General features: G+C 35.1%; 9 protein-coding genes and 2 pseudogenes across 12 annotated transcripts; 10 read left to right on the top strand and 1 right to left on the bottom strand.

The window, feature by feature from the left end:
* The first annotated feature begins 13,200 nt into the window (after positions 1 to 13,200).
* LOC116121481 (mitogen-activated protein kinase kinase kinase 3) lies at positions 13,201 to 18,755 on the top strand. Its single transcript, XM_031407433.1, has 11 exons — positions 13,201 to 13,744; positions 14,553 to 14,867; positions 15,060 to 15,147; positions 15,318 to 15,380; positions 15,590 to 15,750; positions 15,841 to 15,916; positions 16,336 to 16,395; positions 16,576 to 16,683; positions 16,791 to 17,027; positions 17,973 to 18,082; positions 18,169 to 18,755. Exons 1-11 carry the CDS (start codon positions 13,302 to 13,304, stop codon positions 18,431 to 18,433), a joined length of 1,926 nt encoding a protein of 641 aa, XP_031263293.1. The 5' UTR covers positions 13,201 to 13,301; the 3' UTR covers positions 18,434 to 18,755.
* Positions 18,756 to 21,184: 2,429 nt separating this feature from the next.
* On the top strand, positions 21,185 to 24,753 carry LOC116121482. 2 transcript variants are annotated; one of them, XM_031407434.1, is made up of 4 exons: positions 21,185 to 21,407; positions 21,651 to 21,756; positions 22,939 to 23,150; positions 23,270 to 24,753. In XM_031407434.1, exons 1-4 carry the CDS (start codon positions 21,219 to 21,221, stop codon positions 24,620 to 24,622), a joined length of 1,860 nt encoding a protein of 619 aa, XP_031263294.1. In that variant the 5' UTR covers positions 21,185 to 21,218; the 3' UTR covers positions 24,623 to 24,753. The 2 variants fall into 2 exon arrangements, with proteins under 2 accessions (XP_031263294.1, XP_031263295.1); XM_031407435.1 differs by lacking the exon at positions 21,185 to 21,407 and having other exon boundaries at positions 21,649 to 21,756; positions 22,903 to 23,150.
* A 376-nt stretch (positions 24,754 to 25,129) lies between these two features.
* LOC116121514 (NAD(P)H-quinone oxidoreductase subunit O, chloroplastic) lies at positions 25,130 to 27,654 on the bottom strand. Of its 2 annotated transcripts, XM_031407468.1 has the most exons (6): positions 27,255 to 27,649; positions 26,891 to 26,946; positions 26,350 to 26,415; positions 26,199 to 26,240; positions 25,821 to 25,880; positions 25,130 to 25,393 (listed from the first exon to the last, which is right to left on the bottom strand). In XM_031407468.1, the coding sequence occupies exons 1-6, from the start codon at positions 27,496 to 27,498 to the stop codon at positions 25,364 to 25,366; spliced, it is 498 nt and encodes a 165-aa protein (XP_031263328.1). In that variant the 5' UTR covers positions 27,499 to 27,649; the 3' UTR covers positions 25,130 to 25,363. The 2 variants fall into 2 exon arrangements, with proteins under 2 accessions (XP_031263328.1, XP_031263330.1); XM_031407470.1 differs by lacking the exon at positions 26,199 to 26,240 and having other exon boundaries at positions 27,255 to 27,654.
* A 16,203-nt stretch (positions 27,655 to 43,857) lies between these two features.
* Positions 43,858 to 71,453, top strand: LOC116121494 (ABC transporter I family member 10-like). Its single transcript, XM_031407443.1, has 5 exons — positions 43,858 to 44,105; positions 44,256 to 44,430; positions 69,848 to 69,906; positions 71,194 to 71,234; positions 71,395 to 71,453. The coding sequence occupies exons 1-5, from the start codon at positions 44,032 to 44,034 to the stop codon at positions 71,451 to 71,453; spliced, it is 408 nt and encodes a 135-aa protein (XP_031263303.1). The 5' UTR covers positions 43,858 to 44,031.
* Positions 71,454 to 73,444: 1,991 nt separating this feature from the next.
* Positions 73,445 to 77,712, top strand: LOC116121516 (ABC transporter I family member 10-like). The gene is made up of 6 exons (XM_031407471.1): positions 73,445 to 73,628; positions 73,779 to 73,953; positions 75,143 to 75,229; positions 76,543 to 76,668; positions 76,749 to 76,871; positions 77,446 to 77,712. Exons 1-6 carry the CDS (start codon positions 73,555 to 73,557, stop codon positions 77,653 to 77,655), a joined length of 795 nt encoding a protein of 264 aa, XP_031263331.1. The 5' UTR covers positions 73,445 to 73,554; the 3' UTR covers positions 77,656 to 77,712.
* A 5,777-nt stretch (positions 77,713 to 83,489) lies between these two features.
* Positions 83,490 to 87,534, top strand: LOC116121493 (annotated as a pseudogene).
* A 5,443-nt stretch (positions 87,535 to 92,977) lies between these two features.
* On the top strand, positions 92,978 to 97,334 carry LOC116121492 (annotated as a pseudogene).
* A 5,571-nt stretch (positions 97,335 to 102,905) lies between these two features.
* Positions 102,906 to 112,343, top strand: LOC116121501 (GDP-mannose transporter GONST1). 2 transcript variants are annotated; one of them, XM_031407448.1, is made up of 10 exons: positions 102,906 to 103,101; positions 104,469 to 104,615; positions 105,403 to 105,634; positions 105,794 to 105,933; positions 107,491 to 107,620; positions 108,339 to 108,437; positions 109,983 to 110,137; positions 110,831 to 110,947; positions 111,683 to 111,780; positions 111,871 to 112,343. In XM_031407448.1, exons 1-10 carry the CDS (start codon positions 103,091 to 103,093, stop codon positions 111,930 to 111,932), a joined length of 1,191 nt encoding a protein of 396 aa, XP_031263308.1. In that variant the 5' UTR covers positions 102,906 to 103,090; the 3' UTR covers positions 111,933 to 112,343. The 2 variants fall into 2 exon arrangements, with proteins under 2 accessions (XP_031263308.1, XP_031263309.1); XM_031407449.1 differs by having other exon boundaries at positions 102,908 to 103,101; positions 104,483 to 104,615.
* Positions 112,344 to 115,716: 3,373 nt separating this feature from the next.
* Positions 115,717 to 118,866, top strand: LOC116121502 (probable gamma-secretase subunit PEN-2). The gene is made up of 2 exons (XM_031407451.1): positions 115,717 to 116,084; positions 118,499 to 118,866. The coding sequence occupies exons 1-2, from the start codon at positions 115,844 to 115,846 to the stop codon at positions 118,657 to 118,659; spliced, it is 402 nt and encodes a 133-aa protein (XP_031263311.1). The 5' UTR covers positions 115,717 to 115,843; the 3' UTR covers positions 118,660 to 118,866.
* Positions 118,867 to 123,556: 4,690 nt separating this feature from the next.
* Positions 123,557 to 130,790, top strand: LOC116121491. Its single transcript, XM_031407441.1, has 7 exons — positions 123,557 to 123,566; positions 123,670 to 123,752; positions 127,111 to 127,397; positions 128,096 to 128,747; positions 128,834 to 129,033; positions 129,125 to 129,369; positions 129,506 to 130,790. Exons 1-7 carry the CDS (start codon positions 123,557 to 123,559, stop codon positions 130,300 to 130,302), a joined length of 2,274 nt encoding a protein of 757 aa, XP_031263301.1. The 3' UTR covers positions 130,303 to 130,790.
* Positions 130,791 to 132,573: 1,783 nt separating this feature from the next.
* Positions 132,574 to 134,155, top strand: LOC116121479 (photosystem I reaction center subunit N, chloroplastic). The gene is made up of 3 exons (XM_031407432.1): positions 132,574 to 133,022; positions 133,322 to 133,447; positions 133,934 to 134,155. The coding sequence occupies exons 1-3, from the start codon at positions 132,735 to 132,737 to the stop codon at positions 134,021 to 134,023; spliced, it is 504 nt and encodes a 167-aa protein (XP_031263292.1). The 5' UTR covers positions 132,574 to 132,734; the 3' UTR covers positions 134,024 to 134,155.
* Positions 134,156 to 144,179: the final 10,024 nt, after the last annotated feature.

The raw sequence follows: 144,179 nt of genomic DNA, 5'->3' as shown, positions 1-144,179 counted from the left end.
AGAGGTACAACAAGACGCCCCTGGACGCTGACCACCCATGCTGCCAACTCAGCGCGTTGAGAATAACTAGAGGGCAGGGATGTCAAACCCCGACAATGGCTTGCTGGTGGAAATGATCAGAACAATGGTTGCACAAGCAGTGCAACAAAACGTGGCTAAGCTGAGGAATCAGCAACCACCTGCCCAGAATCTTAACCAGTTGCGCTTCACGAGCGCCACCCCAACAGGTATGAATTCTGCAGGCAGCCAGTCCGATTCATCAACGCCAAGGGGCAGCCAATACCCCCGACATCGTAAGCTGCACTCCACGAGCGTGAGTCCTAAGGGCAAACTAACCCCGAAAGGCAACTAGGGAAACAACCGCTAGGGGAGAGTGAAGACAACGGCCATCCCCGAGACACTCGGCGATACCCCCAACGTCAGCGTGCTAGTATTAACCCACTCCCAAGGCAAGATCGATCCCCACAAACTCACGAGACAAGCCATGTGCGCCAATCTAACAATGACCGACGTTCCAGTTATAACCAACATCACGAGCAACGAACCGATGAGCATGATAGCACTTATCAACCTAACCATCATGACTTAACTTCGCCCATCGATGCGCACAATAGAGGAGCTTCACAAGCGACAGATTTGCGAACTCATTTGCTCGAAGTGAGCCTGAATAGAGCCAGTCAGGGCAACCACAATTAAGACTTATATCGTGTACAAAGAATACTTGACGATCTGAAAGCTCACCAGAATGGCATGGTCGAGGAAATAGTAAGTTCCCAATTATAGAGGAAGTTTGCTAGGCCCCACTTCCACAAGGATTTAGGGTGCCAGAAAGTAAGTTCAACAGGAGAAAGGACCCAAGAGACCACCTTGATAATTTCAATGATCTTATGGAGCTGCACCAGGTCTCTGATTTGGCAAAGTGCAAGTGCTTCACAAGCACATTATTGGGAGATGCCAAGAGGTGGTATAAGAGACTTAAGGCGAACTCCATCAACTCTTGGCAATAATTTTCCTCGCTGTATTTACAGCAATTTCAAGCAATGAGGCAGTTCGCAATGCTGCTTAGCTACTTGAGCAACATTCGTCAGGAGAAAGACAAAACATTGACCTCATGCTTGACGAGGTTCCAAAACAAACAGGCAAAGTTTGCGAATGAGCCCGAGGAATCCATCCGAACTTTACTAATTGCAAGGATCAGACCAAACACAGAGCTGTGAAAAGAACTCCAAAGTGAAGATCATGTAAGCCTGGCCAAGTTCTATCAGATGGCCGCAAAACACCGACAGGTAGAAAGCTCGCTGGTAGCATTGGCCAAAAGCTCGATGCGAAAGGCCCTTGACAGGCGACAAGATCACCCTTCGGATAAGCGAGGGGACCAAGACCGCAAGGACAAGGATCGCAACAATTTCCAGAAAAGAAAAAAAAATAGATAACCGCAGAGACAGGCGACCCTTCCCGTGGTACGCAAAATACACCCCCCTCACTCAAGTCATCGCCCACATTTACGAAGTCTCCCATGAGGCAAAGAGACTGTTCTTCAACAGAAGGGATGGCAGCAATTTCTCCAAGGTTGGGAGCCTCGCTCGGGGGAAGTGTAGATAAGACAGCCAGATCCTCGACTTCCAGCTTAAGCTCGATCTCCTCTTGGCCCTCATCGACCTCTTCTTGGCCATCACCGTCATCCTTGGAGTCATCCAAGTAGATGTAGGCCATTCTTTAGGCCTCAACCTTCATCCTCTCGACTTCTTTCTAATAAGCCTGCGGAAGGAAAAAGAAGTTGATTGAGAGATATGCTTCCCAAAGCTTCTGCAAGAGGAAGACAGACGTCTGCCAGACTCGAGTAGTGATGGCCTTGTTCATCTCTTCGATTTGGAGCCTGAGATGCTCAGCCTCGGCTTCAGCTTTTCGTCTACCTTCTGCCTCTTAGGCAAGGTCAAGTGAGGACTATGTAGATTTAGCCTCCTAGTCCAAGGCGACCTTCTGAGCCGAGGAAAGCTTAGAGTTTAACTTGTTATTGGCACCTCGCTACTATGCCAAATTCTTCTCGGCTTTCGCTGCCTTAGCTTCAGCCTTTGCTTCAGCCTTTGCTTGAGTAGCCACACTCATATTGAGCTTGTCAAGGAACTCTCTTTCCTTAACCCCAAAGGCTGTTATTTCCCCCCTGACCCGTTCGATCTTAGCCTGCTTGGCTGCCCTGAATTTTCAACAACCTCAACCTTGGCTAGAGTGTCCTCCTTCACCGTCTCCGCTAATTGCCACCCCTTGTGAGTGCCCTCCAAAGTGGCATAACACTGGTCATAAAGGAGCCTGCTCGCTATAGCAGCCTAGCAAAAAAAAAAAAGGGGAAAAAAGGGGGACAAGACGAAAAGTTAACAAGAAGCAAAGATAACATGCAATGATAAAGGCAAAGAGGAGCGAACTATCGTTACCTTCGCCGCGTAACTACACACCAAGGCCAACATATCAATTGGAGCAGCATCCCTAACGACTGCAAAGGTTCACGAAGTGATCCCATCTCTAACTGCTACGACCCAATGCTATTATGGTCAGTGAGTTGGTTAATCAGAGCGTCGACCACTGATTAAGCCGCTTCATCCATCTTCTTACTTTTTGTTTGGGACAAGTTGAATTTACTCCCCTCGACAGTGCCAGCTTCACCCGTAGGGGTGAACTTCTTCTTGGCCAAGTCCTTAGCCGTTGTTTTCTTTAGGCCGTCAGCCTCCATGGCGACCTCTTTGTCAGAGCCACCTTGCTGCTCAGCCACCTTCTGTTTGCCCAAGCCCCATAGAGGCTTGGTTGCTTTCTTCTTACCCGAGCTATCGTGTTACTCGGGTGCTTTCAGTTTTCCCGAGCCTCTAGTAAGCTCAAGAGTTTTCTTCGTCGGCCCCTTCTAGGGCTCGAAGACACTCTCTACCTGCTGCCTTTGGAGCAGTCGTAGGCCTTTTCGCACTTGGGCCCTCTCCAAGCTCGCCACCGACGCGTTTCACATCAGTGACATCAGTGGGCAACTTCGTCGTCGAGCTAGCTGGTGTCTTCTTGGCAACAGCCAAAGCTGCCATTTTCTTCTTAAGGCCTTTGGGTTTCTCAACCCACATCTCTACAAGAAAGTAAGGAATAGTAAATGACTTATTCACGAGGGAAAAAGTGCGAGCAAATGATAACTTACCCTTCTCCAAGATCGTAGGAAATCTTGTGTCATTCTGATAGAAGTCGTATGCTCACAAGTGGAGAAGCGTAACAATTTTGTTAACGTTACGCTATTCGTTGGGAACATCGCTGAAACGCTAGAGCCTTTACAAGCTCGCGGTAGGGAGATAATTCTGCTCGATGTTAACTGCAAAACAAGGAAATCTAGTTAGCTTGAATACAAAGCTCGAAAGCGATCCTTGCACATACGGTAAGTCAAAATCTTACTCGCTTCCAAGGCGAAGGCGCAGGTCTCCCAGGCTTCATAAAAGAAAAACTGTGAATCCCAGTGCGAGACCTTTTTTGTGACGTCGACCAGTCTGTTGAAACGTACCTTCCTCACTTTGGAAAGATAGTACGTTTCCTCTTGCCCTTTTTTAAGCCTGTATAGATGGACCAGCTCCTCGACAGATAACTCGCCCAACTCAATGGTCATGTACACTATGTACAAAGCAATAATAATGATGTAGGAATTTGCGAAAAGCTGAAGGGGAACGATGTCGAACCGCCTCAGCACATCGTCAATAAAATGATGAAGGGGAATGGATACCCCGCATCTTAGTAGGGTCTCAGAGGTGGCCACCCATCCAAGCGGGGGATTCTTTCGAGAAATATCTCCTGGGGCCATCAAGTTAAGCTGTAGCGCATAGACCGTTGTTATGCATTCTAGATCCCCAACGGTAATCGAGGATTGTGGCTCCCTTCGCAGCTTATGGACTGGAGACCTCACTAGTTGAGCCAACCGAATCAAGGCAAGGTCGGAAGAGCCTATCGCATCAGGATTCGAGCTTCGTGTGATGATTTCCTCCAAAACCTCGGGGGCTGAGTCCCCAAGGACTATTGAGCCCACAGGTGAATCGAACATGTGGTCGATCGTATGACTACTGGAGGAAGACGTGATTATAGCTCACTTTAGGGTACTTGAAAAAGAAACGAATATGTGTTAGAGCTCGACCATTTCACACTTGCTTTCAATTCAGGCACCCAAGATAGCTCGCGCCACAGAACGAACGCACGCGACCTACCGTTGGTTTTGACGGCCATAGCGTTAAACCCTTCTTAAACCTAGGACTGCTAGAGACATACTCAAAAACCCTACTAAAGCCCTAGAACATACAATGTGTCCATGATAGTAGCCATCTGTTGACGCGAAAAAGGGAAAAACGAGTAAAGGAAGGGGAAAGAACCTTACCGGAACGAAAGAAGTGCAGAAACTCACCGAAAAGAGCACCGTGACAATGAAGAATAGCAACAAAGTGGGCAAAGACGTCAAAGAACTTTCGTGGACTGAATGAGCATTCTGACGACTTCGCCACCTTTTATAGTGGTTTGCATGGAAGACGAAAAGGCGGGGTTTAATCATAGCTATCGATCTACAGTGAATCTCAAACCTTCATTTGTCGAGCAATCTCGGCCCTTAGACGTGGCCACACGTCATCCATCCGCGAAGGGCAACGAACCGTCGAACTAGTACACTGACAACTGTCGACGCACATCACCTCGACTTTGCGTGTGAACATTTGTAATCGCTCACGTACGATGAAATGTGACTAACAAAGGCTGCCGCATTTAATGCAACATGACCGCTTGGAAATTACATTTTTACCCTGACTTTTCATGTTCTGAGTTTGGCAGGTGTCGCGGGAAGTGAACAAGTGTGAAGCACGTTGATCGAACATAAGGTTGACCTTGGGAGCTCGACTGAACCTACGTTCGCAGACCTGTTGGTGATCCCGAGCTTGACATCAAATCGAGCAATAGTCTTCGAAGCTCAAAACGAGCATCGAACACTAGGGGGCAGATGTTGTGTGTGATTTTTCCACCAAGCTCGGGCTACTGCAAGGATATAGCTCAATCTAGGACCAATACGACTCCACTGGTTGTCCGACCCAGCACAAGATTGTCAACACATAGCTCGACCCAGCATAAGCTAGTTGCGGAAAACCCGAGTGATCATTCAAGCAATTCCCAATCACGCGCACATCTATTCTGATCCCACCAATCAAAATTGTCTGGTTGGTGCATATTTCTGTATCAACAAATAAAATTATTTTACCGGTAAATTTTAGATATTAAAATAAATAACAAAAGAGTAATTAGATAAATATTTATTCATTTCTAATAGTATAAGAAATTTTGTTATTTTAGAAACATGAGAATTTTATTATTTAATTTTTGATAAAATATAAGCTTGATATATAATGAGAATTTCCAATAAATTTAACTTTAATATATATATATACAATTGTAAAACTAGAAGAGGATTCTTATAAGTTTCATTCAAAACTTTCAATAAACTTTTGACAATGCAATGAATCTTTCTAGCAAATTTCAAAACTATTCATATTGGTATATCTAATTAAAAAACAAAATAAATAAATAATTGTGAAAAAATAAATATTTTGACAATTTCTTTTCTCTTGGTAAAGTTTCTCCCATAATTTGACAACTTCTGGCTGAGACAAAGTCTTCAAGAGAAGACTAAGTCAAGGTCAACCAACGTCAACAAAGTCTTTATTATTGACCTTGTAAAAGAAGACTCACTCTTCCTTGGGCCAAAATTGAAATCTTCTAGAACACTTAACACTCTTTTTAATTTTATGGGTTATATATACCATATTTTATCTTATCTTCATAGCAAAAGTTGTAATTTGAGTTGCAAAATGTATCTAGATTAGGTCAAATGTATAGATTTGTTGGCCATCATGATACTATCTAGATTTGTTGGACTAGTCTTAGATGTGTAAGGTTAATGTTAGATCGGAATTGCTTAATTATATACAATTTACTTAAAACTTTAGAGTTAATTTCATTTACCTTCTAAGAGACGTTAATTCTCATGCACCTCAAAGACATTTTTTGATATTAATATGAGAATTTTTAATATTCTTAAGGGGTTTTTTCTTGTAATTTTAAAGGGATGTTTAAAGATTTAACAAGCTCGAAAGGCAAATAAATTAACCCATTTTATAATACAAATTATATGTAATTTAAAAATATTTTAATATATACAGTAAAACTTCTTTATAATCATAATGGTGGGATCAAACTAATTTATTACTATAAGAAGGTTATAACTTAATAAATGTATAGTTACAAAAATTAATATTTTGATTTCTTATTTTATAATTCATGTTTTAATAGTGTGTACTAGGATTTCAATTAATTGTTTTAGTAGTATTGGTATTAGTATTAGTATCACACAAATGTTCTGTTCCTACCACTAGCTAGCACTTCCAAAATCCAGCTGTGTGATGCAGGCGTCATTAGAAATTTCAAAAGTTATTATAGTCAACGTTTTAATCGCCTTTTTTTGAAACAGATAAAAGATCATGTATTGGAACTAGAAAAGAAAAATATCCTTAATAAAATTGTAAATGCAATTGTTGCATGTTCAATTGATGTGAAGTCACAGACAATTGTCAATTGTTTTAAGCACTGCAAAATTAGGACCCCCGGTGTCGATGAATTGCAAATTACAAATGACGTGGATGTGGAGAATAAAAGACTCATTGCAGAATTGAGTGATCTGATTCGACAACTTCACTACACTAATGGAATGCATATTAATGTCTTCCTCGATCATCCAAATGAGCAACAAGTCGTATATGCTTTAACTGAAGAAGAAATCATTATTGCAATTAGACAAGAAGAGAAAGGAAATAATCATGAGGATGACGGTATAGAAATACTAAAAGTTTCGTTCCATGAAGCTTTAAATATGCCTGAAAAGTTAGAAATATTTTGGTTTTAACAAAAAGATGTTCATGCTAACGAATTATTACATACTCCTAAGTTAAAAAGTGTCGTAACAACTCTAAATCATAAATCATTGTCCCAAACAACTTTAGATAAATATTTTATTTTATTTTAAACCTTTAATGTAACGTAACATATATTTTTTGTAATATACAGATAATTATTACTATGTGGAGGTAACTTTCCTTAAGACAAGAATTAGAAAAATTATAACTTATTATAACGTGAAGTTTATTCTTCTTTATAACTATCCCAAATTGGGATTATAATTTTTTATGACTATGTATAGTTTATTTCTATATAGAGTATCACTATAAAAAAGTTTTACTGTATATAAAGTTAATACCTACTTTGTATCGTCTCAGTTTTTGGTAAGTGGTCCATGAAATAAATTGATGTTAATTTCATAATAAATGTTTACACATTTTTGGTGAAATAGACTTCCAATATTCTATAATTATTTTCCTAGAAGTTGCATTCATGGATTGATATGGGAATATTGTTGATGCCATTTCGAGGAAAATATATTAATTGTACTAGTTTATAGAGTCATTAAAATCTGAAATTGACATCTATTTTTCCTTAGAAATAAATCAACAATTAAAGGAAAATTCAACATTAATTATATGGATAAAGACTTTGAAATTTAACATTTGTAAGGGTAAAATGTAATTTGATATGTTTGCAAAATTTGACAATAAACAAAAAAAAAATGTTTAGATGACACTAGATTTAACATTGTAAAATGTTGTTTGACATTTATTTATAATTGAAAAATAAATTCAAAAAAAAATATTAATAAATTGAGATATTGTAATTTAAAATTGTGACTTAAATTTTGCATCTTTTTGAGAATAGTTGATCTTTATTAATCCAATGACGATAAGATAATGGTTTAAGGTTATTATATTTATTGTTAACATAACATTTCTTACTGCCATTGAATATAGATGACTGGTTCACTAGGAGTATCAAAAAAAAATTAAAAAAAATCACCGTATGGAATATATTGACCCATAATTAAATAGTAAAAACTAAAAATAAAATAAAAGTAGAGTATTTATGTATTTTAATGATTTTCAGATAAATTTATCGACAATTAATTACTTTTATTCTTTTCTTTCGAGTTTATTGAAAAAAGTTTCCTAAAATTAATCATAACATGAATTAAAATTTAAAAATATTAAAATATCATTACTTATTATTAAAAGAGTAATTTTACTCATCTTTAAGAGATTGTTTAGTTCTAAAGGTTCATCAATTTTCAAAACCTATTAAATATCTCTTAAAATTATTAAAAAAATCAAAAACAAAATCTCTAAAAATGATCTGTAATAATTATTAAAAATAAATAAAATTTAATTTTAATGAATAACATTATTATGCTTATTATTATCGTTATATATGGTCGTAATGGATAAGCATTCTTCTTGAACAAATAATTTTCATAAATAGTGGAACGGCCAAGAGGCTAGGGGCCTATATTAATTAATGAGTGAAGTGACACGTGGACACCACAAGTTGTCAAGTTGCAAATATGTTTCGGATCCATACGAGGCCAGTTGTGCACATATCAAGTTGCAAATATATTATTTTTTCTAAAAAAAAATAAAGTAAATGATTTATTAATTATAAGTTGGTTAACATAATCCATAAGAGATTAGTTGAGCAATTAAAGATTTAAAGTATGTCTAAAAAATTATTTATATGATTTAAACTCTTTATCATAAAAAGTTTATCCATAAAAATAAGAGTCCAACATACTATTTATTTTTAAAATATAAATTAGAGAGTTAAATTTCACTCTTTATCCTAATTTTAATTAATAAACTACAAGTTTCTATGCATCTTATTTATTAATCCCCTTATAAACTTTTACATGGTTAAACACGACTTCTTAAAGATAAGTAAAATTTGGTAATACATAATTTAAGTTAATCAATATTATGTAATACAACAAGACTCTATCTCAGTTTGATTTTTTATAAGGTTTGTATGGTTTAGGCGGCTAAACTCCCTTATCATTGTTATTAATAAACATTAAAAGACATAATTTTTGTAAACAAATTTTATATTAAAAAGTTTTAATTTTTCTTTTTGATATTTTACGTATATCAATAAAGAAAAGTCTATTTTTATTTTTATTTTAAAAAAAAAGAATAGTAGAAATGAGTAAATAAATACAAATATGACTTTTTAAATAAAATTGTGAATAATAAAGGATTTGTTGGATTTAGTAATAACCAATTAATAAATACATTTTATCGGATATTTTCGATATATTTTTTTTCTTAATAAAAAAAGAAACAAAGCGTCCATACTGAAGGATAAAAGATTAAAAGCTAAGGAACTAATAAAACAGAAAATTTGACTTAGCTTAAATTGAAATCAAGCCAACGATTACTCTGTGAAAATCGTTTTTTTTTTTTTTTTTTTAAAGTACAAATATAAATAATTAAAATAATTTGAAATAAGGGTAGAGGCACTCAATGATCCTTTTTCCTTTTCAATAAAAACCTTTATTTTGAATTATGAATTCAAAAATTGTACTAATCTGATAATAACATTGTGTTGGTATTAGATAATTAACATAGTAGACGATGTTGGGTGATGTTGTATACTCTAATACTATTCTGTTTTATTCATTCAGATCTATCTAACAATGAAATCTATATAATCGTCATGCTGATACGATCGGTAACTATCTAATGTGGTATCGTAAATTTTTTTCTCAATCAGATCAATTATGATATTATCTGTAACTGGTTTAGTGAACTTATACAATAAATCAAAAATTAAACTTATTTTGATATCATTAGTCACGTGTTGGACGTTATCAACTACTTAGGAGATTGACCTATAGATGATATCGCCAATTCCTATATCATTTTCATACTTAATTAATAATTTTTATCAAATAAATTAAGAAAGGGTGCTTAAAATTTTCAAAATTTAAAAAGCCTTGGTACCAACTTTTGTCACCCGTATGTTACAAGCTATACACGGTTTTGTTGGATTAAGTTGATATAATATAATGTTTTAATTGCGTAGATAATTGTGATGGTGACAAAATTTTTAATTAAATTAATCACATGTGGTTGAGAATTAAATAATCTCCGCTACCAAACAAAACACATTAACCAACTCGCCGGCGTCAACTCACTTCACTCACTATTGATAAATTGATTGATTAATATCTCTCACGCTTCTTTAATTAATTAATGTCTTAATTGCACACTTTACAAGTTAAACATTGGGATTATTTATTTAATTGTGATTAATTAATTTAATACGTGAACATGATTCTATTGGTTGATTTTTGGATCATATTTTATTAAACAATATTTTACATAAAATGATATAGTATAGTTGTATTAATTTCATTTTCATTAACTATTTATTTAATATTTATATAAAATGATTTTCTTTTATGCCTAATTTAAAAAAGGAAATGGACAATATTAATTTTCTAAAATATTAATATTACTTCAAAACCATTAAATAAATGAACTTTTGAGCCTGCCTCATTAAATATTCTTAACAACACAATTAACGCACAATTATTCCTTAATTGCCAGCTTATTAATTTAATTAATCCAACATTAATTAATGTTATTAAATAACTAATTCATTAATTATTCTTTAAACTTTAGAAATTTCATTTGTGACGTTGGTGAAAGGTACAGGTGACACGGCAAGTGACGCACTGATGGTGTACTACAAACAGGGTAGTCTTGATCGCATCTGATAATTTACAGCTCATCAAACAAAATAAATAAATAAAAATAATTATTTAGTGAAATACCAAATCCAAATCCGAGAATGATACTGACCCCCGCCACACGCTTCTATTCTCTCTTTCCGCGGCGTTTCAACTTTGTCACCTTTTTATTTTTGTTTTTTACTATTAATTTTTTAAAATTAATCTGGATTAATTTAAATATCTTAATATTTTAATGAAATATTGTGCCCTTTTAGTTATTGGTTTGATTTATAGCGGTTAATTGTTTTTTGATAATTCATACGGTCCTTAAACTTATTTTACGAATTTGAATTTAAAAATTGAGTCAAATTATCAAATCAGGTTTTTGATTCGATAATGCATGTTATACTAATTATCTATTCCGTATATATCATTTAATAGAGTATTTTTCGTTTTGTAAATAAAAGACTCCTAATGTATGTCTGGACCAACAAGGTTTGTTTGTAAGAAAACTATGCATGGAATTGGTCACCATAGAAACAAATTTAAGAAAATATTTCTTAATAAAATGAATTGAATTTAGAAACATTTTCTATATTATAGGGCTTGTTCAATTCGGTATTAAGTGTTTTTAATTTTTAAAAAAAAAATTAGAAAATAAAAATACATTCAATCATTTTTTTCCGCAAACATAAAAATATGAAATATATATTAAATCTTCTACTTTTCTCATTTTTTGTTTTAAAAAATAAAAGAAAATATATAATCCGAAAATTCTCAAAATTCAGGAAATGGAAAAAACGTATCCGGTAATTCTCAAAAACTTTTTACTTGTTTTCATTTTTCAGGAAAAAGGCACATTCACCCATGTGGATTCTCTTTTTCCCACACGTACGAAAATACGCGCTCTATTTGTCGCCAATTAAAATCAATAATTATAAACAAAAAAGTTAAAATTTAGAAAAAAGACACGTCATCCTCTTTTCTCTCTCATAAAAGCTGCCACGTCATTACAGTTTCTTTATCCAACCACCTCTTGCCGTCCCTCACACTTAGCTGTTCCTCACTGTTTATCAAAATACTTTGGGATATGACATTGAGGCACACAAGTATTACTGAATTACTATCGGAGGACATAAGTTTTATAAATACGACACCTAACGTTGTTTGACTGTTTTGTTTGATTGTGTAATAAAAGATAACACAAATAACCCTAAAAAACAAATTATTTGAATAAAAGAAATCTAAATATAAAAATATCAAAGACCTCTAGAGTTAAAATTTTTGATAAAACTAAAAATAATTTTATTCAAATAATTTGTTTATTTAGTTTTGTTTTTAAATTTTAAGGATATTTATGTGATTTCGTATTTGACAAATATGGTCTATTATATTTAATTGTGTAATCACAAAATGATATAAATGATCTTAACAATTAAACTAGTTGAATAACAGAAATTTAAATATAAGAAACTAAAAGACCTATTAAAACTAAAAAAAGTTTAATAGAATTAAAAATAATTTTTATTCAAAACATTTGTTTATTTAATTTTGTTTTTAAATTTTACCAGTATTTATGTGATTTTGTGATTATAAGTTCACCCAAACTATCAAATACGTTAAGTATTATTTGATTGATATTTATGTCATTTGATTGATAATTCAACAAATTTGACATCAGTTTTTTAAATATCAGTCATGATATCTAATGGTGTTTGACGGTTATATTTAACTGTGTAATCACAAAATGACATAAATAACCCTAAATTTTTTTTTGGGTAAGAGGTAATTTTATAAAAAGAAAAATGAATTACAAGTAAGAGGGGAAAGACCCCAACACTTCATCCTTTGCAATTAGCAAGAGGCAAAGGGTCAAAAGAAAACAGCAAGACAAGAGCAGGATTTACAAAACCAACACAAATTCCTGAATCCAAAGCAAAAGCAAAAAAAAAGAAAAAAAAAAAAAAAAAAAACAAAAACCACACAAAGACCCTCAGAACCACAAGACAGGCAACAAAAATAATAAGAGAGCAGAGAAAGGAGTCAACATTAGGCGAAGAAGTCAACAACTTCACAAACAGGCATAAAAGAAACTCAAATCGCCCAGTTAAATCAATCATCACCACCCAAAGAACCCTAAAATTTAGAAACAAATTATTTGAAAAAAAGCAATTTTATAAAACAAAAAAATTAATAGAATTAAAAACAAATTTTATTCAAATAATTTGTTTATTGATTTTTTTTTTTAAAATTTTAGGGATATTTATGTGATTTTGTGATGGTACAATTACCCATAATTGTTAAACACCGTTAAGTATTCTCTAATTGATTTTTTGAAACTTATGTCCTCTAGTTAATTTAGTAAACTTGTGTACCTTAATGTTATTATCCCAAACACTTAAAACTGGGCCCCACTCACTTTCTCTCTCTAAACAAAAACCAATAAATTAATAATTATTAAAATAAAAAATTGACTGGTCCCCACCCACTTTCTCTCTCTTTCCTCAAAAAGTCTTTCAACTTCTCATTTCTTTCACTTTCCCCCTCGTCTCCCCTTTCCTCCCTCCTTCCTCCCCTTCATATATAACCACCCCCTTCAACCCATCTCCAATCTTTCCTTCTTCTCCTCCTCTCCTTCTCTTAGTTTTCAAACATGCCTGCTTGGTGGAGCAAAAAGTCAAGCAAAAGTAATCACAAAGAACAGAGCCCGAGTCCGACCCGGAACCCGACTTCAACGACAGCTACTCACAGCTTCTATAAGGTATCGAGCAGAGAAAAAAACGATAGTAGAAGCAAGAAGAGCGAGCCCAACAGGCCCAGGAGCTTCGATGACGGGTATGTGGTGAGGAATTCGCCGCGTGAGAGCAGGGATTTGAGTGGAAATAAAGCCGGGTCGTCCGGGTTTTCGGGTTTTGAATCGGATTCATCCGGGTTGAAAGGACACCCTTTGCCGACACCTTCGGGTTCCATGCAGAGTGATCACGGAGTTGGGCTGGCGTCCGGGTCGGGTTCAGTCTCGAGTGTCAGTTCATCCGGGTCTTCTGAAGATCATCATGTTATTGGAAGTGATCAGGGTCAATTTGGTGGTGGTTATAGGTTGGTTTTTCGTTTAATTGTTTGTTGTAATTAAACGAATAACTCTGGAGTTGTTGTTTAATTTCGTCAATTTTGTGGGTACTAAAGTTAATTCAGCTGATTAAAATCAAAATTTTCTAATTTTTTCATGATTAATTTGAAGAAGGTCTTGAGATCGAATCAGCTCATACATTCAATTGGTTGAAGATGAGAAACAGAGAAAAAAAAAAAAAATTATCATGATTTGATGCGGGTTTATAAGAGCTGTTATAATGATGGGGATTTTTTTAGGTTTATTTATATATTTATCCATTTATTTCTCTTTTTTTAGAATTTTGTGGTGTCAGAAATGGGTTTGCTTTGGCTAAGGAGATTGCCCAAATGTCTAAGCCAAACAAAATTTGTTGTCAGTTCTGTTCCTTCAAGCCTTTTGTACTGAAAAAATTGTTACTTTTCACTCAAACTTTCACTCTGTGCAATGGTTTTTGTCAGAAATGGTTGTTTTTGGGAAGTGGGTTCTTCTTTTTTCTTTCTCTTTCCAATCATATGCAAGAAATGGGGTTTTTCGGCTTTTGATATTCACCTTCTTGGACTTGGTTTATGCTAATAAGATGATTATACTTTTTTTAAACATATTGGAATGGTTTCAAAAAGGGAATGAATGACTTAACAAATTTGGAGATTTCTGTGCGTTAATAAAGGTTGTAATTCGATGTAATTAAGGTAAAATAAGCATTTGGAGAGTTGTTTGAGTTTGTTGTTGGTTAAGCATTGCGAGGTTTATGTCAGTTTGTTTCTAAAGTGGTGTTGCTGCTTGATCGTGGTACAGGTCATGTGGTGATCCAAGGTTTCATGGTGATGGTAAGTTCAACTTGATGCCGAGAAGTCCAGGTCCTGGGTCAAGAGGGCCGACAAGCCCCACGTCGCCTCTGCTTGCACGGTTGTCGGGTGTGAGTATTGAGTCTCCTACAGATGGAAAATCTCAATGTCATCGGCTGCCTCTTCCCCCAGGTTCTCCTACTAGCCCTTCTGCTTTGCCTAGCTCAAGAGCAAGTGGAGCGATTGAAAATACTCTGTCTAAATGGAAGAAAGGAAAGCTTTTAGGAAGGGGGACTTTTGGCCATGTTTACCTTGGATTTAATAGGTAACGGTAGGACATTTTGTGGATTAGTTTCAGGTTATATGTGTATATTACATGAATTGCTAGGCTATGTTATAAGGTATCTGGACAACTGTTTCGAAGAACTAGGAGTTTAAAGGAATAACAGAAGACAGTTTATTTGCTGTTTTGTAAGTTTCATATTGTATTCTTCTAATTGTTGTTTTACTTTAACAGTGAAAGTGGGCAGATGTGTGCGATAAAAGAAGTTCGGGTTATTTCTGATGACCAGTCATCTAAAGAATCTCTTAAGCAACTAAACCAGGTAATTTGTTTTAATCTATTTTTTATTGCATATTATTTGCCAGATGCTTTGATTTCCATTCATTTTTCAATATACTCATTGAGAAGTGGACTTCGAAGTTAATGTACAAGCTGTAATTTTGATCTTTTGATGGTTAATGGATTTATGACTCATCGTTCTATTGTTAACAGGAGATAAACTTGCTCAGTCAGCTTTCACATCCAAACATAGTTCGATATTATGGAAGTGAATTGGTATGCATTAGTTTAAAGCTTTAAATGCCAAAACTTTGCCTGCATGCTCGCGCCGACACACACAGTTGCACACACATTCATATAAAAAATATGGGTGCAGAACGAAGAAGGATTATTGAAAATTAGTTTCTCAAAATTTCTATTATTTCAGTACAATTGGGAAATATTGGACTGTGCTCTGTACTGAATGTGGATTGTCACATTTTCAGGCTGATGAAACACTCTCAGTTTATTTGGAATATGTCTCTGGTGGCTCAATCCACAAATTGCTTCAAGAATATGGTCCCTTTAGGGAACCTGTTATTCAAACTTATACCCGACAGATTCTTTTAGGACTTGCCTACTTACATGCAAGAAATACAGTGCACAGGTACATTGGTCTTAATCTAAGTAACGGCTTTGAATGGTTTACTTTGTATATCTTCTTCTTCCTCTCATAAAATTGTCATGTTGCATGCAGGGACATTAAAGGGGCAAACATCTTAGTAGATCCTCATGGTGAAATTAAGTTGGCAGACTTCGGCATGGCCAAGCATGTATGTGTCTCATTTTAGCCCAAAGCTGGTCACTATAATACTAAAACATGGTGTATTGATTTTTTTTGAACTCCAGACTAGTAGTACAAATGAGTTCCAGAGAATCAAGTGGTAAAATAAATGTTACTTTGCAAGGAAAAAATCCTTATGGTTAGAAGATGGGTTATAAGGAAATTAAAATGTCTAGTTTCCTCACACTAGATCGAATGGAGAGTTCCAGAGTCTCCTTTTCATCTGTCATTTATAAAATTGCCTGCAGCATGTGGGCATACAATGTATAAATTCCTAGTGAAACTAGCAAATTGTAAAAGTATATAACCAATGGAATCTGGTAGTTAATGTAATTAAATATTTTTCCTTTTGACATTACTTTTGGCTAATCTTGATGGCACTACTGATACGTCCTGTTTTTGCGTCAGATAACTGCTTGTTCTTCAATGCTTTCTTTCAAGGGAAGTCCTTATTGGATGGCGCCAGAGGTATTCCCTCCTCTTTCCCTTCTCTGTTTCAGAAGAATTAGCTCGAAAAGTTTTCTTTTCCTGTTATGTAATTATGATTTTTTACTCAAACGATTGTTTCGAGTTAATTTTATCCAGATTAGTGTCTATGACTTACCTAAATGCTATTTCTTATGGTCATGCCTGATTTTCTAATCTCAGGTTGTAATGAATACGAATGGCTACAGTCTCACTGTGGATATATGGAGCTTGGGATGTACAATTCTTGAAATGGCAACGTCAAAACCACCTTGGAGCCAATATGAAGGGGTGCGAAATAAAAAAATTCAGATTTATTTATATGGAACTCATTTGTTTGTATGTCCAGCTTAAAGGTGTTTGTACAACCAAATTTGATTTAATTGTTGGATTGACAGGTGGCTGCAATTTTTAAAATTGGAAACAGCAAAGATATTCCTGAAATTCCTGATCACCTTTCTAGTGATGCCAAAAGCTTTATAAGGCAATGCTTGCAACGTGACCCTTCAGCACGCCCTACAGCTGCCCAATTGCTCGATCATCCATTTGTTCGTGACCCGACATCTGCAAGAGCTTCTAACAACAACTTAGCCAAGGATTCATTTCCTTTTGCATTTGATGGAAGCCGCACACCGGTATAGCCTTGATACTCTTTACTTTTTACTGATATTTTGAATTACTTGGATTTTCTACCATCTAAAACAGAGCTTTGAGTGCTTTTTTTTTTTTTTATCTTTATTTTCTACAAAGCTTGTATAGAACTGGAGTGTACATGATTTGGCTATCAAAAGGGTGTTGAGAAATAGCTTCGGCCTATTTGGCTCTTGGGAATGATAGGATGCACATAATGACCTCAAGTTATTTCATCTATCATTTGAGAAATCTGACACTAAACTTTGTGCAAACAAAGCCGTATTTGTCTACCTTTGGACTTCCTTGAGTTGATCTGAATTCTGATTCGACCCATGAGTTGTCAGGGGCTTTGGTTTAATGATTAATATAGATTGAGTTGTTATGAGGCCAATCGTGCATTCTACTAAGGGTGTTGCTAATCTGGTGGCTGAGATTTTTGATAATCTTACAGCCGTATGCTCCATATCTTGATATCACTAATTTTTTTAATAAGAGATCTTGATATGACTAATTCATTTCTATGTAAAAGCATGAAAGTCAAAATTACCCGGAAATCTAACCGGTTTGGGGGTAAACTCAACCTAGAAATGAATCTGGCTTTTATCAGAATGCATTTTTGGATCTCATGTTGGGTGATTAAGGGAGAGGGGTGGCTACCCAGATTCATAGCGTAGCCATTGGATCAAAATTAGCTTGTCCTTCAAGGCTGTGGAGTTATTTCCTATCCTGGCTTAATAATTTTCTCCATTAGCGGTGTTCCCTAAGAATGTGTACATATTGGGATCTTAAACATTTTCTCTAACGGCTGTGAAGGAAGAATACTAATCATGTTCTGCTTTATGGATGATTGGCATATGCATATTGATAAATCTGTGTATTTTCGTTTTAGGTCAGTAACTAAGTTCAGAATTAAGCTAATTGCTTTGCTATTTGTACTTTCTTTGCAGCCCGTCTTAGATCTTCATCCCATTCCCACGCGAAAAAGTATCACCTTATGCGATGCAGATTTCATATTAAATCCACTGGTCACAACTTCGAGAGCTGTCAATAATCCAAGGTAGCAACATTTTCCTTTCGCATCCTCTTGAATGCATTCCAATTCTATAAACTTTCAGATTAACATCTCCATCATGTTGTACGCAGGGAAAACATACGAATGATCACCTCTTTGCCTGTGTCGCCTAGTTCAAGTCCCTTGCGTCAACACGGACCAGCACACAAGAGTTGTTTTCTTTCCCCTCCTCACCCAACTTACACCACCGCAGTAGGACCAAGCAGCTACAGCATAGGTGACTACTCAGGTTATCCGGTGAGATCAAACCCGAGATACATTAGCAACCCTTGGCTCGATTCCTCTGTATTAAAAGCACAAACACCAGGTGCATCCCCAAGAACTAGACCCATTTGAGTGAGTGTAAATACCAAAGAAACAAGTGTCTTTCCAAGTCAGTCTCCCCTCAAATTGCACACTGTAGTGAAAAGGTCTTAGTATTTTATGCATCTTGAGCCAACCCAATCAATGTCTAGCATTTTCCCACCTTTGGATTCATTGCAAGTTGGGAAACTTTTGATGATGCGTGGGGAGACTTTGAGTCCCTTGATTTTGTAACAATATCATCTTGATTATTGTAAATGGAAGGTGGTCAATGTATTTGTAACATTTATGTTGTATACAAGTTCATGGGTTATATGGCATAAGATAAAAGATCACTGCTTATACAAGTTGTAAATATTATGAGTTTTTTGTTCTGAGAAAGTTTATGGTATCACAGAATCATTAATCAAAACATTAACTATTGATCATATTAATTTCATAAGAGAAATGAAAGTAAATCATTGTAGGTGATTTGTTCATTTATTTAATAAAATCAAAATCATGCTTTCTATATTTCAGTTATCTTGTTTCATTCAAGAATTTCTGTAGTTTTCATTATTAGTAAATATTTTAATTTGAATCGATACATATCCCATAACGGTATGATAAAGATAATGTTTCCGGATGAGTAACATGACAAGACTATGTTTCAAACTAGTCATGACGTATTGACATGACATCTTTCCAAAAAAAAACACAAAGAAGAAAGAAAGAAGAAATTGTGGAAGAAAGTCTCAAACTAGTGGAGTAGGATTTTCATGGTGGGGCAGTTGATAGATTGTTTTGGTAGAAATTACTAAGAAGACAAGAAGTGGGACAATTTTAATTGATTAAAACACGTTGTACATTGAATGTGTGCTTTATCATTCAATGAAAGGCTGCTAATGCAAAATGCAATGAAATTAAATTTTGATGTGTTTTTATTTTAGGTCTTTGATATGAACACTTACCTAAATGTCTTGTTGATTTTGATTTTTTTTTTCAAGTCAATGGAATTATGGGGGAAAGAAAATGGATGAATTATAATTGAAATTATTCGATTCATCTCCCCGAGGGGTTTTACTTCTTTTATCTTTTGCTTGTTCTAGAAGGGGTTGGGATTTTTTTTTTTTAATGAAATAATTGAAATTAAGAAAATCAAAGGGTAGATGGAAATCCATGATAAAATAATGTAATTCTGTTTAAAGATATATGGAAATCTTTTGTGGGTATCTTAAAGTTTTTAATGTTCGGATTAAAGGTCAATGACTAGTTGCTAGTATTTGATACATACTTTAAAAACTTCCGAATATTCGTGTCTAAGATATTGACTATAAATATTAATCTTTGTCTTCACAAATGTAAGATCAAAGTTACTATTAGTCATGGGCTTTTAATGTGCTCGCTAAAAACTTCAAGACATTATCTCAAAGGGTTAGCCTGACGATAAAAAATATTTGTTTTCTTAATTAACCTTCTGGATTCGAACCTTAGGGTCACCTACCATATTGTGACTTATTTGATCATTTGGGTTTATAAGATATTTAATAAATCTTGAAGATTAATTGAGATGTACGTAAGTTAACTTGAATATCCCATTTGAAAGTATGATTTTATTATATATACCAATTGTTGGCTTCACAAAAAATCAAAGTTACGACTAGAATTGAATTTTGGTTTACACATAAAAACCTTCTAGGTGTTCACATTTGAGAATTTTCATTATATGTATAATGATATTTTGTTTTTACCTGTATAAACAAAATAAGGTAATTACAATAATTGCATATTTATTATTAGTTTTTTAATATTCTTGAATTGATAATACAATACTTACAATCTCAAATAAATACATGAGGCCATTAAAAAAAAAATTTAAAAACTAAATCTGGGTCCACAAGTTGGGCCTGGCTAAAAAGCTAGTCAGGCCCAAGACTTTGATTGAGCCTGTAATGAGCCCAAAGCATGGGCATAAAGTTTGGTCCACAAAAATAAATAAATTAATAAAAAAAAATATGATGTATTCATTGACTTTTATTTTGATTTTTTTTTTTTTTTTTGGATGAAAATCATACGAAAACCTTCTTGTTGTATTGGACTCTCTCCAACTTCGATTTGGTTGAGGATGCATTATTTCTTGACCTTGAGTGTAATTCCAAGAATTTAATTCTCGTTAGTGGTTATTTTGAGGGATGACGAATCTATGCAACCGAGGATTGGTATCATTTTTTGACCTTGAGTATAACCTCAAGAATTTATGTAATTCTTTTAGCTAGTTAGATTAGATAATCTCAAGCATTCACCTCGGATGAGTAAAATATTTCTAACTTATTAATTTTTTGTTTTTTTAAATGAACGTAGATGGTTTTGTTTGAAGAGTAATGCTACAGTTACCGACTGGTGTGTACCGATTTTGTGCACCGAATGACGTGGCATAATCTTGACCGTTTATTTATTATCAGTTAATATTAATCAACGGTCAGGATTTTACCACGTCATTCGGTGCACAAAATCGGTACACACCAGTCGGTAAGTCTATCATTTTCCTTTGTTTGAATTAGTGTTTTTGTCCTTTTAATTTTTATCCCTTATTTATTAAGATACTAAAATGTCATTTCAAATTAACTTTTATGTAATTAGTATTGAGGGCATTTTTTACATTTCAAATTAAACAAATATGAAATTACAGTAGTACCGCCATTATCCATTTACAAACTTCCCTCCCAATTTTCTCCTTTTCCTTCCCTGAGAAGCTTTGACCCAAAAATCCAAACCTTTCAAAAAAACTCCTACTTTCCTTCAATTTCTCGCTCTTTCCCACCACTCAATCACTTCAGAGATGCCAATAGAAATGCCCAAAGGTCTCCCTTTCTCAGTCGACACGTTCTCCGCGACTTCCAAGCGAAAGAGACACCATTTCTTAACTCATGCCCATAAAGATCACACCTCTGGCATCTCCGCCCATTGTCAATTCCCAATTTACTCCACCCGCCTTACCAAATCACTCCTCCTTCAGCACTACCCAAAGGTTTGAATTTCATTTGTTATAATTTAGAATTTCACTTAGCACCCCGCAGGTTTGAATTAATATCGATAGAAATTAGAAAGTTCCAATTTTAGGGTGGTTTTTTATTAGAAAAAAAAAAAACCTTAAATATTTGTTTGAGATTCGAGGTGACATTGGGGTGGTTTGTGAATTTAAGAGAGCCCACTTGTTTTTTTTGTTTGTTTTGTTTCTTGAAGGTATGTAATTGCTTTATTGTTTTTGCAGCTTGATGAGGGTTTGTTTTTGGGAATTGAAGTGGGGAAAAAGTTGGTTATTGATGACCCAGATGGGGAATTTACAGTTTCAGCTTTCGATGCCAATCATTGCCCCGGTAAGTAATTGATGGTTTATTTTATTTTTATTTTTATAAATTTGATTTATGAAGGGAGTATTTTGGAATTGAGATTGATTTGGCTGGTGGTTTGGTTGAATTTGATAATGATGTGTTAATGTGGTTGTGATGTTTAAATGTTTTTGGGATAAATTATAATATGTTTTAGGAATATTTGTGATTGAAATTTTGGTAGCATAGACATCAGTAATTGTTTTTTTTATCTTTTGTTGTTTTTATTTTGGTTTTTTGTCCATGGTTATCTTTAGAAATGCAATTCCGTACCCATTAGTAGCTCTGATTCAGTTGAGTTAATTTGAAGACATTATTGAATTGAGTTTTTACTTGAGCAAAGTGTTTTTCAAAAAGACAAGTCATAATTCATCAGCACGCAGACTGTCTAACGCAAAAACACAGTATTGATTTATGTCTCCAAATATTTGTCTCTTTTTGAGAAAAATCATATTTGGTTCATTTAACACTAAGGTACACCTCCGGACTCCAGGAATGGAAGGTTATTCTGGTGATTGTCACCTTCTCTAATTTTGTGTGTTGAATAAAGTTTACAATTGATGAATTCAAATTGTTGAGTTGAATTAATATGTGTTTTCTTTGAACTCTTGCTACCGTTTAAACAAGCTGTACTTGCATGGATTTAAAGACTAGCTTTATTATATCTTTATTCTTAAGGCAATAAGTACAAAATGATTATGGAAAGAGTTGTACAAATTTAACTGAATCATATTCTCAACATATGCATTTATATTTTGAGAAGTGGTACACATTAGAGGAGAGGTTTTGGTTTCTTATGCACTTAAAAGTTTCTTAACTTTGTTTGGTATATTCTGATCTGTTGGAAGGAGTTATTGTGATTTTGTCATGATGGTATTTTTGTTTCCATGGTTTGTAATTTTGAAGTTTCCCATAATTCTAATCTGAACTCAGGGGAAGGCCACTCAGTGCTGAACTGCTCTAGATCTATGTGAACTGCAATTAATTCATTGATGTTTTACCTTAATTTTTCTTCTTGTAATGAAATATGCACATTATTCATGCTTCATTAATGAAATATTGTAAGGAGGGGGCTCTTTTTATTTTAAATTTTTTATGTATGACCTACAATGATATGGGAGACCATATTGACAGATAGTTGTTGTCTGGCATGGATTATATAAACTTCAGGAGCAGTCATGTTCTTGTTTGAAGGCAAATTTGGCACCATTCTGCACACTGGAGACTGCAGGCTAACACCTGAGTGCCTACAAAGTTTGCCAGAGAAATATATTGGAAAGAAAGGAAAGGCGCCAAGCTGTCCACTTGATTATGTTTTCCTAGATTGCACATTTGGGAAGTTCTCTCAGAAACTTCCCAGCAAGCATTCAGCAATTCGTCAGGTATTCTTAGTTGGTCTCTCATGTATTTCTGTTGTAGGTCAAACGCTTGCTCCTTATGTGGTAAGTTTTGGACGAGATGAGTTTGTATAGCATTTAATATTTTTATGTTTGTGAACCAGGTAATCAGTTGTATATGGAAACACCCAGATGCATCAGTGGTGTATCTGACTTGTGGCCTCCTCGGACAGGAAGAGATTCTGGTAGCTGTATCAGAAACTTTTGGGTCCAAAATATTTGTTGATAAAGCCGCCAATCCAGAATGCTTCCAGTCTTTGATGCTCACAGTTCCTGAAATCCTCTCTGACGATCCATCTTCTCGTTTTCAGATGTTTGATGGATTTCCTAAACTGTATGAAAGAGCAAGTGCAAAGCTTGCTGAGGCCCAAGCTAATTTCCAGCCTGAGCCCCTCATTATCCGCCCTTCAGCACAGTGGTATGCATGTGAGGAAGAATATTCTGAGACTCCTAGTCGGAGAAAATTTAGATACAATGAAGCAGTGAGGGACCAGTTTGGTGTATGGCATGTTTGTTACTCGATGCATTCATCCAGGGAGGAATTAGAGTGGGCTCTGCAACTTCTTGCTCCAAAACGGGTCATATCAACAACCCCCAGTTGCCGGGCTATGGAGTTAGATTATGTTAGGAAGTACTGTTTTGGTGTTCGGATAGCTTCTGATGACCCTCTTTGGAAGCTTCTAGACATTAGTGTGGAAGATTCTATAAAATTAGATGTATCAGTCGAAGGTACTGGTCGTGCTTCCGTGGTTCAAGCATCCACCCAAAAGACGGCAGAATCTGAATTGCAACCACTTAATAGCTCTTCTAGTCTGAAAGAGCTATTGAGGTTGTCTCCTTCAGGCAAAAGGCCACCCGTGACATTATTTGGTAGAGCAAGATATAGTCTTGAGTATTCCAATTTTTCATGTGAACACAAAATAGAATCCATGAAAGATGGTCCTCTGCAAATAACTGTCACTAAAGCAGAAGAATTTGCAACTCAAGCGGGGAATGCTGCAGTAAATTGTGAGAATAATTTTGATGACAAGAAAGAAAGGGCTTTAGCTGCAGGACAGTGTGAGTCAGAAAAAGGAGTGCACAGCATCTCTTTTCATTCCCATATTGGTTCATGTGAAGAAAAGAAAAAAGAATCCAGGAAAGATGACCATCCGCAAATAACTGTCAATAAAACAGAGCAACAATTCTCATCCCGGGAGGCGTATGCTAAAGTAAATTGTGATAATAAATTTGGAAACAATGTAGAGATAGATGTCACTGCAATGCAATGTGGGAAGCCGGTGGAGAAAGAATTTTATAAGAGTTCTTTTTGTTCTTCTGATGGTTCTTCAAAGAGCTTTAACAATAGCTTCAGAAAATTGTACAGGTCAATGAATGTGCCTGTACCTCGGCCTCTTCCCTCCTTAGTAGACCTTCTGAATTCCAATAAACGTGCCAAGAGGAGGTTTGAGTTCTAGTCTTAATCTTTCTGCATTTGTTACAGATATACCATATTTGAATAATTCAATCCAAGATTTGACAAACTTCAGTTGATTCATTTCTCTCTTACCATCCTCTCATTCTTTGGCTACCCCGACGGAGTTCAACAAGTTGTGGAGCCTGGTTATACAACACATTGTTACACTTGTTCATGGCTTCATGCCCGCCAGGTGAAAATCTTTGTAATTTTTTTTTTTATACCTTCACTTTTTTCTTTACGAATAGGGATACATCATACTGTATGCTGTGAGTTTAGCCAATACTGAATTATATTGTAAATTTTTTCACTTAAATAATAAAATTGCATCATAATTGTATCATGTCATTGATTATCCAGTTATCTTTTATCCTTTTTTCTCTTGGTGTACAACTTTTCAGTTGAAATATATAAATCTCAGATCTGTTGTGTTGTGTTGGTTACAGTTTGCAATAATTTTATCTCATTCTACATATTTTTATGGAGTTATGGTCTCAATTTCGGATTCAGCAAGTTAAGGGAAGCTTCATTGAGATGATTTTGTGAAGGTATATATTATACAGCATTTCTTGCTCCACCCAGTATGACACAGGCCGCAGCCTAAAAATGAATGACACAATCAACTCTATTGAAACATTGATTTCTTAGTTGCTGATATAAACCTCCAAGATCTACTACATCACATCAAGAAAACCTTAGAATCCACCAGTGAAAGGATAGAATTCTGCATCTGGAGCTGAGTTCACAATCTCTCGTAATCGAGCTTATCTGACTGGAGGCAAGCACAGAAAGTTAGGTACAGAAAAGGAAGCTTGAAATTAACTTGAGAAGCTTAGAAATTTTTCTAACAAAGATAGGTTCCTCAATTAGGTCTGAGAAGTGTTGAAAGTATACAAGGCAACAAAATGTGGGGAATTGTAGACGACAAATAACAAATATTCGCTTGTTTTTAGGGTTTAAATTCTACCTAGCTATAAGAAGAAGATGAAAACTCTGTCGTTCCATTTATCTTCAAACAAAACTAAGATGAGCAACCCAAGGAATTGAAGTAAAGATTTTGAATGTGTTAAAATTGCAGATTTTAGTTAGTTAAAGAGAAAGGGGTTGCAAGCATTGGTCGACAGCTTATCTTGGCTTAGTTTATGGTAACCTTACTATTGCAATATAGAGAAACCAAAGAAGTCTGCTGTTAGCCTTACCTCAATAAGCATATCTGTTGGGAGCCAAGCCGGTGCAGTAGGAATTCCGACCCATGCAACCTGTAATCAAAGTAACTTAAAATCAATTCTGCATTATATGTACCCACTTGATTCAAATTCTGTCTTTTAAATGGATGTAGGTGTTCTATTATCAATGTTGAGCGACAGAAAACTTAGGATATGGCTTGGAAACAGAAGAAGATTAAAGTTTTCATTTAATTTGATGAAACCCTTTATATAAAAGATCAACTTTAAAATTGTTAAGCATCATTTCACATCGGCTATATACACAAAATTGTTCTTAGAATTTGAACCAAATGGTAAACTGATCTTGTATGTGGTGAAAGTTGGGTAGAAATTTGTTCGAAAATTGCTTACAAGCGCATACTCTCCTGTCTCAAAAATGCGTAAATCCAGAATCTGAAAGAGTAATACAATTACAGGCATCAGAAAAGTAAAACAATCATGTAATTTAACTCGGGAGAACTAAAATTTTTTTGATGATTCAGAACAATATGAACAAGCTCACCTCACCGCGATCTTCATAAATGTAGTCCAAACCTTTGTAGAAAGGAGGATGCCCCACTGATAAGTACTGAAACTCAAACCAAAGACTATATTACGATTTCCATTTAAGCTCAGGCCACTGATACTCGAGCTCTGAATTAATTCAAATAAAATCAACAGGATACTAAAAAGTGCATAAAATTTGATTTGTGAAAGGAGAATTACTAAGGTACCACTAGAGGCTATGTCGCATATGCTGATGCTTAACGGTGTTGGTATATGTCACATATTCCGACGACATTGTTCCGTGTCGCAATAGTCCTATGGTGATCTTTTTATCAAAATGAAATTGGAACTTAAGGCAACATTAAAGGCTATGAACAACATCTCTCAATGTAATATTTCTCATCAGGATTTTGACCAAACCCTCAAAGAAATTACACCAAAAATGCGGAATCAACTAAACTTACTAGTGTTTATAGCAAGTTTCATTGTCTTTTACACCAAAATATTCAGCACAAAGAGACCTTAATTTCAGAAACAAGAAACAGAATTGCACTTACATTTATACTGTTAAGATACTTCTCTTTATCCACTCTTACAATCTGGCCTTTCTTCACTGCCCAAAACGCCAACACACAAAAAAATTTAGAAGAAAATTAGGTTCGTTTGATTTGTGATCCAAAAATAATTTTCAGAAACTAAAATACAATTCTTTTTAGATTAAAAACTATAGAAAACTGTGAATTATTAATTGTTTTCTAATTTTACACTAGCTTTTAAGATTGTTTTTGAAAACATTTTAACTCAGTTCTATCAAACGCATTTTCCTAAGATTTGTTGTATCTCTTATCAGACAGACCCTTAACAAACGACCCTTTCTTTCATCAAAGATTTTGAAGATAACTTCAAAGAACTCATACTCACTTGAGTAAACAGGCTTCTTTGGGCGCTTCGGAGCCGCCGCAGCAGGCTTAACGGCGGTGGTGCTGGAAGTAGGGTCTTTGCCATCAGTTTTGGGCGGCGGAGGAGTCTCTTTTGGGGGCTCAGCAGCGGCTTTTATGGGTCTAAGGGATGAAAAACGAAGAGGGTTTTTTCTGGAGGGTTGTGGGAATTGAGAGAGGCATGAGAATGAGCTTTGTGTAGGTGAGAAAGTGGAAGAGAACGCCATGGATGAGGAGCTTGACGGGTTATTAGTGGGTAGTGAAGGTGACGATGCGTTCCTTAGAGATAAGAGATGATTGTCGTTTTGTTTTTGGTTTCGGAGTCTCAACGGTCAGGTTTCAAAGACGAAAATCCGTTCGTTCCCGGTAAATTTGAGCGAATTAGAGACTAGAGAGAATAAAAATTATAATATTGAAAAAAAAAAGAGTGAATAGAAAATGACAATCATGAAAAAGTTATAAGTTGAATAATAGAAATGAAAGGTAATTAGGATTAAAAAAGAATAGAAATATAGATTTTCTTTTATGAATTTTGTGTATTGATTTTTTATTTTTATGAAAATATTGAAAATGATTGGAAAGATAAAAAATGAAAAGACGAAAAATCTTGATTTGAAATTGTTTTAAAGAGAAAGAAAAGGGAATATATAAATTTTTATATAAAATATAAGAATTTTTTTACATAAAAAGTGGGGTTCATATCCTCTTTTTCCAACAATTTTTTCTCTTTTTTTCGTTAAAATTTTTAAAAAAGGTAAACGCAAGAACATAAGAAAAATGAAAAAGTGCATTCAAAGTTCATAAATTAACGTATCATATAGTTCTATAGAGATTATTCAAATTTCACATTTTCTAAAGAGAAAAATACTTTTAAATGTGGTTTTTATTTTGTAATGAGAAAATAATAATAATAATAATAATAATAATAATAATAATAATAATAATTTGGGTATTTGTGAAAAATAAATCCTTTTAATATTTTCGTAGGTTTGTTGTCAATTTTGACACATTTGGACAAAATAGCTCTATCGAGCATACCAAATGTTATTATAAAAGATGTAAAATAATAAGAGCGAAACCTATCATGTGTCATGATAAAAGAAGGAGTAATGATATATGCACTAACTAAATTGTACTAATTCAAGTACTCATAATTGAAATTTTGAATTTTTTTTTTTAAGTTTTTAGGAGAATTGACGTGATAACAAAAGAGTCTGTCATATCAGTTAGTATTTAGATTATATGGGTTTTAATTAGTGCACATATCGAAAATGTCAATTGCCAATGATAAAACAATATGTAAATTAGAGTGTTACTAAAAGTCATGTTGTCAAGCATCATATTGATGAACGTCGTTTTCAGGAAAAGACATTTTGGTTTCATTAATTTAATTTATTTGATTAAATGTATCTTTTTGATACATCTGATTAAGTTAATTTTTCTCCATTTACACACTAAAATCAGATAAAAATGATTATTAATATACTGATTATATATATAGGTTTTTTTTTTTTTTTTTTTATCTACATTTAAATCAGGGGCAAAAGATTAAAAGGTCATGTAGTTTGTGAGTCTTTACTTAATGACCTTATTTATTAAGACAAATTAATCATAATTAAACACTAATCATGACTTAATTAAGATTCATGAAGGCATTGAGTAATCTTTCAAAAATTATCTTTATCCCGAAAAACCTAAAATTGTTACATTTTAACCCAAATCCAAATCAAAGAAATTGCTCCCCCCTGCCGCCATTAACATCTTCTTCTTCCTCCGCAATTATCATCTTCTTAGCCGAAGATCCGCATTCTCCTCCTCTTGACATTTCATCTAGGTATGTGTATCTCCTCTTTCCATTTTAAATTTCTATATACAAAGATTTAATGATGGATTGGGTTTGGATTATGATTTCGATTTAGTGGTTTAAGTTCTTGGGTTGTGTTTGATATAATGCAAGTTGAAATGAGTGAAATTTGTTAATGATTTTCTTGCATTGTGGGTAGCTAGGGGTGATAAAACTGATTATAGGTGGAGATGACTGAAAATGTATTATGGAGTTGATGGATCGCTTAAGAAATCTGATACAAGTCTGATATATGACAGCAGATCGCTTAAGCGATCTAGTATAAGTATGGTATATGGCAACAGATTGCTTAAGCGATCAGACTTATATATATTAGATAGCTTAAGCAATATACTGGATTGCTTAAGCGATCCAGGAAGCGATATACTAGATAGCTTAAGCTATACACCAAATCGCTTAAGCGACTCTACAAATGCTTTTTAAAACTTGTCAATCCTTAATATATTGGTTAATAAGTTTTTTTTCTTGCATTATAGCTACTTGGCTATTATTACACATGGGACAAGTTGTTTTGGGTGTTTAATATTTTGGTGAGTGGGTGGAGGATGAAAGTTGTTGAAAGTGGATTGGGAAGAGCAAACAAGTTAAAGAAATTTGTATGAGTACAGAAGTTTTGATTGATGAAATCATGAGAAGAGGTGGGTTGAATTGCTCATGTAGTGATATAGTTGTGAAATATGTTTTGAGCAGAGTCCTGCAATTTTTAAGGTACACTCTGTTGTATTAGTGTCTGATGAAGATGTGAAGTTATATATGCTTGATATGGTCGATGATGGTTCAAGGCCGATTTTAACAGTTTTGATTGTGGATAAACCTTTGGAAGTTGGTTCAAAGGAAGGGGAGAACAAGCAAGTTGGTGTGGAGAATGCTGGTTTTTATTTTAACTACGAGGGCATTGATTTCTTTGTTGAAAAATCAAGAGTAGGCGGTGATTTTGGGTGGTGAAGAGGACACTGTATAAGAGGTTGGTTATGTAGGACAGAATGAAACTGTGGACAAGGAGGACACCATACATGTTCCCGCAAATATAGAGATTCCTATAAATATAGATTACGTAGAAGGTGTAGTTTGTGAGGAAGAGAATGTTAGAGTGGGTGCCCTAGAGCCAATCGATTATTGTAGAATTGACTCTTTGTAATAATGTTCATTGATCAATAAAAGACATTTTATTCTATATCCTGTAAATCATCACTATATATATTGATATATGTCCTTAGAATGGTAGAACTGTGACGAGGGTATCAAGTGTTTCAAATCTTGATAGTGAGAACCCTATGAGCACATATGATGGCCATTTAGAAACATCTGTAGCCCCAATATTGTTCTGAAGTAAGGACACAGATAATACGGTAAGACTATCATAGTGTTGAACGACCCTGTCGAAAGGCAGTGACTGATCTCACTTGTCCAGGTTGTTTGGTGACAACCTGATGCAATACATGGGTGCTTGCTATAGGCAAGTTTACTAGACTAACCCACCAGAGGATTCCATTGGATGGTAACCCCAGTGTCCATGGAACAAATCGTTTAATGAATGGTGGTGCATGTGATCCTTAGATTTGAGATCACCGAAGCACCTTGTGCACCGATTGGTGCAATTTGACACTAGCCCAACGTAGTTCTATTTAGAGCTGTCAATATGGTAGTGATTGACTGCATCAAAGAGTGTATCAAGACAATCGTGGATTGATAGAGGATCATCACTCCCGGGTATGGGAGAAGTTATCTCACGGCACAATTCAGTAAATGGCAATGACACTAAAACTGTAGCCACAATGGGATTGAGTTATTGCTCGATCTAGTTTATAATTCAGGTCATTGGTTTAGTAACTGAATATATACATATTGAGAGTAACTGAAGTTAACACTATTTCTATGCCTCGATCTTGTTGAGATAATGGATGATGAAAGGATTGGATTGTACGGTAACCATATCATTGACAGGTAGCTGCTTCGCTGAATCTGAATCTATCGGGTGGCCATGATGCCTTGCTAGGTGCCAATCTTGGTCTGTGTATAGTGAGAGGATTAATTGGTGTTAATCACGATACTACACACTACCGGTATGATAAGGAGCCTATGGGTCACACACATAGAAGATAATTTAAGAGCCAAGAAGAAAGAAGGGTGTTTTCGTCTTTTTAGGCTAAAGGGTATTTTGGTAATTTCATAGTGCAATTAAATTTGATGAGGTTGTAGCCTTTATTTAATTTGTTAATAAAATTAAATAAGTGAAATTATGTTTAAATATGTGTTCACATATATTTAAATGAATTACGTTATTGTTAAATGTTAAAATATATATTAATTTAATTTAATTGAAATAATGATAAGTAAAATTAAAATATCTAAATGGGGGCTGTTTGGACATAGGGGTTGTTTGGGTTCGTGCACAAGCCCATTCCATGATGGAATAGGGCATAGGATGCACTATATAAGTGCACACTTTGTGAAATTATTCAATTACTTTTATTTCATTCAAAAGAAAAACCTCTAGCCCCTTTTTCTCTCCCACGCCAGATTGCCTTTTTGCTTGAAACAAAATTTGCTTGATTTGTTCTTGGTTCTTAAGGCCAAAGAGGATCTAGCAAATCCCTTTTTAGTTTCATGAGGTTATCTTCGTGTGGACTATATTGGTTCGATCATACTCTTTGGTCGATAGCAAACCCGTTTAAAGACAAGTTGGAGGAGCCTCCAAACGTGCGTATGATTTCTTAACTCTGGACTGAATTTTCTGCAGATTCTAATATAATGTATAAACTGTAAGTTTGTGCCCTGATCTTGGTTCTAAAGAACGATCCATGTTGTAAATAATTTTTGTTTTCCACTGCCATGACTTGATCATTTCCTAACAGAGAACACTATGGTCCTTAATTAGGTTCAGAGGCGGCAATTGCGAGTAGTAGTACATCACTTCATGTTTTTACTGATGGATCAAACTTGCGTGTAGAGTATTTATTTGACAACAACAAGGAAGTGGTGAGGAAGCTAAAACTTGTTACCGTGAGAGATAGTTTTTAGTTCATCACTAAAAAGTCTAATTTGTCAGTAGTGACGGTTGCATGTTGTGACCGAAAGTGCAAGTGGCGGGTTTATTGTAGAAGGTTGCTAGAGTCTGAAAAATTTATTTTTAGCACATATACACGTGAACACACTTATGGGTGGGTTGGGACATATTTCAAGTGAGCATTAACAAGCCTTCGCTGATGTTATTAGACAATTTGTCAAAAGTCAGTTTGTTGAAGGGAAGGGTCTATCTCCTAAGGACATTCAGAGATATGTACGCATATTGGGATGTGATGTTAGTTACTGGAAATGCTGGAAAGGGAGACAACATGCACAAGATTTTGTGAGGGGCATGCCAGAGCATGGGTATGCAATACTAGAATCGTACAGTTATAGGATTGATTGACAAACCAAGGTAGCAAGACGACTTTGAAGTGGGACAATAATATGAGGTTTAAATATTTTTTTGTTGCTTACAGTGCTGCTATAAAGGGTTTTGTAAACATGAGAAAGGTGTTAGTTGTTGATTATTGCTTTTTGACGGGAAAATATAGGGGTACATTGGTGGCCACTGTATAGGACTGCGAGAATCACACATATCCCATCGCATGGAGTGTGGTTGACTTTGAGAACGACAAGTCGTAGACTTGTTTTTTAAGCAATTACTTACAATAGTATCTAACAGTGACGAGTTGTGCATAATATCCAATAGGCACAACTCTATAAAGAAGAGGATTGCCACTATTTACCCTCTAGCACATCATGGATTTTGAATGAGGCACCAAAAGCTTAAAATAGGCACAAGTTTAAGTGTGCTGGTCTCCTTTAGACATACTACATAACAACAAAAGCTTATCGAGTTGATGAGTTCGAGGAGCACTTCTGGCAAATCCAAATCAAGGATGATAAAATTGCTAAGTATCTTGAGCATTATATTGGTTTTGAGCAATGGAGTAGAGCTTACTTTCCTGGAAGAAAGTTCGATATTATGACCACGAACATAGTTGAGTCCATAAATTCGAAGTTGTTAATAGAAAAGAAGTTTCCAATTATTGCCCTTTTTGATAAAATATAGAAGACGTTGTCACGGTGGTTCCATGAGCGTCGTACGGAGTCAGATAATTTTACCACAATCCTAGTTCCGTTGGTTGAAAAATTATTACAAGAACGTGTGGAACTATCAAATGCACTGTTTGCTTATCCTCTCAATGCTTAAGAGTTTACCATGTGTGACTATGGTTTGGATGCCCTAATTAACTTTCTTAGTAAAACTTGCACCTGTAAAGTGCTTGACATTCAACATTTACCTGTCCTCATGCACTAGCATCTTTATAACAACAATGTAAGCTAGATTTTGGTTCAAGAATTTACATGGAACTTTGCTCCCTTCTGTATATGACAAACCATTACATGCTGGCTTATTCATAAACGATATATCTAGTTCCTCCAAAAGAGCAATGGGTGGTGCTGCCAAAGTTGCTTGACATTATCATTCATTTGCCATTCAAGAAGACTAAAAAAAGGGAGAAAAAGAGTTAAGCCTATTCCATCAGACCGTGAGGTTTCTCGGAGGATGAATAAGTGCTCAATTTGTAAGCAACCTGGCCATAAGAAAAGTAGTTTCTAGATCTAGTGAACACCAGATCGCTTAAGCGACTTGATGAACTTATTAATGCTGCTCTATTTAACAAGTAATAGACACCTAGATGCTGTTTTGTTTACTTGTTGTAATGCCCCACTTGAGGTACGTACTTAAGATTTACTGTATTACTTAACAGTTCATTGATTCAGTTTCAATTGAGTTTGTATATTGTATTGGTTAAGTGTTTGCCTTGGTTTTGGTTGAGATTTGGTGAATTTTGGAAATCCAATCTTCGCCGCGGCGATGAGGTGTTGCACCCACGGGTAGGTTCTGCCGTGTTTCGCCGGGGCGACAGAATGTTCTTCGCCACGCCGAAGAGCTTAACAAAAAATTTCTTGAGTTTTCTAGAGAATTCTTCCTTTGGGGCATAATGACCTTTCTACCCCCAATTAGTAAGAAAAGTGGGGAGTAAAATGAAAGGAACTTTAGTAGAGAATGTGTTGGTGATAAGGGTGTATTTGTAAAGAATCAAAGGATATAGATGGAATTTCTAAGGAAAAGCAAAGGCAAAATGGAAACTATATATATATGTATATATATATTATTATATATAATATATATATATATATATATATATATATATATATATATATATATATATATTATATCTATATATTCTAATATATATATATTATGTTGTAATAAGAGTTCAAGAGTAGAAACCCTAGCCACTCTATCCCTCCATTCATGCAATTCTCTACTAAAATTCTCTCAAATTTCTTCACTAGATTTCCAAGGAAATTCATAGATTTTAGGTATTTTTGAGTGGATTTTCAATCCTAAGCATCCAGAGGTAAGATTCTTGCATCAAGATGTAAGATTAAATTTTAAAGTTTTGAATTCTTATGGTTTTATATGCTTAGGGTTTAAGAGGAAAATGAATTCTATCAAGGAGAGATTATAGTGTTGGAGTTGCTCAAATTCAAGGTAAGTAAATCCAACCAAGTTGAAATTCAAGAAAGTAAATGAGTAGAGGTTTATTTTAATTGTGTATATATGTTACACTTACTGAAAAATTGAGATGAAATGTGTGCTTAGTCATAGTTGTTGGATATGCTTAAATTATAAGTGTTTTTGATGTGCGATGAGATAGTGAAATTGAGTTGAAGTTGGAGGAGTTTTGTATGAATATTTTTGGGAGTGTTTTCCTTGGCAGGAATTATAACTATATGAGAGAGTTTTCCTCCCATTTTGGATGATTAAAGAGAAGAGTAGAGTTATAGATAAGTAGAGCTTTGGTATGCACGAGTTGTTTGATAAAATGCCTAAGTGAAAAACTGCCCTATCACAGCCGTGACTTTCTGAGTGGTTTTTGGGCATTTTCTGTATTGAACTGGGTCTAGACTAAAACATCAAAGTTGTGGCCCTGTCTCTAAGCTTTAAAACGAGACTAAGGCCATAGGAATCTGATAAGTATAACGCAAATTATACCTTTTTTAGTGTGACCTGTGTAGAATGACGATTTTGGAGCAATATTGCATTTGTTCATTTCATGAGTGCATTAATGAACATGAATCATCCATATGCATTAATTATGCATTAGAGAAAGAGTAGAAAAAGAGTAGAGAACTTTGAGTGTGAGCTTTATTAAGAGAAAAGAGAGAAAAAAAAAATAGAGTAGGTTCTGCGATGGGAAACCCGTGAGTTATGGGTATAGTATTCCCGCATGTACTCCGCATTGAGAGAGCGGCATAAGTATGAGAGAGAGAAGTGGTGTAGCCCGTGAGAGTGCATGCGGATGAGGGCTATACCCGAGAGTACCCGAGAGAGAGAGAGATTATACGCTCACATGGCCAAGGGTTCCGAATCCATGCATAACCGAGTCCGATCGACTAGAATGAGTAGAAATCATGTAGAGTGGGAGCGAGTCCCGCTCCGGTAAGATGAGGCCGTGACTACTAAAGAGAGTTAGTAGAAAAAGTTATGAGAAAGAGAAAATAGAGAGAAGTGTAAGAGAGAGAGTAAATGAGAATTGTAAGGAAAGAATTAGAGAGAGATAGTTACAGGGATAGATGCGTAGAGGATTTACTTACTGAGCATTATTTGTACTCACCAAATAATTTTTCATATTTTGCAAAATCTAGGTGAGGACACGGTCGGATGGACGTTAGCAAGCGAAGGGAAATGGCTACACTATCCATCTTATTTTTGATGTTTTGTACATGTTACAATGTTTGTGAAAAGAATATTTATGTACATATATATGTTTAATGAAAGAAAAATTTGGGCCCAACTATTTACGTTATTTTACATGTGTTTTCATTATGTACATATTTTATGAGTATTTGCATAGAATGGAGTTATTACACTTGTTCAGTAGTTTCTCTTGGCTGTACGTCAATCTTTTGTGGTGCATTAAACTGATTTTATGCCCTTATATTTCCAGCTATGCCATCAAGAAGAAGGATGAAATAGAGAGAGTTGTCAAGGCCAATCGTTGAAGACTTATTAGTGAATCAAGAGAGTTGCCAAGGTCAACTGTTGAAGACTTCTTGTTTTCAATTTTTTATGTTGACAATTGGATATCTTTTTGTTCGAAGTTTTGAATAGATGATATTAAGGATGCTTGTAGTTACTTAATTGTTGCTTTTATTGTGCCACTAAATTCATTCAATATTGAGATGTTATTTTGCTAATAAATTAATTCAATATTGAGATGTTATTGTGCTACTAAATTCATTCAATATTAAGATATTATCAATACATGATCGCTTAATCAATTTGCGACATCACTTAAACTAATTTTCTAAAATTTGAGATAGATTATTCAAGTAAAAAGAAAATTGGCCTTGGTCGCTTAAGCGACGTTGTCTATCGCTTAAGCGATGATGGCTTATTTGCACAAGATCGCTTAAGCGATCATGAATTTTAGAAGGACATGTTAAATACAAATAAAATTGGTATATTGCTTAAGCGATCATGGTTTATCAGTATAGTATCGCTTAAGTAAGAGCTCACATTGCTTAAGTGACCTTGAATTTGAGATGGAATTGTTAAGTACAGAGAAAACTGGCCTTGGTTGCTTAAGCGATCATAGCTTATCTGTACAGGATCGTTTAAGCGAGAGCCTACATCGCTTAAGTGATCTTGAATTTGAGACAGATTATTCAAGTAAAAAGAAAATTGGCATTGGTCGCTTAAGCGACGTTTGTTATTACTTAAGCGATCACGGTTTGTTTGTACAGGATCGCTTAAGCAAGAGCCTACATCGTTTAAGCAAGCTCGAATTTGAGATGGATTATTCAAGTAAAAAGAAAATTGGCCTTGGTCGCTTAAGCGATCTTGAATTTGAGAAGGAACAGTCAAGTATAATGAAAATTGGCCTTGGTCGCTTAAGCGATCTTGAATTTGAGAAGGAACAGTCAAGTATAATGATAGTTGGCCTTGGTCGCTTAAGCGACGTAGGCTATCACCTAAGCGATCACGCTTATCCGTACAGGATCGCTTAAGCAAGAGCCCACATTGCTTAAGCGAACTTGAATTTGAGAAGGAACAGTCAAGGACAAAGAAAATTGGCCTTGGTCACTTAAGTGACATAGTCTATCACTTAAATGATCACGCCTTATCTTTACAGGATGGCTTAAGCAAGAGCTAACATTGCTTAAGCGATAGCTAACATTGCTTAAGCGATCAAGGCTAATTTCCTTTTGTATTTAGAATAATCATTCTCAAATACACAATCCCTTAAGCAGAGTCAGGTCTCGTTTAAGCAATCTAGTATAGATAAGTCATGATTGCTTAAGCGATAGCCTACGTTGCTTAATCGACCAAGGCCAATTTGCTTCTTATCTCCTCAATCTTTTGATATTGTAAATGTTTGAGGGAGAAATTATATTCCATATTATGGGTCAGCTCCATATTCAATCATAACCATCCATATTTGTCAAATGAGATACGTTTTTACTGATGTGTCACACTAGTGTGCTATGACATTCTTTCATGTATCACAGGGTTGTTAGTCACATATTGTAGCCATTATATTTTGATGTCGTGAACGTTTGAGGTTTAAATTAATGTTAATAATCTTCTTAAATGGCCTTAATATGTGTTGATGGAATTAGGTTGTCAAATAATCCTTCTTAATGGCCTTAACTTGTGTTAATAACCGATGTCGCTTAAACGATCAAGACTAATTTGCTTCTTTTCTCCCAAATCTTGTGATGTTGTAAATGTCCAGGTTAACATTAATGTTACATAATATGGAGTTGTCAAATAATCAATAAAAAAAAAAGATCGTTTAAGCGATCCAGTATATATAAGCCTTCGTCACTTAAGTGATACTTGAAATTGCTTAAGTGACCAAGGCCAATTTTTGTCAAAATCATCCTCAAGTACACGATCACTTAAGTGATGTCATGTATTGCTTAAGCGATCAAGGCCAAGGCAATGTCAAAATCATCCTCAAGTGTACGATCGCTTAAGCAATGTCAGATATCACTTAAGCGATCCAGTATAGATAAACCTTGATCGCTTAAGTGATATCCAATGTCGCTTAAGAGATCAGGCCAAAGCAGTGTCAAAATCATCCTCAAGTGCATGATTGCTTAAGCGATGTCAGGTCTCGCTTAAGCGATCCAATATACTTAGCTTTCGTCGTTTAAGCGATACCAGACATCACTTAAACGACCATGGCCAAGGCATTGTCAAGATCATCCCCAAGTGTACGATAGCTTAAGCGATGCCTGGTCTCACTTAAGCGATCCAGTATATTTAGCCTTCGTCGCTTAAGCGATACTCGACATCACTTAAGCGATCAAGGCCAAGGCAGTGTCAAAGATCATCCTCAAATGCATGATCGCTTAAGCGATGTCAGGTCTCACTTAAGTGATCTAGTATATTTAGTCTTTGTTGCTTAAGCGATCAAGACAAGACAATGTCAAGATCATCCCCAAGTGCACGATCGCTTAAGCGATTCAGTATATTTAGCCTTTGTTGCTTAAGTGATACCCAACATAGCTTAAGCGACCATGACCAAGGTAGTGTCAAGATCATCTCCAAGTGCACGATCACTTAAGCGATATCAGATCTTGTTTAAGCGATCTAGTATAGGTAACCCTTGATTGCTTAAGCGATATCCGTTGTCGCTTAAGTGATCATGGCCAACACATATTAATTCCATCATTTCTCCTCAATTTGACAACCTAATTGCATTAACACATATTAACTCCATCTTTTCTCCTCAATTTGACAACCTAATTGCATCAACACATATTAATTTCATATTTTCTCCTTAATTTGACAACCTATTTGCATCAACATATATTAATTCCATTTAACAAAGATTACTAAATAAACTCAAAGTCAAAAAAGGAAAGAAATACTAAATTGCTCTTTTATAAATATGAAATGTCTCAATTAGATGAAAATACAACATTCATCTCTTTTATAGTAAGAGATAATTAAACTAAGAAAGTGTATTTCTAATTAAAGTCAAAGTGAAAAGGAAAACAAATCATTATAAACAAGAAATAAATGTTCTAAAGCAACCCAAAATAATAGCAGCCTCCATCCTCCCTCTTCATCATTATCTTCAGCCACTTCCCCATCCTTCAAAATTATCAAGCACCCCTTCAACATCAGTAGCAGCAGCAACAACCTCTTCGTCTTCTTCTACAACACCCCCTTTAACATTATCCGACCTTAGCCTTGGCAACAAATCATACATAACATTAGTTTAATGCACCACAGCCTAATTATCAATAGCCTAACGCCTAACAACACTAATTGATCCAATTCAAGACAACCCAATTATCTATATAAGAAATGCAATTCACATAAAATACAAAACTATAAGTCCAACTTCCATACCTATTGATGACAACATCAACAATGACTTGGATTGGGTTTTGGTCAGTCAAAAGGTTGATAATTTCCATGGTGTCTTCACAATCCTAACAGCATCTAAGAAATAACATCTTAGTCTCACAAAAAAAATTCACCAAATTAATGTCATAAAGAAAAGACAATCCCCAAACACAAGTCTCAATTCAATGAACAAACAAAGATTAAAAAAACACCCCATTAGTGCTTGCAACTCCTTGCAAAACTCAGCAACTCAATGGCATCCTTTGCAAGTTTTAATTTCTGGCCACATCAGCATGTTAAAGCTTCACCCATGCATTAAAACCTCAATCAAACATCTCGTGACAAAAAATGAGTATAAAAAGCAAGTATGAATTGCAAGAAATAAACCACCTACCACCTCAACATAGTCCATAGCAATTAGGGGATCCATCTCACCGTAAAAGCACTCAACTGTCAAGCGCTTCCAAAAGTTGCTTATGCTATCGTCATTCAAGTTGTCCATTGGGGTGTTGTCATGTCAAACTCAAGAAGTTCCCCATAATCAGCACTTCAATATCCATAAGACGTTACTATTAGAATTAGATTATAGAACAATAGCAATATGTGAGTTTTATAGACAATTTACCTTGCGTCATTAATCGGGATAGAAACACGCTTGTGTGGCTACTTTCCCATCAGCAATGAATCACCCAAGTGCTCAAATAGGCCGCTGTCTCACAACAATCGTAGGAATAACTGACATAGCGGCTACATCTCTGTCTCTAGCTTCACCTCCTGACAAATAGTCAGGTTGCAATCAAGGATCCTCAACAAGCCCTCATTGAGTTGCCATACGACGGTTAGCCAATGCATCATCTTGATGTTCATGATGTAGTACACCCTTTTCGCGTTAGCCCAACTATTGCCATATTTAGGCCTTTCCCCTCGTGTGTACTGTATTATCCTCTCATCAAATCGATACTCAGCCAGGATACAATCAAACTCTTCTATGGCCATTCTTTTCCACTTGCCTCCCCTTGTTGCACCTTCATTCTTGGCCTTTGTGATTAACATCTCATAGATGCTCACTAAGCTTTGGCCAAATGAGACATCCATGATGGCACTATTTTGATTAAAGATATCGGCATTGGTGCTTTGTCGAACCCTCATCAGTGTCAATATCTCATCAATGTGCTGCATCAAATCAAAACAACATGATAAGGGTCTTGCCAGACACAACATATCTATTTTTTGCACATAGATCGCTTAAGCGATCACATAAATACCTCATGGGAAACATAAGAAAAAATACAGGAAAATAACTCACAGAGTCATCGAGTCAACCACCCATTGTCAACATCTTTTCAAATCACTCCCGGGGATAATCCCTCGGTCTTGCACTTCTCACAACCACCACTTTCTTTCTCATTGTAATAGGCATAGAATAGTTTTTTCTTTTCCTCATCTATTGGCCTGTACAAATCAACCTTTTAATCCTCTGATTTCATTTCCTCACTTCCTTCGCCCTCCTCCTTCTCTGCTTCTCCACTTTCATAGACCTCCTCTTTTTCTTTCTTCGTTCTCCTCTTCTTTTCATACTTTATTTCCATGAAAAAAGATTTTACATGCTTACTCTTTCGACTCTCTTTTTTTTGCTGAGGTTGCACTTCAACCGCTTTCAAAACTCCATCAATTTTCTCCTCCACCCTTTCCATCCATTCTTCCATCTTCTCAAACTTCTCATAAACGCAGTTCTAAAGCTATCAAATAGACTGTTTATGGGGTCAACCACCTCATTCTCTCGACACTTCGGCAAATTGGCACTTGCTGTACTGGTTTTCCAATTGGGTGGAGGCATACGAACCTTAGCATCCATCTCTTCATCCTCTTCCCTCCCACCGACGATAGCTTCGGCCTCAACCACATGCTCAACTAGTGGCCCTGCAGCTACAGTCAAATGTGTGACCTTTTCTAAGTCTCGCATTAGGTGGTATATCCCCTCATCTGTTATATCGTCTAGTGATACAAACGATGTAATATAATTCGCTCCCAATTCACCCCTAGTAGGGGTGATGAATGGACGGACGACTCCTTATAATAAGAAAAAAAATCAATCAAATTTAAGCTACATTTAAAAGCAAATACATATTCAAAAGAATAATCCTTTAATCTTACCTAAGCCACTTAATTTTCATTTCTATTTTGTCATAGTCCTAATGGGCACACTTCTTGGTGTGCCACTGCAACATCCTAGGAAATTGCAGTGGTTCATCCGAAGTCTCCTTCCGCCCCTCCTGCCTTAGCCAGGACAGGGACGACCTCATACATCCAAGCCTATATTATAAACAAAATAGTCCATATCAAAATTAAAACACATATAATACAAAAAATCTAACAAAAAGCTATTAATATTTACGTGCATTACCCATAGGAAACCAAACAAATTATAAGTGCTTGGTCTCTCCTTCTTAACATATTGGCGATGCTTTATCGCCATGTCTTTTCTGCATAGGGAATCAGTGGATAGTTGAAATGATAACCTTCCCCACAGATAAGCATTAAAGAACTCCTGGTTGCTTGCAAACTGCACCGAATCCAGATTAATCGCTTTTGTTGAGTCACAAGCCATTAGGTTGGAATGCAAAAACCATACTAGGCACGTCCTGAACTTCTCCAAAGAGGTATAGCCTTCTTCTCCTAATCTATCCTTTAAATCACATGCCATAATAGACGATTGCACACCCCCCCCCCCCCCCCCAAAAAAAAAAAAAAAAAAAAACTTTCTAACAAAGGTTTTGACGACCGTACTCTTCTTTATTCTCTCTTCCTCTTCCGCTTCTGGAAATGCCCTACCTCTTAGACATGTCATCAAGGCAAATTCTATCATCCCAAAACGTAGTGACTTCCCATCCACCACGAACCACATTTCATTTCTTTTTTTGCTTTTAACTGAGTGCAACAACATATAATGTGTTGCCTGCCTCTAGAACGCCTTATTCCAATTCTCTTCTATGTCCACAAAATAACTGAAACAACTATCTTTAAATCGGTCCATATCCCTCTTTTGTCCACCTAAAATCTTATTTATCCTCATAAACACTTGTCAACTCGACCTAATTGTTACCCTTGTAGGAACGTATGGTATCTTATCGGTTACAACCTCCAACCCATAATCTTTATAATTTATGCTTTAGCAACACTACACAATCAATATAAAATAAGTATCAGCAAAAAAAAAAACCAAAACAACCAATAGGCTGCCAGTTGGGGGGGATATGGGCTTTGAAGGCATCGGAGAGTGGGTGTTTTTGGCTTTGAGAGGACCGGGGAAGCTAAGGCAGGCCCTACAGAGGCTGTTGTAGTAGTTTTGATGGCTGGAGATGGCTAGCTAGGGATGGTAAGAGGGGGTGTAATAGGGGGGTTGGGGGCTGCCCTCCATATTACAGGGCTGGCCACAGGTAGCTGCGCGTGGCTAGCCTTGCAATATGTAAGGCAACCCTTAGCCCCTCTATTCTGCCCCCTCTTGCCAAATCCAGCCCTCCAACCTCCCACAAACAACGTCCCTACGGCTTCCCATGCCTTCCCCTATCCTTTGGAACCCAAAAACAGCCACTCCCTCTAGCCTGCCAACTGCTGGACAAAATACCACAACCACCCTAATAACCAACACCAACTAAATACCCCCTAAATTGGCACCAACAAACAATTTTTTCATAAAATAGTAAGGAAAGTACTTGTTCTTCTTCCTACTCATCGGAATTTATGTCAACGTCCTTGTTTTCAGACCCATTTACGGAGCTTGTTGTCTGTTCTTCTGTCACCGACATGTCCTCTGTTGGTAAAGCAACTTCACTCATCGAAAGCTCCACCAGAACCTCTTCTTCTACAACCTTTGAACAGTCGTCGGACTATAGAATTTGAGGAGTGGGGTTGGGTTTTCCTTAGATTTGTTAATGTTAGTCATTGTTTGTTTGTGTAACTAACAAGGAAAAGAAAATCCAAAGAGCAAAGATTTGTCGGAAAATGGGAACGAAAATCGCAAGAGAGAAGTCAGGTGTTTTGTCTATCACTTATTTTGGGTTGAGTCCGTCGCTTAATCGATTTTGAAGGGGAGCGTGTTTTAATTTTCAAAATTTAAACAAATTTCCATTAATTGTACTACTACTCATATATGTTTAAATCTTTCCGGTCTAACCCTTTTTGCATGTTAAGTGATTCTTAACTGTGCCAGGTCAGTTTTTCAAACTTAAAAAAAAAAAATGCAAAGTAATTTGAAGGCTACTTTCTCAATTGCAAACTTCAGAGGTCACAATAAAATTTCCTCTTTTCATCAAGTTATAGTAGTTTTACTTTCCTCAAACAGTGATTAATTCAACCCAACCCAAAAAACGAATTGCACAAGCACAATTCTGAAACCCTGTGGGCAGAGAAAATGAGATATGATTGAGCTCAATTTCACAAACCATGAATCTCTGTTCTCTCCTTCCGGCCTTTACACCTCCGCTAGTACCTCCAATCCACGCCAACCTTCCTTCCAGGTCCAAACTTAACCATAATTTTTCAGCTAGGCATTTTCTCAAACACATTTATGCCAATTTTTTTCCGTCTTTTAATTTTTTTTGTGTTTCTCTTTGTAATTTTCTGTCTTTTGCTTCTATGTTTAAGCTTATTTATGTATGTTTGTGCAGGACTGATGTCACTGAGAAAGCTGAAGCCATTGAATGTGAAAATCTTAGCTACTCCATCACTACAAGGCAGCGCAAGTTGGTGCCAATTCTAAAGGACTGCTCGCTTTCTGTTCCTTCTGGGCAGTTGTGGATGCTTCTTGGGCCAAATGGGTGTGGGAAATCTACCCTTTTGAAGGTTCTTGCGTTTTCATTTTGCTTTCTTCATGTCGGTTTTTGTTAGTGTTTTGATTATTATTTACATGGGTCATACTAGGGATTTGCTAAGTAACCAACCTGATAATGTATTAGACTGATTTTTTTTTATTACGCGTAGCATGTGTTTGATTACATGTAACAATGTTTTAGTTATCATAACAATTTTTTTGTTTTTGTTTCAGTTACCATATATTTAACTACTTTAGATGGCGGTTATGGAAACATTGTTATAGGAAACCATAACATTCTTATTTGTAATCAAAATATCGATCTGGTAATGTTATCAAGTCAGTATTGTAGTATGATGCGTCATACTACACATGAGTATGGTAACGTTATCGGGTCGATATTTTGATTAGAAGCCCATCGAATTATGTAGAATTGAACTCTTTGTAATAATGTTCATTGATCAATAAAACATTTTATTCTATTGCGTAAATCTCATTGTATATATTGATTATGTCCTTAGAATGGTAGAACCTGACGAAGGTATCAAGTGTTTCAAATCTTGATAGTGAAAACCCTATGAGCACTATGGGGCCATTTATAAATGTCCGTAGCCTCATATTATTTGAAGTAAGGGCACAAACAATATGGTAAGGCTATCATAGTGTTGAACACCTTGTCGAAAGGCAGTGACTGATCTCACTTGTCAGGTTATTTGTGTGACAACCTGGTGCAATACAAGGTGCTTGTTTATAGGCAAATTCATTGGACTGACCACTAGAGGATTCCATATGGATGGTAACCCTAGTGTCCATGGAACAAATCGTAACGAATGGTGGTGCAGTGATCCTTAGACTTGAGATCACCGAAGCTCCTTGTGCACCGATTGGTGCAGTTTGACACTAGCCCAACGCGTTTTTATTAGAGCTGTCATACGGTAGTGATTGGCTGCATCAAGGAGTGTATCAAGACTATAGTGGATCGATAGAGGATCATCACCCCAGGTACGGGAGAAGTTATCTCACAGCACAATCAGTAAATGGCAATGACACTAAAACTGTGCCACAGTGGGATTGAGTTATTGCTCGATCTAGTTTATAATTCGTCATTGGTCCAGTAACTGAATTATACATATTGAGATTAACTGAGTTAACACTATTTCTATGCCTCGTCTCGTTGAGATAATGGATGATGAAAGGATTAGATTGTACGGTACCTATATCGTTGACAGGTAGCTACTTCGCTGAATCCGCATCTATCGGGTGGCCATGATGCCTTGCTAGGGGTCAATCTTGGTCTGTGTGTAGTGAGACGATTATTGTGTTAATTGCGTACTTCACACTACCGGTATGATAAGGAGCCTACGGGTCACACACATAGAAGATAATTTATAAACCAGTTTATAAGAATGGCGTTTTTTCTTTTTAGGTGAAAGGGTATCTTGGTATTTACAGTGCAATTAAATTTGCTGAGGTTGTAGCCTTTATTTAATTTGTTATAAAATTAATAAGTAAATTAGTTTTAAATATGTGTTCGCATATATTTAATGAATTACGTTTTGTTAAATGTTACTATATATTAATTTAATTTAATTGAAATAATGATAAGTAAATTAAAATATCTAAATGGGGGCTTTTTGGACATAGGGGTTGTTTGGGTTCGTGCCCAAGCTCATTCCATGATAGAATAGGGCATAGTGTGCCACTATATAATGTACACTTTGTGAAATTATTCAATTAATTTTATTTCATTCAAAAGAAAAACCTCTGGCCCCCTTTTCTCTCCCATGCCAGATTGCCTTTTAGCTTGAAACAAAATTTGCTTGTTTGTTCTTGGTTCTAAGGCCAAAGAGGAACTAGCAAATCCTCTTTAGTTCCATGAGGTTTACTTCGTGTGGATACATAGCTCGATCCTACTCTTTGGTCGGTACAAAACCCATTCAAAGACAGTTGGAGAGCCTTCAAACGTGCGTATGATTTCTTAACTCTAGACTGAATTTCGCAGATTCTAATATAATGTATAAACTGTAAGTTTGTGCCCTGTCTTGGTTCTAAAGAACGATCCATGTTGTAAATAATTTTTGTTTCCCACTGCCATGACTTGATCGTTTCCTAACAGAGACACTATGGTCCTTATGTAGGTTCAGAGGCGGCAATTGCGGGTAGTATGCATCACCTCATGTTTTTACTGATGGATCAAACTTGGTGTAAAGTATTTATTTGACAACAGGAGGAAGTGGTGAGGAAGCTAAAACTTGTTACCGTGAGAGGTAATTTTTAGTTCATCACTAAAAAGTCATATTTTGTCAGTAGTGACGGTTGCATTTTATGACCGAAAGTGCAAGTGGCGGGTTTATTGTAGAAGGTTGCTACAGTCTGAAAATTTATTTTTAGCACATATACACGTGAACACACTTATGGGTGGGTTGGGACATATTTCAGGTGAGCATTGACAAGCATTCGCTGATGTTTATTAGACAATTTGTCAAAAGTCATTTTGTTGAAGGGAGGTCCTCTCCTAAGGACATTCAGAGATATGTACGCATATTGGGATGTGATGTCAGTTTACTGGAAATGCTGGAAAGGGAGACAACATGCACAAGATTTTATGAGGGGCATCAAGCACAGGTATGCATATTAGAATCGTACATTATAGGATTGATTGACAAACCAAGGTAGCAAGACGGCTTTGAAGTGGGACAATAATATGAGGTTAATATTTTTTTTTTGTTGCTTACAGTGCTGCTATAAGGGTTTTGTAAACATGAGAAAGGTGTTATTTGTTGATTGTTGCTTTTTGACGGGAAAGTATGGGGTACATTATTGTGGCTACTGCTAGGACTGCGAGAATCCACACATATCCCATCGCATGGAGTGTGGTTGACTTTGAGAACGACAAGTCGTAGACTTGTTTTTTAAGCAATTACTTACGATATTGTCTAACAGTGATGATTTGTGCATAATATCCAATAGGCACAACTCTATAAAGAAGAGGATTGCCACTATTTACCCTCTAGCACATCATGAGTTTGAATGAGCCAAAAGCTTATCGAGTTTAAATAGGCTTAAGTTTAAGTGTGCTGGTCTCCTTCAGACATACTATATGATAGCAAAAGCTTATCGAGTTGATGAGTTCGGGAGCACTTCCAGCAAATCTGAATCAAGGATGATAAAATTGCTAAGTATCTTGAGCATGATATTGGTTTCGAGCATGAGTAAGCTTACTTTCCTGGAAAGTTCATGTTATGCCCACGAACTAGCTAAGTCCAAATTCGAAGTTGTTAATAGAAAAGAAGTTTCCAATTATTGCCCTTTTTGATGAAATACAGAGGACGTTGTCACGGTGGTTCCATGAGCGTCGTACGGATTCAGTAATTTTACCACAATCCTAGTTCCGTTGGTTGAAAAATTATTGCGAGAACGTGTGGAACTGTCAAATGCACTGTTTGCTTATCCTCTGAATGCTTAAGAGTTTACCATGTGCGCACTATGGTCCGATGCCCTAATTAACTTTCGGTAAACTTGCAGCTGTAAAGTGCTTGACATTCAACATTTACCTTGTCCTCATGCACTAGCTCTTTATAAAACAATGTAAGCTAGATTTTGGTTCAAGAATTTACAGAATTTGCTCCCTTCTGTATATGACAAACCATTACACGTTGGCTTATTCAGAAACGATATATCTAGTTCCTCCAAAAGAGCGGGTGGTGCTGCCAAGTTGCTTGACATATCATTCATTCGCCATTCAAGAAGACAAAAAAAGGAAGAAAAAGAGTTAAGCGTATTCCATCACCCGTGAGGTTCCGGAGGATGAATAAGTGCTTAATTTGTAAGCAACCTGGCCACAAGAAAAGTAGTTTCCAGAATTGATCAATGTAGTCAAGAAAATTAGCTTCGAATCGATCAGAAGCAAGCAAGCAAGCAACTTGGCATTATCAGTTTGCTTAAGTGATCTGCTTTTATCTGCAGATCTGAACAACAGATCGCTTATTGTTGCTTAAGCAATCTGCTATTCGATCAGATCTATGAACACCAATCGCTTAAGCGACTTGATGAACTTATTAATGCTGCTCTTTTAACAGGTAATAGACACCTAGATGCTATTCGTTTACTTGTTCAGTAGTTTCTCTTGCTGTATGTCAATCTTTTTGGTGCATTAAACTGATTTTATGCCCTTGTATTTCTAGCTATGCCATCAAGAAGAAGGATGAAATAGAGAGAGTTTTCAAGGCCAATCGTTGAAGACTTTATAGTGAATCAAGAGAGTTGCCAAGGCCAACTGTGTAACTTCTTGTTTTCAATTTTTATGTTGACAATTGGATATCTTTTTGTTCGAAGTTTTGAATAGATGATATTAAGGATGCTTGTAGTTACTTATTGTTGCTCTTATTATGCCACTAAATTCATTCAATATTGAGATGTTATTTTGCTAATAAATTAATTCATAATTGAGATGTTATTGTGCTACTAAATTCATCATATTAGATGTTACTGTGCTCTAAATTAATTCACATTAAGATGTTATTGTTTGTGACATCACTTAAACTAATTTTCTAAAATTTGAGACAGATTATTCAAGTAAAAAGAAATTGGCCTTGGTCGCTTAAGCGAGTTGTCTATCGCTTAAGCGATGACGGCTTATTTGCACAAGATCGCTTAAGCGATCATGAATTTTAGAAGGAAATGTTAAATACAAATAAATTGGTATCGCTTAAGCGATCATGGTTTATCAGTATAGTACGCTTAAGCAAGAGCCCACATCGCTTAGTGACCTTAAATTTGGATGAATGGTTAAGTACAGAAAACTGGCCTTGATTGCTTAGCGATCATGGCTTATCTGTACAGATCACTTAAGCAAGAGCCTACTCGCTTAAGTGATCTTGAATTTGAGACAAATTATTCAAGTAAAAAGAAAATTAGCATTGGTCCTTAAGTGACTTCTGTTTATTACGCATCACGTTGTTTGTACAAGATCACTTAAGCAAGCCTACATCGCTTAAGCAAGCTCGAATTTGAGATGGATTATTCAAGTAAAAAGAAAATTGGCCTTGGCGCTTAAGCGATCTTGAATTTGAGAAGGAACAGTCAAGTCAATGAAAATTGGCCTTGGTCGCTTAAGCGACGTAGGCTATCACTTAAGCGATCACGCCTTATCAGTACAGGATCGCTTAAGCGAGAGCCCACATTACTTAAGCGAACTTGAATTTGAGAGAACATTCAAGGACAAAGAAAATTGGCCTTGGTCACTTAAGTGACATAGTCTATCGCTTAAACGATCACGCCTATCTGTACAGGATGGCTTAAGCGAGAGCTAACATTGCTTAAGCGATAGCTAACATTGCATAAGCGTCAGGCAATTTCCTTTTGTTTTAGAATAATCATTCTCAAATACACATCCCTTAAGTGATGCAGGTCTCGTTTAAGCGATCTAGTATAAGATAACCATGATCGCTTAAGCGAAGCCTACGTTGCTTAATCGACCAAGGCGAATTTGCTTCTTATCTCCCCAATCTTTTGATCTTGTAAACGTTTGAGTGAGAAATTATATTCCATATTATGGGTCAGTCTATATTCATCATAACCATCCATATTTGTGAAATGAGGTACGTTTTTACTGATGTGTCACACTAGTGTGCTATATTCTTTCATGTTCATAGGGTTGTTAGTCACATATTATAGCTATTATACTTTGATGTCGTGAACGTTTGAGGTTTAATTAATGTTAAATCTTCTTAAATGGCCTTAATATGTGTTGATGGAATTAGGTTGTCAAATAATCCTTCTTAATGGCCTTAACTTGTGTAATAACCGATGTCGCTTAAGCTATCAAGACTAATTTGCTTCTTTTCTCCCAATCTTGTGTGTTGTGAACGTCCCAGTTAACATTACGTAACATAATATGGAGTTGTCAAATAATCCATAAAAAAAAAAGATCGTTTAAGCGATGCAGCTCTCCTTAAACGATCCAGTATATATAGCCTTCGTCGCTTAAGTGATACCTAAATTGCTTAAGCGCCCAGGCTAATTTTTGTCAAAATCATCCTCAAGTGCACGATCGCTTAAGCGTGTCATTTATAGCTTAAGCGATCAAGGCCAAGGTAAGTCAAAATCATCCTCAATTGTACAATCGCTTAAGTGATGTCAGATATCACTTAAGCGATCCAATATAGATAACCCTTGATCGCTTAACAATATCCAATGTGCTTAAGAGATCAGGCCAAAGCAGTGTCAAATCATCCTCAAGTGCATGATTGCTTAAGCGATGTCAGGTCTTCTTAAGCGTCCAGTATACTTACTTTGTCGTTTAAGCGATACCAGACATCACTTAAACGACCATGGCCAAGGCATTGTCAAGATCATCCCAAGTGTACGATCGCTTAAGCGATGTCTGTCTCACTTAAGCGATCCAGTATATTTAGCCTTCGTCGCTTAAGCATACCTGACTCACTTAAGCGATCAAGCCCAGCAGTGTCAAAGATCATCCTCAAATGCACGATCGCTTAAGCATGTCAGGTCTCACTTAAGTGATCTAGTATATTTAGTCTTTGTTGCTTAAGCGATCAAGACAAGACAATGTCAAATCATCCCCAAGTGCACGATCGCTTAGCGATTAAGTATTTTTAGCCTTTATTGCTTAATGATACCCAACTAGCTTAAGCGACCATGACCAAGGTAGTGTCAAGATCATCTCCAAGTGTACGATCACTTAAACGATATCAGATCTCGTTAAGCATCTAGTATAGTAACCCTTGTCGCTTAAGCGATATCCGCTGTCGCTTAAGTGATCATGGCCAACACATATTATTCCACCTTTTCTCCTCAATTTGACAACCTAATTGATAACACTATTAACTCCTTTTTCTCCTCAATTTGACAACCTAATTGTATTACAACATATTAACTCCATATTTTCTCTCAATTTGACAACCTAATTGCATCCACATATTTTCATATTTTCCCTCAATTTGACAACCTATTTGCATCAACACATATTATTCCATTTAACAAAGATTACTATATAACTCAAAGTCAAAAAGAAAGAAATACTAAATTGCTCTTTTATAAATATAAATGTCTCAATTAGATGAAAATACAACATTCATCTCTTTTATAGTAAGAGATAATTAAACTAAGAAAGTGTATTTCTAATTAAAGTCAAAGTAAAAAGGAAAACAATCATTATAAACAAGAAATATGTCCTAAAGCAACCCAAATAACAACAGCCCATCACCCTATCCTCCCTCTTCATCTTGTCTTCAGCCACTTTCCCATCCTTCAAAATTATCAAGCACCCCTTCAACATCAGTAGCAGCAGCAACAACCTCTTCATCTCTTCTACAACACCCCCTTTAACATTATCCAGCCTTAGCCTTGACACAAGCATACATAACATTAGTTTAATGCACCACAACCCAATTATCAATAGCCTAATGCCTAACAACATTAATTGACCAATTCAGACAACCCAATTATCCTATAAGAAATGCAATTCACATAAAATACAAAACTCTAAGTCCAACTTCCATACCTATTGATGACCCATCAACAATGACTTGGATTGGGTTTTGGTCAGTCAAAAGGTTGAATATTCCATGGTGTGCTTCACAATCCTAACACATCTAGAAATAACATCTTAGTCTCACAAAAATTCACCAAATTAATGTCATAAGAAAGACAATCCCAAAACACAGTCTCAATTCAATGAGCAAACAAAGATTAAAAAAACACCACATCAGTGCTTGCAACTCCCTGCAAAACTCAGCAACTCAATGGCACTTTGCAAGTTTTAATTTTTGGCCACATCAGTGTTAAGCTTCACCCATGCAAAAACCTCAATCAACATTTCGTGACAAAAAATAAGTATAAAAGAAAGTATGATGGCAAGAAATAACCACCTACCACCTCAGCACAGTCCATAGCAATTAGGGGATCCATCTCTCCGTAAAAGCACTCAACCCCAAGCGCTCCAGAAGTTGCTTATGCTATCGTCATTCAAGTTGTCCATTGGTGTTTTGTCATGTCAAACTCAGAAGTTCCCCACAATTAGCACTACAATATCCAGAAGACTACTATTAGAATTAGATTATAGAACAATTGCAATATGTGAGTTTTATAGACAATTTACCTTATGTCATTAATCGGGATAGGAACACGCTGTGTGGCCACTTTAACATCAGTAATGAATCACCCAAGTGCTCAAATAGGCCCTGTCTCGCAACAGTCATAGGAATAACTGACTAGCGGCTACATCTCCGTCTTTAGCTCCACTCCTGACAAATAGTCGAGTTGCAATCAAGGATCCTCAACAAGCCCTCTTAGTTCCATACGACGGTAGCCAGTGCATTATCTTGATGTTCATAATGCATTACACCATTTTCGCGTAGCCCAACTATTGCCATATTTAGGCCTTTCCCCTCGTGTGTACTTATTATCCTCTCTCAAATCGATACTCAGTCAATACCATCAAACTCTTCTACGGCCATTCTTTTCCACTTGCCTCCCCTTGTTGCACCTCCTTCTTGGCCTTCCTCATTAACCTCATAGACTCACTAAGCTTTGCCAAATGAGACATCCATGATTTGGTGCTTTGTCGCACCCTCTCAGTGTCAATGCCTCATCGATGTGCTGCATCAAATCAAAACAAACTGATAAGGGTCTTGCCAAACACAACATTCTATTTTTTGCACATAGATCACTTAAGGATCACATAAATACCTCATGGGAACATAAGAAAAATAAGAAAAATACGGGAAAATAACTCACAGAGTCATTGAGTCAGCTACCCATTGTCAACGTCTTTTCAAACCACTCCCGGGGATAATCCCCGTCTTGCACTTCTCAGAACCATCACTTTCTTTCCATTGTATGGTATAGAATAGTTTTTTCCTTTCCTCATCTATTGCCTATACAAATCAACCTTTTAATCCTCTGATTTCATTTCCTCACTACCTTCGCCTTCCTCATTCTCCTCCTCCTCTGCTTCTCCACTTTCACAGACCTCTCTTTTTCTTTCTTCGTCCCCTCTTCTTTTCATACTTATTTCCATGAAAAGAGATTTTACTGCTTACTCTTTCGACTCTCTCTTTTTTGTTGAGGTTGCCACTTCAACCGCTTTCAAAACTCCATCAATTTTCTCCTCCACCCTTTTCATCCATTCTTCCATCTTCTCAAACTTCTCATAACGCAGTTCTAAAGCTATCAAATATACTGTTTTGGGGTAAACCACCTCATTCTCTCGACGCTTCGGCAAATTGGCACTTGCTGTACTGGTTTGCCAATTGGGTGGAGGCGTACAACCTCAGCATCCATCTTTCATCCTCTTCCCTCCCCCCACTATAGCTTCGCCTCACCACATGCTCAACCATGGCCCTGCAGTTATAGTCAAATGCGTGACCCTTTCTAGGTCTCGCATTAGGTGGTATATCCCCTATCTGTTACATCGTCCGTGATACAAACGATGTAACATAATTCGCTCCCAATTCACCTCTAGTAGGGTATGAATGGACGAACCTCGTTGCAATAAGAAAAAAACAATCAAATTTAAGCTTCATTTAAAAGCAATACTTATTCAAAGAATAATCCTTTATCTTATCCAAGCCACTTGAATTTTCATTTCTATTTTGTCATAGTCCTAATGGGCACACTTCTTGGTGTGCCACTGCAACATCCTAGGAAATTGCAGTGGCTCATCAAAGTCTCCTTCAGCCCCCTCACCCCCCCTCCCTTCCTCCCCCCCCCCCCCCCCCCCTAGCCAGGACGGAGACGACCTCATACATCCAAGCCTATATTATAAGCAAAACAGTCCATATCAAAATTAAAACACATATATACAAAAAAATATACAAAAAAGCTATTATATTTACCTGCATTACCCATGAAGCCAAACAAATTATAAGTGCTTGGTCTCTCCTTCCCACATATTGGCGATGCTTATATCGGCATGTCTTTTCTGCATAGGATCAATGGTTAGCTGAAATGATAACCTTCCCCACATAAACATTAAAGAACTCCTGGTTGCTTGCAAACTGCACCACATCCAGATTATCGCTTTGTTGATCACAAGATTAGGTTGGAATGCGAACCATACTAGGCACATCCTAAACTTCTCCAAGAGGTATAGCCTTCTTCTCCTAATCTATCCTCTAAATCACATGCCATAATAGACGATTGCCGCCCTCGCCGGCCCCCCCCCCCCCCCCCCCTATTCCAACAATTTTTTCTCTTTTTTTCGTTAAAATTTTTAAAAAAGGTAAACGCAACAACATAAGAAAAATGAAAAAGTGCATTCGAAGTTCATAAATTAACGTATCATATAGTTCTATAAAGATTATTCAAATTTCACATTTTCTAAAGAGAAAAATACTTTTAAATGTGGTTTTTATTTTGTAATGAGAAAATAATAATAAGTATAATTTGGGTATTTGTGAAAAATAAATCCTTTTAATATTTCTTAGGTTTGTGGTCAATTTTGACAAATTTGGACAAAATAGCTCTTACAATAATAATTGGTTTTGTCAAGCATATCAAATGTTATCATACAAGATGTAAAATAATAAGAGCGAAACCTATCATGTGTCGTGATAAAAGAAGGAGTAATGATATGTGCACTAACCAAATTGTACTAATTCAAATATTAACAATTGAAATTTTGAAATTTCTTTTTTTAGTTTTTGGGAGGAACTGATGTGACAATAAAAGAGGTCTGTCATGTTAGTTAGTACTTAAATTATATGGTTTTTAATTAGTGCACATAATATTATTATAAAAGAAGATCGAAAATGTCAATTGTCGATGATAAAACAACATGTAAATTAGAGTGTTACTAAAAGTCATGTTGTCAAGCATGTTATGCACACTTTCATATTGATGAATGTCGTTTTTAGGAAAAGAAATTTTGGTTTCATTAGGGTTAGTAATAATACCTGGTGAGGTCGAGTACTCAGAAAAACATTGGCTTGTCGGGTGTGGAATCCACAATCAACTTTCTGAGTCGAGGTAATTTCTTCCCTTGGTATCGTGGCGTGTGGAGGTGTCCCTCGCCCCACACCTGATTAATAATGCATTTATTATATAAATTAATTTAATTTATTTGATTAAATGCATCTTTTTGATAGATCTGATTAAGTTAATTTTTCTTCATTTACACACTAAAATCAGATAAAAATGATTATTAATATACTGATTATATATATAGGTTATGCCTGGTTTTTTTTTTGTTTTTTTTATTTTTATCTACATTTAAATCAGGGGCAAAAGATTAAAAGGTCATATTAACCTTGAATTTAATTAAAAGGTCATGTAGTTTGTGAGTCTTTACTTAATGATCTTATTTATTAAGACAAATTAATCACAATTAAACACTAATCATGACTTAATTAAGATTAATGAAGGCATTGAGTAATCTTTCAAAAATTACTTTGTCCCGAAAAACCTAAAATTGTTACATTTTAACCCAAATCCAAATCAAAGAAATTGCTCCCCCCTACCACCATTAACATCTTCTTCTTCCTCCGCAATTATCATCTTCTTCGCCGAAGATCCGCATTCTCCTCCTCTTGACATTTCGTCCAGGTATGTGTATCTCCTCTTTGCATTTTAAATTTCTATATACAAAGATTTAATGGTGGATTGGGTTTGGGTTATGATTTCGATTTAGTGGTTTAGGTTATTGGGTTGTGTTTGATGTAATACAAGTTGAAATGAGTGAAATTTGTTAATGATTTTCTTGCATTGTGGGTAGCTGGGGGTGATAGCACCGATTATAGGTGGAGATGACTGAAAATGTATTATGGAGTTGATGGATCGCTTAAGCAATCTGGTACAAGTCTAATATATGACAGTAGATCGCTTAAGCGATCTGGTATAAGTCTGGTATATGGCAGCAGATTGCTTAAGCGATCAGACTTATTTATATTAGATCGCTTAAGCGATATACTGGATTGCTTAAGCGATTCAGGAAGCGATATACTATATAGCTTAAGCTATATACCAAATCGCTTAAGCGACTCTACAAATACTTTTTAAAACTTGTCAATCCTTAATATGTTGGTTAATAATTTTTTTTTCTTGCATTATAGCTACTTGGCTATTATTAGACATGGGAAAATTTGTTTTGGGTGTTTAATATTTTGGTGAGTGGGTGGAGGATGAAAGTTGTTGGAAGTGGATTGGGAAGAGCAAACAAGTTAAAGAAATTTCTATGAGTACAGAAGTTTTGATTGATGAAATCATGAGAAGAGGTGGGTTGAGTTGCTCATGTAGTGATATAGTTGTGAAATATGTTTTAAGCAGAGTCCTGTAATTTTTAAGGTACCCTCTGTTGTATTAGTGTCTGATGAAGATGTGAAGTTATATATGCTTGATGTGGTCGGTGATGGTTCAAGGCCGATTTTAACGGTTTTGATTGTGGATAAACCTTTGGAAGTTGGTTCAAAGGAAGGGGAGAACAAGCAAGTTGGTGTGGAGAATGCTGGTTTTTATTTTAACTACAAGCACATTGATTTCTTTGTTGAAAAATCAAGAGTAGGCGGTGATTTGGGTGGTGAGGAGGACACTGTAGAAGAGGTTGGTTATGTAGGACATAATGAAATTGTGGACGAGGAGGACACCGTACATGTTCCCGCAGATATAGAATTCCTATAAATATAGATTATGTAAAAGGTGTAGTTTGTGAGGAAGAGAATGTTAGAGTGGGTGCCCTAGAGCCAATCGATTATTGTAGAATTGACTCTTTGTAATAATGTTCATTGATCAATAAAAGACATTTTATTCTATATTGCGTAAATCATCATTGTATATATTGATATATGTCCTTAGAATGGTAGAACCGTGACGAAGGTATCAAGTGTTTCAAATCTTGATAGTGAAAACCCTATGAGCACATATGGTGGCCATTTTAGAAATGTCCGTAGCCTCAATATTATTTTGAAGTAAGGGCACAAACAATATGGTAAGGCTATCATAGTGTTGAACGACCTTGTCGAAAGGCAGTGACTGATCTCACTTGTCTAGGTTATTTGGTGACAACCTGGTGCAATACATAGGTGCTTGTTATAGGCAAATTCATTGGACTGACCCACTAGAGGATTCCATATGGATGGTAACCCTAGTGTCCATGGAACAAATCGTCTAACGAATGGTGGTGCATGTGATCCTTAGACTTGAGATCACCGAAGCTCCTTGTGCACCGATTGGTGCAGTTTGACACTAGCCCAACGCAGTTTTATTTAGAGCTGTCAATACGGTAGTGATTGGCTGCATCAAGGAGTGTATCAAGACTATAGTGGATCGATAGAGGATCATCACTCCCAGGTACGGGAGAAGTTATCTCACAGCACAATTCAGTAAATGGCAATGACACTAAAACTGTGGCCACAGTGGGATTGAGTTATTGCTCGATCTAGTTTATAATTCAGGTCATTGGTCCAGTAACTGAATATATACATATTGAGAGTAACTGAGGTTAACACTATTTCTATGCCTCGGTCTCGTTGAGATAATGGATGATGAAAGGATTAGATTGTACGGTAACTATATCGTTGACAGGTAGCTACTTCGCTGAATCCGCATCTATCGGGTGGCCATGATGCCTTGCTAGGGGTCAATCTTGGTCTGTGTGTAGTGAGACGATTAATTGGTGTTAATTGCGATACTTCACACTACCGGTATGATAAGGAGCCTACGGGTCACACACATAGAAGATAATTTAATAACCAGTTTATAAGAATGGCGTTTTTGTCTTTTTAGGTGAAAGGGTATCTTGGTAATTTTACAGTGCAATTAAATTTGCTGAGGTTGTAGCCTTTATTTAATTTGTTAATAAAATTAAATAAGTGAAATTATGTTTAAATATGTGTTCGCATATATTTAAATGAATTATCGTTATTGTTAAATGTTACTATATATTAATTTAATTTAATTGAAATAATGATAAGTAAAATTAAAATATCTAAATGGGGGCTGTTTGGACATAGGGGTTGTTTGGGTTCGTGCCCAAGCTCATTCCATGATAGAATAGGGCATAGTGTGCACTATATAAGTGTAACACTTTGTGAAATTATTCAATTAATTTTATTTCATTCAAAAGAAAAACCTCTGGCCCCCTTTTCTCTCCCATGCCAGATTGCCTTTTAGCTTGAAACAAAATTTGCTTGATTTGTTCTTGGTTCTTAAGGCCAAAGAGGAACTAGCAAATCCCTCTTTAGTTCCATGAGGTTATCTTCGTGTGGACTACATTAGCTCGATCCTACTCTTTGGTCGGTAGCAAAACCCATTCAAAGACAAGTTGGAGGAGCCTTCAAACGTGCGTATGATTTCTTAACTCTAGACTGAATTTTCTGCAGATTCTAATATAATGTATAAACTGTAAGTTTGTGCCCTGATCTTGGTTCTAAAGAACGATCCATGTTGTAAATAATTTTTGTTTTCCACTGCCATGACTTGATCGTTTCCTAACAGAGAACACTATGGTCCTTTATGTAGGTTCAGAGGCGGCAATTGCGGGTAGTAGTGCATCACCTCATGTTTTTACTGATGGATCAAACTTGCGTGTAAAGTATTTATTTGACAACAAGGAGGAAGTGGTGAGGAAGCTAAAACTTGTTACCGTGAGAGGTAATTTTTAGTTCATCACTAAAAAGTCTAATTTGTCAGTAGTGACGGTTGCATGTTATGACCGAAAGTGCAAGTGGCGGGTTTATTGTAGAAGGTTGCTACAGTCTGAAAAATTTATTTTTAGCACATATACACGTGAACACACTTATGGGTGGGTTGGGACATATTTCAGGTGAGCATTGACAAGCATTCGCTGATGTTATTAGACAATTTGTCAAAAGTCAGTTTGTTGAAGGGAAGGGTCCATCTCCTAAGGACATTCAGAGATATGTACGCATATTGGGATGTGATGTCAGTTACTGGAAATGCTGGAAAGGGAGACAACATGCACAAGATTTTATGAGGGGCATGCCAGAGCACAGGTATGCAATATTAGAATCGTACAGTTATAGGATTGATTGACAAACCAAGGTAGCAAGACGGCTTTGAAGTGGGACAATAATATGAGGTTTAAATATTTTTTTGTTGCTTACAGTGCTGCTATAAGGGGTTTTGTAAACATGAGAAAGGTGTTAGTTGTTGATTGTTGCTTTTTGACGGGAAAGTATAGGGGTACATTATTGGTGGCTACTGCATAGGACTGCGAGAATCACACATATCCCATCGCATGGAGTGTGGTTGACTTTGAGAACGACAAGTCGTAGACTTGTTTTTTAAGCAATTACTTACGATATTGTCTAACAGTGATGAGTTGTGCATAATATCCAATAGGCACAACTCTATAAAGAAGATGATTGCCACTATTTACCCTCTAGCACATCATGGATTTTGAATGAGGCACCAAAAGCTTATCGAGTTTAAAATAGGCTTAAGTTTAAGTGTGCTGGTCTCCTTCAGACATACTATATGATAGCAAAAGCTTATCGAGTTGATGAGTTCGAGGAGCACTTCCAGCAAATCTGAATCAAGGATGATAAAATTGCTAAGTATCTTGAGCATGATATTGGTTTCGAGCAATGGAGTAGAGCTTACTTTCCTGGAAGAAAGTTCGATGTTATGACCACGAACATAGCTAAGTCCATAAATTCGAAGTTGTTAATAGAAAAGAAGTTTCCAATTATTGCCCTTTTTGATGAAATACAGAGGACGTTGTCACGGTGGTTCCATGAGCGTCGTACGGAGTCAGATAATTTTACCACAATCCTAGTTCCGTTGGTTGAAAAATTATTGCGAGAACGTGTGGAACTGTCAAATGCACTGTTTGCTTATCCTCTGAATGCTTAAGAGTTTACCATGTGCGACTATGGTCCGGATGCCCTAATTAACTTTCTTAGTAAAACTTGCAGCTGTAAAGTGCTTGACATTCAACATTTACCTTGTCCTCATGCACTAGCATCTTTATAACAACAATGTAAGCTAGATTTTGGTTCAAGAATTTACACAGAATTTTGCTCCCTTCTGTATATGACAAACCATTACACGTTGGCTTATTCAGAAACGATATATCTAGTTCCTCCAAAAGAGCAATGGGTGGTGCTGCCAAAGTTGCTTGACATTATCATTCATTCGCCATTCAAGAAGACAAAAAAAGGAAGAAAAAGAGTTAAGCGTATTCCATCAGCCCGTGAGGTTCCTCGGAGGATGAATAAGTGCTTAATTTGTAAGCAACCTGGCCACAAGAAAAGTAGTTTCCAGAATTGATCACATGTAGATCAAGAAAATTAGCTTCGAATCGATCAGAAGCAAGCAAGCAAGCAACTTGGCATTATCAGTTTGCTTAAGTGATCTGCTTTTATCTGCAGATCTGAACAACAGATCGCTTATTGTTGCTTAAGCAATCTGCTATTCAGATCAGATCTAGTGAACACCAGATCGCTTAAGCGACTTGATGAACTTATTAATGCTGCTCTGTTTAACAGGTAATAGACACCTAGATGCTATTTCGTTTACTTGTTCAGTAGTTTCTCTTGGCTGTATGTCAATCTTTTGTGGTGCATTAAACTGATTTTATGCCCTTGTATTTCTAGCTATGCCATCAAGAAGAAGGATGAAATAGAGAGAGTTGTCAAGGCCAATCGTTGAAGACTTATTAGTGAATCAAGAGAGTTGCCAAGGCCAACTGTTGAAGACTTCTTGTTTTCAATTTTTTATGTTGACAATTGGATATCTTTTTGTTCGAAGTTTTGAATAGATGATATTAAGGATGCTTGTAGTTACTTAATTGTTGCTCTTATTATGCCACTAAATTCATTCAATATTGAGATGTTATTTTGCTAATAAATTAATTCAATATTGAGATGTTATTGTGCTACTAAATTCATTCAATATTGAGATGTTACTGTGCTACTAAATTAATTCAGCATTAAGATGTTATTGTTTGTGACATCACTTAAACTAATTTTCTAAAATTTGAGACAGATTATTCAAGTAAAAAGAAAATTGGCCTTGGTCGCTTAAGCGAAGTTGTCTATCGCTTAAGCGATGACGGCTTATTTGCACAAGATCGCTTAAGCGATCATGAATTTTAGAAGGAAATGTTAAATACAAATAAAATTGGTATATCGCTTAAGCGATCATGGTTTATCAGTATAGTATCGCTTAAGCAAGAGCCCACATCGCTTAAGTGACCTTAAATTTGAGATGGAATTGTTAAGTACAGAGAAAACTGGCCTTGATTGCTTAAGCGATCATGGCTTATCTGTACAGGATCACTTAAGCAAGAGCCTACATCGCTTAAGTGATCTTGAATTTGAGACAAATTATTCAAGTAAAAAGAAAATTAGCATTGGTCACTTAAGTGACGTCTGTTATTACTTAAGCGATCACGGTTTGTTTGTACAAGATCACTTAAGCAAGAGCCTACATCGCTTAAGCAAGCTCGAATTTGAGATGGATTATTCAAGTAAAAAGAAAATTGGCCTTGGTCGCTTAAGCGATCTTGAATTTGAGAAGGAACAGTCAAGTACAATGAAAATTGGCCTTGGTCGCTTAAGCGACGTAGGCTATCACTTAAGCGATCACGCCTTATCAGTACAGGATCGCTTAAGCGAGAGCCCACATTACTTAAGCGAACTTGAATTTGAGAAGGAACAGTCAAGGACAAAGAAAATTGGCCTTGGTCACTTAAGTGACATAGTCTATCGCTTAAACGATCACGCCTTATCTGTACAGGATGGCTTAAGCGAGAGCTAACATTGCTTAAGCGATAGCTAACATTGCATAAGCGATCAAGGCTAATTTCCTTTTGTATTTAGAATAATCATTCTCAAATACACAATCCCTTAAGTGATGTCAGGTCTCGTTTAAGCGATCTAGTATAAGATAAGCCATGATCGCTTAAGCGATAGCCTACGTTGCTTAATCGACCAAGGCGAATTTGCTTCTTATCTCCCCAATCTTTTGATCTTGTAAACGTTTGAGTGAGAAATTATATTCCATATTATGGGTCAGGTCTATATTCAATCATAACCATCCATATTTGTGAAATGAGGTACGTTTTTACTGATGTGTCACACTAGTGTGCTATATTCTTTCATGTATCATAGGGTTGTTAGTCACATATTATAGCTATTATACTTTGATGTCGTGAACGTTTGAGGTTTAAATTAATGTTAATAATCTTCTTAAATGGCCTTAATATGTGTTGATGGAATTAGGTTGTCAAATAATCCTTCTTAATGGCCTTAACTTGTGTTAATAACCGATGTCGCTTAAGCTATCAAGACTAATTTGCTTCTTTTCTCCCAAATCTTGTGATGTTGTGAACGTCCCAAGTTAACATTAACGTAACATAATATGGAGTTGTCAAATAATCCATAAAAAAAAAAAGATCGTTTAAGCGATGCAGCTCTCGCTTAAACGATCCAGTATATATAAGCCTTCGTCGCTTAAGTGATACCTGAAATTGCTTAAGCGACCAAGGCTAATTTTTGTCAAAATCATCCTCAAGTGCACGATCGCTTAAGCGATGTCATGTATAGCTTAAGCGATCAAGGCCAAGGTAATGTCAAAATCATCCTCAAGTGTACAATCGCTTAAGTGATGTCAGATATCACTTAAGCGATCCAATATAGATAACCCTTGATCGCTTAAGCAATATCCAATGTTGCTTAAGAGATCATGGCCAAAGCAGTGTCAAAATCATCCTCAAGTGCATGATTGCTTAAGCGATGTCAGGTCTTACTTAAGCGATCCAGTATACTTAGCTTTTGTCGTTTAAGCGATACCAGACATCACTTAAACGACCATGGCCAAGGCATTGTCAAGATCATCCCCAAGTGTACGATCGCTTAAGCGATGTCTGGTCTCACTTAAGCGATCCAGTATATTTAGCCTTCGTCGCTTAAGCGATACCTGACATCACTTAAGCGATCAAGGCCAAGGCAGTGTCAAAGATCATCCTCAAATGCACGATCGCTTAAGCGATGTCAGGTCTCACTTAAGTGATCTAGTATATTTAGTCTTTGTTGCTTAAGCGATCAAGACAAGACAATGTCAAGATCATCCCCAAGTGCACGATCGCTTAAGCGATTAAGTATTTTTAGCCTTTATTGCTTAAGTGATACCCAACATAGCTTAAGCGACCATGACCAAGGTAGTGTCAAGATCATCTCCAAGTGTACGATCACTTAAACGATATCAGATCTCGTTTAAGCGATCTAGTATAGGTAACCCTTGATCGCTTAAGCGATATCCGCTGTCGCTTAAGTGATCATGGCCAACACATATTAATTCCACCTTTTCTCCTCAATTTGACAACCTAATTGTATTAACACATATTAACTCCATATTTTCTCCTCAATTTGACAACCTAATTGTATTAACACATATTAACTCCATATTTTCTCCTCAATTTGACANTATTGACCAAGGACAAGATAGAAATTACAGAAATAATAATAATTTAAAGTAATTTTGAAGGAAATTACTCAATTCAAGCTAAAAATGCAAATCTTTCCTCCTTTTTTTTTTTTATTTGAAGAGAAAAAGAAATGTTATATAGGTCAAAATTTTGCCTGATTTTCAAAAGAAATATATACTAAATCTTTGAAATTAGAAGAGGTAAATGAGAAATTTCATGACTAAATTAAATAATATTAAATTGAAAGAATAATAAATAATTAAAAAGCTTTGGAGCCAACAAAATCATGCTTGGAAAGGCAGTTATTTTTCGTGATAAAAGTAAAAATATTCCTTCTTTATCATCGTGATTAACGAAACATAAACCTGAAGATTTTACCTTCTTACTTCTACTTGAAGATTTCTCATATCAAATTTAATTATAATGTTTTATGTACTTGACAATAATAAGATATTATCACATAAATAATCCTTTTAAAATGAGCAAGATTGTGGTTAGTTAAACGAAATATAAAATAAATAGATGATATTATTATAATGATTTGATGTATTTACCCTATTTAAGTACGATATTATTAGAGGGAGCATTATGTTATCTAATGCTAAGTGGTCTAGAGTATGAATAATTGAATACATAAAATATATGGTTAATTATAAAGTTTGAAGTGAGATATACCTATCATGCTATATGTTCAATATTAATATGTTATATATACATTCCTTAATATCAACTAACTTATGTATATCATTAGATAAAATAAAAAAAACAGGATTGCATAATGTCTTAACACTATTAGATGTGATAAAAAATGATGTAATGCATTTATCTCTTTTAAAATTTTATATATATATAACTCTTATACCCATCAAGATTTACTACGTCGGAATGACGTGTCATGCCATCTGATGCGCCCATCCAATAAAAACATTTAGTATATTTTTAAGTTTCTCTTTCATTGGGATAGTCTTAACACATCGGTATATTGACAAAGTGAGACCGTACAATTAAACGTTACAGTTTATCAATAACCACCCCACCTCTATTAGGTGTGTGTTTTAAAAAATTGTTACAGATATGGCGTGGAAATGGGACAACCAGGAAGCAGGTGACAGAAGATGCTCTTAAACCTAAATTGGTAACACTAATATGAAAGATCCACTCTTGCCACCATTTTGGAAATTGCATTTTAAACCCAGATGTACATGATACATCCACTTTTGCTATTAAAATGATTGTTAATATAAGTATGGTCAACTAGATCCATTCACTATTATAATGGAAATATATCTAACTTTTGAATTGTGGGAGATTTTTTACTTTTATTTTTCTATGTTTTATGTGAAGGTGAAGTGTTATTCAAATGGGGTTGGTAAGCCACGAAAACATTTGGGACAAATCAACTTATTTCATTCTATAAGAAAATAGATTTTACTAAAAAAATTATGTTCTTGTACATGCTTCCAAGTTTGTTTATAGTTGTAGCTGCCTACCCAATGCCCCAGACAGCGCAAAAGACTGTCAGACAGCACCAACAATGACAATGACAATTCCTTCATGACGAAATTGGAAAAGGACATGGATTGGTCACATGTGACATGGTTTCAAATACAATTTTAGGTATAATGGATGTGTCATATACGCATATTTATTCACGATGTATTTATTTGTTTTAAGAAAAAAGCTTCGAATAGATTAACCATATCGTGTCATCTATATATCATTAGGATCAGTCATGATTATATTATATGAAAAAAGAAAAAAAGTTTTACCTAATGAAATATATTATTATTGTTGATGCTTGATTTTGACACCAACTACATATGAGAAATGTTAGCTGACTCAGAAGAAACACGTGTATATGGAGATATTGGGTTAATAAGAGATGAAGAACAATGTTTAAGTGGTTCGTGTCTTAAACAAGTGAATCTTACGTCCACTGATATTGTATTAATATGTAGAATGGGTCGCGTCTAGCGATTGATTTTTAGCTTTGAGAGTACAAGAGGGAGAGAGAGAGAGAATAGCTATTATAGAGTGAAATTAGCTAATTCCACGAACGGAGAGGAACCCTCTTTTTATAGTAGGATGAATTGAGGTAATGATCCTGAATCTTGGAGTTGTCAGATTGCACTGCAATCCTTCTTTATGTCCCGTGCTCACCTGTTCAAGTGATTTCCTCTCGCCTTGTGCAGGGATTGGACACGTGAAACATCTCCAGCCTTTCGCCAATCTGCGCCACCCACTGCCTGACAGGAGCATGTCGCTCACGTCAGTATGCGATTGTGACTGCGTCTGAATGGCTGCAGAACTACATAAACTCTGACGCCCAATACTACAAGACTCGATGTCAGCCCAATTTTTTCAGACATAATAATTTATATTTTCTCATCAACTAAGTTTTAAAGTGAGTCAAATTATTAATTATAAATAATTATGTTTTGATGGTAAACTTATGGTTTTCATTTCTTGCTAACGAAAAAACAAAACATCAACTATGTTTATACAATTTCTTACAAACTTTCATATCTGTATGTTTCATTTTCTAAGGTAATAATTCTACATATTATGTAACATCAACTATACAATCGTTTGAAAGTAGTGGGTTTTTTAACAGCATACTCTCATGTGTTTTGACTTTTTTGTAGGGCACTGGCTAGCTTTGAAAATACGATTCCAACCTTCATGTGTTTGCTTTTTGTGTGAGCAGCGACTAGTTTTGAACATGCGATCCTAACCTCCCTTTTTTAAGGATACACGCGCTGTTTTGCTTTACTTTTTTTCCCCATCCTATTCCTATTCCACCAAAAATACATCTATTATCAAAATTCAATCTTATTTTATTCAACCTTTTAAAACTCTCATAGGTTCATATTTATTAATAGCCTTAACAAAAAAATTTATAAATTGACAAAAACACCTCCATACTCCACATTTGTCATTTTCAGCCATCTTCTGACGGTAGTAGTAGGAATCTGACAAATGTAGGTGTGTGAGGGTGTTTTGTTAATTATAAATTTTTTATTGTAAGGGGTGTTTAGCTAAATTAACAAACCTATGAGGTGTTTTTTATTTTTTAAATCTTTTTGTAATCAACACTCAATTCTAATTTTTAAAAAATACTACTTCAAAAATAAAACAAACACAGCCGGACATTTTACTATTCATCTAATTTTCAATTTAACATGTCAACATTATTAGAGGCTAATATATTTTTTGGAAGTTAAATTGATGAAAAATTGTTGATAAATTTGAAGTTGAATTGATAACATTTCTGAAATCAACGAGTGCTCACTATAAAAAGGCCCAAATTCACAGGGTTAAGTTACTATTTCTGAAACTAACAAGTGCTCACTACAAAAAAGGCCAAACACACCCTTAAATAGTGAAAAAAAAATATAGTATTATGATCTGTCCATAATTTTAAAAATTAAATTTGCATAAATACTATCACATGTATTTTAATAATTTCTAACTATATCTTTTTACGGTCAAGGATTTCCATTAATTTTAATCACAATCTGAGGGTCACACAACATTTTGTTGAATGTATCAAGTCAATTATTAAACTACTTAATATATAAATTTTGATCAAGTCATTATTAAATCTACTTAAATATATAATCTTAAATTTAGAAAACAAGTAAACCATCAAATCATTGGAACATACCTAATTCTTTTCCCTCCCAACTGAATCAAACATATGTGAAAATAGTTCAAAGATAGTTTTTTGACTTTGAAATGGAACAAGTCAACTTTTGGGGGACGGACCACAATGTGACAAAATCAATCCGTGTCCTTGCATGTTACTCTACATCTTTATAATTTTTTCATAAGAAATATGCCAAGGCCAAGCTAAAATTGCAGCTTCACATTAATTTGCGAATTAATTCAACGCTCCAGAAAAATAATATACACTTAGACAAACCTCTTTAAGATCATTGATCTGCAGCTTAGCTTCAACATTAATCAATTTGGGTGATTATAATGGTGATGAATCATGTGCACAGTTTCTTGTATGTTGTTTGCTTATTTTTTCAACGCTACCTCTTAATAGTGGTTTGTTGACAATTTCAACATTTTCTCTGAACAAGATTGTTTTTCTCTCATTATTTATACCAGTTTGGGGTGATTAAAGCAGTCAAAAACTCATTGGGTGATTCTGGAGATGTAACGGCCTTATGGGTGACACATCGATTAGAAGAACTTGAATATGCGGATGGGGCACTTTATGTGGAAGATGGTAAGATTGTGATGCAAGGCGATGGATCAAGCATAATGAATTTCATCAAAAGGCAACAATCATCTTATATTGGCCAGATAAATTCTTGATCAGAACTCTCTCTCTCTCTCTTTTCTTTTTAAATTACTTATTTTTGTTTATGTATTCCCTCATTGTTTTCCCTTGTACAGTAGATAATCACACAAATGTATTCTCATTGAAAAAAAAGAAAAAAAAAAACGGTATGCAACTTCATTTGTGTAAGCCATATGATTCATATCTGGAGGTACTAGGTAAGCTTTTTAGTTAAGGATAATAAATCAGCTAGGGTTTAGAAGTTTTGGTTGGGTGGAAATCTTGGTCTGGCCTAGTTTTTCATGAAGAACAATTTCTCTAAGATTAGAATCCTCTTCTGATCTGAGCTCTCTTGAGCTTTTAAAAATCCAAAGTGTTTTATGTATGTATTTAAAAATCCAAAGTGTTTTATGTATGTATTTAAAAATCCAAAGTGTTTTATGTATTTATTTTCATTCACATGTGGTTATATCTCAAAAAAACACAAATCAAGAGAAGATTTTGGATGGAATCGGCTTATGACATTAGATCTACATACTAATGCACGACACAAGACAAGCATATTTCTTAACCTATTCAACAGCAGAGGTAAATTTTGATAGTATGCCTTGAGAAATCTTCAGTATTTTCAACTTTATTGAATTTTGGACACCCATTTTCCATTTTAGGCTCTAGTTGGCCTTATATACGATTCATAAACTTAATTTGTAAGTTTAGTACCATTACAAATTTCAGAAACAAGCTTCTAATTTATTATGGCGATGCTTTATTTCATTTACCCTCTAAAATTGTTTGATATGAAATGCTTCCGCTGTTATTCAAAAGTATTATATATCAAGTGGTTCTAATACCTTTTACTAGCAACATTTTACATCAAGCAACCTCATTGGGGTGAATGAAATAAACCCGTCGTCAAGTGGTATAAGTATCTTTCTATGATAGCATATGTGCTTCATATTAAGTGATTTTTTTGGGATAAATAAATGAAATAAGCTCTTATGTTGATGTTATATAGCAGGTGGTTCCATATATTAGTAAATGGTAACTGAAAATTCGTTTATGATAACTAAATATTTTTGAATTAATAAAAACTCGGTATTTGTAATTAAAACTTGTTTAGTTTTGTAACAAACTCGTGCTCTAACCCCACTCAACAATTTAAAATAACAATTTTTTTATTATGTGAATCAATGCTTGAGTAATCATAAACAATTTTTTTGGCTGTCATTCCTAAAAAATAAAATAATAAAAAATAAAAAATTCAGAGTCATTTATTTAAGTATTTTATATATTAACGTTTGTTATGGATATAGTGTTATATGAAACTATAACCCTCTCACTTTTAATCAAAATATTGACTGATATGTTATGGAACTAATATTGTAGTATGATGCCATACCATCTCATCTTATGGATTTGATATGTTATTGGTTGATATTTTTGTTAGAAGTACTGATGTTTTGATCACAAGTAGCAATATTTTGGTACCATAGTCACATATATTACAATAGTTAATGGAAAATCATTTATGATAACTGAAATATTGTTACATATTACCAAAAATATTATTTCATTTAACATATGTATCAGTCCGGTAATACCTGGCTAGTCTATAGGAGAACCCTGGTTATATCAGTGAGATTACCATGTATGTTTGCAGTCATGGTTTGCTTTGATAGTTTTGGTGTTCTGGCATGCAACCTAGAAATGAGTTATACATTGTACTGGGTTTTTGTGTATGCAGATCTTGGCTGGTCTTCTGAAACCAACTATGAACCGTTATGTTAGAGGCCTAAGAGTTTTGTTTTCCAAAATCCTGACCATCAGTGTGTTTTTCATTTTCTATATTTCTTACTAGTTCAAAATTTCCTGTTTACTGTTTATTTAATGTGGTTTCGTTTGATTGCATTTATAGAGAATTATTTTTGTTGATAGTTTGGGAAACTTTGTGGACTAGTCATCAGATTAGTAGCAACACACCTATCATTGTTAGCTTTTCCCCGATGATATATATCTGCTTCTTTCTACTGCATTTTTGTGTGCTTGATCATGACTTTTAAAAAAAGCATACTTTGTCTGTTATCTTTATGACACCATATTTGCCCTTTTGCTTTCCACATGATAACTTATGAAGACTCAGTCAGCTAATCATTTCTTTAACTTTCTTCTTATTTCATTTGGCATGCAATATAAAGAGATGATAACAGGACTTGGAAATGTAAAAAAGAAGGAGAGAAAATAAATGAAGATAGATATGTTTGCACAGACTTTTCATTCACATAAGCTGAGACAATATGACTAATACCTTCATTTTGCTGAGTTTGCACCATTTTGCTTCCTAGATACTCCTAATTGAATCAAATTGTTCCTTGTGGTAACTTTTGGTTATCTATACTTTCCTCCATATTTCTCTTGTACAATTGCCTATTAGCCTGGACAATGAGATTAGTCTCTTGTCCCATAATCTACTAGCTAAGGAGGTGTTTTGCCATAGTTCAAGAAAATGGAAACAAGTGGTGATATTTATGTTGGTTTTTCATTACTAAATCAAGTGAAAGGTTCATACTTTTCTGGTGAAGGTTGCTTTTGGTGGCAAGTAATGGCATTCAGCTTTGGGAGATTTGGCCTTTGGTTCAATTGTCAACAGTGACCTCAATATAAATTGCTAAAGAATTGTTCATACTAGTTCTCCGCCTTGGTGTTGAGGTTTGGAGTTGCTGCCGTTGCATCTTGGTAGAAAACCCTAGCCAGAGTTGGTCTTTGATAGTTGTCTTGTCAGCACATGAAGGGTAAGGATTATTGGAGTGACTGAGAGAGAGTTGTAACACCATGTATTAAATGAATAAAGAAATAGGAATTTCCTTACCCTTTATATTACTAATGGGTATGGTCCCTGTCGACGGCAGTTATGTTTTAAGACAAACTTGCTGAATTCTATTATACTTATGCTTTTTTTTTTTTTTTCAAATGATCAATTGAAATTCATGCGTTAAAACGATTGAGTGAAAGTTTATATAAGTTAATGACCATGTCTTTTATGTGTTCGTGCTTATATTTGAAATAAACAAAAATTGTGTTGTGGTATTTCAGGTTGTTATCCTACTGTAGAGCTGATGTGGCATTTGGCCTTGGTAAGTTCAATCTGACCCCTGACGAAGTCAGATCCGGGTGTCAAAATCTTTGGAAGCCGTTGGCATGTCTAAGTATATGCAGGTAGGTTGTGCAAGTATTTAGGTTTAGGTATTGGGGTATCTGCAGAAATTCTTAAATTATGTCTGTTGCATTTTTCAGAGACCAGTTCAAACTCTAAGGTGTGCCAGAAACAAGGGTTGCAATTGCTGGTGCTTTAGCTGAAGCTGTAAAGTGTTTTTGGATGAGCTCACAACCTTTTTGGACGAAAATGATCAGGTAATTTAAATGATCGTCATGAAATGGATTATGCTTAGTATGTGTAATTGGGACGAAAGGAATGTGATGATGGAAACTCTTTTATAGCTAAGAATTGTTAAAGCACAATTTTCTTTGATTTTGGTGTCGATATTACTGTTTAACTGTGAACCAGCTTTTGCACTTGCATAAATTCATTAATCGTAAACACTACTAACGAGAATTACAAATATTGACATAGCCTTAAGCCTTGATATGAGATTCATCTACAATAATATTAAGGAACTATGAATATTCATATAATAATAAGATTAGAACTTGATATGAGATTCATCTACAATAATAATTAAGGAACTTGATATGAGATTCATCTACAATAATAAGATTAATAATGCGTTTTGACTACCGTACTCTTCTTTATTCTCTCTTCCTCTTCCGCTTCTGGAAATGCCCTACATCTTAAACATGTCATCAAGGCAAATTCCATCATCCCAAAACATAGTGGCTTCCCATCCACCACGAACCACGTTTCATTTCTTTTTTTGCTTTTAACTGAGTGCAGCAACATATAATGTGCTGCCTGCCCCTAGAACGCCTTATTCCAATTCTCTTCTATGTCCACAAATTAACTGAAACAACTATCTTTGAATCGGTCCATACCCCTCTTTTGTCCACCTAAAATCTCATTTATTCTCATAAACACTCGCCAACTCGACCTAATTGTTACCCTTGCAGGAACATATGGTATCCTATCGGTTACAACCTCCAACCCATAATCTTTATAATTTATGCTTCAGCAACACTACACAATCAATATAAACTAAATATCAGCAAAAAAAGAAACCAAAACAACCAATAGGCTGCAAATTGGGGGGGATATGGGCTTTGAGGGCATCGGGGAGTGGGTGTTTTTGGCTTTGAAAGGATCGGGGAAGCCAAGGCAGGCCCTACAGAGGCTGTTGTGGTAGGTTCGATGGCTGGAGATGGCTAGGGATGGTAAGAGGGGGTGGAATAGGGGGGCTGGGGGCTGTCCTGCATATTACAGGGCTGGCCACAGGTAGCTGCACGTGGCTAGCCTTGCAATATGTAAGGCAGCCCTTAGCCCCTCTATTCTGCCCCCTCCTGCCATATCCAGCCCTCTAACCTCCCACAAACAACCTCCCTACAACTTCCCATGCCTTCCCCTGTCCTCTGGAACCCAAAAACAGCCACTCCCTCGATGCCTGCCAACTGCTGGACAAAATGCCACAACCACCCTAATAACCAACACCAACTAAATGCCCCCCAAATTGGCACCAACAAACAATTTTTTCATAAAATAGTAAGGAAAGTACTTGTTCTTCCTCCTCCTCATCGGAATTTATGTCAGCGTCCTTGTCTTCAGACCCATTTACAGAGCTTGTTGTCTGTTCTTCTGTCGCCGATATGTCCTCTGTTGGTAAAGCAACTTCACTCATCGAAAGCTCCACCAGAACCTCTTCTTCTACAATCTTTGAACAATTGCCGGACTATAGAATTTGAGGAGTGGGGTTGGGTTTTCCTCAGATTTGTTAATGTTAGTCATTGTTTGTTTGTGTAACTAACAAGGAAAAGAAAATCCAAAGAGCAAAGATTTGTCGGAAAATGGGAACGAAAATCACAAGAGAGAAGTTAGGTGTTTTATCTATCACTTATTTTGGGTTGAGTCCGTCGCTTAATCGATTTTGAAGGGGAGCGTGTTTTAATTTTCAAAATTTAAACAAATTTCCATTAATTGTACTACTACTCATATATGTTTAAATCTTTCCGGTCTAACCCTTTTTGCATGTTAAGTGATTCTTAACTGTGCCAGGTCAGTTTTTCAAACTTAAAAAAAAAAAATGCAAAGTAATTTGAAGGCTACTTTCTCAATTGCAAACTTCAGAGGTCACAATAAAATTTCCTCTTTTAATCAAGTTATAATAGTTTTACTTTCCTCAAACAGTGATTAATTCAACCCAACCCAAAAAACGAATTGCACAAGCACAATTCTGAAACCCTGTGGGCAGAGAAAATGAGATATGATTGAGCTCAATTTCACAAACCATGAATCTCTGTTCTCTCCTTCCGGCCTTTACACCTCCGCTAGTACCTCCAATCCACGCCAACCTTCCTTCCAGGTCCAAACTTAACCATAATTTTTCAGCTAGGCATTTTCTCAAACACATTTATGCCAATTTTTTTCCGTCTTTTAATTTTTTTTGTGTTTCTCTTTGTAATTTTCTGTCTTTTGCTTCTATGTTTAAGCTTATTTATGTATGTTTGTGCAGGACTGATGTCACTGAGAAAGCTGAAGCCATTGAATGTGAAAATCTTAGCTACTCCATCACTACAAGGCAGCGCAAGTTGGTGCCAATTCTAAAGGACTGCTCGCTTTCTGTTCCTTCTGGGCAGTTGTGGATGCTTCTTGGGCCAAATGGGTGTGGGAAATCTACCCTTTTGAAGGTTCTTGCGTTTTCATTTTGCTTTCTTCATGTCGGTTTTTGTTAGTGTTTTGATTATTATTTACATGGGTCATACTAGGGATTTGCTAAGTAACCAACCTGATAATGTATTAGACTGATTTTTTTTTATTACGCGTAGCATGTGTTTGATTACATGTAACAATGTTTTAGTTATCATAACAATTTTTTTGTTTTTGTTTCAGTTACCATATATTTAACTACTTTATATGGCGTTCATGGAAACATTGTTATAGGAAATCATAATATTCTTATTTGTAATCAAAATATCGATCTGGTAATGTTATCAAGTCAGTATTGTAGTATGATGCGTCATACTACACATGAGTATGGTAACGTTATCGGGTCGATATTTTGATTAGAAGTAATGATGTTTTGGAAGCCTGTAACAATGGTTTGGTAGCCGTGATATAGAAGGTGGTTCCATATATTAGTAAATGGTAACTGAAAATTCGTTTATGAAACTAAAATATTTTTGAATGTAATAAAAAAGCATCGGTACTTGTAATTAAAACATTGTTTAGTTTTGTAACAAACTCGTGGCTCTAACCCACTCGAACAATTTTAAAAATAACAATATTTTTATTATGTGAATCAATGCTTGAGTAATCATAAACAATTTTTTTGGCTGTCATTCCTAAAAAAAATAAAATAATAAAAAATAAAAAATTCAGCTGTCATTTGTTTAAGTATTTTATATATTAACGTTTGTTGTGGATATAGTGTTATATGAAACTATAACACTCTCACTTTTAATCAAAATATTGACTGGATAATGTTATGGAACTAATATTGTAGTATGATGCATCATACCATCTCATCTTATGGATTTGATAATGTTATTGGGTTGATATTTTTGTTAGAAGTACTGATGTTTTGATCACAAGTAGCAATAGTTTGGTAACCATAGTCACATATATTAGCAAATAGTTAATGGAAAATCATTTATGATAACTGAAATATTGTTACATATTACCAAAAATATTATTTCATTTAACATATGTATCAGTCCGGTAATACCTGGCTAGTACTATAGGAGAACCCTGGTTATATCCAGTTAGATGATTACCATGTATGTTTGCAGTCATGGTTTGCTTTGATAAATTTTGGTGTTCTGGCATGCAACCTGAGAAATGAGTTATAACGATTGTACTGGGTTTTTGTGTATGCAGATCTTGGCTGGTCTTCTGAAACCAACTAATGGAACCGTGTATGTTAAGAGGCCTAAGAGTTTTGTTTTCCAAAATCCTGACCATCAGGTTTGTTTTTCATTTTCTATATTTCTTACTAGTTCAAAATTTCCTGTTTACTGTTTATTTAATGTGGTTTCATTTGATTGCATTTATGAAGAAATTATTTTTGTTGATAGTTTGGGAAACTTTGTGGACTAGTCATCAGATTAGTAGCAACACACCTATCAGTGTTAGCTTTTCCCCGAATGTATATATATCTGCTTCTTTCTACTGCATTTTTGTGTGCTTGATCATGACTTTTAAAAAAAAGCATACTTTGTCTGTTATCTTTATGACACCATATTTGCCCTTTTGCTTTCCACATGATAACTTATGAAGACTCAGTCAGCTAATCATTTCTTTAACTTTCTTCTTATTTCATTTGGCATGCAATATAAAGAGATGATAACAGGACTTGGAAATGTAAAAGCAGTAAAACAGAAGGAAGAGAAAAAAAAAAAAAATGAAGATAGATATGTTTGCACAGAACTTTTCATTCACATAAGCTGAGACAATATGACTAATACCTTCATTTTGCTGAGTTTGCACCATTTTGCTTCCTAGATACTCCTAATTGAATCAAATTGTTCTCTTGTGGTAACTTTTGGTTATCTATACTTTCCTCCATATTTCTCTTGTACAATTGCCTATATAGCCTGGACAATGAGATTAGTCTCTTGTCCCATAATCTACTAGCTAAGGAGGTGTTTTGCCATAGTTCAAGAAAATTGGAAACAAGTGGTGATATTGTATGATGGTTTTTCATTACTAAATCAAGTGAAAGGTTCATACTTTTCTGGTGAAGGTTGCTTTTGGTGGCAAGTAAATGGCATTCAGCTTTGGGAGATTTAGCCTTTGGTTCAATTGTCAACAGTGACCTCAATATAAATTGCTAAAGAATTGTTCATACTTATGTTCTCCGCCTTGGTGTTGAGGTTTTGAGTTGCTGCTGTTGCATTCTGGTAGAAAACCCTAGCCAGAGGTGGTCTTTGATAGTTGTCTTGTCAGCACATGAAGGGTAAGGAGTATTGGAGTGACTGAGAGAGAGTTGTAACACCATGTATTAAATGAATAAAGAAATAGGAATTTCCTTCTCCTTTATATTACTAATGGGTATGGTCCCTGTCGACGGCAGTTATGTTTTAAGACAAACTTGCTAGAATTCTATTATACTTATGCTTTTTTTTTTTTTTTTCAAATGATCAATTGAAAATTCATGCGTTAAAAAGATTGAGTGAAAGTTTATATAAGTTAATGACCATGTCTTTTATGTGTTTGTGCTTATATTTGAAATAACAAAAAATTGTGTGTGGGTTACATTCACATGTTTTATGTTTCAGGTTGTTATGCCTACTGTAGAAGCTGATGTGGCATTTGGCCTTGGTAAGTTCAATCTGACCCCTGACGAAGTCAGATCCAGGGTGTCAAAATCTTTGGAAGCCGTTGGCATGTCTAAGTATATGCAGGTAGGTTGTGCAAGTATTTAGGTTTAGGTGATTGGGGTATCTGCAGAAATTCTTAAATATATGTCTGTTGCATTTTTCAGAGACCAGTTCAAACTCTAAGTGGTGGCCAGAAACAGAGGGTTGCAATTGCTGGTGCTTTAGCTGAAGCATGTAAAGTGTTGTTACTGGATGAGCTCACAACCTTTTTGGACGAAAATGATCAGGTAATTTAAATGATCGTCATGAAATGGAGTATGCTTAGTATGTGTAATTGGGACGAAAAGGAATGTGATGATGGAAACTCTTTTATAGCTAAGAATTGTTAAAAGCACAATTTTCTTTTTGATTTTGGTGTCGATATTACTGTTTAACTGTGGCACCAGCTTTTGCACTTGCATAAATTCATTAATCGTAGAGCACTACTAACGAGAATTACAAATATTGACATAGCCTTAAGGAACTTGATATGAGATTCATCTACAATAATAAGATTAAGGAACTTGATATGAGATTCATCTACAATAATAAGATTAAATGCTGCAGCTTCACATTAATTTGCGAATTAATTCAACGCTCCGGAAAAATAATATACACTTAGACAAACCTCTTTAAGATCATTGATCTGCAGTTTAGCTTCAACATTAATCAATTTGGGTGATTATAATGGTGATGAATCATGTGCACAGTTTCTTGTATGTTGTTTGCTTATTTTTTCAACGCTACCTCTTAATAGTGGTTTGTTGACAATTTCAACATTTTCTCTGAACAAGATTGTTTTTCTCTCATTATTTATACCAGTTTGGGGTGATTAAAGCAGTCAAAAACTCCTTGGGTGATTCTGGAGATGTAACGGCCTTATGGGTGACACATCGATTAGAAGAACTTGAATATGCGGATGGGGCACTTTATATGGAAGATGGTAAGATTGTGATGCAAGGCGATGGATCAAGCATAATGAATTTCATCAAAAGGCAACAATCATCTTATATTGGCCAGATAAATTCTTGATCAGAACTCTCTCTCTCTCTCTTTTCTTTTTAAATTACTTATTTTTGTTTATGTATTCCCTCATTGTGTTCCCTTGTACAGTAGATAATCACACAAATGTATTCTCATTGAAAAAAAAGAAAAAAAAAAACGGTATGCAACTTCATTTGTGTAAGCCATATGATTCATATCTGGAGGTACTAGGTAAGCTTTTTAGTTAAGGATAATAAATCAGCTAGGGTTTAGAAGTTTTGGTTGGGTGGAAATCTTGGTCTGGCCTAGTTTTTCATGAAGAACAATTTCTCTAAGATTAGAATCCTCTTCTGATCTGAGCTCTCTTGAGCTTTTAAAAATCCAAAGTGTTTTATGTATGTATTTAAAAATCCAAAGTGTTTTATGTATGTATTTAAAAATCCAAAGTGTTTTATGTATTTATTTTCATTCACATGTGGTTATATCTCAAAAAAACACAAATCAAGAGAAGATTTTGGATGGAATCGGCTTATGACATTAGATCTACATACTAATGCACGACACAAGACAAGCATATTTCTTAACCTATTCAACAGCAGAGGTAAATTTTGATAGTATGCCTTGAGAAATCTTCAGTATTTTCAACTTTATTGAATTTTGGACACCCATTTTCCACTCTAGTTGGCCTTATATACGATTCATAAACTTAATTTGTAAGTTTAGTACTATTACAAATTTCAGAAACAAGCCTCTAATTTATTATGGCGATGCTTTATTTCATTTACCCTCTAAAATTGTTCGATATGAAATGCTTCCGCTGTTATTCAAAAGTATTATATATCAAGTGGTTCTAATACCTTTTACTAGCAACATTTTACATCAAGCGACCTCATTGGGGTGAATGAAATAAACCCGTCTTCAAGTGGTATAAGTATCTTTCAATAATAGCATATGTGCTTCATATTAAGTGATTTTGTTGGGATAAATAAATGAAATAAGCTCTTATGTTGATGTTATAGTGGAAATGGGACAACCAGGAAAGCAGGTGACAGAAGATGCTCTTAAACCTAAAATTGGTAACATAATATGAAAGATCCACTCTTGCCACCATTTTGGAAATTGCATTTTAAACCCAGATGTACATGATACATCCACTTTTGCTATTAAAAATGATTGTATAATATAAAGTATGGTCAACTAGATCCATTCAACTATTATAATGGAAATATATCTAACTTTTGAAATTGTGGGAGATTTTTTACTTTTATTTTTCTATGTTTTATGTGAAGGTGAAGTGTTATTCAAATGGGGTTGGTAAGCCACGAAAACAGTTTGGGACAAATCAACTTATTTCATTCTACTAAAGAAAATAGATTTTACTAGAAAAAATTATGTTCTTGTACATGCTTCCAAGTTTGTTTATAGTTGTAGCTGCCTACCCAATGCCCCAGAAACAGCGCAAAAGACTGTCAGACAGCACCAACAATGACAATGACAATTCCTTCATTGACGAAATTGGAAAAGGACATGGATTGGTCACATGTGACATGGTTTCAAATACAATTTTAGGTATAATGGATGTGTCATATACGCATATTTATTCACAGATGTATTTATTTGTTTTAAGAAAAAAGCTTCGAATAGATTAACCATATCGTGTCATCTATATATCATTAGGATCATGTCATGATTATATTATATGAAAAAAAAGAAAAAAAGTTTTACCTAATGAAATATATTATTATTGTTGATGCTTGATTTTGACACCAACTACATATGAGAAATGTTAAGCTGACTCAGAAGACACACGTGTATATGGAGATATTGGGTTGAATAAGAGATGAAGAACAATGTTTAAAGTGGTTCGGATGCTTAAACAAGTGAATCTTACGTCCACTGATATTGTATTAATATGTAAGAATAGGTCGCGTCTAGCGAGTTGATTTTTAGCTTTGAGAGTACAAGAGGGAGAGAGAGAGAGAATATGCTATTATAGAGTGAAATTAGCTAATTCCACGAACGGGAGAGGAACCCTCTTTTTATAGTAGGATGAATTGAGGTAATGATTACTGAATCTGTGAGTTGGTCAGATTGCACTGCAAATCCTTCTTTATGTCCCGTTGCTCACCTGTTCAAGTGATTTCCTCGCCTTGTGCAGGGATTGGACACGTGAAACATCTCCAGCCTTTCGCCAATCTGGCGCACACCCACTGCACTGACAGGAGCATGTCGCTCACGTCAGTATGCGATGTGACTGCGTCTGAATGGCTGCAGAACCTACATAAACTCTGACCGCCCATACTGACAAGACTCGATGTCAGCCCAATTTTTTCAGACATAATAATTATATATTTTCTCATCAACTAAGTTTTAAAGTGAGTACAAATTTATTAATTATAAATAATTATGTTTTGATGGTAAAACTTATGGTTTTCATTTTCTTGCTACGAAAAAACAAAACATCAACTATGTTTTATACAATTTCTTACAAACTTTCATATCTGTGATGTTTCATTTTCTAAGGTGTAATAATTCTACATATTATGTAACATCAACTATACAATCGTTTGAAAGTAGTGGGTTTTTTAACAGCATACTCTCATGTGTTTTGACTTTTTTTGTAGGGCACTGGCTAGCTTTGAAAATACGATTCCAACCTTCATGTGTTTGGCTTATTTGTAGTGAGCAGCGACTAGTTTTGAACATGCGATCCTAACCTCCCTTTTTTAAGGATACGACGCGCCTGTTTGCTTTACTTTTTTTCCCCAATCCTATTCCTATTCCACCAAAAATACATCTATTATCAAAATTCAATCTTATTTTATTCAACCTTTTAAAACTCTCATAGGTTCATTAATTTAATTAAATAGCCTTAACAAAAAAATTTATAAATTGACAAAAACACCTCCATCTACCCACATTTGTCAGTTTCAGCCATCTTCTGACGGTAGTAGTAGGAATCTGACAAATGTAGGTGTGTGAGGGTGTTTTTGTTAATTTATAAATTTTTTATTGTAAGGGGTGTTTAGCTAAATTAACAAACCTATGAGGTGTTTTTATTAATTTTTAAATCTTACTTTGTAATAACAACTCAATTCTAATTTTTAAAAAATACTACTTCAAAAATAAAACAAACACAGCCGGACATTTTTACTATTCATCTAATTTTATCAATTTAACATTGTCAACATTATTAAGAGGCTAATATATTTTTTTGGAAGTTAAATTGATGAAAAATTGTTGATAAATTTGAAAGTTGAATTGATAACATTTCTGAAATCAACGAGTGCTCACTATAAAAAAGGCCCAAATTCACAAGGTGTACGTTTTTTGCCAATTGGGTGGAGGCGTACGAACCTCAGCATCCATCTCTTCATCCTCTTCCCTCCCACCAACTAAGCTTCGGCCTCAACCCCAATGCTCAACCGTGCCCTGCAGTTATAGTCAAATGCGTGACCCTTTCAGTCTCGCATTAGGTGTATATCCCCTTATCTGTTACATCGTCCAGTGATACAACGATGTAACATAATTCGCTCCCATTCACCTCTAGTAGGGTGATGATGGACGAACGACTCGTTGCAATAAGAAAAAATCAATCAAATTTAAGCTTCATTTAAAAGCAATACTTATTCAAAAAATAATCCTTTAATCTTATCCAAGCCACTTGAATTTTCATTTCTATTTTGTCTAGTCCTAATGGGCACCTTCTGGGTGCCACTGCAACATCCTAGGAAATTGCAGGCTCATCCAAAGTCTCCTTCAGCCCCCACCCCCCTCCCTTCCTCCCCCCCCCCCCCCCCCCCCCCCCCCCCCCCCTAGCCAGGACGGAGACGACTCATACATCCAAGCCTATATTATAAGCAAAACAGTCCATATCAAAATTAAACACATATATACAAAATATAACAAAAAGCTATTAATATTTACCTGCATTACCCATGGGAAGCCAAACAAATTATAAGTGCTTGGTCCCTCCTTCCCAACATATTGGCGATGCTTTATCGGCATGTCTTTTCTGCATAGAAATCAATGGTTAGCTGAAATGATAACCTTCCCCACAGATAAGCTTAAAGAACTCCTGGTTGCTTGCAAACTGCACCCAATCCAGATTAATCGCTTTTGTGAGTCACAAGCCATTAGGTTGGAATGCAAGAACCATACTAGGCACATCCTAAACTTCTCCAAAGAGGATAGCCTCTCTCCCTAATCTATCCTCTATCACATGCATAATAGACGATTGCCGCCCTCGCCGGCCCCCCCCCCCCCCCCCCTCCCCAAAAAAAAAAAAACCTTTATAACAAAGGTTTTGACACGTACTCTTCTTATCTCTCTTCCTCTTCCGCTTCTGGAAATGCCCTACACTTAAACATGTCATCAAGGCAAATCCATCATCCCAAACTTGGCTTCCCATCCACCACGAACCACGTTTCATTCTTTTTTGCTTTTAACTGGGGCAGCAACATTAATGTGCTGCCTGCCCTAGAACGCCTTATTCCAATTCTCTTCTATGTCCACAAATTAACTGAAACAACTATCTTTGAATCGGTCCATACCCCTCTTTGTCCACCAAAATCTCATTTATTCTCATAACACTCGCCAACTCGACCTAATTGTTACCCTTGCAGGAACATATGGTATCCTATCGGTTACAACCTCCAACCCTAATCTTATAATTTATGCTTCAGCAACACTACACAATCAATATAAACTAAATATCAGCAAAAAAGAAACCAAAACAACCAATAGGCTGCAATTGGGGGGATATGGGCTTTGAGGGCATCGGGGATGGGTGTTTTTGGCTTGAAAGGATCGGGGAGCCAGGCAGGCCCTACAGAGCTGTTGTGGTAGGTTCGATGCTGGAGATGGCTAGGGATGGTAAGAGGGGGTGGAATAGGGGGGCTGGGGCTGTCCTGCATATTACAGGGCTGGCCACGGTACTGCACGTGGCTAGCCTTGCATAGGTAAGGCAGCCCTTAGCCCCTCTTTCTGCCCCCTCCTGCCATATCCAGCCCTCTACCCTCCCACAAACAACCTCCCTACACTTCCCAGCCTTCCCCTGTCCTCTGGAACCAAAAACAGCCACTCCCTCGATGCCTGCCAACTGCTGGACAAAATGCCACAACCACCCTAAAACCACACCAACTAAATGCCCCCAAATTGGCACCAACAAACAATTTTTTCATAAAATAGTAAGGAAAGTACTTTTTCTTCCTCCTCCTCATCGGAATTTATGTCAGCGTCCTTGTCTTCAGACCCATTTACAGAGCTTGTTGTCTGTTCTTCTGTCGCCGATATGTCCTCTGTTGTAAAGCAACTTCCTCATCGAAAGCTCCACCAGAACCTCTTCTTCTACAATCTTTGAACAATTGCCGACTATAGAATTTGAGGATGGGGTTGGGTTTTCCTCAGATTTGTTAATGTTAGTCATTGTTTGTTGTGTAACTAACAAGGAAAAGAAAATCCAAAGAGCAAAGATTTGTCGGAAAATGGGAACGAAAATCACAAGAGAGAAGTTAGTGTGTTTATCTACACTTATTTTGGGTTGAGTCCGCGCTTAATCGATTTGAAGGGGAGCGTGTTTTAATTTTCAAAATTTAAACAAATTTCCATTAATTGTACTACTACTCATATATGTTTAAATCTTTCCGGTCTAACCCTTTTTGCATGTTAAGTGATTCTTAACTGTGCCAGGTCAGTTTTTAAACTTAAAAAAAAAAATGCAAGTTAATTTGAAGGCTACTTCTCAATTGCAAACTTCAGAGTCACAATAAATTTCCTCTTTAATCAAGTTATAATAGTTTTACTTTCCTCAAACTGTGATTAATTCAACCCAACCCAAAAAACGATTGCACAAGCCCAATTCTGAAACCCTGTGGCAGAGAAAATGAGATATGATTGAGCTCAATTTCACAAACCATGAATCTCTGTTCTCTCCTTCCGGCCTTTACACCTCCGCTAGTACCTCCACTCCACGCCAACCTTCTTTCCAGTCCAAACTTAACCATAGTTTTTCACTAGCATTTTCTCAAACACATTTATGCCAATTTTTTTCCGTCTTTTAATTTTTTTTGTGTTTCTCTTGTAATTTTCTGTCTTTTGCTTCTATGTTTAGCTTATTTATGTATGTTTGTGCAGGAGTGATGTCACTGAGAAGCTGAAGCCATTGATGTGAAAATCTCAGCTACTCCATCACTACAAGCACGCAGTTGGTGCCAATTCTAAAGGACTGCTCGCTTTCTGTTCCTTCGGCATTTGTGATGCTTCTTGGGCCAATGGTGTGGAAATCTACCCTTTTGAAGGTTCTTGCGTTTTCATTTTGCTTTCTTCATGTCGGTTTTTGTTAGTGTTTTGATTATTATTTACATGGGTCATCTAGGGATTTGCTAAGTAACCAACCTGATAATGTATTAGACTGTTTTTTTTTTATTACGCGTAGCATGTGTTTGATTACTGTAACAATGTTTTAGTTATCAACATTTTTTTTTTTTTTCAGTTACCATATTTTAACTACTTTAGATGGCGGTTATGAAACATTGTTATAGGAAACCATAACATTCTTATTTGTATCAAATATCGTTCTGGTAATGTTATCAAGTCAGTATGTAGTTGTTGCGTCATACTACACATGAGTATGGTAACGTTATCGGGTCGATATTTTGATTAGAAGCAATGAGTTTTGGTAGCCTGTAACAATGGTTTGGTAGCTGTGATGAAGGTGGTTCCATATATTAGTAAATGGTAACTGAAAATTCGTTTATGATAACTAAAATATTTTTGAATGTAATAAAAACATCGGTATTTGTAATTAAAACATTGTTTAGTTTTGTAACAACTCGTGGCTCTAACCCACTCGACAATTTTAAAAATAACAAATTTTTATTATGTGAATCAATGCTGAGTAATCATAAACAATTTTTTTGGCTGTCATTCCTAAAAAATTAAATAATAAAAAATAAAAAATTCAGATGTCATTTATTTAAGTATTTTATAATTAACGTTTGTATGGATATAGTGTTTATACTATAACACTCTCACTTTTAATCAAATATGACTGGATAATGTTATGGAACTAATATTGTAGTATGATGCATCATACCATCTCATCTTATGGATTTGATAATGTTATTGGGTTGATATTTTTGTTAGAAGTACTGATGTTTTGATCACAAGTAGCAATAGTTTGGTAACCATAGTCACATATATTAGCAAATAGTTAATGGAAAATCATTTATGATAACTGAAATATTGTTACATATTACCAAAAATATTATTTCATTAACATATGTTCAGTCCGGTAATACCTGCTAGTACTATAGGAGAACCCTGGTTATATCCAGTTAGATGATTACCATGTAGTTTGCAGTCATGGTTTGCTTTGATAAGTTTTGGTGTTCTGGCATGCAACCTGAGAAATGAGTTATAACGATTGTACTGGGTTTTTGTGATGCAGATCTTGGCTGGTCTTCTGAAACCAACTAATGGAACCGGTATGTTAAGAGGCCTAAGAGTTTTGTTTTCCAAAATCCTGACCATCAGGTTTGTTTTTCATTTTCTATATTTCTTACTAGTTCAAAATTTCCTGTTTACTGTTTATTTAATGTGGTTTCGTTGATTGCATTTATGAAGATTATTTTGTTGATAGTTTGGGAAACTTTGTGTATTCATCAGATTAGTAGCAACACACTCTCAGTGTTACTTTTCCCCGAATGTATATATCTGCTTCTTTCTACTGCATTTTTGTGTGCTTGATCATGACTTTTAAAAAAAGCATACTTGTCTGTTATCTTTATGACACCATATTTGCCCTTTTGCTTTCCACATGATAACTTATGAAGACTCAGTCGACTAATCATTTCTTTAACTTTCTTCTTATTTCATTTGGCATGCAATATAAAGAGATGATAACAGGACTTGAAATGTAAAGAAGGAAGAGAAAAATAATGAAGATAGATATGTTTGCACAGAACTTTTCATTCACATAAGCTGAGACAATATGACTAATACCTTCATTTTGCTAGTTTGCACCATTTGCTTCCTAGTACTCCTATTGAATCAAATGGTTCTCTGTGGTAACTTTTGGTTATCTATACTTTCCTCCATATTTCTCTTGTACAATTGCCTATATAGCCTGGACAATGAGATTAGTCTCTTGTCCCATAATCACTAGCTAAGGAGGTGTTTTGCCATAGTTCAGAAAATTGGAAACAAGTGGTGATATTGTATGTTGGTTTTTCATTACAAATCAAGTGAAGTTCATACTTCTGGTGAAGGTTGCTTTTGGTGGCAAGTAAATGGCATTCAGCTTTGGGAGATTGGCCTTTGGTTCAATTGTCAACAGTGACCTCAATATAAATTGCTAAAGAATTGTTCATACTTATGTTCTCCCCTTGGTGTTGAGGTTTTGAGTTGCTGCTTTGCATTCTGGTAAAAACCCTAGCCAGTTGGTCTTGATAGTTGTCTTGTCAGCACATGAAGGGAAGAGTATTGGAGTGACTGAGAGAGAGTTGTAACACCATGTATTAAATGAATAAAGAAATAGGAATTTCCTTACTCCTTTATATTACTAATGGGTATGGTCCCTGTCGACGGCAGTTATGTTTTAAGACAAACTGCTAGAATCTATTATACTTATGCTTTTTTTTTTTTTTTTCAAATGATCAATTGAAAATTCATGGTTAAAACGATTGAGTGAAAGTTATATAAAGTTATGACCTGTCTTTTATGTGTTCGTGCTTATATTTGAAATCAAAAATTGTGTGTGGGTATTTCAGTTGTTATGCCTACTGTAGAAGCTGATGTGGCATTTGGCCTTGGTAAGTTCAATCTGACCCCTGACGAAGTCAGATCCAGGTGTGTCAAATCTTTGGAGCCGTTGGCATGTCTAAGTATATGCAGGTAGTTGTGCAAGTATTAGGTTTAGGTGATTGGGGGTATCTGCAAAATTCTTAATATAGTCTGTTGCATTTTTCAGAGACCAGTTCAAACTCTAAGTGGTGGCCAGAAACGAGGGTTCAATTGCTGGTGCTTTAGCTGAAGCATGTAAAGTGTTGTTACTGGTGAGCTCACAACCTTTTTGGACGAATGATCAGGTAATTTAAATGATCGTCATGAAATGGAGTATGCTTAGTATGTGTAATTGGGACGAAAAGGAATGTGATGATGGAAACTCTTTTATAGCTAAGAATTGTTAAAAGCACAATTTTCTTTTTGATTTTGGTGTCGATATTACTGTTTAACTGTGGCACCAGCTTTTGCACTTGCATAAATTCATTATCGTAGAACACTACTAAGAGAATTACAATATTGACATAGCCTAAGGACTTGATAGAGATTCATCTAATATAAGATTAAGAACTTGATAGAGATCATATACATAATAAGATTAAGGAACTTGATATGAGATTCATCTACAATAATAAGATTAAGGAACTTGATATGAGATTCATCTACAATAATAAGATTAATGCTGCAGCTTCACATTATTTGCGAATTAATTCAACGCTCCGGAAAAATAATATACACTTAGACAAACCTCTTAAGATCATTGATCTGCAGTTTAGCTTCAACTAATCAATTTGGGTGATTATAATGGTGATGAATCATGTGCACAGTTTCTTGTATGTTGTTTGCTTATTTTTTCAACGCTACCTCTTAATAGTGGTTTGTTGACAATTTCAACATTTTCTCTGAACAAGATTGTTTTTCTCTCTCATTATTTATACCAGTTTGGGGTGATTAAAGCAGTCAAAAACTCCTTGGGTGATTCTGGAGATGTAACGGCCTTAGGTGACACATCGTTAGAAGAACTTGAATATGCGGATGGGGCACTTTATATGAAATGGTAAGATTGTGATCAAGGCGATGGATCAAGCATAATGAATTTCATCAAAGCAACAATCATCTTATATTGGCCAGATAAATTCTTGATCAGAACTCTCTCTCTCTCTTCTTTCTTTTTAAATTACTTATTTTTGTTTATGTATTCCTCATTGTGTTCCCTTGTACAGTAGATAATCACACAAATGTATTCTCATTGAAAAAAAAAAAAAAAAAAACGGTATGCAACTTCATTGTGTAAGCCATATGATTCATATCTGGAGGTACTAGTAAGCTTTTAGTTAAGGATAATAATCAGCTAGGGTTTAGAAGTTTTGGTTGGGTGAAATCTTGGTCGGGCCTAGTTTTTCATGAAGACATTTCTCTAAGATTAAATCCTCTTCTGATCTGGCTCTCTTGAGCTTTTAAAAATCCAAAGTGTTTTTATATGTATTTAAAAATCCAAAGTGTTTTATATGTATTTAAAAATCCAAAGTGTTTTATGTATTTATTTTTCATCAATGTGGTTATATCTCAAAAAACACAAATCAAGAGAAGATTTTGGATGGATCGGCTTATGACATTAGATCTACATACTAATGCACGACACAACAAGCATATTTCTTAACCTATTCAACAGCAGAGGTAAATTTTGATAGTATGCCTTGAGAAATCTTCAGTTATTTCAACTTTATTGAATTTTGGACACCCATTTTCCACTCTAGTTGGCCTTATATACGATTCATAAACTTAATTTGTAAGTTTATTACTATACAAATTTCAAACAAGCCTCTAATTTATTATGGCGATGCTTTATTTCATTTACCCTCTAAAATTGTTCGATATGAAATGCTTCCGCTGTTATTCAAAAGTATGTTTCTCCTCAATTTGACAACCTAATTGTATTAACACATATTAACTCCATATTTTCTCCTCAATTTGACAACCTAATTGCATCAACACATATTAATTTCATATTTTCTCCTCAATTTGACAACCTATTTGCATCAACACATATTAATTCCATTTAACAAAGATTACTATATAAACTCAAAGTCAAAAAAGGAAAGAAATACTAAATTGCTCTTTTATAAATATGAAATGTCTCAATTAGATGAAAATACAACATTCATCTCTTTTATAGTAAGAGATAATTAAACTAAGAAAGTGTATTTCTAATTAAAGTCAAAGTAAAAAGGAAAACAAATCATTATAAACAAGAAATAAATGTCCTAAAGCAACCCAAAATAACAACAGCCTCATCAGCCTCTATCCTCCCTCTTCATCATTGTCTTCAGCCACTTTCCCATCCTTCAAAATTATCAAGCACCCCTTCAACATCAGTAGCAGCAGCAACAACCTCTTCATCTTCTTCTACAACACCCCCTTTAACATTATCCAGCCTTAGCCTTGACAACAAAGCATACATAACATTAGTTTAATGCACCACAACCCAATTATCAATAGCCTAATGCCTAACAACATTAATTGATCCAATTCAAGACAACCCAATTATCCATATAAGAAATGCAATTCACATAAAATACAAAACTCTAAGTCCAACTTCCATACCTATTGATGACAACATCAACAATGACTTGGATTGGGTTTTGGTCAGTCAAAAGGTTGATAATTTCCATGGTGTGCTTCACAATCCTAACAACATCTAAGAAATAACATCTTAGTCTCACAAACAAAATTCACCAAATTAATGTCATAAAGAAAAGACAATCCCCAAACACAAGTCTCAATTCAATGAGCAAACAAAGATTAAAAAAACACCACATCAGTGCTTGCAACTCCCTGCAAAACTCAGCAACTCAATGGCATCTTTTGCAAGTTTTAATTTTTGGCCACATCAGAGTGTTAAAGCTTCACCCATGCATTAAAACCTCAATCAAACATTTCGTGACAAAAAATAAGTATAAAAAGAAAGTATGAATGGCAAGAAATAAACCACCTACCACCTCAGCACAGTCCATAGCAATTAGGGGATCCATCTCTCCGTAAAAGCACTCAACCGCCAAGCGCTCCCGAAAGTTGCTTATGCTATCGTCATTCAAGTTGTCCATTGGGGTGTTTGTCATGTCAAACTCAAGAAGTTCCCCACAATTAGCACTACAATATCCAGAAGACATTACTATTAGAATTAGATTATAGAACAATTGCAATATGTGAGTTTTATAGACAATTTACCTTATGTCATTAATCGGGATAGGAACACGCTTGTGTGGCCACTTTAACATCAGTAATGAATCACCCAAGTGCTCAAATAGGCCGCTGTCTCGCAACAGTCATAGGAATAACTGACATAGCGGCTACATCTCCGTCTTTAGCTCCATCTCCTGACAAATAGTCGAGTTGCAATCAAGGATCCTCAACAAGCCCTCATTGAGTTGCCATACGACGGTTAGCCAGTGCATTATCTTGATGTTCATAATGCAGTACACCATTTTCGCGTTAGCCCAACTATTGCCATATTTAGGCCTTTCCCCTCGTGTGTACTGTATTATCCTCTCATCAAATCGATACTCAGTCAGGATACCATCAAACTCTTCTACGGCCATTCTTTTCCACTTGCCTCCCCTTGTTGCACCTCCATTCTTGGCCTTCCTCATTAACATCTCATAGATGCTCACTAAGCTTTGGCCAAATGAGACATCCATGATTTGGTGCTTTGTCGCACCCTCATCAGTGTCAATGCCTCATCGATGTGCTGCATCAAATCAAAACAACATGATAAGGGTCTTGCCAAACACAACATATCTATTTTTTGCACATAGATCACTTAAGTGATCACATAAATACCTCATGGGAAACATAAGAAAAAATAAGAAAAAATACGGGAAAATAACTCACAGAGTCATTGAGTCAGCTACCCATTGTCAACGTCTTTTCAAACCACTCCCGGGGGATAATCCCCGGTCTTGCACTTCTCAGAACCATCACTTTCTTTCTCATTGTAATAGGTATAGAATAGTTTTTTCCTTTCCTCATCTATTGGCCTATACAAATCAACCTTTTAATCCTCTGATTTCATTTCCTCACTACCTTCGCCTTCCTCATTCTCCTCCTCCTCTGCTTCTCCACTTTCACAGACCTCCTCTTTTTCTTTCTTCGTCCTCCTCTTCTTTTCATACTTTATTTCCATGAAAAGAGATTTTACATGCTTACTCTTTCGACTCTCTCTTTTTTGTTGAGGTTGCACTTCAACCGCTTTCAAAACTCCATCAATTTTCTCCTCCACCCTTTTCATCCATTCTTCCATCTTCTCAAACTTCTCATAAACGCAGTTCTAAAGCTATCAAATATACTGTTTATGGGGTAAACCACCTCATTCTCTCGACGCTTCGGCAAATTGGCACTTGCTGTACTGGTTTGCCAATTGGGTGGAGGCGTACGAACCTCAGCATCCATCTCTTCATCCTCTTCCCTCCCACCAACTATAGCTTCGGCCTCAACCACATGCTCAACCAGTGGCCCTGCAGTTATAGTCAAATGCGTGACCCTTTCTAGGTCTCGCATTAGGTGGTATATCCCCTTATCTGTTACATCGTCCAGTGATACAAACGATGTAACATAATTCGCTCCCAATTCACCTCTAGTAGGGGTGATGAATGGACGAACGACTCGTTGCAATAAGAAAAAAAATCAATCAAATTTAAGCTTCATTTAAAAGCAAATACTTATTCAAAAGAATAATCCTTTAATCTTATCCAAGCCACTTGAATTTTCATTTCTATTTTGTCATAGTCCTAATGGGCACACTTCTTGGTGTGCCACTGCAACATCCTAGGAAATTGCAGTGGCTCATCCAAAGTCTCCTTCAGCCCCCTCACCCCCCTCCCTTCCTCCCCCCCCCCCCCCCCCCCCCTAGCCAGGACGGAGACGACCTCATACATCCAAGCCTATATTATAAGCAAAACAGTCCATATCAAAATTAAAACACATATAATACAAAAAATATAACAAAAAGCTATTAATATTTACCTGCATTACCCATGGGAAGCCAAACAAATTATAAGTGCTTGGTCTCTCCTTCCCAACATATTGGCGATGCTTTATCGGCATGTCTTTTCTGCATAGGGAATCAATGGTTAGCTGAAATGATAACCTTCCCCACAGATAAGCATTAAAGAACTCCTGGTTGCTTGCAAACTGCACCCAATCCAGATTAATCGCTTTTGTTGAGTCACAAGCCATTAGGTTGGAATGCAAGAACCATACTAGGCACATCCTAAACTTCTCCAAAGAGGTATAGCCTTCTTCCTCCTATCTATCCTCTAAATCACATCCAATAGACATTGCCGGCCCTCGCGGCCCCCCCCCCCCCCCCCCCCCCAAAAAAAAAAAAACCTTTATAACAAAGGTTTTGACTACCGTACTCTCTTTATTCTCTCTTCCTCTTCCGCTTCTGGAAATGCCCTACATCTTAAACATGTCAAGGCAAATTCCATCATCCCAACAAGTGGCTTCCCATCCACCACGAACCACGTTTCATTCTTTTTTGCTTTAACTGTGCAAGCAACATATATGTGCTGCCTGCCCTAGAACGCCTTATTCCAATTCTCTTCTATGTCCACAAATTAACTGAAACAACTATCTTGAATCGGTCCATACCCTCTTTGTCCACCTAAAATCTCATTTATTCTCATAAACACTCGCCAACTCGACCTAATTGTTACCCTTGCAGGAACATATGGTATCCTATCGGTTACAACCTCCAACCCATAATCTTTATAATTTGCTTCGCAACACTACACAATCAATATAACTAAATATCAGCAAAAAAAGAAACCAAAACAACCAATAGGCTCAAATTGGGGGGGATATGGGCTTTGAGGCATCGGGGGGTGGTGTTTTGGCTTTGAAAGGATCGGGGAAGCCAAGGCAGGCCCTACAGAGCTGTTGTGGTAGGTTCGATTGCTGAGATGGCTAGGGATGGTAAGAGGGGGTGGAATAGGGGGCTGGGGGCTGTCCTGCATATTACAGGGCTGGCCACAGGTAGCTGCACGTGGCTAGCCTTGCAATTGTAAGGCAGCCCTTAGCCCCTCTATTCTGCCCCCTCCTGCCATATCCAGCCCTCTAACCTCCCACAAAACCTCCCTACAACTCTCCATGCCTTCCCCTGTCCTCTGAACCCAAAAACAGCCACTCCCTCGATGCCTCCAACTGCTGACAAAATGCCAAAACCACCCTAATAACAACACCAACTAAATGCCCCCCAAATTGGCACCACAAACAATTTTTTCATAAAATAGTAAGGAAAGTACTTGTTCTTCCTCCTCCCATCGGAATTTTATGTCAGCGTCCTTGTCTTCAGACCCATTTACAGAGCTTGTTGTCTGTTCTTCTGTCGCCGATATGTCCTCTGTTGGTAAAGCAACTTCACTCATCGAAAGCTCCCACAGAACCTCTTCTTCTACAATCTTTGAACAATTCCGGACATAGAATTTGAGGAGTGGGGTTGGGTTTTCCTCAGATTTGTTAATGTTAGTCATGTTGTTTGTGTAACACAAGGAAAAGAAAATCCAAAGAGCAGATTTGTCGGAAAATGGGAACGAAAATCACAAGAGAGAAGTTAGGTGTTTTATCTATCACTTATTTTGGGTTGAGTCCGTCGCTTAATCGATTTTGAAGGGGCGTGTTTTAATTTTCAAATTTAACAAATTTCCATTAATTGTACTACTACTATAGTTTAAATCTTTCCGTCTACACCTTTTTGCATGTTAGTGATTCTTAACTGTGCCAGGTCAGTTTTTCAAACTAAAAAAAAAAATGCAAAGTAATTTGAAGGCTACTTTCTCAATTGCAAACTTCGAGGTCACAATAAAATTTCTCTCTTTAATCAGTTATAATAGTTTTACTTTCCTCAAACTGTGATTAATTCAACCCAACCCAAAAAACGAATTGCACAAGCCCAATTCTGAAACCCTGTGGGCAAGAAAATGAATATGATTGGCTCAATTTCACAAACCATGAATCTCTGTTCTCTCCTTCCGCCTTTACACCTCCGCTAGTACACCACCCACGCCAACCTCTTTCCAGGTCCAAACTTAACCATAGTTTTTCAGCTAGGCATTTTCTCAAAACACTTTATGCCATTTTTTTTTTTCCGTCTTTTTTTTTTTGTGTTTCTCTTGTAATTTTCTGTCTTTTGCTTCTAGTGTTTAAGCTTATTTATGTATGTTTGGGCAGAGTGATGTCACTGAGAAAGCTGAAGCCATTGAGTGAAAATCTCAGCTACTCCATCACTACAGCAGCGCAAGTTGGTGCCAATTCTAAAGGACTGCTCGCTTTCTGTTCCTTCTGGGCAGTTGTGGATGCTTCTTGGGCCAAATGGGTGTGAAAATCTACCCTTTTGAAGGTTCTTGCGTTTTCATTTTGCTTTCTTCATGTCGGTTTTTGTTAGTGTTTTGATTATTATTTACATGGGTCTACTAGGGATTTGCTAAGTAACCAACCTGATAATGTATTAGACTGATTTTTTTTATTACGCGTAGCATGTGTTTGATTACATGTAACAATGTTTTAGTTATCTAACAATTTTTTTTTTTTTCAGTTACCAATATTTAACTACTTTAGATGGCGTTTATGGAAACATTGTTATAGGAAACCATAACATTCTTATTTGTAATCAAAATATCGATCTGGTAATGTTATCAAGTCAGTATTGTAGTATGCGTCATACTACACATGAGTATGGTACGTTATCGGGTCGATATTTTGATTAGAAGCAATGATGTTTTGGTAGCCTGTAACAATGGTTTGGTAGCTGTGATATAGAAGGTGGTTCCATATATTAGTAAATGGTAACTGAAAATTCGTTTATGATAACTAAAAATTTTTGAATGTAATAAAAAACATCGGTATTTGTAATTAAACATTGTTAGTTTTTTAACAAACTCGTGGCTCTAACCCACTCGAACAATTTTAAAAATAACAATATTTTTATTATGTGAATCAATGCTTGAGTAATCATAAACAATTTTTTTGGCTGTCATTCCTAAAAAAATTAAATAATAAAAAATAAAATTCAGATGTTCATTTATTTAAGTATTTATATAAACGTTTGTTATGTATAGTGTATATGAACTATAACACTCTCACTTTTAATCAAAATATTGACTGGATAAGTTATGGACTAAATTGTAGTATGATGCATCATACATCTCATCTTATGGATTTGTAATGTTATTGGTTTTGATATTTTTGTTAGAAGTACTGATGTTTTGATCACAAGTAGCAATAGTTTGGTAACCATAGTCACATATATTAGCAAATAGTTAATGGAAAATCATTTATGATCTGAAATATTGTTACATATTACCAAAAATTTATTTCATTAACATATGTATCAGTCCGGTAATACCTGGCTAGTACTTGGGAGACCCTGGTTATATCCGTTAGATGATACCATGTAGTTTGCAGTCATGGTTTGCTTTGATAAGTTTTGGTGTTCTGGCATGCAACCTGAGAAATGTTTAAACATTGTACTGGTTTTTGTGTATGCAGATCTTGGCTGGTCTTCTGAAACCAACTAATGGAACCGTGTATGTAGAGGCCTAAGAGTTTGTTTTCCAAAATCCTGACCATCAGTTTGTTTTTCATTTTCTATATTTCTTACTAGTTCAAAATTTCCTGTTTACTGTTTATTAATGTGGTTTCGTTTGATTGCATTTATGAAGAAAATTATTTGTTGATAGTTGGGAACTTTGTGGACAGTCATCAGATTAGTAGCAACACACCTTCAGTGTTAGCTTTTCCCCGAATGTATATATATCTGCTTCTTTCTACTGCATTTTTGTGTGCTTGATCATGACTTTTAAAAAAAACATACTTTGTCTTTTATCTTTATGACACCATATTTGCCCTTTTGCTTTCACCAAAACTTATGACTCAGCTCCTAATCATTTCTTTAACTTTCTTCTTATTTCATTTGGCATGCAATATAAAGATAAATACAGACTTGAAAATGTAAAAGAAGGAAGAGAAAAATAATGAAGATAGATAGTTTGCACAGAACTTTTCATTCACATAAGCTGAGACAATAGGACTAATACCTTCATTTGCTGAGTTTGCACCATTTTGCTTCCTAGATACTCCTAATTGAATCAAATTGTTCTTCTGTGGTAACTTTTGGTTATCTATACTTTCCTCCAATTTCTCTTGTACAATTGCCTATAGCCTGGACAATGAGATTAGTCTCTTGTCCCATAATCTATGACTAAGGAGTGTTTTGCCATAGTTCAAGAAATTGGAAACAAGTGGTGATATTGTATGTTGGTTTTTCATTACTAAATCAGTGAAAGGTTCATACTTTCTGGTGAAGTGTGCTTTTGGTGGCAAGTAAATGGCATTCAGCTTTGGGAGATTGGCCTTTGGTTCATTGTCAACAGTGACCTCAATATAATTCTAAAGAATTGTTCAACTTATGTTCTCCGCCTTGGTGTTGAGGTTTTGAGTTGCTGCCGTTGCATTCTGTAGAAAACCCTAGCCAGAGTTGGCTTTGATAGTTGTCTTGTCAGCACATGAAGGGTAAGGAGTATTGGAGTGACTGAGAGAGAGTTGTAACACCAGTATTAAATGATAAAGAAATAGGAATTTCCTTACTCCTTTATATTACTAATGGGTATGGTCCCTGTCGACGGCAGTTATGTTTTAAGACAAACTTCTAGAATTCTATTATACTTATGCTTTTTTTTTTTTTTTTTTCAAATGATCAATTGAAAATTCATGCTGTAAAACGATTGAGTGAAAGTTTATATAAGTTAATGACCATTCTTTTATGTGTTCGTGCTTATATTTAAATCAAAAAATTGTGTGTGGGTATTTCAGGTTGTTATGCCTACTGTAGAAGCTGATGTGGCATTTGGCCTGGTAAGTTCAATCTGACCCCGGACGAAGTCAGATCCAGGGTGTCAAAATCTTTGGAAGCCGTTGGCATGTCTAGTATATGCAGGGGGGTTGTGCAAGTATTTAGGTTTAGGTGATTGGGGTATCTGCCAGAAATTCTTAAATATATGTCTGTTGCATTTTTCAGAGACCAGTTCAAACTCTAAGTGGTGGCCAGAAACAGAGGGTTGCAATTGCTGGTGCTTTAGCTGAAGCATGTAAGTGTTGTTACTGGATGAGCTCACAACCTTTTTGGACGAAAATGATCAGGTAATTTAAATGATCGTCATGAAATGGAGTATGCTTAGTATGTGTAATTGGGACGAAAAGGAATGTGAGAGGAAACTCTTTTATAGCTAAGAATTGTTAAAAGCACAATTTTCTTTTTGATTTTGTGTCATATTACTGTTTACTGTGGCACCAGCTTTTGCACTTGCTAAATTCATTAATCGTAGAACACTACTACGAGAATACAAATATTGACATAGCCTTAAGGAACTTGATATGAGATTCATCTACAATAATAAGATTAAGGAACATATAGATTCATATACAATAAAGATTAAGGAACTTGATATGATTATCTACAATAATAAGATTAAGGAACTTGATATGAATTCATCTACAATAATAAGATTAAATGCTGCAGCTTCACATATTTGCGAATTAATTCAACGCTCCGGAAAAATAATATACACTTAGACAAACCTCTTTAAGATCATTGATCTGCAGTTTAGCTTCAACATTAATCATTTGGTGATTATAATGGGGATGATCATGTGCACAGTTTCTTGTATGTTGTTTGCTTATTTTTTCAACGCTACCTCTAATAGTGGTTTGTGACAATTTCAACATTTTCTCTAACAAGATTGTTTTTCTCTCATTATTTATACCATTTGGGTGATTAAAGCAGTCAAAAACTCCTTGGGTGATTCTGGAGATGTAACGGCCTTATGGGTGACACTCGATTAGAAGAACTTGAATATGCGGATGGGGCACTTTATATGGAAGATTAAGATTGTGATGCAAGCGATGGATCAAGCATAATGAATTTCATCAAAAGGCAACAATCATCTTATATTGGCCAATAAATTCTTGATCAGAACTCTCTCTCTCCTCTCTTTTCTTTTTAAATTACTTATTTTTGTTTATGTATTCCCTCATTGTGTTCCCTTGTACATGATAATCACACAAAGTATTCTCATTAAAAAAAAGAAAAAAAAAAAAGGTATGCAACTTCATTTGTGTAAGCCATATGATTCATATCTGGAGGTACTAGGTAAGCTTTTTAGTTAAGGATAATAAATCCTAGGGTTTAGAAGTTTTGGTTGGGTGGATCTTGGTCTGGCCTAGTTTTTCATGAAGAACATTTCTCTAAGATTAGAATCCTCTTCTGTTCTGAGCTCTCTTGAGCTTTTAAAAACCAAAGTGTTTTATGTATGTATTTAAAATCCAAAGTGTTTTATGTATGTATTAAAAATCCAGTGTTTATGTATTTATTTTCATTCACATGTGGTTATATCTCAAAAAACACACATCAGAGAAATTTTGGATGGAATCGGCTTATGACATTAGATCTACATACTAATGCACGACACAGACAGCTATTTCTTAACCTATTCAACAGCAGAGGTAAATTTTGATAGTTGCCTTGAGAATCTTCAGTATTTTCAACTTTATTGAATTTTGACACCCATTTTCCACTCTAGTTGGCCTTATATACGATTCATAAACTTAATTTGTAATTGTTAACTATTACAAATTTCAGAAACAAGCCTCTAATTTATTATGGCGATGCTTTATTCATTTACCCCTAAAATGTTCGATATGAAATGCTTCCGCTGTTATTCAAAAGTATATATATCAAGTGGTTCTAATACCTTTTACTAGCAACATTTTACATCAAGCGACCTTGGGGTGAATGAATAAACCTCTTCAAGTGGTATAAGTATCTTTCAATAATAGCATATGTGCTTCATATTAAGTGATTTGTTGGGATAAATAAATGAAATAAGCTCTTATGTTGATGTTATAGTGGAATGGGACAACCAGGAAAGCAGGTGACAGAGATGCTCTTAAACCTAAAATTGGTAACATAATATGAAAGATCCACTCTTGCCACCATTTTGGAAATTGCATTTTAACACCAATGTACATGATACATCCACTTTTGCTATTAAAAAGATTGTTAATATAAGTATGGTCAACTAGATCCATTCAACTATATAATGGAAATATATCTACTTTGAAATTGTGGGAGATTTTTTACTTTTATTTTTCTATGTTTTATGTGAAGGTGAAGTGTTTTCAAATGGGGTTGGTAGCCACGAAAACAGTTTGGGACAAATCAACTATTTCATTCTACTAAGAAAATAGATTTTACTAGAAAAATTATTTTCTTGTACATGCTTCCAGTTTGTTTATAGTTGTAGCTGCCTACCCAATGCCCCAGAAACAGCCGCAAAACTGTCACCAGCACCAACAATGACAATGACAATTCCTTCATTGACGATTGAAAAGGACATGGATTGGTCACATGTGACATGTTTTCAAATACATTTTAGGTATAATGGATGTGCATTACGCATATTTATTCACAGATGTATTTATTTGTTTAAGAAAAAAGCTTCGATAGATTAACCATTCGTGTCATCTATATATCATTAGGATCATGTCTGATTATATTATATGAAAAAAAAGAAAAAAGTTTTCCCTAATGAATATATTATTATTGTTGATGCTTGATTTTGACACCAACTACATATGAGAAATGTTAAGCTGACTCAGAAGACACCGTGTATATGGAGATATTGGGTTGAATAAGAGATGAGAACATTGTTTAAAGTGGTTCGGTGCTTAAACAAGTGAATCTTACGTCCACTGATATTGTATTAAATGTAGAATAGGTCGCGTCTAGCGAGTTGATTTTTAGCTTTGAGAGTACAAGAGGGAGAGAGAGAGAGAATTGCTATTAGAGTGAAATTAGCTAATTCCACGAACGGGAGAGGAACCCTCTTTTATATAGTATGAATTGAGGTAATGATTACTGAATCTGTGAGTTGGTCAGATTGCACTGCAAATCCTTCTTTATGTCCCGTTGCTCACCTGTTCAAGTGATTTCCTCGCCTGTGCGGGATTGGAACCGTGAAACATCTCAGCCTTTCGCCAATCTGGCGCACACCACTGCACTGACAAGCTGTCGCTCACGTCATGTATGAGTACTGCGTCTGAATGGCTGCAGAACCTACATAAACTCTGACCGCCCATACTGACAAGACTCGATGTCAGCCCAATTTTTTCAGACATAATAATTATTATTTCTCATCAACTAAGTTTTAAAGTGAGTACAATTTATTAATTATAAATAATTATGTTTTGATGGTAAAACTTATGGTTTTCATTTTCTTGCTACGAAAAACAAAACATCACTATGTTTTATACAATTTCTTACAAACTTTCATTCTGTGATGTTTCATTTTCTAAGGTGTAATAATTCTACATATTATGTAACATCAACTATACAATCGTTTGAAAGTAGTGGGTTTTTTAACAGCATACTCTCATGTGTTTGACTTTTTTGTAGGGCACTGGCTAGCTTTGAAAATCAGATTCCAACCTTCATGTGTTTGGCTTATTTGTAGTGAGCAGCGACTAGTTTTGAACATGCGATCCTAACCTCCCTTTTTTAAGGATACGACGCGCCTGTTTGCTTTACTTTTTTTCCCCAATCCTATTCATCTTCCACCAAAATACTCTATATCAAAATTCAATCTTATTTATATTCAACCTTTAAAAACTCTCATAGGTTCATTAATTTATAAATGCCTTAACAAAAATTTATAAATTGACAAAACACCTCCATCTACCCACATTTGTCAGTTTCAGCCATCTTCTGACGGTAGTAGTAGGAATCGACAAATGTAGGTGTGTGAGGGTGTTTTTGTTAATTTATAAATTTTTTATTGTAAGGGGTGTTTAGCTAATAACAACCTATGAGTGTTTTTATTATTTTTAAATCTTACTTTGTAATAACAACTCAATTCTATTTTTAAAAAATACTCTTCAAAAAACAAACACAGACGGACATTTTACTATTCATCTAATTTTATCAATTTAACATTGTCAACATTATTAAGAGGCTATATATTTTTTGGAAGTTAATTGATGAAAAATTGTTGATAATTTGAAGTTGAATTGTAACATTTCGAAATCAACGAGTGCTCACTAAAAAGGCCCAAATTCACAAGGGTTAATTTCTATCTCGAAACTAACAAGTGCTCACTACAAAAAAGGCCAAACACACCCTTAAAAATAGTGAAAAAAAAATATAGTATTATGAATCGGTCCATAATATTTAAAATTTATTTGCATAAATACTAATCACATGTATTTAATAATTTCTAACTATATCTTTTTACGTCAAGGTTATTCCATTAAATTTAATCACAATCTTGAGGGTCACACAACATTTTGTTGAATGTATCAAGTCAATTATAAATCTACTTAAATATATAAATTTTGATCAGTCAATTATTAAATCTACTTAAATATATAATCTTAAATTTAGAAAACAAGTAAACCACAAATCATTGGAACACCTAATTCTTTTCCCTCCCCCTTGAATCAAACATTATGTGAAGAATAGTTCAAAGATAAGTTGTTTGACTTTGAAATGTGAACAAGTCAACTTTTGGGGGACACCGGACCACAATGTGACAAAATCAAATCCGTGTCCTTGCTGTTACTCTACATCTTATAAATAATTTTTCATAGAATATTATTGACCAAGGACAAGATAGAAATTACAGAAATAATAATAATTTAAAGAATTTTGAAGGAAATTACTCAATTCAAGCTAAAAATGCAAATCTTTCCTCCTTTTTTTTTTTTATTTGAAGAGAAAAAGAAATGTTATATAGGTCAAATTTTGCCTGATTTTCAAAGAAATATATACTAAATCTTTGAAATTAGAAGAGGTAAATGAGAAATTTCATGACTAAATTAAATAATTAAATTGAAAGAATAATAAATATTAAAACTTTGGAGCCAACAAATCATGCTTGGAAGGGCAGTTATTTTTCGTGATAAAAGTAAAAATATTCCTTCTTTATCATCGTGATTACGAAACATAAACCTGAAGATTTAACCTTCTACTTCTACTTGAAATTTCTCATATCAAATTTAATTATAATGTTTTATGTACTTGACAATATAAGATATTATCACCATAAATAATCCTTTTAAAATGAGCAAGATTGTGGTTATTTAAACGAAATATAAAATAAATAGATGATATTATATAATGATTTGATGTATTTACCCTATTTAAGTACGATATTATTAGAGGGAGCTTATGTTATCTAATGCTAAGTGGTCTAGAGTATGAAATTGAATACAAAATATGGTTAATTATAAAGTTTGAAGTGAGATATACGTATGATGCTATCTGTTCAATAATAATATGTTACTATGTATCCTTAATATCAACCAACTTATATATCATTAATATAAAATAAAAATACGAATGCATAATGTCTTAACACTATTAGATTGTGATAAAAATGATGTAATGCATTTATCTCTTTTAAAATTTTATATATTATAACTCTTATACCCATCAAATTTACTACGTCGGAATGACGTGTCATGCCATCTGATGCGCCCATCCAATAAAACATTTAGTATATTTTTAAGTTTCTCTTTCATTGGGATAGTCTTAACACATCGGTATATTGACAAAGTAGACCGTACAATTAACGTTACAGTTTATCAATAACCACCCCACCTCTATATGTGTGTGTTTTAAAAAATTGTTACAGATATGGCTAATTATAAGGGGACAATCTACCGTATTATCTTACTATTATGATAAACATTTCTTGTAAGTTTTCTCATAAAATAATATTGATAGAATAATATTATGTGTATTATATTGTATTAATTCAGTTTAATATTAAAAATTTGAAATTCTCTCCAAAAGCTAAAAAAAATTCAAATTTTCAACATTACTCATCTGATTTCACCATCACTTAATAAGTGAGAACGATTTCATAAGTTTTTTTTTTCTTCATATGATACCGTTCCCAATTTCATCTAAACTTACGAGCAGATGATAACATTATATTCGGTATTGTAGCTTGTAGCCTCACAAACGACCAATATGGATACATTAATGGAAAATGCTATCTTTACAAAGACTCATACAAAGAGGATTACAAAGTGATATCATCCAGAAGAAAAAAACAAAGAAAAACGGAAAAGCAGAAGAGAGAGAGAGAGAAATCATGAAAATTAAGGGTGTTTTATCTTATATACTTCTTTTATATGTGTCTTTGTAAAACCAGTTACTCTGCATTAATTATTGGAAGTCTACAGTTTACCTTCTACAAAGTACAGCGACCGGCAGCGCATTTTAGCAAATGATACCCATAATAGGAAAACAAATATTCTGCGAAGCTCCCCAAAAAAACTCATAATATATATTTAGTATTTAACGTCTCCATGACAAATCAAACGCAGCAAACTTACATTTTCAAATCTCGAACTTCTTCTTCTTCCTTTTACTTCCCTTTTACTTCCTTTTATTTTATTTATTTTTATTTTTTCACAATCCACCATTCAAAGACCGTACTACTTTGTTTTAACTTCTGTTGCTTGTTTTGTTTCTGCTTGCTCAAATCTTAAAGGGTCTGTGCAAGTTTGGTGGGTTTCGAATTTGATGCCTCTTCGTGATTCGAAAGCTTTGCTTGTAGCTGTTTAGGCTTTGGCTCTAATGGGTTCAAGGTAATTTCTTTCTCTTTGTCTCTGTTGTTTTTGATGGTTTTGAAGTTGTTTATGCTTTGAGGGGGATTTATTTGGTGTTTTGTGGTGAAATTCAAGGTGGGAATTTGTTTGTTTTGATTTTTAGTTGCTGATTGTTGTGAAAATTTAAGTTTTAGAAGTTGGCTTATCGGATGATCACAACATAGTTAGGTTTGAACCTTGAACTCTGAACTTTGAAGTTGTTTTTGTGCTTAAGGGGATTTTAATTTTTTTTTTTTGTGGTAAAATCTCATGGGAATTTGTTTTATTTTTAGTTACGGTTCTTGGTTGAAGTTTGGAAGTTGGTTTATCAGATGGTCCAATAAGTTTGCTTTGAACTTTGAAGTTGTTTTTGTGCTTAGAGGTTTTGATTTTATTATTTTGTGGTAAAATCTAGCGGGAATATGTTTTTTGGTTTTTTGTTTTTTAGTCACCAGTACTTGTTACAGTTTAAGTTTTGGAAGTTGGTTTCAGATGATCACAGCATATTTTAGCTTTGAACTTAGAAGTTGTTTTTGTGCTTGAGAGGGTTTTGGTTTTATTACTTTGTGGTGAAATCAAGTGGAGATTTGTTTGTTTTGATTTTTAGCTTGTGATTCATGTGAAATTTAAGTTTTGGAAGTTGGTTCTCAAATGATCACAAATAGCTTAGATAAAAGAGAACTTCTATTAGTTTTTTGCTATTTTTTATTTTGAGCTTGAAAGGAAGCTTAGTTCAATTTTGAAGCTTGTTCCTTGTCTTTTTTGTTGTTTTTGAATGTACTAAATTATGCTTTTAAAGTTATGCTGGTTCTGATTTTCCTCTTGTTTTAGTTGGGGATTTGATTGATTCATTAATAGAATAGAAGATCAAATGATTGAAATCTAGCTGGTGTTAGATATTCATTGAAGAGAAATTTGAATAGAACTTTAAAGTTGTTATATTAACTTAATGAGTGGTTCTGGTTATTAACTTAAGAAATTTGATCTTTAATTTTTGCAGTCCCTTTTGGTGTCATTGGGATTTCTTTTTGGATCTTTTGAATTTATTTGCCTAATCATATGCAAGTCCTCATCTTCTAGGGAAATGGAATTTACTTATGTAGAATGAGGGTAAAAGTTCTGACCTTTACTAATAGCAGCTTTACCATACTAATCACTTTTGGTAATTTGCCTTAGTGTTCTACAATTTGGTTTTGTACTTAAGGGGTTCTTAAGGATAATTCTTTCAAGTTATTTTGAATTTGTTCACTCATAACTATGTTCTTGTTCTTTTGATGGCCCAGATTTCCCTTGCATAACATTCATTCTGTAGTTAATGATTTCTGATTTAAGACTTGGTTTTGATGATTTTAATAATTTCTCTGAAGGCCACGTTCTCTAGGTGCTAACTTGGATTCTCCTAATCCAATTTTCGAAAGAAACCACCTTTTAGAAGAAAGAGGCCTCCTATATCATGAGTCAAGCGGGGCAGTAGAACAGGTCTCTAGTCCAGTGAGAAGAGAAGTAGTTAACAGGTAGAACACACTCAAATATACTGCCATATCTTAATATGTTTTCAATATTGTGATTATCCTATTTTTATCTCTTATTGCATTATCCTACTGCAGAAAGCTCTCGAATAGGTTTGTATTCGTTCTTTAGAAAATCAAAGGGCTTGCTGATGAAGTGTTATTTTATCTGTAAGCCATGTGCAAGAGAATTTAGCAAAATGGAGCTTTCTGCATGAGGATTGAAAATGCACTTTCTTAAATGCTGGAATCACTGTAATATTTTTTGTTTGGGTTTGGAGTTACTTGAAAGGTGCAAAACTCCTGTAAATGAGAATAGTTGGTAACTAGTCCCAAATCTTGCACTAGGAACCTACAAGATGATATTTCAACTGATTTTGCCTATTATTGGGGGTGTCGTTCTAGTTTCATAAATCATATGTCTTCCTTCATTCATTTCTAACCTTGGATTAAAAATTAAATGTTTCTTGCTATGTTTTATATTCTAATATTCTACTGCATTAAATTAAAAGTGAGTATTATTACTTACCCAAAAAAAAAAAGTGAGTATTATTTAAAATTGTTAAGATACTTTTTCTCAATCAATGAATCTACAACTCTTACATCTTTTTTTTCTCTTTTCTTCTTTCCCTGATGCCTTTATCTGACATATGAGATTCGTTATGAGCTTTCATATATTAGTCTAACTTAGTGATCATATATTTTCCCTTCCCTTCTTTATCTGTTGAACATAACGAATAATAAAGCTGGACATCATCTGCTACCCTTGTTAAACTTTTTCATTTATATATAGGTCATTATCAAGCATGAAGTCTCTTGAAAGTGATGAAAGTGACCTGGAGGGTGGTAAATTGGAAAAAGAGAGAGATAAAACAATACGTAACAACAGGGCAGTTAAAATACAAAATCAGGCCTTATTGTCTGGCCTTGCGTATTGTGTTTCCTCTTGCAGCATGATACTGGTTAACAAGTTTGTGCTTTCGGGATACAAATTTAACGCTGGAATATCTTTGATGCTGTACCAGGTAATTTATCCTAATTAATATATTTTATTAAATTAAATTGCTATGCTTTTGAATTATGAAATTAACTTTATTGAGTTTCCATTTACTGTTGTTTAAGAAAATTATCTAAGAAATAATTTTTGATACTTAACTGGCTCATGGCTTTTTTGTTGGATGCAGAATTTTATTTCAGTGATTATTGTGTCTACGTTGAGTGTTATGGGGGTAATATCAACAGAACCACTAACATGGAAGCTGATTAAAGTCTGGTTACCTGTAAATGTTATATTTGTTGGGATGCTCATTACAAGCATGTTTAGGTATGAACCTATTCAGTCATTGCTTATCTCAGTGTCAATTTCATATGACAATGATGTGTTTTAGCTAGGAAAATTACCCTGACACCTTATCATTGTCATGCCTTCTCTGTTGAGAGAGAAAAAATTAGAATTAAAATTGCTGCCGGTGTGCTATCTTTTGTCGAATGGCAGATCTCTACTTATGTGTTGTTAATATTCATCTATAATACTTGATGTATAAGATGTATGAATAAGTAGATTGAAAGCCAAGACTGATAACATTTAGTGGTAATCTATTGTGAGCTAGACAGGAATTCTGTGCTGAGTTTTCTTGATTCATCATGCTTGAAAGGTAATGTTTTATCTGCTGTAACTGTGAAGCTCTTAGTGTGAACGGACATGTTTGAGTTTATAGAATAGCCCTTTAATGTCAAAAATCTTCTGAGGTCGGTTGCATTTTAGATCACTCTTTTCAAATGCTTCTGCAAGTCCAGCACCGGCTAATGTACCTTGGTTTTGATCTTATCTACTTGCAATGTTTGGGGATTATGGATATTTGATTTGTGCTCATGTTTGCCCATCTATCCAACTTTCAGTAAAAAATTGTTAAGAAATGTTTTGTTTTTGGGCTGTCACATGTGTGAGTGCGCATTTTTGAACTTGTAGAGTTTCCATCTAACATTAAAAATCTTCCAAGGTCGGTTACATTTTAGATCACCCATTTTAAGTGTTTTGGCAAGACCAGCATTGGCTGATGTTCCTCAGTCTTGATCTTATGTATTATTTTAATATCCAATCTATGTTTCAGTTGAATAGCAGACAAAGCAACTGGTTTACTCGTATATCATGCTTTTGGAAAATTTTTGTGCAGAATTTTTTCTTTTTTGGCTCTTTCATGGAATCATTTGTTAATAAACTGTTTTCTAATTGTAACTCCAGAGGCAATTCATAATCAAGGGTTGGTGCTTAACTATGGTGGTGATGGAAACCCAGCCCTCAATTTGAGTCTCTCAAAGAGTTTAAATGCCTTCTGAAATAGCATTATGTATATTTTTATGACGTGGGGAGGGTAGTGTTGTAACTCAATCCAACGGGGACAGATATAGGATTCAAGTTATCAACTTATCATACCTGCTAGGAGAGGACATTTAGTCCAAAGGATATTCTACTAGTTGAGTCTTGGAGACAGCTTGGGATATAGTGCCATTGCGCCATTAATCCTTCTGGAAATATTCAGGATCACTCTTTCTGAGTTCCTGTTCTGGTGTGTTTTCCCCTAAATCTAGTGATACTCTCTTCTTGGTTCTGAAGAATGTCCCAGTGAATTATAAATGTATCTCATCTAATGTTGCTTGTTGGTTCTGCACTTTAGAAATATTACATTCTTAAAGATTTTTCTTTTATTATTGTGTTTATCAAGTTTATTGTATTGTTAAGGACGACTTTTGGATCTGTATCTGGTTATCAGTAATATTGTCTCACAAAACAGAATGTTATTGAACTTAGTGATAACTTCTTTACCTTTCATCTTCATGGCTTCTTTTCTTTTCATTTATATGTGTTTCATGTTGTCTGCAGTTTGAAATACATTAATGTTGCTATGGTCACAGTACTGAAGAATGTTACTAATGTAATCACTGCACTTGGTGAGATGTATTTGTTCGAGAAGCATCATGACAACAGAGTCTGGGCTGCTTTATTTCTAATGGTATGTTCAATAACTTAAGATGTAATTTCAGCATATAAGTTGTTTTGAGAGGCATCAAATTTGGATCTAGACTAACATAAGAGGCATCAAATTTGGATCTAGACTAACATAACATAATAAACTTGATATTATAATTAATTTAGTTTATAACCTTTTTATTTAACTATCTGGAAGCATATCATATTCTTATCTCTTTTGTGTCACTTCATATACATGTTTTGTTGTAAAGGATTGCCGTTACCCTTTCTATTCATATATCGGAAAAATATAAGTGTAAAGGAGTTAGTTGACTTGCAACATCTTGAATAGATACTATGTGTATTTATTTTTCTTCTGACATTTAGTTTGGGGGTGAGATCGTAGGGATTCTGAAACTACGGATATGAGGGTTTATCTTAGGTCTCAGATCTTTTAGTTGATGATGCAAGACTGGGCTCAAACAGTTTGGATGTCGCATTCGCTGTGTTCGCTTATGTTATGGCTTTTATCGTGGCTGCCAAGATAAACTGTGATTTAGTTTGTCTTGAGTTAGATTGTCACCAAATGATCTTTGCTAATATATGATATTTGTCAAATTGATTGTATTTTATTGACTGTCAGATAATCTGAACATGTTCTTAAATGTCGTGATTGGTTGTGGTTTATATATTCTGGCTATTGATTTTTATAAATTTTGAAATAAATAGCTATTATAATAATTTGCCTTTGACTCCTGCAGATCATTTCGGCAATTTCTGGAGGGATTACTGATCTATCTTTTCATGCTATTGGGTACACATGGCAGATTATAAACTGTTTCTTAACCGCATCATATTCTGTGAGTATAATTTGAGGCTTTTTTTTTTTTTTTTTGTTCTGCACTTCAGCGTTTCATTCTTTTTCAGGCTTTATTTATTTATTTTTATTTTATACAAATTCAAACTATTTTATACATTTAAAGAAATTTAACTCATTATAAAAAAGTAAGAACTATAAGATATATAGATAAGAAACTGACCATAAAATGCGTTTATGATGATAATAAATAAATTTAAAAAACTATTTATTAGCTCTATACAATGAGTTCAATTGATTTTGCTGTTGAACATGTTCACATTTTGGGGATTCAACTCTAAAAAGGTCTGTTTATTAAACAAATTTAACTTATTCGGTTGGTAATTGTTTCAATTGTTTTGAGGTCAACTTTATATCATGATTCTGTCATGTTGATGGGTTGTGTCATAAGTGCCACCTCAATGTTGATTGCTCAATTTTGTGGTGATACTATCGTGAACTTGCTTCCCTCATGGAAGGAAGAAGCATGATTGTTCTAGATAATCAAAACCTTCTATATCTTTGGGCACTAAAATGTACACAAGATGTACATATTATTATGAAGCGATTCTGAGAAGACTTGACTTTTATAGCCTCCTGATAGAGGCATGACTTGTTTTGCATCTGTAGAAGCACTATTTGAATTAATATGCTTAACCCAAGGCATATAAGTAACAAATTTTAAGAAATTAAATTGTTATTGCACCATCTTAATAAAGTTGGATGCTTTCTGCAATATTTTGAGTTGGCGAAACTATTAAATTAGTTATACTTTTGTGGTTCTTTGGCATTTGAGGAATAGAATAATTTCTGAAGATGCTAGTGATGAGGAAGTTGTTTGTTTTGTTCTGTCTTTTTTTTAAGGCCTATGCATCTTATGGGCTTTGGTTGCTGTGCAATTTCAGGACACTACTTTCATTTTTATCTATACTAATTGTGATGCTCTTTAATTTTAATTTTTGTCATATATTTCGTTCAGTTTGTTGAAACATGACCGCTCTGGCTCTTTGTTCATTGCCATTCAACTTCTTTGTAATCTGGTTTATTGACATTGATAAAATTTGGTTTGATTTCTCCGAGAGGGAAAAAAAAAAAAATTATTGTGCAAGTATCATTCCATATGACCCCAAATAAAGTAGAGGCTTAAAAACATGATGTTTGGACTTGGTCTTTTCTTGGTGCTACATATCCCAATTAGTATGCCAAAATTTCTCATCGTAAGTGACCTGACATCTTATATGTTATTAACTTTTAAAGGATGAGCTAATGTGATCAGTGGTAGGATAATTCTATATAGCATGACACGTCACTTGGGATTGGAATGCTACTTGGAATGTATAGCATTGCTCATTTTAAATTCAACGACATGCCTATTGCCATACCTGGTCCTCCTATGTGCATCTAGATATTTTATACAATTTGTTAGTTTATCTTCATGATGTTTGTATTTATTTACTAGTTGTTCCATATTCCTGTTAACTTGTTTTATTTCAGTTTAATTCTAAGACTAGTCATTAGATTATTTACTTCTTCAATGTTATTGGTGCAGCTAACACTACGTCGGGTCATGGATACTGCCAAGCAACAAACAAAGTCTGGAAACTTAAATGAGTTTTCAATGGTCTTGCTAAATAACATCCTTTCCTTGCCCCTGGGGATTCTTCTTGCTTATATATTTAATGAAGTTGATTATCTATCCAGAACGTCAGTATTTTACTTTTTCTCCCTTTTTCTTTTCATTTTTTTGTTATCTTAGGTATGGTTTGAGGTGGAAAGTACAGAAAATTGATATGCTATAACTTAATAGGTTATAAGTGGAGTTTCAATTTTAATTCCAATTTTTAATCTTGAATAAATATTTCACAATTAGAATTTTAGCCAAAACTCGTATGCATCATTCAAATGCATGAATATTTTCATTTCAGGGATCATGGATATAAGCATACATTCATATTGTCAAAACATGCACCATATAGATGGTTATGGTGTCAACACAGAGAGCAAAAGAAACCAGAGTTTCAGAAAACCTAGTTTTGTATTAGGATGTCTTTGAAGAATAGATACTAAAGCACTAAAAAACCTTTCTGGTCATCAAACGTTTCACATGTTAACAATCCAACTATCAAAACATTTCTGAATTTCTAATAAGTTTTTCCACCTATTGACGTCACTTTCTCAATCTTCACTGGGGTGAAAACCTAAATTACTTACAGCAGAAACCCTGTATCTACATGTCCTCAATTGTGTGGCATTACTTTGTGGGCAAATTTTGCTTTAGACATATTAGATCAAGCCTTTTGGCACTGGGTTGTGTTATTTTCTGGTTTTTTGCATCTTGTAACTAACATGTGTAACCATATCTTGGTGACTTAACTCCAGAAATATGTGATTTTGCAGACCACTTTTGAGGTTGCCTAGCTTCTGGTTAGTAATGACACTAAGTGGTTTTCTAGGTCTAGCAATCAGCTTCACTTCTATGTGGTTTCTTCATCAAACTGGTGCCACCACATACAGGTAAGATGGAAAAACAGTTACTACCTCACATGGTTGTATTTTCAGATGTAATGTAGGTTTGTCTATTGAGACCTGCCAACCCTAGCCCATATTATTCTTTAAACTTCATTTGCAATTTAATGTTGGATCTTTTCTAGCTTAGCTAGTACAAATTGGATTGAGATTCAGCTAGGTTGGGTAGAGGCTTTTTGCAAAACCTACTGTAACTGTAAATTAGCTTGGATTTAGTTGACCTGTATCTAGAGTTTAAAGTCGGATTGTTGGCTTACTTAGGCAGGAAATATGTGATAAAGAAAAATGAAGTGATCTGCTCTGTTTACTGTTTGCTTTTCAATTTGGGTATGGTCAGTGATGGATTAGGCCTCAGTTCAGTTTTAAGTTGATCAGAAAGATGGCTTACTCTAATAAAACTTTCAAACAAAGTATGAAGCTATAACACTCAGGCTCCAACAATGGATTCAACAAAACATCCAAATGCTTCTGCAAAAGCAGGTCTCCATAGTTATTATGTGTAGCTTCGGTATTATCAGTAATACCCTAGAAACAACAGAAGGGGTAACAACCATTAAAAGAATAAAATGGTCTGCCCTACCCAGGTTGCCAGCTGATTATCTTTAAAAAATCTTTACAAAAGATATCACAGCATTGTATTTGGGTGTGGGAAATTTTCGATGTCACATCTAATTCTTGTGCTTTATTTTTAGTTAAAGTTTCTCATTACTGATTTCAATGCAGCTTAGTGGGGTCTCTGAATAAAATCCCTCTATCTGTTGCCGGCATTCTTCTTTTCAAAGTCCCTACCAGTTTGGAAAACTCTGCTAGCATCTTTTTTGGTAAGTTCTCTCTGAATAACTTTCTTAATGATATTTTTGCACCAATGAATTTCTCTTTGTAGCACAACCTAATGTAATCATGTTCTATAGGTCTTCTAGCTGGAGTCTTTTTCGCCAGAGCCAAAATGCGGGAGAAATCTCAGGGACAGTAATTATTGAAGGCTTTGTATCTCAACCTGGGTTGAATAGGCTAGTAGTTTTTTGGCTTTGGTAATTTGCTTCAGGCAACATGATTATTCTTTGATGTTGTACCATCTATATAATATTCTGTAAAATCCAGAGAGTCACATGGCAGTTTTGATTGAGAGATTGAGGTGTGCTAGCTATGAAACTGGAAAATGGGATGAATATTGGATTGTGTCGAGCATCCGATTTTGTTATATTGAAAGAAAAGATAGTGCCACTGATTTTTTCCCACCTTTGTATCATATTGGGGCACAGATTTTTCTCGTGTAACATTGTGTTATAGTCAGAAATGCTTCTTCTTGTGTAGTGCATGCCTGGACTTGCAATGTAAGGATAGAAATGAATACGAAGTGACGTTTTGTGTTTTTTGAGTAATAGATTCTTTTACAGCCTTTACTGGTTCAACCCTTTGTTCCATTTGAATTAGAAGTTGCAGTCATGGTCATTGTTACTGTTCAATCTGCAAAGGCCTGAAGTATTTTGCTGAAACATTTTTCTGGTTCATTTCATATTTCAAGTTTTCAGAATGGTTCTGGTGTATTACATGATTGGAAAAGTTTAGGGTAGAGTACTCATAGGAAGGGGCATCCTGTGGCTGTGATACTGGGATAACATTATTTTTCGAACAATAAAATAAATGATTGAGCACTGCAAAGTTTTTATTTCTCTCTACGCATTATATTATGATGGATTCATTCTATTAATCGAGTTGGAAAAAGAAAATTAAAAGGGTAAAAAAGAAAGAAAGGTCAATATATAGGGAATTTCCCTCTACGATTGATGTCTGTGATGAATGTCAAATTGGACTCATGCATTTGAATTGCATTTTAGCTGCTTCAATTATATAAGTTACATTAAATCATAGTCATACAAAGTGTTGTGATTTAATGACTTAAAAATGGCTTGGAAAAAAAAAAAAAAAAAAAAAAAAACGGTGCCCGAGCCTCGGAAAAATTATACTTAATAAATCTTGATACATACATTTCGAAACATTTAACGTGTGAGCTAAAGATATATCACTGGATTATTAGTGGAGAAGATATTCTAATAATTTGTTTTGAATATTCATGAATCAAATCTTAAGTAGTATATGAAACAATGTGTTTTACTATGGAAATCAGGAGTTTTTATTTTCAATCATTGATACAATAAATCATTGAATTCATGTCATCTATATATCAATTTTTTTTTTTTTTTTTTAAATCTTAATTGTTAAGACTATACTTAAGATGGATATTTAAGAAAAATATAGATTTCACTAAAAGGGTCCAAAAATGTGAAAGAATTGGGGGAAAAACCCATAACAAGCAAGAAAATCAAAGTGCTTATATAAAAGTCATTAATAGAATTATCAATTATCAATTTATAATTGATATCTACATTCTATCAAACCAAAGAGTCTAGAGATGACAATGGGCGGGCCGAGACCGGGTAACCCTTGGCTCGGCCTAAGCCTGACCCCATGACCTACCCGGCTTGTTGTGGATGTTTAGTAATGCCCAGCTTGGCCCGACGAGCTTTTTGTGACTCCTAATCTTGACTCATGTTAATTTTTATAATTATTTTTCTCAAGGTAATTTTTGATATATTTTTCTTTGTAATTTATTTAACTTAATTAATAGTATCTCTTGCTTTAACCATCGTATTTTTTGTGTGTAAGATTAATATGGTGGACAAGAGATCTTAGATTTGACTAAAATTATAATTGATTTCAAAATCAGAATCAAATAAAATAAATATAATTTTTTTTTTAAATAATAAAAACTCGAGCCGAGCCGGGCCTAGCGATGGTTATCCCGAGCCTAGCCCGTACCTAGGGGCAGGGCCTAAAACTATGCTCGCAAACAATGGGTAATATTATACTTACAATCTAATCTTGTAAACTTTTCTTAGAACTCCTGACGTGATAGCTCGCAAATGAGTCATGCTTGTCGCTATGAGTCTTGCTTGTCCAATTGTAAACTCTCACATCAAAAGTTGTGAGATAAAGTTTATAAGATCGAATTGTGAACTAATTTTTATTGGTAAAAGATATATCCTAAGGACCGACAAGAGTTTCCTTTTCTCATTCATACTTAAGATGAAGCCCTAGAGTGTCTTCACAAATAAAAAAAATAAAAAAGGTGTGTTGTTTTTAATTATATCCTACTGATATTATTTGTAAAGGTATCAAGAGACTTGACCTACTCATAAATAACCGTAGCTTCGATGACGTTACTGTTGTAGTCCTTAGTTAATGAATTTTAGAAAGTATGGGGGGGCAGCTGATTAAAATCAGCATAATTCTCCGCAAAGTAAGGGGTGCGTTTGATTTAGTATTTTGGATAGGATTTTGGGGATAGTATTGGGTTATTGGATAGGGGAGTATTACAAGGTAAATTTTAAAAATTTATGAAAAAGCCCTTAGGTTTACTAATTTAATTAAAGACCCTAATATATAAAATGACAAAAACACCCCCACCACCTGCAGTGCCAGATTCCGGCCAACACCGTCAAAATCTGACTGAAAAATTTCGTTACGGCACAGACCGGTTGGATCTGTGCCGTAACACGTCGTTATGGCCTTTTCCGACTAGATCCATGTTGGATCTGGCCGGAAAAGGCCAGATCTACGGTCTATTATGGCCGTCGACGGCCGAAAAAGGCCAAACGACGGCCATCTTTGGCCTTTTTCGGCCAGATCCATGGTGGATCTGGCCGGAAAAGGCCACATCGGTGAAATTCCGGCTATTTCTGGGTGGATCTGGCCGGAAAAGGCCACATCGGTGAAATTCCGGCTATTTCTGGTCGGAAGTTAGGCCGTTGTACAGATTCCGACTATCACCGACGGTGGTTGTCGGAATCTGACAAGTTGGGTTGATGGGGGTGTTTTTGTTAATTTTTAAACTTTTTTCAGGGGGTATTTAGTGAAATTAATAACTTTATGGGGTCTAAAAGTAATTAAAAAATAGGGTAATATTTCTGGAATAATGTGCCAAACATTATTTCGAGAATATGATCCAGAATATGGATAAAAATACTAAGCCAAACATGCAGAAGACTTTTTGAAACCTTAGGAAGGCAAATGATTTTCTCTCCATCATGGATTTCAAAATCTATCCCTCACTTTTTGCTAATCTAAAACTTAGGCACTTTTTTGGAAAATAGTAAAAAAACCACCCTTAAGCCCTAACACCATCGTTATTTCGTTGATTACTTGCAAGTTAAAATATTTATGAAATTTCTATTTTGCCCCCACTCATTAAATATGATAAAAAGATTTTCCTCCTAATTGGATTCTAACGATTCATCACTAGTTCACTACTTTAACAAAATTAAGCATATCAATTGGCCTATCTGGTTCAATGAGTCAAGTAAAAGACTCCGAATCAAATGATTCTGGGTTTGAGTCCCAGACAGGTGAGATATGTAAAATTTTTCTTACTTACAAAAAAAAAAAAAATTATATGTGAATTATTATTTTATTTTATTTATTTTATTTTTGTATAATAATTTTTATAAAATACTATTAATATATACTTTGGTTATTTGAATTGAATACTTAGAAGTGTTGGGTTTGAATATTGGAAATGGCAAAAACGATTTCAAATATAATAGTAGAGAGGAGAAAATAGTAATTTTATGCAAATTTCAATTTGCAAGTTAATGGAATTGGCTGGTATTAGGGCTAGCATTTGACTATTTTCGAGTTTCGACAAAAGTTCCATAAGTTGATTAGCAAAAAGTGAGGGGCAGTTTCTGAAATTCTGCCAATACAACTTATAATCGGAACCGGTCCGCTCCATCCGGTCCGAGTCTTGGTCACGGCTTATGAGGATATGCGAAAAAAGAGCGAACTCCAATTTTATGATTTGAAGTCAATTCTTTAGTTTCAAATATGGAAACTTCAGAGAGCAACAGTCCGATCATTCCCAACAGCGGCAATTCGATAGCATTGTCGACGCCGGTGTGGCCGACGATCGACGGCCCTCTGGGTCTGACGGAGGACGAGTCGTTGAGCTACGCTCGTAAATTCTATCACTTTGGATTCGCCCTTTTGCCCTTGCTTTGGGCCGTCAATTGCTTCTACTTCTGGCCCGTTCTCCGCCACTCTCGCGCTTTCCCTCGTCTCCGTCGCTGTAAATCTCTCTTTCTACGATGTCGTTTTAGCTTTCTTTTTTGTTTTTCTTTTGTGGGTCAATCGCATTTTAATTCCTCCAATTTAGATCTAGGGTTTAGGGTTTGATATAAAAGTTAAAACTTTAGGGGAAGTTTATTTTTAAAATTGAATTTAAAGGGCAAAGAATAATATGGGTTAGTCTTGAGTTAGAGTAGAAACAGCCACAATCTCAAAGTTTTAATTTTGAACTAGCTGTGTTTGTCAATGGGTCTTTCTTTGCAATGCCGAGTGAGTTTAATGTTTGGTTTGGGCTAAGAGGAGTACTAGCTGCCGTTGCCAGCAACACTCGCTTGTTTTCTGCGAGACACAGATCAAGTGTGAAAGGTACTGCAGTTAGCACTCCTTTTAGGATTTTTTAACTTAAATTTGTGATATCAAATTATAACCATTCATCCATTGCAATTTCAATGTTTAAAAGTTAATGAGTTGACATAAAAAATAAGATACCTTTAGCTTCATTCGATTGCAATGGATTAACGAAAAAAACAATTTGCGTCAAATTTTACTTAAAAATTGTTGTTACAGTATCCTGACCGATGATGTTATTAGAGTGTTTTGGAGAATGAGGACAGTTACTTAGTAAAATGGTGAAGTTATCAAATGATATGCAATAATTTTGGAGTGCTTGGGAGTGTCTTTGTCATTGTTACAAGCACTTTCTAATCGTCAAAAGGGAAACAAAAATGCTTTTTGGGAGCGTACTTATTGTAGAAGCATCAAATAGGCCCTTGGGACTTCTATAGAGAAGCATTTTGAGTTCATAAGCACTTGAATGGCTTCTTGAGAAGCATTTGATAGGTGCTTATCCAGAATTTAGTTTTGACTGAGTACTCTATCGTAAGCTTTTTTGGTTTAAACCCCTTTTGACAAAAGTGCTTCAAACATGACTTTAATTTTTAGAGAGAATAAGATTTAATTAACCAATTTCATGACATTGAGATACAACACCCGATTTTCACTTGTTGAGCTTGCTTAAGTTAGAACCTTACTTGCTTATCCACCTAGAATTTGGATCTTCTTTTTATCTAATTATTCCTAAACTTTTAAGGATCTTGTGACATGTGACATGTGACAATTATAACCTTGTAAGTTCAGAATTGACTTTATTTAATCTATTCCTTTTCGGTTCTACGAGCTTCCAAAACACTTATTTTTGTCTTTGTGAATTTGTAAATAATCATAATTTAATATTATTGGGAACTACAATGTATTCCAAAACATCTTTTGGCTTGGTTGTTCAGATATTGGATCCATTTATCAATAGGTTTTGTTTAACTATTAGAGCAAACATATTTCACAATAGGAATTAATGAAAAGATGAAAAGGGGTGATGATTAACATATGGTTGCTTACTTTCTTATTTAATTTTTCCTCTCTTCTAGATAAAGCATGACAAGTTTTTATTGCCATTATGAAGTGTTTTCATCCTTGAATGCTTGATCATTTTTCTTTCTTACTCATTTCAGCAGTTTTCAATCATTGACAAATGACACTTCTTGTATAATGGTTGTTTTGGACAACCAGATATCAGATTAAGAATTTAGAACAAGTTTTTAAGGGTGTTAGGTTGTGATGATTGACATATGGCAATAAAAGTTTTTTCACATGTTTTCTAAGATTTTTTTAAAGTTTTAACCACATTGCAATTAAAAACTAGGTAAATAATTAAATTTTGGCCTATGCAATTCTATAATTTCACATGTCACAAGATTTTTAAAAGTTTTGGAACAATTAGATGAGGAGGGGATTGAAATTAATTAGCATAATAGGAGGTTGGAGAAAGATACATAGAGAATCTATACCCCAGATAGTATCTACCAGCTTAATGTATTATTATGCTCTTGCCAATCTTAGTAAAGCTCCAGTGGGAGCCTTCTTGCGCAAAGGTTGACTCTTGTACTCATCATAGTGTTACTATAATTCTTTCTATTTTTTTTTTTTATTAATGACACATTTACTTATTTTTTGGTAGAGCTATACTTAATTTAATGTATAATTTTGTCTTATATTTTAGCTCTATCTGATCATCCTCCCTCTTGTATGTCTTGCATCTTTTGGTTCAAATTTTTGAAGTTCATGCTTACTTTAACAAAAAGTATGTAGAAATTTGGTTTTGTTGCCACCCCTTTTTTGAGTTCTCATAGTTACACATCTCATTCCTACATTATTATCTGGTAGAAGCCAAGGTGCAGCAGTCTTGGGTACAATTGGTTTGCATACATAGACTTGAGAGGTCCATCTCCAATAGATGGATTGGTTTCCTTTTTTGCATATTGGAGATGAAGGGAAATTGTGTACTTTCTAAATTGCTCATTATATCTTTACGCACCATCTCTTCTTTGCAGCAGTTTTATTGAATATATTCTTTTGTAGATGTTGTTGCATCGGCGGTTGGGTTTTCAGTCTTTGCAGTTCTTCTCTCCTCATGGGCGTTGACATTTGCTATCGGAGGAGAGCACCTCCTAGGCTCTGTTTGGGATAAACTAGTAATGTATAATCTTGCTGACAGATTAGGCTTGACCGGTTGGAGCTAGTCGCATATCCTTGTTACAAGATTCATCGGTTTATAAGCTCATTTTTCATTAAATTGTATAGGCCATTACAAAATATTATCTGTTGGAACAATCAATTATGCTTTTGTACTCACTTTTGAAGTTAACATTGAAGCCAGTAGCGGATTCATTCATTCAACTAAAAACGAATGTATCAAGTTGTGAGCCCAACTTTTTGATTTTTGGTTTCGGAAGTGGTCCTCTCTAGTTTGTAAATATTGTTTTGTCAATTAGGGTCTGCTATGAGCAAAAATGCTTGATGCTTGACGGGGGAATGCATGGAAATCAATTTCTCAGAGGTCAAAAAAGACTTGGTATCGATACCCTCCGATAAAATAAGATTTTCCATCAAAAATCTATATCCACCGAAAAGTGCACAAAACACGTGGAGGCAGCACGTTAGACGATTGAATACTGACATAAATGGATGGCTGTCCACTTTTGACGGCCGTTAACATCCCGGACGGTCGTTCATAGTATTATGGACGACTGTCCATAAAAGTTGTGTGTTTTAGAAAAAAAAAAAAATGGAGCCGTCCAAATTGTGTGGACGGGCGTTAAAGCACATAACTCAGAGCTTTCATATACTGTCATGAAAAAAAATATTCACTGACTTGTCGGTTTCTTGGGTTGTTTTGATGATCCTTACTGCCACTACATTCACCCGGACTAGAGGGTTGGTTTAAAAAGTCTTTGCCACCGTCTTGTACAGGACATGACTTACAGTCGCGTCCTCATTGCAATCAGGGCCGTCTCTAGAACATTTTGACCCTAGCCTAGATTTATTTTAGGGCCTTAATAATATAAGTATATATTAAAAAATTATTTCAAATTTATTTTTCTTGCCTTTTGAGATGCAAAATCACTAATTAAATTTTTATTCAAGTTTAGAACCAAATCTTTTTCAATTGATATATAGCCAAATTATCTAATCTTTCTTGTGATTAGTTGAACGCAAATAAGATTTTATTAACTTTAATTTTGAAAAACTTCTTTCTACTGAGGCTACAGTAACAGTAATAGTTAACAATATTCTATAAGCTATCCATGCATTTGAGAAAGAATTCATTTTTTTTATAAAATCTGTATCAAGTGGTGTTTTAATTTCCACGTTTATAATTTCTTTTAAAATTTTTAATTCTGATATAAATCTAAACCATCAATATCAGGAGCATGTCATATTTTAAAAAGTTTTCAAGATTAAACAATGTTTCTGCAAACTATCATTATCAAGCAATTTTAACATTTCTATATTATAAATGAAACCAAATTATTACTATATATTTAAATTGTTCAAACCTACTTTGAAGTGAGGAAATGGCATGATCAACTAAATTGTGAAATAATTTATTCTAAAAGATTCTTCAGCAGACAATTTCTCTCTTCGTTTTCATCCTCATCAAATGTTTTTTTCTCTATTATACGTTTTTCATGAAATTTTGGTTCTATATTCATTTGCTCTGAATCTCTTTAGTAGAAATCCTAGAAGATGTAAACCCATTTTCTCTATATTTTTTAAAAAATGAAACAAGAACTTTCAACTGATCTGTTACAACAACAATGTCTATATTTTAGATTGTAAATATTTACTAACCGTATTAACAGCAAATAACATTTCATACCAAATATTCATGCCTAATAGAAATTCAAAATTTTCAATCTCCTATGTTACTAAAGAAATAGCTTCACTTTTTTTTTTAGGATCTTCACTAGTTTCTGCTAATTGATATAAGCATCTCTTATTTGTGGAGCTTGAAATTTTATTGCTTTAACACTTTCAAACAGACTTTCCCAACGTGTTTGTGATAATGGCTTAAGTGTTAAATTAGAAACAGATCTTGCAAAATTTTCCATCGTTTTGTAGAAGAAGAAATAATGAGTATATACGTTGTGTCACTCCAAAAATGTAATAGCATTGTACATGAATTAGCCATATCACAAAGAACTAAATTAAGACTGTGACAACCACATGGTGTATAAAATGCTCTAGAATTTATATCTAATAATCTTTTTTGCACAACTTGATGTTTGCCTTTCATATTAAACCCATTATCATATCCTTGTCCTCTCACATTATTTATATCAAGTTCAAGATTTTTTAATATACTGTGAGATCATTAAAATGCATTGACCGAAGTATCATCCACTTTATAAAATCATAAAGTACTCTTTTATTTTTATTGGACTTATTGAAATATCTACATTTAATATAGTGACATTTGTTCTTGATGACTTGTATCTGGGGTACAATCAAGTATAAATGAAAAATATTTTGATTCTTGATTTTTTTAATAATGGTATCTTATTTCTAATGCTAAAATATTTATGCTAAATATTTATCAACTCATTTTGATATTATGACCAAGATAATGAGTATGAATTTCTCCATTTGAATACGTCTAAGGTGTTCTTGCATTATTAGATCAAACTCAGCAATCATTTCAATTAAACTCAAAAATTTCCATTATTTTCTGATAAATCTTCTCATTGTACCACGAAATGCCAAATTATTTTTGAAAGATTTTTTACAACCGCTATAATTCTTAATAGTACATTCTTCCAATGCTCTTTCTCTTTATTTATTTTCTCTTGTAAATATTTATCAATTGTTTTGTTTTAAGCAATCATCTCAACATCAACCCAAATGTTCATATTTATAGCATGTTCATTGCTTGTTCGTGACTTTTAAGCTTGGCACTAGATTTTTCCAATCTCACACCCTTCATTTGCTAATTGAATTGTATTTGCTTTTAAACTAAATAATTTACAACAAAAACAAAATACTTTATTAATTCTTTTGAATATATAGCCATTTTCATCATGTTTTTCTCCATTTGGTAATTTTCGAATGTAATGAATTGTAGAAAAATGTCTAGAATTTTCATCTCTTGGAATATAAAAACTTGTCTAATTGGACCTTCTCAACTAATAAATACATAAGTTTGTGTCGAAATTATCCAGTGTACCGGGTCATAAATATTTTTAATAGTTGTTCATCTTTATCATTAATATTTTCATTTTTGTCGAATGAAATTTTTTCTAAATTTTCATGAGACTCTTCACTAGTATTTGATGAATTGAATTTTTATCTTTAAAAATTTCTTCACAATTTTCAATTGTTTTTTCATTTAAATCTTCATTTGGTTTTTCTAGTATTTGGTTTTGTATTAATAACAAATTTATCAAGTGCACCTTTTGGGATTGAATTAGTTCTTATCTTTTTTTTTTTTCCTTTTGTTTTTCAAATCAGATATACTTCCTAGTAGACATCTATATTCAAAGAATAAATAATTTAAAGCTCTTAATATTATGTTGTTAAAATAAAAATAATTATAAAAATTAAGAAAGAACTTTAGCACCTGATTTATGCTCCTGAATTTGCTTTTTGCTGTGCTGATACTCAAAAATCTTACATTATTACCCTACATAAAAATAATAATGTAAATCAATTATTCACTTGATCAAATATAAAGTAAAATCAGTTGAGAATGCTAAGAGTAAAATGATTTAAAGCTCTTAATATTACCTTGCATAAAAATAATAATAATGTAAATCAAGTTCACTTGATAAATTTATATAATAAAGTTGAGAAATGAGAGACAAAAGATGAGAAAGGAGAGACAAGAGAGAGATGAGAAAGGTGAGACAAGAGAGTAAACTCAGTAGAGAATAAATTGAGTAAAAGGTGAGAAAACGTTTAAGTAAAATGAGGTTTATATAAGAGATTTGGGGGAGAGAGAAGATGTGATTTGACGTTTGAGAGTTGGAGATTGCGTGAAATTGTATCAATTTTCAACAGAAAAATAGCCGCCAATTGTGTTTTAACTTTTAAGTAGGCATGACTGATTGGACATGGTGAGATTATAAGAATTGATAAATTACGAATATATTAAAATACTCTTAAAAAAATAATCTTGGGTAAAGATAGATAGGCGAGTTTGGTGGGATTGATGAGAATTAAAAAATTATAAATATATTAAAAAATAATTTGGGGCCCTCTTTTTTACGCCTTTTTTGGGGGGCCCTAGGCAGGGGCCTCACCTGCCTATGGGTTAAGCCGGGCCTGTTGCCAATAGACATGGATTGTAACTACAATGGGACTTGAGTGCAGTTCTTGGCAGAAACAATGGCCCATTATAATCTGTACGTACAAACACCAAATCAAGCAATGTTTTAAAACCCAACCCGGGGTGCAACCCGGCAAAGTCTCCGGGTCCCGGGTTGACCGGTTTAACCGGTTTGACCGCTGGTTAAACCGGTTGACAACAAATTTTAAAATTCAACAAATACACCCCTGAAAATTACCTGTAAGTCTCTATATGTTTGAACTTTATCAAACACACCCTAAATGCAAATCGACCGGCGACCGATTGACGGCGGCGACACCCCAGATGCAACCCAATCATCCCCTGAGCCCATTTTCACTAAAACCTACCCAAGATCTGGCCGAAATAGGTTCGATTTCGGCCAGATCTCACCGACGCCGGCGTGGGTATTCCAGGCCAGATCTCATCCACGCCGGCGTCGACAACCCTCCCCATCACTCAGGAATCACTCCCCTCCTTCTCCCGACCAAAACCCACCTCACCCCACCCCCGTTAGCCTCTCCAATCGCCGACGAAATCCCATCGTTGCTGCTGCTAAATTTGTTCAATTTTCGGTTGATTTACTCACCGGAAATCAACGATGTCACCACCATTACATTCAACGGCGCTTTATCTTCAAAAGCCCTAAGGTTCCGACCGTCAATTGCTCGCCGATCATCCACCCAAATTCTAGGGTTTTGGGTGAATAGGAAAAGTAGAAACCCGGCCCGTTGAAGCTTCCGGGTCCCGGTTGAACCGGTTGAACCGGCCGGGCCGGGCTGAGTTTTAAAACAATGAAATCAAGTAATCAAAAATCAACCAACCAGTATTATATTCAAAGGTTAGACTGAAAAGCTGGATGCAATAATTTTTGGGAATCGAAGAATGGTGATTTTGTGTTTTGCAGGTTTACCGGAGAATCGAGTGGGTGAGAAGGGAGGTCCAGAATCATCCTTGCTGTTGAACAGTTTTTCAACGGTTGTCATGCAGGTCATGCGGCGACGTAATTTCTTCAATGCCGCGGCATCTTCTTCTCTGGAATTTCTTCGTGCCTTCAAGACTCTTCATGCCAAACTGGCAGCCAATCTTGCTGCCAATCTTCATTTTCTACCAAAAAGATTCATTTTTCAACAATAACTCTGCCAATCGCCATGATGAAAAAGTACCTGAAACTTTGTGGCCTATTTTGTGTTCCTACTTCTGCTAACTTTTTGTGAATCTTCTTTGTTATATCATGTAAGTACTTTAAAGTGAGACAGTGCCTCTTACACTTGGGCTTTGTCTTTTTTTTTTTTTTTTTCTGTCTCTTTTTTATCTGGGATTTTTTTTTAAAAGTCTTATTGTCTCATTTGAGTTTTGTCTTTTTTTTTTTTTTTAATCAAATTTTAGCTTATTGATTTTTTCTTGTGGCGTTGTGTGCGTGTTCAGTGCGCGCAAGAAGGAGCTGAAGAATAAGCAGAGAGAAGAGGAGAGGAAGCGCAAAGAAGAAAAAAAAGGCAAAACAGGTACTTAACTTTCGTTTTAAGCTGATGATTTGTTGATGAGCTAGGGCGGTAAGGAGATTTTATCTACTGAAACCATGATGAGCTTGTGGACTGCGTCACTGACGGGCTTTCTCTTCCAGCAGCTGTAAGGCTTGAAGGGGGAGTAGACTTCATGGCCTCTGGAGGCCACTATAACAGGTACCATGCTTTCTCCAATAAAAGTAGGGCCAGAAGCACCTAAATTAAGATCTACCAGTGGCTCTGGTTCTTCAACTTGGATAGCCTTCTGACTGGAGAATGCTATAGCAGGATCCTTGGTTGGAAAAGTTTCCACGCGATCTTCATACTTCCAAAGAGGCAGAAATGTCAGACTCTTTACTAGATTTTAGAAAAAAAAAAAAAAAAGGAAAAAAAAAAGGAATAGTATGGATGGCCGTCCGTGAGGAATGGACGACCGTCCATACTTAAGGGATGGCCGTCCCCAATTTTTTTTAATATTTTTTATTTTATTTACCAATGGACGGGCGTCCTCAAAATGAGGACGCCCGTCCGTGGTAAATGGACTCCCGTCCATATGTTATGGACGGCCGTTCATTAGAAAAAAATTATTAACATAAAACGCGTTGAATGGTCTGAGTCAGCAGACACGTAAGCCGGTATAAAATTTCGGTGTAAAAACACTGGTGTCTGTAGCATTGTTGTTTTCCATTTATGAGATCAGGGATCATCCTGTCTCCAAAATGTGTGTTTCGTTAGCTAAGGAAAAATGCTTTAAGTAAAGTTAATGTTACTTCCAATCTCATGTTCTCAACCAAGTAAAGTTTTTGGTCAATAATCAAACTGTAATGTTCATTTGATTGATTTGAATTCAAGTATATAACATTGATTTGAATAAACTTAAAATGCTAAGTGACATTATTTGTAACATAACAAATCCGTGAAACTAAAGTGAGTTGAATCATATTAAGCTGGCAACGCTTTAGGGTTTGGGGCTTCAGATTGGTAGGGTTTAATGAAATTAAAAATTTTAATTAACAAATGCTTTGATATATGTAATTAATTGTATAGTATGATCAATACCCTAATACCTACATGTTCAATGATTTGGTCTATCATTTTTAATTTTTTAACCTTTGGGAAATTATATTCCACCTTCACCTTTGGTCTCAATAAAATCAATATAAAATTAATTTTATGGTATTAGTGTACTTAAAAAATAAATAAATAAAAAGGATATGGGGTTAAAGTTCAATAAGTGGAGGTAAAATGTAATTCTTGTGCTGAAAATATGTATTAAAAATACAATAATACTAATCTCACTAACCCCTCTCACTAACTCTTCTCACTAATCTTATGTGGGAGTTTATGATTGGCTTGGTTAGGCAGAATCCATTATTGGACAGACACGACCCATGTGAACTGATGAATTGTGAGCTGACATGTGACGGTAATGAGAGAAAGTTAGTGAGAAGTGTTAATGAGTGTAGTGTTACTCTTAAAAATATTTTTATCAAAGTGTTGATTGTCATTTGTCACTCTTTAATAGATAAAATAAAATTCTTATCTAAATAATCTTATGTTTAAAATTTAATTTCAAATGAAAAAATGAATACCACAAAAATTACAATATTGTACCCTCTTAAATTTTGAAATATATATATATAAAAAAAAAAGAAATATCTTTTTAATAATTAATTAAAACCCTGATAAATTATCACAAAAAAAATAAAAATAAAATGACTATTTTACCCTTTTCATATCCCATTTTAGTTTATTTCTTAACAAGGAAAAATTCAAACCATCTTCTCTACAAACCCTAAGACAAACCAGTCTTTCCCCTATTCAAATCCACCCACTAGAGTAACAACCAGAAACTGCTCCAGTTAACCCCAAAACCCCTTTGGCCTTTCAAGTGGCGCTACCAGTGCACGTGGCGTGGCCCTTCGCATCACCGCCTTATCCTTTTAAGGTCCTCTTTATTCTTCTTTTCTTCTTTAAGGTCTTTAAGAAACTGGTTTTGTTTGTTTTTGTTTGTCAGTGAGTATTTTGATTGAGTTTTTGTTGTTCAAAACCTTCAAGACATGAATTTGTATGTGGCATCTTATGCTCTTTCGTAAAGGTTTAATATTTTTTGAGTTATTGCAAGTTCCAGTCCTGTAAGAGTTTAGTTGAATTAGTTCTTTCTTAAAAACTTTGAATTGGCTGTAGTTCTTTTGTGCATTATTTGAACTTTTTAATTTATATGAAGATGTTTCTGGAACATTGGTTCAGTGTTGTTTTTGTAAATTTGTAAAGGTTTATCTTGTTTAGCTATTTGTAGTTATTTTCTGGGTTGTTCTTGAATAAGTTTTTCGCTTCAAAACAGTGACGTTTAAGCGTTATTTGTTTGGCTTCAGTTATTTGCACATTATTTGAACTTGAACGTTTGTGGGATGTTTTTGAGGCAGGGTTACAGATTTGTTTTTTGTTTTGTATTTTTTTTTTTTTTTAATGCTTGTAAGGATTCAAATATTTTAGTTAAGTGTATTTATTTTGCGGGTTGATATTAAATTAGTTTTTGTTTTTACTTTTTCTTTTTTAAATGAATTTGTTAGGTGTTACCTATAGGCTTTTGTTCTTTGTGCATTATTTTGAATTTGTAAATTTGTGGGATTTTTTGAAGTAGAATTACAGGGTTGTTTTTTTTATACTGTGGACTCAGATAGTTTATCAGGTTTAGAACTGTTTTTTTTTTTTTTTTTTTTTTTTTTTAAGTTTTGCGATTTCTCTTTGTGAATTTATTTCTTCTGATTTTTTAATCAAAGAGAAGAAAATTTATGGTTTTGTGCGCTGAATGTTGCAGATATGGATTTTGAATAGTATAGTCAACATATTGGAGAACAGCTGATGATATTGAATCCATTGTGGATATTCCAATTCAGGATCCGCCAGAGGAGGATTTTTCTTCTGCTGATTTAAGTTGGACCAAGTTTGGCTCTTCTGAGCATCATGATGATGTAGCACTCATTCCTTATTCACGAGTTGATTCATTTATAATTGGAGAGTGCTCTAATGTAGAATGCCCAACACGGTTTCATATTGAGAGGGGAAGAAAACGATCTAAGGGCAGCTTGAAGGAGTACAAGAACGATGCATATTTGGAATATAGGCTGTAAGTCTCAGATTTGATTATAAAATCCACAAAGATATGGTCAATACTAATGTATATATTGACATTTTACCTTTGCTAAATTACCCCTTGGCAGTTCATTGATTGAGTAAATATATTTGATGATCCGTAATCGTTAACCTTTTATTGTATTCCCTTTGTTATATTTTGGGATTCAAAACTATTGGAGTTGTTGTACCACATATTAAGCAGTTTGTAGTGGTACATCTCTCCATGATATTTGTTACTGCTACTCCAAAGTGCTCAATATGTGGTATAAACACTTATTAACGGTAACTGGTTTCTTTTTTTTAAGATTTTCCCCTTATCTCTGAATCTCAACATGTTTGAATGGGGCATTCATTAATTTTGCGAGTATAGAGTTATATGTGGTGACCACCTTTGAGTTATGTTTTCCACTCCAACTATCAAGATTAATTTTATGACTGAAACTTGGCAGATCAAGATTAACACTATGACTGGAACTTGGCAGCCTTGTAGAGGATGACAACACATTTGAAAGTAATTTGCCAATTTAACTGTCAAGTTCCCTTGGGAATAGGTCATGTGAGTAATTAGGGTTAGGTGCTCGGAGAAATATTTATAAGAAGGCATTCCCTCCCCTTTATTTTTCTGAACAAAGTTTACTTAAGTTGGATACTTTTTTCTGATATTGGTTTTGTTTTATATTATGTTTTAAGGTATTGGTGTTCATTTGGTCCTGAAAATTATGGGGAAGGTGGTGGTGTGTTACCTAGTCGAAGATATCGACTTAACACCAGAAATCGTGCTGCCAGACCTCAGTCCATGCGAGGCTGTACATGCCATTTTGTAGTGAAGAGGCTGTATGCTCGTCCATCACTTGCACTCATTATATATAATGACAGGCGTCATGTCAACAAGTCAGGTTTTATCTGCCATGGGCCCCTTGACAGAGATGCCATTGGCCCTGGAGCCAAGAAAATTCCTTATATTTGTAATGAGATTCAACAGCAAACAATGTCTATGATCTATCTTGGCATTCCTGAAGAGAGTGTGTTAGAGAAACATATTGAGGGTATTCAGCGATACTGTGGTTCAAATCCTAATGTCAACACTCTGGCTTCTCAGTATGTTCAAAAACTTGGGATGATCATTAGACGGTCTACCCATGAGTTGGATCTAGATGATCAAGCTAGCATTCGAATGTGGGTTGAACGCAATAAGAAATCTATTTTCTTTTATCAGGATTCATCAGAAACAGATCCTTTCATTCTTGGTATTCAAACTGAATGGCAGTTGCAACAAATGATTCGTTTCGGTCATCGCAGTCTCATGGCAGCTGATTCAACATTTGGCATAAAGCGACTTAAGGTAAGCAATTCATTGATGCCAGTTCAGACTAGCTTCTGGAAACTGTGTTTATATTTACTCCATTTTTTTTTCTTTTTACATGGCAGTATCCCTTGTGCACACTTCTTGTTTTTGATTCTAGACAACATGCACTCCCTGTTGCATGGGTCATCACACGTAGCTCTGCTAAGCCTGACGTGGCTAAATGGATGAAAGCTTTACTTGATCGTGCTCAGGGCATTGAAATTGGATGGAAAATCAGTGGATTTCTCATTGATGACGCAGCGGCTGAGATTGATCCCATAAGGCAAGGTTCTTGTTCTCCAGATTTTGATTTGAATTAAAATTGTTTTACATAAATTGGCGTTCTTATACTTGGTATTTGACTACTTTTTCAGGGAGATATTTTGTTGTCCTGTCTCCTTTTCCTTGTGGCGTGTTCGTAGATCATGGCTTAGAAATATTGTTAGAAAATGCAGTAATATTGAAATTCAGCGGGAAATTTTCAAGCAACTAGGAAATATACTGTACAGTATATGGGATGAAGGTGATGCTTTTGCTTCCTTGGAAGAATTAAGTCAGGATTTTGTTGATCAAACTGCCTTTATTGAGTACTTCAAAGCCTCTTGGGTACCTAAGCTCGGTTAGATCTCTCTCTCTCTCTCCCTCCTTCTCTCTCTCACTCAAAGATGTACACACTAATTCATCTTCTTGAAATTGTCTCTAACTTAGTTACGTTGAATTTTTTATTTATTTATGTATTTATTTCCTTGTAACAGAGATGTGGCTTTCAACAATGAAAACTCTTCCACTGGCTAGCCAGGAGGCATCTGGTGCCATAGAAGCTTATCATGTGAAGCTGAAAGCCAAACTATTTGATGATTCACATCTTGGTGCACTCCAGAGAGTTGATTGGTTAGTACACAAGTTGACGACTGAGTTGCATTCAAGCTACTGGCTTGATCGGTATGCAGATGAAAGTGATTCTTTTCAAAATGTTAAGGAGGAATATATTGCATCTACATCATGGCACCGGGCACTGCAAATTCCGGATTCTGCAGTTACCTTGGATGATAAGGAACATCTCTTTGCAAAGGTCTTGAGCCAGAAAGACAGCAGCCTGACACATCTTGTGTGGAACCCTGGTTCAGAATTTGCTTTCTGTGATTGTGCATGGTCAATGCAAGGAAACATTTGCAAGCATATTATCAAAGTCAATATGATGTGTGCAAGTTGTGAAGGATATAAACCTTCCATGTCTTTTCAGTCATTAAAAGATGTATTAATAAATCTATCGAAAATACCAATGGACGACTCAGTTGCTCTAGATCAGTCTGTGGCGTGGACTCACCAGATGCTTGATCAAATTAAACAACTGGTTGAACTGAGTCGTTCAAATAATATTGGCGCAGTTGTAAGTAATCTGCCTCTGAAATGGGTTTTGAAGAAAGGCAGGACATTTACTGGTATACCATCATCTACTCTGGCTCTTCCCTTGGCTTCTGATACTAGTACACAGAATGCCACTGCACGTAAAAAGAACCGAAAGAGAAAAAGACTGTCTCGACTAAGATGATTGCATGAATAGGTAGATATACAATTCCTTCATGGATAATTTTGGCTCCTGAAAATTGAGGTTTTCTGCTTAACAACCATATTCGATTTTGATGTGTCCGGCTTATCATCATAACTCTCTTCCTGGTTGAGTTTTATCTTTGCCCGAAATCTTATGTTCTATCAAGGATTAGTGAACACCTTGCCACCACCAATGTAGATTGTTGAATGGTGTGGTTTTTGAATGGTCGAAAGTGTAAAGATGCAGTTGAGGAGACTAAAGATTTGGATACTGATGTTGTTTGCACATTCATCTTTGGGAAAATTCTTGTGCGATCGCAATTGCCAATAAGGTAGCTTTCAGGCTCTGCTTCAGACTTTATAAAGCAATCAAGAGCATTTAACATTTGTTTTCTTCGCCCAGTTCCTTGTGCTTATGCCTTTTGGTATTCTTTTTTTTCTTACCTCGAATATGTTTCAATTCCGAGAAGGAAAAAAAAAAAAAAAAAATAGTATGGCTAGAACTTTTCTTAGCATCGAGATATTTATGATAATCATGCTTCAAAGAATTTACCTACAAAAATATGTATAGTTTAACCATTGACATGATATTGAATAGAATGACTGTCTTATATGCAGATTTATATTGTTGAACTTTTACTTGTGACGTGTACATAGATCATGGCTTAGGAGTACTTATATGGGATTTTTTTTTTTTTTTTTTTTTTTTTTTTTTTGAGGTTCTCTTTTTGATAATCTAGGGAGTTATATAATACTTTTCAATAATAGATGTTACTTTTTTATTAAGTGATCTCACCAGGGATACATGAAATAAGCCTTTTCAGGAAACTATATATTAGCTAGATCTTGAAGCATTCCATATTTCACCATATCTAGTATGCAGTTATAATTTATTATAAATATGTTGGCATTTCTGGGAATATTTGCTTTAATATTTTGAAGAATTTGTGGACCATCAATATGAAATTTTGAAGCATTAGAGTTTTGGATCAGGGTGGCAGTTGAAATCTGAAGTTCGTATAGTTTCTGTTCCTGCCCTGTGTAGACCTAAATAGAACTTCATGATTTTCATTTTTACTATCAAATGGATACATTGAGAAGACCTCTATATGTACATGAATTTTGGACTTTATCAAAGAATTTGGTTCAATTTTCTCAACTTTCTCAGCCAATTTTTGTTTAGACTAAGGCTGGAAAACCTCATTACTTAAGTCTAATTTTTTCTTTTATATATATATAAAATTAATTAATTAATTAACAAAATTGACAATTGCCAAGCATTGATGTTACGGTTGGTAAGAAATATTTTGCGGTGGTTAATACTTAATATGAAAAGAAATAAACCTGATTTTTGACCACATTATTGTATAATCAATACAACGAGTATACAAATTACAAAGTTGAGATCTTGGCCTATGCGATTTGGTAATATAACTTTAATTGTAGGAAGAGGAGTTACACAAAATTATTTTTAAAATCAACTATTACATGAAATAAAATTAAAAAAAATGAGTTAAGCTTTGTATATATAACGTCACTTTATATAATCAAATACACATTTATATATCTATTTATATAATTGTATAAGCTTTTTATGGCAACTGAGAATCAAGAATATTCTGTGTACAACCAATAAATTCAAACACATGAAAAAAGTTATTTTTTTTTATTTTTTATTTTTTTTATGATGGGAATTGTTCGGTTTAGTTTACGTACAATTCAACTAATTCCTTCCAGATCTTGAAACTATCGATTGAGTAAGAATTTCAGTGGCTATATCTAATGGTAACTGATGAGGGATTCGAATTTAAAAACTCTTAAATAATATACCTAAAGGTCCTTGTTGAACTACTAAGAGGTAATTCACGTGAAAAAAAAGTTGTTAAAAGGGATAGAATTTGTGTTTTTTTTGAAAAAAAAACATAAACTTTAATATTTATTATAAAATTATCATCTTTATAACATCAAATTTTAACTAACAATTACAGATATAACAATTCATATTACAATATTTTCATTCCTATAGTTTAATGGTGCTCTCATTTTTATATCATAAAATATATTCTTCATTCATTACTGAAAAATGAATAAATTTTTTAATATAATATAATCTTTCTTGAGCCAGTGGCAGAGAGATACTGAACAGAAATTCTGATTCAAAGTGGGTCCAAAATCGAAACTCTTCACACATATTTCAATTCCACGAAGTGTCATCAGCCCCTCAAGTGTCTAAGTTTGCCAATAGGAATGAGGCAATCTCACCTTATCCACACTCCATCCACAATCTTTTATCCCAAACCAATTCCATCATCCTTCCACATCATCACTCTTCATCAAACATCCTCAATCTCATAAAACCAAATTAGCCATTAAGCCTCAACCATTTTCTTCAGTTTTCATATTTTTGCTGAATTTTTGAGCTCAACGGCAGCCATGAACTCCAGTGTTTTGGCCTGCAGCTATGCCATTTCTGGCTCTGCAGGATCCTCTGAGCTCAATGCAAAGATTGCTTCAATGCCTTCTGTGGTCTCTCCAGGCCTCAACAAGCTGCCTGTGATCAGGGCTCAAATGGCTTCTGCGCCGAAAGAATCCAGAGGAAATGAAGCAAAGAAAGCTGCAATGGCGTTTTTAGCAGTTACCCTTTTCACCACAAGTGTAGCTTCTTCTTCTGCTAATGCAGGCGTCATTGAAGAGTACCTTGAAAAGAGTAAAGTTAACAAGGTTTGGTTTCTTGCTTTCTTGTTTGTTTCCAGGGAAAAAAAAATTGTTAGGGATTAACTAAGCTTATTTTGTTAAAAGTCTAATTTTGTTATTCTTCTTAACGTTGAACTTGTCTTAGTTTGTGATAAGTGTTAGTATTAAGATTCCTGGAATTAGAATTTCGCTCCTGTATAAAGACTGTGCTTGTCGGTTTTTATTTGAGAGAGAATAAAATAATAAGTCTCCTCTTGTTGTAGCCTGATTTCTTTGGAATTATATGTTATTTTATTTTTAATTTCTTATAAAAATTACTGTTTCAGGAATTGAATGACAAGAAGAGATTGGCTACAAGTGGGGCTAATTTTGCTAGAGCTTACACTGTCGAATTTGGTACCTGCAAGTTCCCTGAGAACTTCACTGGCTGCCAAGATCTTGCCAAGCAAAAGGTTTTTACTCTGGAGAATCGTTTTTTCTTTAGAATTTAAATACAGTTTTCTATTTGTTTCTGAAGATGAGGAGATAATAAATTTTGAGGAATAATAAAATGTTATCAGAAACAATTTCGAATGCAGTTGCAGGAAAAAAAAAAGTTACTGAAAACAAGGAATATTGGAAATTTGAGAAAACACGGATGATTGAAATGTTTTCAGAAACAGTTTTCATATGCAATTATAAGAAAGTAATTTAAAATCAAAACATTATGTATATTTTTGTGATAATTCGGAATCTTCAGACTTCGCTTTGCAAACTCGAGTTCGAAATTAGTGTGTTTGTCGAAGTGAGAAACATGGCTTTTGGCCTACAACATATTTTCTCGGATATTGAAAATATTGAGATATCGTTTAGATCTCTTTTATTGTATATCAGGTGTTGAAGATTATTTTTGGATTAAAAAATCAAACATTTTATTCTTTTGATTTAAATTTATGCAGAAAGTGCCATTCATCTCTGATGATCTGAAGTTGGAGTGTGAAGGGAAGGACAAATACAAGTGTGGTTCCAATGTATTCTGGAAATGGTGAAGATGGAAAACTCTGAAAATAGTTTTATCTTTATCACCATGTATCTAGTTTTCTATTAATGGAATTTTACATCTGTTTGTTTAGAAATTCTCTTGCCGTGACATTTTTATATCCCCATCATGTTTCTTTGCATTCTTGCTGAGTAACCTTGTGCTTTCAACAATGTATTTCTTTTTGTTTTTGGGTTTGTGCCCTGAACATTAATGGTGGTAGTATCGACTTTATTGAAAACTAACGATAGACTTATAACATTCAATGCAATTGTATTTTTCGAACAGATTACGAGATCAATGTCGTAACTGTGAATCAAATTTGGGTATTAGATATATTTTCCTTTCATTCTACTGTTTGATTTTTGAAAGTTGAAGGCAAACGAAAAAGCTTACTTAACTAAATTCAATCCTTGATGACATACTTCTGCAGCAAGAAATGGAGGAGTGACCAACCTACTGCTGCTCATATCATATGCTTAACATTGTTTACGTCTTCTATTTTAACTTCTATGGAGGTTTCTTCTTCATTTTCTCATCATAGAAATTGATACTCATGTAAAGAAAAAATGATCTTGAATCCACGACCACGAGACGAGTCAATATGAAAGTTGAGATTAGTATACAGTATTGGATGGATAGCTCATAACACTACCTCTCTCACTTGAACGCCTAAGTAATGGTTAAAGAGTTAATTAAACCAAAGTCTAAAGGTTTAGATAAAGGATAACGTTATCCCAATAACATAATTATTATGGTGTAGAGTAAAAACTAGCTAATTTATTTAGAGAATTTGGAAGGTTTAAGTAATTTATTTAGTAAAATATAATATGCTCCCAACGATGAGTATAAACTCCTTCTACACATGCCAGCAATGTTCTGAAAATTGGACCAGACTATGACCCATTTAAGGGTTCGGTTTGACCGGTTGGATCGGTCGGTTGGACCGTATTCTATAAAAAAATTTTAGTCCCTAAATGTTTGAAATTTATCAAAAACACCCCTATAATACTCCTTTAAGGTTTAAAATCTATCTAAAACACCCCTGTCACCCGAAGAGACTGGTGAGTGGTGGCGGCAGTGACGATTGACTGCCAATCGAAATTGGAATCATGGGGCTTTTGATGTATAGGTTCCGACGAATCTAATGGTGGTGTTAGGGAGTTCCATCGGCGCCGGAAATTGCCAGAATCAAGAATGAAGTTTGACGGTTGCGTGAACTTTAGGTGGACGGCGAGTGACGAAGGCTGGACGACGACCACTGAAAATGGATGGGTTTTGTCGTGGAGATGTCGTCAAGTCGAATGGTGGTGTTTTCTCCGTCGAACGATGCCGAAATTCGGCGGGATTGAGTTGCGATCGGACCGCAACTCAGCATTATTTTGGCGGTCCAACCACAACTCAATCCGATTTAATTGAAAATGTCAGTTTTTAGAAGATACCGGACCGGAGATATCGTCAGCTCCCGGTCGAACCGGTCCTATCAGACGGTCCAGTCCGGTTTTCAAAACATTGCATGCTAGTATAATGTGACATCAAGCTAAAATCTTCTATGAAATATTAGTGGATCTAAAAATAGAACGAAAAAATCACCAATATTGGTATCTTTGAAATTAACAAAACTTCAAAGAAATAAATAGGGAGAACGACATTTTCCCGCCCAAGGTTTGGCAAAACAACACTTTCCAACCCATTAAGTTTCAAAAGGATGCTTTCCCACCCACCGTTATGTTCTGCTAAGAAAATTTGTTCTGAAGTAGGGCAAGATGGTCAATTTACATGAAGCATCGTAAATCAAAAATTTAAAAATTGAAATATGCTTTTTCCTAATTTCTCTTTTCCTTTCCTTTTTTTTTTTTTTTTTAAACCTTATCTTTCCTTCGCCATCATCTCTTTCTTCTACGCGGGAGGCTATGACACCAACGTAACCTGCTGGCAGCCAGAAATGAGCTGGGCTGGCTACGACGCCACCAACTTAACTTGTAGCCAACCAAATCGTGGCTGAAGGCAGTGTCACAGACACCCAGCTCGACCGTGACACTGATGCCGACACTACAACCCCCTTTCTTTTCTCGCACATACTTTTTCATTTCGATCTTATGGTCTGTGGGTTTGTGATTTTGGGTTTTTAGTGGTTGGCAGATTTGAAGGTTCTTTTCTTGAAATGGGCGTTTTGTGTTTGTTGGATGTTGGATTTTGTGTTGTGTGGGTTTGTGAAAAGAGTTTGTATATGAATTTTAGTTGTTAAATTTCAGTAGAGATAAAAAAACTTCAATGGGTTTTACTGGATGTTATATTGTGTTTTTTGGGTTCCTAAAAAAATCTATATATGAATTTCAGTTGAATAATATCAGTAGAGATTGGAAATTTTAATGGGTTTGTTGGAAGTTACTAGATCTTGTGTTTTGTGAAAGAAAAAAAATTGTATATAAATTTTAGTTAAATTCCAGTAAAATATTATTTTGGGTGAGTTAATATATATTTTACAGTAATAAAAAATTGTATTTAATCAAATGTATGGCATATGCTTTAAGTGCATAGAAGGAATTCAAACTATTTAACCAAGTCGATGGGCTCATGGTCATATTTAGCATTTCAGAGAGAGTTGCGGTAGGCAGAATACATTTGGTGGAGGAAGGAGAAGAGGAAGATGATGTGGGCATAATACATTTGGTGAGGGAAGGAGAAAAAGAAGAAGAAGTGGCAGAATTAGAGCTAGGCATTTGGGACCGGGTCCAAAAACCTGGTCCTAGCAGGCCTAGTCCCAAAATCAGAATAGGCCTAAGGAGGAGGGCCTAATCCCTCCACTAGGCTCGGGTCCAAACCCTTTTGAATTTTTTTAGCCTCCTATATAATTATATAAAACCCTTTATAAATTTTGAAATAAACAGAAATTATAGGGGTTAAAATTTTTTTTACAAAATTTAAGGGGAAAAAAAAATTGATTTTATAACCGTTGGCTACCAACGGTCATGTATAGCATCTAAACCCACTTTAACAATCAAATTGATGATGTGGCAATCATATCTATGGTGAAAAAATTTGTCTTCATCACGCGGATCCAATCTCTTTTCAAATAAAGAGATTGTTGCGATGTTAGCAACTGCATTATCAACCGTTGGCTGCCAACGGTCTTTTGACTAAGATGAGGAGATAATAAATTTTGAGGCATAATAAAATGTTATCAGAAACAATTTCGAATGCAGTTGCAGGAAAAAAAAAAGTTACTGAAAACAAGGAATATTGGAAATTTTGAGAAAACACCGATGATTGAAATGTTTTCAGAAACAGTTTTCATACGCAATTATAAGAAAGTAATGTAAAATCAAAACATTATGTATATTTTTGTGATAATTCGGAATCTTCAGACTTCGCTTTGCAAACTCGAGTTCGAAATTAGTGTGTTTGTCGAAGTGAGAAACATGGCTTTTGGCCTACAACATATTTTCTCGGATATTGAAAATATTGAGATATCGTTTAGATCTCTTTTATTGTATATCAGGTGTTGAAGATTATTTTTGGATTAAAAAATCAAACATTTTATTCTTTTGATTTAATTTTATGCAGAAAGTGCCATTCATCTCTGATGATCTGAAGTTGGAGTGTGAAGGGAAGGACAAATACAAGTGTGGTTCCAATGTATTCTGGAAATGGTGAAGATGGAAAACTCTGAAAATAGTTTTATCTTTATCACCATGTATCTAGTTTTCTATTAATGGAATTTTACATCTGTTTGTTTAGAAATTCTCTTGCCGTAACATTTTTATATCCCCATCATGTTTCTTTGCATTCTTGCTGAGTAACCTCGTGCTTTCAACAATGTATTTCTTTTTGTTTTTGGGTTTGTGCCCTGAACATTAATGGTGGTAGTATCGACTTTATTGAAAACTAACGATAGACTTATAACATTCAATGCAATTGTATTTTTCGAACAGATTACGAGATCAATGTCGTAAATGTGAATCAAATTTGGGTATTAGATATATTTTCCTTTCATTCTACTGTTTGATTTTTGAAAGTTGAAGGCAAACGAAAAAGCTTACTTAACTAAATTCAATCCTTGATGACATACTTCTGCAGCAAGAAATGGATGAGTGACCAACCTACTGCTGCTCATATCATATGCTTAACATTGTTTACGTCTTCTATTTTAACTTCTATGGAGGTTTCTTCTTCATTTTCTCATCATAGAAATTGATACTCATGTAAAGAAAAAATGATCTTGAATCCACGACCACGAGACGAGTCAATATGAAAGTTAAGATTAGTATACAGTATTGGATGGATAGCTCATAACACTACCTCTCTCACTTGAACGCTCAAGTAATGGTTAAAGAGTTAATTAAACCATAGTCTAAAGGTTTAGATAAAGGATAACGTTATCCCAATAACATAATTATTATGGTGTAGAGTAAAAACTAGCTAATTTATTTAGAGAATTTGGAAGGTTTAAGTAATTTATTTAGTAAAATATAATATGCTCCCAACGATGAGTATAAACTCCTTCTACACATGCCAGTAATGTTTCGAAAACTGGACCAGACTATGACCCGTTTAAGGGTCCGGTTTGACCGGTTGGATCGGTCGGTTGGACCGTATTCTATAAAATTTTTTTAGTCCCTAAATGTTTGAAATTCATCAAAAACACCCCTATAATACTCCCTTAAGGTTTGAAATCTATCTAAAACACCCCTGTCACCCGAAGAGACTGGTGAGTAGTGGCGGCAGTGACGATCAACTGCCAATCGAAGTTGGAATCATGGGGCTTTTGATGTATAGGTTCCGGTGAATCTGATGGTGGTGTTAGGGAGTTCTATCGGCGCTGGAAATTGCCGGAATCAAGAATGAAGTCCGACGGTCGCGTGAACTTTAGGTGGATGGCGAGCGACGAAGGCTGGACGACGACCACTGAAAATGGATGGGTTTTGTCGTGGAGATGCCACCAAGTCGAATGGTGGTGTTTTCTCCGTCGAACGATGCCGAAATTCGGCAGGATTGAGTTACGATTGGACCGTAACTCAGCACTATTCTAGCGGTCCAACCACGACTCAATCCGATTTAACTGAAAATGTCAGTTTTTAGAAGATACCAGACCAGAGATATCGTCGACTCCCAGTCGAAACGGTCCAACCGGACGGTCCGGTCTGGTTTTCAAAACATTGCATGCCAGTATAATGCGACATCAAGCTAAAATCTTCTATGAAATATTAGTGGATCTAAAAATAGAACGAAAAAATCACCAATATTGGTATCTTTGAAATTAACAGAACTTCAAAGAAATAAATAGGGAGAACGACATTTTCCCGCCCAAGGTTTGGCAAAATAACACTTTCCAACCCATTAAGTTTCAAAAGGATGCTTTCCCACCCACCGTTATGTTCTGCTAAGAAAATTTGTTTTGAAGTAGGGCAAGATGGTCCATTTACATGAAGCCTCGTAAATAAAAAATTTAAAAATTGAAATATGCTGTTTCCTAATTTCTCTTTTCCTTTTTTTTTTTTTTTTTTTTTAACCTTATCTTTCCTTCGCCATCATCTCTTCCTTCTACGCGGGAGGCTATGACACCAACGTAACGTGCGGGCAGCCAGAAACGAGCTGGGCTTGCTACGACGCCACCAACTTAACTCGTAGCCAACCAAATCGTGGCCGAAGGCAGTGTCATCGACACCCAGCTCGACCGTGACACTGATGCCGACACCACAACCCCCTTTCTTTTCTCGCACATACTTTTTCATTTCGATCTTATGGTCTATGGGTTTGTGATTTTGGGTTTTTAGTGGTTGGCGGATTTTAAGATTCTTTTCTTGAAATAGGCGTTTTGTGTTTGTTGGATGTTGGATTTTGTGTCGTGTGGGTTTGTGAAGAGAGTTTGTATATGAATTTTAGTTGTTAAATTTCAGTAAAGATAAAAAAACTTCAATGGGTTTTGCTGGATGTTATATTGTGTTTTTGGTTCCTAAAAAAATCTATATATGAATTTCAGTTGAATAATATCAGTAAAGATTGGAAATTTTAATGGGTTTGTTGGAAGTTACTAGATCTTGTGTTTTGTGAAAGAAAAAAAATTGTATATAAATTTTAGTTAAATTCCAGTAAAATATTATTTTGGGTGAGTTAATATATATTTTACAGTAATAAAAAATTGTATTTAATCAAATGTATGGCATATGCTTTAAGTGCATAGAAGGAATTCAAACTATTTAACCAAGTCGATGGGCTCAAGGTCATATTTAGCATTTCAGAGAGAGCTGCGGTAGGCAGAATACATTTGGTGGAGGAAGGAGAAGAGGAAGATGATGTGGGCATAATACATTTGGTGAGGGAAGGAGAAGAAGAAGAAGAAGTGGCAGAATTAGAGCTAGGCATTTGGGATCGAGTCCAAAAATCCGGTCCTAGCAAGCCTGGTCCCAAAATCAGACTAGGCCAAAGGAGGAGGGCCTAGTCTCTCCACTAGGCCCGGGCCCAAACCCTTTTGAATTTTTTTAGCCTCCTATATAATTATGTAAAACCCCTTATAAATTTGGAAATAAATAGAAATTATAGGGGTTAAAATGAAATTTTACAAAATTTAAGGAAAAAAAAAAAATTCATTTAATAACTGTTGCTGCCAACGGTCATGTATAGCATCCAAACCCACTTTAACAATCAAATTGATGATGTGGCAAGCACATCTATGGTGAAAAAAATTGTCTTCACCACGCGGATCCAATCCAATCTCTTTTCAAATAAAGAGATTGTCGCGGTGTTAGCAATTGCATTATCAACCGTTGGCTGCAACGGTCTGTAACGCCCCACTTGAGGTACGTAGTTAATGCTTCTTTTTTTACTCTTTTTGAGTCGGTTTGTTAGTATTATTGTTTGGTTGGCCTTTGATTGAGTGATATGTTAAACACTTGCCTTGAAATTGGTTAAAAATAGAAGAAGTTTAGTATTTCAGGCTTCGCCGGGGCGAAGAAGAATCTTCGCCGCGGCGAAGAGGTGTTGAAACCCACGGGGAAGCTGCTGGATAGCTTCGCCGCAGCGACAGAAGCTTATTCGCCGCGGCGACGTGCCGACCAAAATGTTTGTTAAGTTTTAGATATTTTCTTCCCTAAGGGCAATTTGGCCATTCTACCCCTAATTAGTAGGAAAAGTAGGGAGTAAAATGTAAGGAATTTTCATGGAGAATATGTTATATGGGGGTGTGTTTGTAATGAATCAAAGGATATAGACGGAATTCCCAAGGAAGAGTAAGGGCAAAATGGGAATGCTTGTGCATAAATTATGTTAAAAGGAATTAAGTCATTGCAAACCCTTCATTCTTCTTCTCCATCGCCACTCTCTTTTCTTACTTCCTCTCAATTTCTCTTTCATTTGTTCAAGGATTTTTAGAGGGCTTTTGGAGTGATTTGGGGTAGAAAATCAATCTAAGGCATCCTAAGGGTAGAGAAAAGTCAAGCAAACCAAGAGAAAGGAATTGCTAGTGAGATCTCTCCATTACAAGGTAAGTAAATCCCAACCCAAGTTGAGATTTGAGAATTTTCTTGATTAGAGATTTAATAGCAATTATGTATGTATGTTATATACATGTTATATGCTATGTTGTTGAGTTTTAAATGGAGATTATTATTGCTTTGTGGTTGTTCATACACTTCAATTATGAGAAGTGAGATGTGGGTTGGAAATGTAGTTTGAGATGGAATTGAAGGATATTGAGAAATCCTTTTTGGAAGTGTTATTCTATGGCAGGAATTATGGCTATGTGAGGGAGTTTTCTCCCATTTTGGATGGTTAGAGAAAGACATAGAATTATTGTTATAGTAGAGTCTTGTTATGCACTTGAGTTGTTTGATGAAATGCGTAATAGAGGTTTGAGTATGAGTAGTGAACCTTAATTCTTGCAACATTGCATGTTGGCATTTCATAAGTGCATTAGTGGAGATGAACCATCCATATGCATTAATTGTGCATTGAGAAGTGACTTAAGAAAGAGTAGAAAACTTTGTGTATGCATTTGCTCTATGAGTAGAGAACTTTGTGAATGCAACTACTCTAAGGGTAGAGAGAATGAGAAGTGCTAGAGTAGAGTGAATGAGAAGAGTATTAAAAACGGGTTGATGCTTTGTGATCGTCACCCGATAGTTATTAGAAACGGGTTGATGCTTTGTGATCGTCACCCGAAAGTCATGAGAAACGGGTAGGTGCTTTGTGGTCTCCACCTGATAGTTATGAAAACCGGGTAGGTGCCTTGTGATCCCCACTCGGTAGTCATTAAGAGCGGGTTGGTGCTGTGTGAACTCCACCCGACAGTCATGCAAACTGAGATGGTGCTGTGTGAACACCATCCGGCCGTACCTCCGGTAAGATGAGGCCACTACACTAGTAAGAAAGTATGAGGAAAGAATTAAGAGAATTAAATACGGGGATAGACAAATAGAGGGTTTACTTACTGAGCATTATTTTGTGCTCACCTCGTTATTTTCCTTTGTGGATGCAGGATCTAGGTGATGATGTAGTCGGAGGGCGTCGGCAAGCGAGGAGCAATAGCTACACTGTTTCCCCTGTTTTTTTGTCTTTTTAAATGGCATTTTGTAAATAATGCTCTTTGTGTATAAAAGACTTATTACATATAATAAAAAGAAAACTTTTGGGCCCATTTTCTATTATTATTATGCATGCATTTTACTAGTTACAGCAGTTGTTGCATGGTCATCAGGGGGGGAAGGTTCATTTAATAACCATTGATTGCGAACGCTTGATAATGCAGTTACTAACACTGTGACAATCTCTTTATTTGAAAAGAGATTGGATCCGCGTGGTGAAGACAAATTTTTTCACCATAGATGTGCTTGCCACATCATCAATTTGATTGTTAAAGTGGGTTTAAATGTTATACATTCAAAGATGGAGAGGGTGTGCACGATTATCAGATTTATTGTCGACGGTAGCAATAAAAAATGGCAAGAGTACGTCAAATATTGTAGGCAAGAGGATCCACCGGTTCGACTTTTGAAGTTATGTATGGACATGCCTATCCGTTGGAACTCCACCTACTTGATGTTGGAAAAAGTTTTGCCAACTGTAAGACAAATTACAGATTTTATCAACCGGAAGAACCATCCAGAGGAAGTTGCCAGCTATGATGATTAGGCGGTTTGTGAACTTTTTTATTCATTTCTTAATTTTTTTTTTATGATTCCACTAATACATTAAGTGATATTTATTATCCGACTAATAATTTAGCATTAGATATTTTACTTCAAATTTCTAAAACTTTTGCTAAATATAGATATAATGATGTTTTAATGGAAATTGTTTTAAAGATGGAAGAAAAATACAAGAAATATTAGTTAGATATTCCATTCTTATATAGATTAGGCCTTGTTGTAGATCTTAGGTTTAAATTACACATAGTTAACTGTATAATTACTGAGATTAGCCAGCATTTAGGATATGATTATACTTCTTATTTGACTGACTTTAAGCAAAAATTGGAAAGCTTTTTTTCTTTATATCAGAATAGGTATAATGGAAGTGGAAGTGGAACGTCCAAGAGAGACGATTAGGACCCTGATGGAGACCTTCATCAAGGATCGAGCATGTGGACGTATATGGAACATGGCAGAAGTAACAACTTCAGCTTGTACATACATGGATCAAATGAGCTGAATCGCTACCTACAAATGGACCTGTCCTACATGATGATAAAGAAGAAACGTGAGATGGAATTGCTTCAATGGTAGAACCAACATCAAAGTCGATTCCCCATTGTAGCCCAAATGGCATGTGACATTTTATCTGTACCGGTTTCTACAATTGTATCCGAGTCAACATTTTCAACGAGTGGTTGGATTGTTGAAGACAGAAGATGCTCTTTAACCGATGAGATGATTGAAGTGATAACGTGTTTACGAGATTAGACTCATGTAGAGAGAAGACTACAACAACAGCCTGAAGATCCCGAACTACTCGAACTCTTTAGGAATATAGATTTTAATGATTTAAATATTGTTGACGATGAAGATGAATAATTTAATAAAAAAAATTATTTAATTGTTTATTTGTGAAGCGTGAATGTGTGATTGTGTGAATATTACATTCATGTTAAAATTAACCATTAATTAATTTATTATTTTTTAAAATTAATTAAACTTTTAAAAACTTACTAATCTACCCCTGAAAATTAC

Source organism: Pistacia vera, unplaced genomic scaffold (genome assembly GCF_008641045.1).
Source record: "Pistacia vera cultivar Batoury unplaced genomic scaffold, PisVer_v2 Contig99, whole genome shotgun sequence".
Lineage (NCBI taxonomy): Eukaryota > Viridiplantae > Streptophyta > Magnoliopsida > Sapindales > Anacardiaceae > Pistacia > Pistacia vera.
The sequence above is the reverse complement of the archived record's forward strand: the minus strand, read 5'-3'. Positions and strand labels throughout refer to the sequence as shown.

What these genes read in the sequence shown, in the direction of transcription:
- LOC116121482 (XM_031407434.1), top strand. Translation starts at nt 21,219, where the DNA reads ATGCCAATAGAAATGCCCAAAGGTCTCCCTTTCTCAGTCGACACGTTC. An exon ending in TCCTTCAGCACTACCCAAAG is followed by an intron (nt 21,408 to 21,650) that starts GTTTGAATTTCA and finishes TTGTTTTTGCAG; the next exon opens with CTTGATGAGGGTTTGTTTTT. An exon ending in CGATGCCAATCATTGCCCCG is followed by an intron (nt 21,757 to 22,938) that starts GTAAGTAATTGA and finishes TATAAACTTCAG; the next exon opens with GAGCAGTCATGTTCTTGTTT.
- LOC116121501 (XM_031407448.1), top strand. An exon ending in AGAAGAGAAGTAGTTAACAG is followed by an intron (nt 104,616 to 105,402) that starts GTAGAACACACT and finishes ATTTATATATAG; the next exon opens with GTCATTATCAAGCATGAAGT. An exon ending in ACTGGTGCCACCACATACAG is followed by an intron (nt 110,948 to 111,682) that starts GTAAGATGGAAA and finishes ATTTCAATGCAG; the next exon opens with CTTAGTGGGGTCTCTGAATA.
- LOC116121516 (XM_031407471.1), top strand. Translation starts at nt 73,555, where the DNA reads ATGAATCTCTGTTCTCTCCTTCCGGCCTTTACACCTCCGCTAGTACCT. An exon ending in CACGCCAACCTTCCTTCCAG is followed by an intron (nt 73,629 to 73,778) that starts GTCCAAACTTAA and finishes ATGTTTGTGCAG; the next exon opens with GACTGATGTCACTGAGAAAG. An exon ending in TTTTGGACGAAAATGATCAG is followed by an intron (nt 76,872 to 77,445) that starts GTAATTTAAATG and finishes TATTTATACCAG; the next exon opens with TTTGGGGTGATTAAAGCAGT.
- LOC116121479 (XM_031407432.1), top strand. Translation starts at nt 132,735, where the DNA reads ATGAACTCCAGTGTTTTGGCCTGCAGCTATGCCATTTCTGGCTCTGCA. An exon ending in AAAAGAGTAAAGTTAACAAG is followed by an intron (nt 133,023 to 133,321) that starts GTTTGGTTTCTT and finishes TTACTGTTTCAG; the next exon opens with GAATTGAATGACAAGAAGAG. An exon ending in AAGATCTTGCCAAGCAAAAG is followed by an intron (nt 133,448 to 133,933) that starts GTTTTTACTCTG and finishes AAATTTATGCAG; the next exon opens with AAAGTGCCATTCATCTCTGA.
- LOC116121481 (XM_031407433.1), top strand. Translation starts at nt 13,302, where the DNA reads ATGCCTGCTTGGTGGAGCAAAAAGTCAAGCAAAAGTAATCACAAAGAA. An exon ending in GATATTATGGAAGTGAATTG is followed by an intron (nt 15,381 to 15,589) that starts GTATGCATTAGT and finishes TCACATTTTCAG; the next exon opens with GCTGATGAAACACTCTCAGT. An exon ending in CTTATTGGATGGCGCCAGAG is followed by an intron (nt 16,396 to 16,575) that starts GTATTCCCTCCT and finishes TTCTAATCTCAG; the next exon opens with GTTGTAATGAATACGAATGG.
- LOC116121502 (XM_031407451.1), top strand. Translation starts at nt 115,844, where the DNA reads ATGGAAACTTCAGAGAGCAACAGTCCGATCATTCCCAACAGCGGCAAT. An exon ending in TTTCCCTCGTCTCCGTCGCT is followed by an intron (nt 116,085 to 118,498) that starts GTAAATCTCTCT and finishes ATTCTTTTGTAG; the next exon opens with ATGTTGTTGCATCGGCGGTT.
- LOC116121494 (XM_031407443.1), top strand. Translation starts at nt 44,032, where the DNA reads ATGAATCTCTGTTCTCTCCTTCCGGCCTTTACACCTCCGCTAGTACCT. An exon ending in GTTAGAGGCCTAAGAGTTTT is followed by an intron (nt 69,907 to 71,193) that starts GTTTTCCAAAAT and finishes GTGGTATTTCAG; the next exon opens with GTTGTTATCCTACTGTAGAG. An exon ending in TGATGTGGCATTTGGCCTTG is followed by an intron (nt 71,235 to 71,394) that starts GTAAGTTCAATC and finishes TGCATTTTTCAG; the next exon opens with AGACCAGTTCAAACTCTAAG.
- LOC116121491 (XM_031407441.1), top strand. An exon ending in GCATATTTGGAATATAGGCT is followed by an intron (nt 127,398 to 128,095) that starts GTAAGTCTCAGA and finishes TTATGTTTTAAG; the next exon opens with GTATTGGTGTTCATTTGGTC. An exon ending in GCTGAGATTGATCCCATAAG is followed by an intron (nt 129,034 to 129,124) that starts GCAAGGTTCTTG and finishes CTACTTTTTCAG; the next exon opens with GGAGATATTTTGTTGTCCTG.
- LOC116121514 (XM_031407468.1), bottom strand. Translation starts at nt 27,498, where the DNA reads ATGGCGTTCTCTTCCACTTTCTCACCTACACAAAGCTCATTCTCATGC. An exon ending in TTTATGAAGATCGCGGTGAG is followed by an intron (nt 26,241 to 26,349) that starts GTGAGCTTGTTC and finishes TTACTCTTTCAG; the next exon opens with ATTCTGGATTTACGCATTTT. An exon ending in AGACAGGAGAGTATGCGCTT is followed by an intron (nt 25,881 to 26,198) that starts GTAAGCAATTTT and finishes CTTTGATTACAG; the next exon opens with GTTGCATGGGTCGGAATTCC.